The sequence below is a fragment of the Mesoplodon densirostris genome, chromosome 3 (assembly GCF_025265405.1).
Source record: "Mesoplodon densirostris isolate mMesDen1 chromosome 3, mMesDen1 primary haplotype, whole genome shotgun sequence".
Taxonomy (NCBI): domain Eukaryota; kingdom Metazoa; phylum Chordata; class Mammalia; order Artiodactyla; family Ziphiidae; genus Mesoplodon; species Mesoplodon densirostris.
This window is the reverse complement of record NC_082663.1, coordinates 57426682-57570860: the sequence shown is the minus strand read 5'-3', so window position 1 is coordinate 57570860 and position 144179 is coordinate 57426682. Positions and strand designations below refer to the sequence as shown.

At 41.6% G+C, this 144179-nt stretch overlaps 2 protein-coding genes across 2 annotated transcripts; both read right to left on the bottom strand.

Moving 5' to 3' along the window:
• Positions 1-31217: 31217 nt before the first annotated feature.
• Positions 31218-32841, bottom strand: CARTPT (CART prepropeptide). The gene is made up of 3 exons (XM_060091743.1): positions 32683-32841; positions 32166-32249; positions 31218-31325 (listed from the first exon to the last, which is right to left on the bottom strand). The coding sequence occupies exons 1-3, from the start codon at positions 32839-32841 to the stop codon at positions 31218-31220; spliced, it is 351 nt and encodes a 116-aa protein (XP_059947726.1).
• Positions 32842-74723: 41882 nt separating this feature from the next.
• Positions 74724-136188, bottom strand: MCCC2 (methylcrotonyl-CoA carboxylase subunit 2). The gene is made up of 17 exons (XM_060093014.1): positions 135929-136188; positions 132293-132359; positions 128308-128392; positions 125834-125935; positions 123349-123476; positions 120305-120417; positions 108599-108712; positions 101641-101705; positions 96424-96523; positions 96218-96313; positions 92760-92832; positions 89750-89826; positions 86828-86894; positions 83218-83374; positions 82219-82333; positions 80284-80369; positions 74724-77589 (listed from the first exon to the last, which is right to left on the bottom strand). The coding sequence occupies exons 1-17, from the start codon at positions 136055-136057 to the stop codon at positions 77472-77474; spliced, it is 1692 nt and encodes a 563-aa protein (XP_059948997.1). The 5' UTR covers positions 136058-136188; the 3' UTR covers positions 74724-77471.
• Between the last annotated feature and the right edge of the window lie 7991 nt (positions 136189-144179).

The window sequence follows — 144179 nt, the reverse complement described above, 5'->3', positions numbered from 1 at the left end:
AATTTCAGGCAAAGGAGAGAGGCTTTTCTCTTCTTCCCCTTGTAGGGCTGGCTGCCTGGCCCTGCTCGGCACAGTTACGGGTTCTGAGGCTTGTGGACTGGAAAGTACATTAGGAGCTCCTTCTACACCAGCTGGTCCATCAGGATGCTGTGCTGCCTGTGTCTGGAGTCCACAGAAGAAGCAAATGATGCCTAGCCCATCCCCAGACTGTCAGACTACCTGGTAGACGTTATGCTCACGTCCCAAGTTACTAGATGGAACCCCACTGAGGCTGGAGCCCAGCCCCTGCCCCATCCTAATGAAATGGAGACCTCGACTCCCTCACCTATCTCCTGCCAGCTCCTTTCCTTGGGGCTGGTTCTTTCTTCCCTATATTAGCTTAGGTAAACCTCTGATTTATACTTTGGACACTTAGATGTAACCAAGAGCCACAGCCATCTCCTGGAAGTTCTGATTTCATGCTACCTTAGGCACGGCTGAGAGCAAGATCAGACATTTCAGCATGCCCCCTTGCACTGGGGATTTGGTACCAACATCCCATTGGTCCTCGTTGGTCCCCTTCCTCATCACACCACTGCCTCATGCCAGGTTAGTCTTTTCACTGCCCCCTTTTCCTCTGCCCTGGGAGCCCCAATCATGCTATGGGGTAGGGGCCACAGCACTGATAAACATGCACTCACACTTTTCTCCAAGGTGCTGTCCTAACTGGCCTTTCCGAGGGTCTCAATGCCTCTGACAATGTGGGAGTTCTTTCATCACTTTTTTTTTTAATAATGTTAACAGACATATCAACACATTTGTCAAAATCACAAGTCAACAGGAAAAATTCAAACACTTAACAGAGTAAATATGAGAGCTGTCTCCAGGCTGCAATAATCTGGCTGGAACGCAGGCAGGCAGACACAACAAACCTCCTCTCATTTCCCTCCCACTACATCCTTTACACCAAGGCCATCGCCTGTCCTTCCTGGACCCTGATGATCTCTCCAATGAATAAACAATTAGGCTTGAAGCAAGTTTCCGGACCAAGCTGAGCCCATGCTGCCGGCAGCCTGATCTGTGATGAATGATCAGGGATCTTGGAAAATGTTGTACTCCATATTTCACCCAGGGAATAATTTCTTGGTGTTAACTTTTGAAAAAGTGATTTCTAAGTGGGCTTAGAAAAAAGCCTATAAGACATCACCACAGTCATTCGGTTTTGTAGAATCGTTTGATGTGCTCAGATAAAAGAGACAGTTCTGTGTAATTAACCTAAGCCTGTGGACGATCACCTAAGGTCTAATGGGTGTTGGACCAAGCCTGATGGATGCAGGGGAGGCGGCACGGGGTACCCCAGTCCTGTTTGTTGCCAGCCCCAAGGGTAGTTAGATGAGCCCCGTGTCTCTTGTCACCTCTCTCTCATAAACAGGACAGAAATGAAATCCAAACCAGGGCCTCAGCTGACAACCTGAATACACAGAAAGGATATACTTATCTCCAGCCCTGGTAAAACTCCTAAACCGCCTCAGTTTCTCCACTGGGAATGAGGGTGGATGCAGCTTGGAGCAGATGCAGTGTTTGTCTATCCCAATCCTATGCTGTGCAGATGTGCACCTTTGCCCCACCCCAGCCCCTCCCTCCTGCCCTTAGCCACTCTATTCCAGGAGAAGAGGCAGAATGGTCAGCCCATTAATCCAAATATCAGTATCTCCAAGAAATGATATTGGACCTCCTTCCTCAAAATCTGGATGTTGCTAAGTACCTCCAGTGGTCAGATTCTATCTGCTTCTTTAGGTCTTGGATATTGATCTTTGATTGCTATGTCTATTTTTCTTGGCTTATCCCATAATCCTTGGGCGGGTGAAGGATACAATATTATACAGAAATACAGATAACACAGCCTGTGTAGTCTGCCTTGCTAAACCATAGGATCCTGTACACACAAACATCTATCCTGACCATCTCAATGAGTCCAGCATCGGGACCAAAGACATGCCAATCACTTTCCACGTTGCCTGGGCCAGAGGCTCATTAGTGGAGAAAGTGATGGGAGTAACGGCAGAGAATGTGCCGCCCACTGCTCACAGGTAGCAGCTGCCAGGAGTCAGAACGGGCCAGTAGGAAGCAGCGGGAACATCACGTCCCAGTCCTGGTTTTATCCCAGGGTCATTCTAGGACTTTGTTCTCTCTCTGCCTCGCCTCCCTCCTCTGTGGCAGGAAAACACCGGCTGCCACCCAGGGAGGGCCAGGTTGAGAAGTCCCCAATGAGGGACCCGGCAGCAGTTGACAGCTGTCCTGTGTGGAACAGCACGTCCTTGTTAGGCCACATCCCTCGCCTCGCCTCGGGGATATCAGCAGCTGGTGGCAGGCAGCTGCGAGAATACAGACACCCACAGACCTGTCAGCTCCATGAGCCGCCTCCCTGCCCTCACAGTGATCTGAGGGCCACTCAGTGGATTGTTGCTGCTCGTAACAATATAATGCCTGGGCTTCTACTTCCTCCAATGATAACTCATTTACTTAGGAGACTTAATAAAAGCCAAACATTGTCACCTCATTGCCAGGTCACCAGTGGTGTTCATTCCATAAATACTGCTGAGGTGTTGTGTGGAGTTTGTTTTTGATCCAGGACGCTACAGAGAGGCTCACGGCCAATGCGAGGGGGCGGAGTGACTCATCGGGGAAGACTTTTGCCTGCCCAAGTGGTGGGAAAAGTTCAGCTCTAGGCCAATCTTTTAACTTGCTCCTCTCCACCTGTCATCTTGTTTAGTGTCACTTAAAATAAACTGTCCCTTTCTTGGGTGAAACTGGACCTTGGATCACAAGGAGGTAACCTGTGGAAGCTGCACCAGGCATTCAGTAATGGATGGCATTCTGATCGCCAGAGCCTCGCCTCTGGCAGCTCACCATCTCTCTCCTCCTTCCCCTCCTCGTTCCTTCTCCCTCAGGAGCAGCAGTGGTGACCACTCAGAGCTGGAAACCATCACTGCATGATGAGTTCTTACCTCAGAATGATTATTAGGAGGAAGGGTGAGGTTGTTTTCACTCTCATATGGTCAGAGACCCAGGAAGGACAAATTCTGCCCTGCAATCACATCTACTCCCCACAGCAAGATTCTAGGAAGGTATATGCAAAGTTCAGTGGCAGAATGAACATATTAAAACAATTTATGAACAGCTGTCAAGTGCCTGACATTCCGAAAAGAGCTCTGTGAAAAATGCAGAGTAGATTCTGCTTGAGACCTTCACTGAACTTACTTCTTCCCCATGCACTTGAATCTAGGAACTTACAAGTTCCTATGGAGGGGAATAAAGAGATGGATGACCCTCAGGGCCCCCCAGGATCCAATTATCCAACTCCTTGGACGCAACATGAAAGAGGAAGAAGTGACAGTTTACCAATTCTACAGAATAAGGAGAATGACAAAGAACAAGAGAGAGGCGGGGGACCCAAAGATGGCACCTTTCAAGGCACAATGCCCTCACACACAAGTAATTGTCTGGGACTCTGTTCCATCATCAGATTAGCAAGTGTTCAGCCCTTGAGGAGGTGGACAGAGGTCAGTGCTCTTGAGTGGGAGGAAGAGGGAGCAGTGTTCCCTCTCTTGCAACTGACATCATCATTGTTGTTATCGTCACGCCTAGACAAATACCTCCATGTCTATGCAGCCATTCTGGTGAGCTTCTATTTATTTACCATGCTTCTCCTATGGACCAGGCATGATACATGGCACTCTACAACCTGAAGAGAGCTCTCTTCAGTGATTATAGCTAAGACAGCACTATTAACTCAGGTATTACATTTCAGGACGCAACTGGGATTGAAAGGGTACATTGAAACTGGATAGAGAAGCCCCAAAGACAGACCTAGGGGTTAGAAATGGAGCTCCTCACATGGTAGAGCAGGCTCTCAGCTTCAGTTCATGGGGGAAACTCTACCTAAGAAATTAATTCTGGTACTTAGAGAGTGAGTAGCCTGAAGTCCAGCCAAAAGTAACAGGGGTGTCCTGTCAAGCAGACAGGCATGCAAAGCCCACGAGGGTTGAAAGGAGGCAGTGAAAAGGGAGGGAAGAAGGCAAAAAGGATGAGAAAACATTTAAGGTAAAATCCGAAGGTGACTAGCAGTCAATTTTTCCCAAGGTTTGGATGGATGGGGAGTTGACCAGGGAAAGACTGACTCAGGCAGATGGAACAGTGTGTGTAAAAGATGCGAGTTGGCCAATTGTACATACCAGTTAAGTACTGGAAACTAGGGAAAGAAACAGACATCTGGAAAAAAAAGAGAAATTTATTTCTCTCTTAAGTAAGAGTCCAAAAGTGGACATTTCTGAGCTGATATATCAACCCAACAGAGTCTTCACTGACCTGGACTCCTATCTTGCTATTCCACATTTTACCATTGGATTGTTTCCTCACAATCCAAGACAGCTACTTGAGCTCCATCCTTGGCATCTGCATTAAGGAGACTGATGTGATCAGATTTGCCATCTTGGACAATTGTTATACCTGCAACATAAAGAATGATTTGGAGGAGACAGTGTAATGTAAGTAGGCCATTGAAAGAATTCAGGCAATCGATAACTGTGATCTGAGCTATGCCAAGCTGCCACTAGTATAGCTTCTGCCAGAATTACTTCAATAGAGGACAATACTAATGACATAGTAAGTGACAACATGGAATATAAAACTAAATGAAGAAGCACATAGGGCAGAGTCCAAGAAAAGTGCCAAATGTGGAGCTTCCGCAGTCCTCTCCCCATGGAATCATGGACATATTAATGTATGATGATACACACTAAGCATTGCCATCCAGGGAAGCTCACCTGAGCCTTTGGTGTCTAGAGTTTTTATTTGGGCTCAATCATATTGTGAAAATTAATGAAGGAAAACCTCACTAAAATGGAGTCCAGAAGAAGGATGGAGCTTTCACATGCATACCACTCAGCACCAATAAAGATCCCAATAGAAAGAGACATACCTTACATCTCCAGCAGGAAATGACACTACTTTACTATGTCAGCAGGAGGAAGAAAGATTTTCTCTTTGCCTGACAACAGTTCAGTCAGTAAGAGACTGTTACCACTCAGTCAGTGAAGAGCCACTATACTCTGAACTCCCGGTTTCCTCCCGTGGACTTTTTGTTTGTAACAGCCTCTCCCAATTTTCCCTTCTCCTCTATAAAAAAAACTTACTCTCCTTTGCTTTACTAAACTTGAATATGGCTTGCCATAGTTGCATGTCCCAAATTGCAATTCTTCACTGCTCCCATATAAACCCATTTTTCTGGTAAAATAACTGGCTGTTTTATTGTTTTAAGTTAGCAACATATATCCCATGTGGCTGACCTTTAGTCTCCAGCCCTCTCAGAGTTCAGGCCGATACCTATAATCTCCAACCCCTTTGAGAGGCAAAACTGATAGTAGTGATAATGGGCCCAACGCCCCCAGTATAAATCACACTGTTGACTCTCTAGTGGCCAAAGTCCCTAGGCAAACAGATACAGTCCTATCAGACATAGCATTCCAAAGGCCTGGAGATCACCCTCCAGTAGCTGAGGGAAAAGGCCAGATCTCTCTTCAGGTAGGGTTAATTCTTCACTACTCAAGAAGGTAAAGTAGTGCCATGTCAATAGCACCTCATACCCTCCAAGCATCTTCAATTCAGGCCAGCAGAATTAAGGTCAGGCAATAAACTCACAAAGTTAACCAAGCCCTTGAGTAATTAAGCCATCATGCGGGACAGCCAATGGAAACAAACAATAGATTTAGACCCCTGGAGGCTGATAGTATTGGAACTCTCAGACTCAAAATACACAATAGATATACAGAAAATATTTAAATAAATAAATAATGGAATTTGAAATATGAAAAAAAAACAAGATACTGTAAGGAATAGCAGACACATTTGAAAAAAAACTAATGGAACTTGTAAGAATAAAAAGGGAATTAGTAAACTGGAAAACAGAGGTGAAATGATTATCCAGACTGCAGCACTGAGAGGTGAGTATATGGAAAAAACAAAGGGAAGAAAAGAGATAGGCAGGATAGGGTTGAGAAGGTCTAAGTGTTTGAGAATGTGTCTGGGATTTGTTTTAATCAGGTGTGGTAAGAAATGCAAACACAAAAATGACTGTGATGAAGAAAGAAGTTGTTATACCCACAGATCCCTAGAAACAGAAGGCACAGTGTGCCACACAGGACTACACAGGGAAGCCCTGGGTTGGTTAGAAGGCAGAGGGAACAAGGGGGAAACGTGGGCAAGAGCTTTTACTGTGGTTTCCGTGGGAAGGAATGGTTGAGGCAGGGTAAGCAGGCTTAGCGTTGGCCACTTTGAATAATTTCAGTGGGCTCTGGGGTGCAGGAGCTGTCTCTACTTGTCTGGTGCCTGGCCTTGGGGTGATTAGGACAGGGGGATATTGAGCCCGAGTATGACAGCTCAATAGAGGAGGTGGTGGGGTTTGTGGGCTTTGGACTGGTTAGTCTGCATGTGAAAGGCACGTTCCCAGGTGACTCATCTACTATCTCTAGGAATTGGCTATCCCTGGCAGGGGCAATCTCTCCTGGGTCAGCAGGTCCCCAAGACATCAAAGCACTAGGAAATATATAAAATTAAAAAACATGAGTAATACTTTAACATATATCTAACATGAGTCTGAGGGAATAAAGAACACCAAAGATGGAAAAGACAGTATTTGAAGAGATAATGACTGGAAAATTTTCCAGAACTAGTGATAATCATGAATCCACAAATCTAGACAACACAACATATCTCAAAAAGGGAAGAGAAAAAAGAAATCCATGCCTAGATATGTTGTAGTGAAACAGAATCAGAAAGACAAGAGAAGATACTGAAAAGTAGTCAGAGAGAACTGATAGGTTACATTCAAAGTAATGGCAGTTTAACTGAGAGCAAATCTCTCAACAGCAACAATGAGTAGTGAGAAGAGAAATAAAAATAACTGTCAACTTAGAGCTATAATCCCAACAAAACCATCATCAAAATGACAATGGGGTCCTGGTTCCAGACACGATGGAGTAAACACATTTGTATCTGTCTCTCATTGAATACAACTACAAACCATGGCCAGAATGTGTGGGATACCTATCTGAGGCATCTCAAAGATTGATAACAGATTGTGGAAGGAGGCCAAAATTTTACAAACTAAACTGACATCGAGTTTCTGATTTTTTTCCTTTCCAGTATTACCCAGCCTAGACTCAAAAAGCAGCTCAAAAGTTGGGTGAGGAAAGAAAGAACGCCAGGAGAAGCCCTCTCTTTCCGGTCTGAAGGGGAATTCTAAAGGTCAGAGAAAGTACAGGGAAAACCATGTTCTTTTTTTCCCCATTCTCTCTCAACCCAGACTCCAGGGACCACACAACAGCAGCATGATGGCATCAGTGGCCAGACAGGCACTTACAACTCCCAGGGCAAGGAATTCTTCTCTCTGACCAGAGGAAAAGGAAAGGAGGATGGGATAAATACCTGTTCCTTTTCTTCCTCTCTCTCTCTCTCTCTCTCCTCTCTCCCCTCTCCTCCACCTTTGCCTTGGGTGGAGGTGCAGTAAAGGAAAAGACACAGAAGAAGGGGGAAACTAAGACCCCAGGTTTTGGGTCAGAAGACTAGGAATGGGTATTCGAATCAACTGGAAATTATTAGATCATGGAGGAAAAACAGCTCGAGAGAGATCTCACAAAGTTGTGTATAAAACTCTGGACTCAACTCCAAGCTGTGCATACATGGATCTGACTCTGAAGAGTATACTAAAAGCTTTGAGAACTCTACTATAAGGTAGACCACTGCCAGGGTCCTGGACTGGCTGGGGCACACGCAGGACAGATCCAAGTAGAAGTGCAAACTGACTGACATTGGAAACATAGTCCATAGAGAAGAGGCCTGAACCTAACCAGGTTCTGTCTGCTTTAAAACACATCAACATTCTCCTTAGGATTTAAATAAGAAGTCTCATAATGGAGAAACTTTACCACAAACAAATCTTCACTTAAAAAAAAAAACTCTAAAGAATAAACCTCGGCAAAAATGAAAAATTTCCATAAAAATAGACTAGGATGCAAGAAGAAAAGATGAAAAAATAAAATGACAAAATACTTGTAAATCTTTTTTTTAATTGCATGATGAAGTGAAAGTACTTAATGGAAACACAGCTATGACGTCTCCCTGAATATGTCATGTTTCTGCAGAGTCTGGGTCCTCTGAGAGAAGTCATTTATAGCTAATGCTTATATAAGTGAGACATTCCAGGATAGTAAAGCTTAGAGTCATCTCTCTCCCCAGAGGCAACCCTGGGTAATAAAGATAAAGACCTCTTCTTCCCTGCCTGCAGATTTGCTTACATTCTGGGATAAAAGCAATCTCTCTCTGAAGGGAGGGTAGGCAGATCCCAGCAGTTCTTTATAAGTCAGTTTCCTAATTCAGGGTTCTCCTGAAATGCTCTCCATTGCATGTACGTGTACTATCAGATTCCCAGCATTTCACCCCATGGGGATTTGGACTTAAGAAAACAGTGCCATGAAGCTACTCTAGCTGCTGCTTTTGACCTGAATAGTAAATAGTGCTTGTCTCAACCCAGGGGTCTTAAGTCTCCTGTTGGTGTGTGTGTGTGTGTGTGTGTGTGTGTGTGTGTGTGTGTGTGTGTGTGTGTGTGTGTGTGTGTGTGTGTGTGTGTGAAAAAGAGAGAGAGAGATTGTGATTCATAACAGGAAATATATATTTGGTCTTCTGACCACTCCCCAAACCCTTGGAATCTCCTAAGCAATGGGAGCATATTTTGCTATGATATTTGGTCTTTTGTTCTCAGTTTCTGAAATCACTTCAGAGCCATAAAGGTTAAATGGGTGTCTTGTTATTCATAACGAGCCCCTTTCAACTACAATCGAGTTTATATTAACGAGGTGACTTACAAATTTCCTAAAGATGGGGTGGGCTTGGAGTCTGGTTGCACAGGAACCAACCATGAATAGAGGGTTGGAACTTTCAGTCCTACCCCTTAACATTCAGGGAGATTGAGTTTAATCACCAATGGCCAATGATAGAATCAATCGCACCTGTGTGATGAAGCCTCCATAAAAACCCAAAAGAGCAGGGTTCCGAGAGCTTCCACGTTTGGGAATCAGAATGCTATCACGTGCCACTGTGCTGGGCCTCATACTCCATGGGGAGAGAAACTCCTTTGTTTGAGATCTCAGCCTATGTATCTCTTCATTTGGCTGTTGATTTATATCCTTTAATATCCTTTGTGATGAACCGGTAATCTATGAGTAAACTGGTTTCCTGAGTTCTGTGAGCCACTCTAGCAAATTAATCAAACACAAGCAAGGGAGCATGGGAACCTCTGATTTAGAGCCAGTAAGTCAGAAGCCCAGGTAACAACCTGGACTTGCAATTGGCATCAGAAGTGGGGGCAGTCTTGTGAGACTGAGTCCTTAACCTGTGGAATGTGATGCTATTTCCAGGTAGATGGTGTCAGAGTTGAACTGAGTTGTCGGGAGAACTGCTTGGTGGTGTGAGAAAACTCCAACACGTTCAAATTGAGATCAGAGTCATAGCGGATTGCACTCTTCACCATTTCTGATTTAACAATAGTCTTTAGTATCTATATTAGAAAATAAAAAGGCTCAAAATTTATGAGCTAAGTATTCAACATAAGAAATTAGAAAAGAACAGCAAAACGAATCCAAATAGAAGGAAGAAGATAATATATTTCATTTAATTTGAAGTGTTATTGATTTTATGCATTGTTTTTTTAAATTTATATTCTTAGACTTAGACATAGTTTTCCCCACATATCATTCAATTATTTTTCAACTCCAAGTTGTCAATGTCTGTAATTTTTCTACATAATATTGTTTTCTGTGCTATCAGGAATATGAGTGATGTAGCATTTCTTAAGAGAGTGTGCCACTACTGTCTTGGGGATTTTGTTCCTTTCTACAAGTTTTGGTTGCATATGCAGAGGAAGGACAAGTATGTCATAACTGCTACCTGGCTGACAATAAATAAAAGCTACATCCACAGGTATGTTATGATAAGAAAAATTATATACCTTAGAATCAATAAAATATGGAAATAAAGATAAGATCAAAAATTAGTGAAATTAAAAAAAGGAACAATAGAAAGCATAAGCAAAGCTAAAATGAGCTCTTTGAAAAAACTAATAACAAACCTCCTGAGAAATTAATCTAAAATAAGATTAAGGCTCAATATTAGCAATGAAGAGGTAAACATAACTGCATATATAGCAGAGGTTAAAAAGATAATACTATTGTCAACTGAAAAAAAAATGCACAACCTAAAAGGTGAGAGTTATGCTTTATTCAGCAGACATTCTTAGGACTTTATCTGGGGCCAGTATCCTTTGTTTTCCCATCCTGACTCTCTTCAGGGTGCATCGTTGGGGGTGGCTGCAGTCTGACGTCTGCTAGCTGGTGGGCATTCCGTGTTTCCTTCTCGAGTTCCCTCAGGGCTCACTTCTGGGGGTAGCTATAACATCCTTTATTTACTGATATGGGAGGCTGCTTTCCTAGTCCACACTATGAGTAAATTTTTGATGATATATTTGAAATTTTAGATGAATAAAAAACTCATAAAAATGAAAACTTACTAAGATTGAATCAATAGGAAATGTAAACCCTGAGAATTTCTATAAATATTAAAGCTTTTAAATCAGTAATTAAAATTATCACCACAAAGAAATCACCAAATCCAGATAATTTATAGAAAACTCCTATCAAACTTCCAAGAAACATATCATTGTAATATTTTACAAACTCTTCCAAATACTAAAAAAAGAGAGAATACTCCTCAATTTAAGTTGGCTGATATAATCATGATATCAAAACCAGACAAGAACAGTACAAGAAAGGAAAATTAAAAGCCAATTACATTCATGAACATGAGTGCAAAGACGCCAATCAAAATGTTAGCAAATTTAAGCTAGAATTTAAGGAGAGATAATACATCAAACTTAAGTTGAACATATGCCAAGAATGCAAGAATGTATTAATCATGTTAACAGATTAAATTAGAAAGAAATCATCTCAGCAGGTTTAAGAAAAACATTTGTCAAAATTCTACATGTATTTATAGTCTTTAAAAACCTCCCAACAAACTAGGAATGAAAGAGAATGTTTTAACCTGCTAAAGGATATCTTCATAAAATCCATTGCAAGCATCATTTTTAATAGGGGAATATAGGAAGCATTACCTTCATGAAAAGGAACAAGACAAGAATGCCCATTTTTTTTTTTTTTTTTTTTTTTTTTTGCTGTACGCGGGCCTCTCACTGTTGTGGCCTCCCCCATTGCGGAGCACAGGCTCCAGACGCACAGGCCCAGCGGCCATGGCTCACGGGCCCAGCCTCTCCGCGGCATGTGGGATCTTCCCAGACCGGGGCACGAACCCGCATCCCCTGCATCGGCAGGCGGACTCTCAACCACTGCGCCACCAGGGAAGCCCAAGAATGCCCATTTTTATCATTTTAATTCAGCACAGTGTGGGAGGTTCTAACCAGCACAGTTAGATAATAACAACAAATTAAAGGCAGAGTACTGAAAAGAAAAAATGAAAACCATTATTACTTAAGGTAATATAATTATATCTACATAAAAAACTCAGAGACTTTACAGAAAAATTATTAGATATAATAAGATAATTTAGCAAGGAGCCTGGCTAAAAGATCAACATACAAAAAGTAATTACATTTGTATACACCAGAAATCATTCACTAGAAAACATAACATTTAAAAAGATTCTATCGCAGACTCACAGACATAGAAAACAAACTTATGGTTACCAAAGGGGAAAGGTATAGGGGGAGGGATAAATTAGGAGGTTAGGATTAACATATACACACTACTTTATATAAAATAGATAACCAACAAGGGCCTACTGTATAGCACAGGGAACTCTACTCAGTACTCTGTAATAATATATATGGGAAAAGAATCTGAAAAAGAATAGATGTATGTATATGTATAACTGAATCACCTTGCTGTACACCTGAAACTAACACAACATTATAAATCAAATATACTACAATACAAAATAAAAATTTTAAAAAAGACTTACTAAGGTACAAACTTTTGCTATAAAATAAATAACCTATGGGATGCAAAAATAAATAAATAAAAAAGATTCTATCTACAAGAGTTATAAAAACAGAAGGTACTCAGAAATAAATCTGAAAGCGATATATGAGACCTATATGGAGAAAAATTCTAAATTTCATTGGAAGGCATTAAAGAAAATCTAAATAATCAGTAAGACGTGCCATGTTTAATAAGACAGCTTAATGTCATAAAGATATCAGTATAGTCCAAACTGATTTATAGATTCAATATAATTAATCAAAATCCCAACAGATTTTTTTTTCAGAGAACTTAGAAAGCCAATTCTAAGATGTATATGGAAGAACAAAGGGTCAAGAATAACCAAGACACTCCTGAAGACAGTTAGGTTGAGGGGACTGTCCTAGCAGATACCAAGATTTATTATAAAACTTTAGTTATTAAAACAGTGTGATATCAGCACAGAAATGGATAAGTTGACCAATGAAACAAAACAGAGATCTTAGAACCAGGTCCATGCACAAGTGGAATCTTGAATTTACAAAGGTGGCATTGTAGATCATGAGAAATAGCCTCCTTTTGTCTAAAAGGAAGTGAAACAGTTGTGACAGGGACAGAGTAAAGGGACAAAGTAGGTAATTAAATAGTTAACCCCACTAGGGGACTGTAAGTAAAGAAAAAAGTAGGGGAGACCCCTGTAAATTAATGATCACTCAAGAAAGTAGGTTTACTTAACCACAAAACCAAGCAGGCTTGCTTAGCCAGAAAACCATACAACAGAAGCATGAAACATGCCCCAAAACAATAAAACAATGGTGGCATGAGACCCACATCCCACCTAGTGAGACCAATAAGTTAATGATTCCTAGGACACACTCCTTTGCGTGCACTAAAAACAAAAATATTAGGAAAAGGTGACATTATACTAAAACCTGAGATGATTTACCATTTTTAGCATAGGTTACCTACCGCCTTTTTGCTTATTTCCAGGGCACCATGACAGTCCCTGCTTGACAATGTAGGGACAAGAAAACTTCCCCACCCAACATGGGGGAGGAAGTGATGATGGAAGCATGATGTCTACTCAAAAATGAGGAAGAAAATGGTCTTTTCCCCCTCCCTACTTTTCCTTTCATTTTAAAACAACAGCCCACTAAGTTCCCAGGGCACGGCACCCTCTCACCCACCCACTTCTAAGCTTCACAAGCATCCTATTCTAATAAATCACTTCTTATCTATCACTTTGCCTCTCACTGAATTCTTTCTGTACTGAGACATAAAGAACCAGAACTCCTTGGAGCCCCCCGAAATGCTACCTAGTGGTTTCAGTTGGTTAGTCTTGGAGGACAAAATGGAATAGGATTCCTACCTCTGGAATCTAGCAATTCTACATAGATTAAGGACTCAAATCTGAAAGACCAAACTTCAAAACTATTAGAAGAAAATGCAGGCAGGTATATATCTTTCTGACCTTGAGGTATGGAAAATTTTCCCAAACGACATTGTGTATAAAAAGGGAATTCCCTGGCGGTCCAGTGGTTAAGACTCCAAGCTTCCACTGCCAGGGGCCCGGGTTCAATCTTGGTCAAGGAACTAAGATCCCACAAGCCACATGGCACAGCCAAAAAAAACCCCAAAAAACAAAAAACCATAAAAAGCAGTAACCAAAGAAAAAGTGATAAATTTGGCTACATTAAAATTAAGAGCTCATTAGCTACACATGGCTACACTAGTGAACAACCATAGTCTATACAGTTAAACATTCGTGTACCCTTTCACCCAGTAAGTCCACACCTAAACAAATTCCCTACAGCAGTGGTTCTCAAACTTCAAGCATCGGAATACTTGAAGGACTGGTTAAAACACGGATTGCTGGGCCCATCCTAGAGTTTTTGATTCAGTAGGTCTTGGATGAAGTTCAAGAATTTGCATTTCTAACCATTTTTCAGGCAATAACTGACACTGCCCTATATGACATGTACACAAAAGTTCACTGCAGCCCTGTAATAGCAAAAAACTAGAAACAACATACATATCCATCATCAGAAGAATGGATTTTTGTAAAGTATGGTATAAGCACACAATACAATACTATACAAAACTGAAAATGATTTGTTGTCAAATACAGCAAGATAGATCAAGCTATATCCATTTATGGAAATAGAATGTTGATTTTTTTTTTTTCGGTATGCGGGCCTCTCACTGTTGTGGCCTCTCCCGTTGCGGAGCACAGGCCCCAGACGCGCAGGCTCAGCGGCCATGGTTCACGGGCCCAGCGGCTCCACGGCATGTGGGATCTTCCCGGACCGGGACACGAACCCGCGTCCCCTGCATCGGCAGGCAGACTCCCAACCACTGCGCCACCAGGGAAGCCCTAGAATGTTGTTTTTTTTAAATCAATTTCAAGAAGATTACAGATAATATGATGCTTTTCTTTATAAAACTCAAAAACAAATAATACACCACTTGGACATGGATAAAACAATTTTTATTTTAAAAGCAAGTGAATGAAAAACACAAAATTTGGGATAGTCATTACCTCAGGAGGCGGAGAGGAGGAATAAAGATTAGAGTATATTCATAGGTGTTCATTATATTATTATGCTTTATAAGTTACATATATGTCATATTATTTTGACATATATAAAACATAATAAAGAAAATAAAATATAAAAATTAAAATAATACTACATAGCACAAAATCTTAAATATCTTTAAAAATACACGTATTTATAGATGCAAAGAAAAAAAATCTGGAAGAAAAAATATCAGAATGTTAAGAGTGGTTATTTCTGGATTGTGGAGTTTGGATATATTTTTTTCTTTTTGTATAACTGTATGTTTTCTACATAAATATGCAATGCTTTATAATTAGACAAGTTTGTTTCTTTTTATCTTCAACACATATGGGATTCAACTTGCTGTACTCAGTTAATCCCCAAACCCTCTGTTCATTTCTGCACTGCCTCAGTACAAACCTTTAAAAGGATCCATTTCTATTCTCTAGAATATATGTCTCAGATGTCTTTTCATATGTTCATCAATGATAACAGTAACAGTGATAGCTGACATTTATTAAGCACCTACTATGTGCTCTTGTGTTCTAAGTATTTAGTGAATAAGTCTGGTTAATCTTTTTTTTTTTTTTTTTTTTTTTTTTCTTTTTGCGGTATGCGGGCCTCTCACTGTTGTGGCCTCTCCCGTTGCGGAGCACAGGCTCCGGATGCGCAGGCCCAGCGGCCATGGCTCACGGGCCCAGCCGCTCCGCGGCATATGGGATCCTCCCAGACCGGGGCACGAACCCGTATCCCCTGCATCGGCAGGCGGACTCTTAACCACTGCGCCACCAGGGAGGCCCCAGTCTGGTTAATCTTTACAAAAACCCAAGAAATAGGTACAATTATTTTTTTCACTGTACAAATGTAGAAAAAGAGGTACAGCGCCTACTTAAGTAGCCTGGATAAACTGCTTGCCCAAGGCCACACAGCTAAGAAGGTGGTTTCCCATGAAGAGCAGTAAAGAGGAAAGCAACATGTTAAGTCCTGTTTTACATCCTGTTTTAGGGCCCATCTTCTCAGAAATAACTTGGTGAGATTATTCCACATACCAGCAAAAAGTGGGGAGAGGACTCATGGAAAATTTATTAGATTTCCTGTTCTAATAAATCTAAAAAGCAATTGTAATTACTACTGATGACAGAACTTCCTGGCCAAAATCAATATCTGTCTAATGGGCAGTGTTTGGCTATTCTCAGTCTAATCAAGACAAGCAGAAACCTGGATGACATCAGCAGTGGTCAGAGTCAAAGAGCCCACAGCTTCATCAGGCCCTGGGGACTCCTGCAGTTTGGTTCACCTTCCAAAGAGAAGAGCCCAAAATTCACGAGCTGTGCTGTTGACTGCTAGAGAAAGTTTCAGTGGTGACTTCCTTCACTGTCCACGTGCGTATACATTTCATCTTTCATGGGGAGATAGTCAATCATCTTACTTGCCAGGTACAATGGAAAATAGATGTTATTGGGTTTTTCTGGCAACATCATGCTGGGATACTGAGGCCATATCAGTCTTTTCACCAAAGATGTTGCCTTTTCACCAAAAGTGGCCTGAGTCGTCAATCGCCAAGCAGCTTATTTAATTGTATTCTAATAAAATCCCCAAATACATCACTTACTCTACCCAAGCCTAGTACCAAGGCTCTTGGGGGCTTCATGTTTCTGTCTTCTTTTCTCTATTTTCACCTTCCTTATACCTCAGTGACAACTTAGAGTCATTGAAAGCCCCAATTTCTGTCCTTTTAAAAAATGTCTATTTAGTTTCAATTTTAAGAAAGTAAGAATGCTGTTAGAAAACCCAAGATCTCAAATCTATGACGGTACAAAACATGGGGGACAGGCTGAGCACCCTGAGTTTGGGTCTGACCAGGCCAAGAGTGACTGTGGAGGCCAGTGGCTTGGGTCAGCTGCCAGGAAGGGCAGAGCCACACCCCAGCCCAGCACCTGAGGGCAGAGGATAGTCTAGGCAGAGGAAACAACACCCAGGGAGCCCAAAGTATGTGCAGGGGTCCTTAAAAGTAGAAGAGAACATTAGAAGAGGGAGCCAGAGAGATCGCAGCATGAGATGGACTCTGCCTGATGTTGTTGGCTTCAAAGCCAAGGAGAGTGGGCAGCCTCTAAAAGCTGGAAACGGTAGGAAAATATATTTTCTGAATTGATTGTTAGGCTCTACTTACAAATATAATCCACATCCTCTCGTGAGCCATGCACGCAGCCCCTCCCACTCCCATAATTCTATTTCCTGTAATTTTATTGTTTCTCTATTTCTCCAGATAGAGCAGCGCACAAAGGCCTTGGTGCAGCTGTTGGTACAGGCCACGCCTACCCCTCAGGGACCCTGGAAACACAACATACCCTTGGCCACGTTCTGAACTCCAAAACCCAGGGATTCCTCAACTATTTTGTTTCTCTGACTTTGAAGAACCTTAAGCCATTTAAAAACATTCTCTCCTACAAGTATTCATCGCACTTCTCTCATGTTCTAGGCATTGTGCTTATCTCTGGCAATCCAGTGGTGAGCAAGATAAACACTGTCCTTGTCCTTGGGAAGCTATTGAGGGAAAAAAGTAGTAAACGGTCAACCACATTTTTTTAGAAAAGCCAACACTTAAATAGACACAAATAGGTACTTAACACACATTAACATTTTATCTTCCCAGCAATCCTAAAGGTTGTTATTAATTATGTCCCCATTTTACAGATGAGAAAAATGAATTTCAGAGGGGTTAAGTAACTTGGCCAAAGTTATCTATCTAAATAGTAATAGAGCTAGGATTCAAACCCAGGCCATCAGGGCCCAGATTCTATGTTCTCAGTCTTTTCAATACATTATCTCTTTGTGACTCTGTGAATAAAAATATTCCTTATACTACCCATTTTTATTCTGCAACAAGATCTACATTATCTAGAGGGACAGACCAGAAATAAGATTGCTGAAAAGCAGGGCAAAGAAAAATATGATCATGGTTAAATGCCTGACACCAAGCTCAGAAGCCCAGTCTAGTTTTGGAGGAACTTGTTGTGGTCCAAGAAATTATGCCAGGGTTAGATCTCGCTAACCAGACAGCAGAACTCTTTACTATTCACAATGTCCTTGCCCCAGAGAAGTATGACTGTGCTGCAGATAACAGTTCTGGATAAGCCTGCTCTGGCCCCAAAATAGATCCCTGACTTTATCAAAACCAGATTCCATCTATTACATTCTCTCCTAGTGCAACAGCCTGGATCTCTGCCTGAGACTTCGCCTACAAGGAAATGCAACTGCATTACCTGTATACAATCACTAAGAAACCTGCCCTCAGCCGAAAACCTCTTCCTCTCCTTGCAAAACTCAAACATGACCAGCTCCATGGTGGGTACTGCCCAGCAGCATCCAGCTGCAAGTGAGATTTGAAGTGTCACTGTGAGGGGTCTCCCAGTGAAGGAGGAGTCCCACTCTTTGTGTAGGACTTTTCCCTTGAGGATATACCCAGCTCAGTCTGCAGAATACACCAATGTGTGTCTAAGAAGGAAAAAGGGAATGAGACCCCTAAACTCTCCAGCACCTGCCTCCTAAGGTCAAAGAGACCCTAGCTAGATCCCTGTAAAAGATATGAACATACGGGATAAAGCCAAAATATTTAGTACTACCAGACAGAGCTTTGCTCCCCATCTTCTCTAAGGAACACTGGATGAATAGACTGGACCATATTTCAGAGGGTCTTGCTTTGGCTGGTCTAGATTGATTGATTGAGCAGCCTGATTCAAAAACCATTTGAGTGGCTTCCTTGTTCCACTGTCTCTAGGTCTGTACCCTCTCTTAGTTCTGGAGATTTCACCAGGGTGAAAAGAGACAGGGAAAGATAAATCTATGGGAAAACACACCCCAAAGAGGGGAGTCTTTCCCTAAAGGTCCCCAGTATTGGCCTAAAGCTACCTACCTAGGAGAGAGAGGAGGAGGAAGCCTCCCAAGGGGCAGAAGTCTCCAGATTCTCTCACTGCATTAACAGAGGGAGCATTCCAAAGGAGACAGCTCCAGCTAGAACACACACGGGGGGGAGAACAGGCGTCAGTCTCATGGGGAAGATTCAGGAAGGAACACACCCCCTCCCCAAAGGTCTTGAACAATAAACAGGAGTGATGACTTTCTTATTTTCTATTTTACTTAATTTTTATGAAAAATAGTAATAAAGTTAGAAACAAAAAACTTTTAAAAAAAATTTAGCATCTAGGACAGTGCTTATTATTCAAATATTTGTTGGGTGAATGCATACTCGCTTCTCCCAACCTAGAAAAAATTGCCAGACTTCCAAAACAGGTTCAGTATCCTATAACTACACACTGGATCCAAAAGGCTAGTAAAATTTTGGCACATTTAGCCTCAAGCTTCCCTGCCTGTTTTGATATGGGACTTCGCATTTGGGAGTCTACCTCCAGACACCTCCAGATGCCTCCTTCTTGCTAAGAGGGCAGGAGTGACCTGACAGTTCCTCAGATGCAATAGTGAAACTCCTCCGTTATGTCCCACAATGTCTGAAACAAATCCTATAGAAGCCAGCCACAAATTCAGAGCATAGGAAATGATGCAGACTTTCCTTTATTCTTTGGAGTATTGAATATTTATTGCGTTCAGGTACTGTTCATACATTTAAACTCACTTAGTCCTCCTTGGGTCAACAAGGTCGGATCAAATGGGGGAAAAAAACTGCCTTCTTAGAGAGCAGGTGTCATCATCTTAACAGGGCATCAGTGGCTTTATAAGACTGTCTCGGGGCTTCCCAGGTGGCGCAGTGGTTGAGAGTCCGCCTGCCGATGCAGGGGACACGGGTTTGTGCCCCGGTACGGGAGGATCCCGCGTGCCACGGAGCAGCTGGGCCCGTGAGTCATGGCTGCTGAGCCTGCACGTCCGGAGCCTGTGCTCCGCAACGGGAGAGGCCACAACAGTGAGAGGCCCGCGTACCGGGAAGAAAAAAAAAAAAAAAAGACTGTCTCATTTTAAGAGTGCTGTGTCCAGTTCCTGGTGTCACATTTTTAAGAAAGTCTCCACCTGTACTAAGTAGAGGTGACCCCAACTCCTAGGTGAGAGAATAGACAGACTGAATGACAGCACATTGACATTGATATTCAAACAGTGATCTTCACCTGCTTCACTTTATCTTATTACGCCTACTTTCACCTCCTCTCTCTCTGTGAAGGAAGAGTTCAAAGGAACTCAAGGCAAATGCCCACATATTTATGAAATACGACCTGTCTGCACTGAGCCTGGAGGGAGAATTACTTTTCCCTTTTCCTGAGGGACATCATTAGCAGAGTGATAATTAATGAAAGGCAGCAGCCAGAGTTTGGTAAATTATTAATGGTTTCAATCATCCAGACGGCAGACAGCCCCTGTGTGCGGTTGTCCTTGGCGACAGTGTGGAAGTGCTCTGGGGAAACAGGGATGGTGGACAGAGAACCAGAGCCGTATGTGTAGCTCTGCCTTCCAGAGTCTGTACACACAGATTCAGCCTCTCTCAACCAGGCAGGCTGGGTTTTCACACAGAAGTGTTCAAGGATTACGGCTGGGAGCAGGTCCCTCTGGCAGACAGTGGATACTATCAGATTCTCTCTATAAAATGGCTACGTGGGAATTAGGCCTGGTCCCAGGGACCTGTTAGAACATGGTGGGGAGGGAGTAGTGGGTCTTTTACAGCAACCACAGATATTGGGGGCCAGAGGGTAAAACTGAGAACTGCATTAGGAAATCAGTGCCAAAGTGTAGCTGAAGAGTGTTTCAAAGAGGGTTATCAGAGCCAATGGGTTGGAAGCTGAGATACACAGACAAAAGGAATTACAGGGGGCTCCCCTGTTGGCGCAGTAGTTGAGAGTCCACCTGCCAATGCAGGGGACGTGGGTTCGTGCCCCGGTGCGGGAGGATCCCACATGCCGCGGAGCAGCTGGGCCCGTGAGCCATGGCCATGGCCGCTGGGCCTGTGCATCTGGAGCCTGTGCTCCACAATGGGAGAGGCCACAGCGGTGAGAGGCCCGCGTACTGCAGGAAAAAAAAAAAAAAAAGGAATTACAGGCAACCTGGGAAAATGACAGGGAAGAGAACCATGTAGGAACAGGTAAAAGAAAGATTATCAGGACAAATTCCCAGGGGAGAGGGATTCAATGCCATAGCAGGAATCTTTCTCCCTCCCTACGTCCACCTGCATGGGTCCCACTTAAACAGGGCCTTCTATTACATAAAAGCATAAGCTCCTTGAGGGTGGCAACTTGAATGTTTTCTTCTCTGCTCTATCCTGGAGCCTATCACAGTGCCTGACACAGAGCAGGTGCTCAAAAATGTTTGTTGAAACAGACTCACAGATATAGAGAACTAGGGGTTCCCAGGAGGGAGAGAAAAGGGGGCAGGGGCAAGATAGGGGTAGGGATTAAGAAAAACAAACTACTATGTATAAAATAAATAAGCAACAAGGATATATTGTACAGCACAGGGAAATATAGCCAATATTTTGCAGTAACTTGAAATGCAGTATAATCTATAAAATATTGAATCACTATGCTGTATACCTGAAACTAACAAAATATTGTAAATCAACTATGCTACAATTAAAACATGTTTATTGAATAATGAGTAAAGGGATGAATGAATGGATATAGCTATCTTACCATGCTAGCTATTGGCTAAAGGAAAGAAATATTGATAAGCATTTTTTTCAATGAAACCACATCAATTGTTACTTTGAGAAACAAAGAATTTACTGAAGAATTCATTGGAGAGCAGGAAGAAAGGTTTCTAATATTCATAAACATACAGCAAATAACTAGATAAATGTTCATTAGACATATATTTATGTTCTTCCCATAGATTCCTCTTCCAAATGACTTCTTCTTCAACCTTTCCCCAACACAGCACACAAGCGTTCTCCCTCTCTGTCTCTCCCTCTCTCTCCCCCAACCCTTACTAAGTGTAAAATAAAAACAGAAAGTTCTTTCCATATTGCATGGGGTTAAGAAAACCATTCCTCCAATCATGATGTGATTTGAAGAATGAGAGGTGCCACTCCCACATGCCATCTTGGAGCCCTTGGTACTCTTTTTCCCTTTGGGGGTGTGTGCTGAGCCTTTGAGATCTCCAGCCAGGCTTTAGCAAAGTGTGAAGCAGATAAAGCTAGTCCCAGTGTCTCCCTATGGGGCCCTGATACCTCAGTCTTTCTGCTGTCACCAAAAAAGAGGCTGTGGAAAACCCACCCTGACATAAGCATGAGTAAATGAGTGGTCTGCGTCTTTCAGGAGTATTTGCTTTTTACATCAGAACCGCAAGAAAAGGGCGTTTGGGGAAGTTTCCTTTGTGGGGACTGATCTACTGAACAGAAGATGAGTTAACTGAATAAAACCAAGTTATGGAGCTTCCCTGCTGTTGCAGTGGTTAAGAATCTGCCTGCCAATGCAGGGGACACAGGTTCGAGCCCTGGTCTGGGAAGATCCCACATGCCGTGGAGCAACTAAGTACGTGTGCCACAACTACTGAGCCTGTACTCTAGAGCCCACGAGCCACAATTACTGAGCCCGCGTGCTGCAACTACTGAAGCCCGCACGCCTAGGGCCCGTGCTCCACAACAAGAGAAGCCACCGCAATGAGAAGCCCGCGCACCGCAACGAAGAGTAGCCCCCACTCACCGCAGCTAGACAAAACCCACGCACAGCAACGAAGACCCAAATTATGAATTAGAGAACCACCTCAAATATTTTCCCCAGGACTCAGAGGGAAAAGGTCAAGGTAAAAAGGAGAAAAGATATAGTTCACATAAACATAGATATAAGAGATTCTATATTTATGTAAAAGAATCACAGAAAGAGAACTAAGCATACAGCAGATATAAGAGATTCTATATTTATATAAAAGAATCCCAGAAAGAGAACTAAATGTACAGCAGAGAAACAATAATCAAAGAAATGAGAAAAATATCTTTCACTTAACCCAAGAAAATCTAGAATCTTTCCATTGAAGGGGCTCAACAAGATTCAGGCAAGATTATGGAGACAGACCTATCCCAAGATACCCTGAGTGACATTTCTGAAGTACAAGTATAGGAAATAATCTCTACTCAGATACTGAGGGAGAGACAACACTCCAACAACAACAACAACAAAATGACAATTACAGTGAAAGATTTCCCTTACCCCAATGCCAGAAAACGACAGACCAACAGCATGACAGGACACTTCTACATCAATTACTAAAAACTGTTTTTTGAAAAAGCAAAATAAACACAAATTCAAGTATGCGAGGATTCAGAAACACAATACCCAAGTACCCAGTCCCCAGAAAGGCGCTCGAAGAAAGATTCCCATGAATTGGAATAAAGAACTCAAAAATTGAGACAATGTTAAGAAGAGTCAATGATGAGCAATACCAATAAAACTTAGAATTAAGTCAAGAAAAGTGTTGCTATTGTTTGGGTAGTTTAATGCAAATGTTAACATATTACTCCTAAGGTAAAAATATAGAAAAATTTAAATGTTAAAAACCTGGATATAAAATACTAGATTATTTTATTTTATTTTATTTTATTTTTCGGTATGCGGGCCTCTCACTGTTGTGGCCTCTCCCGTTGTGGAGCACAGGCTCCGGACACTCAGGCTCATCGGCCACGGCTCACGGGCCCAGCCGCTCCACGGCATGTGGGATCTTCCCGGACCGGGGCACGAACCCGTGTCCCCTGCATTGGCAGGTGGACTCTCAACTACTGCACCACCAGGGAAGCCCCAATACTAGATTATTTTAAAAGAGACTAGAAGGTACCAGTTATGAGTTTAAGATTCTACTACACAACCCAATAGAGCTGCCGTGAGGGGTCAGGAAAAGGAGTAGTTGTAGGAGTAGCAGTGACAGGAGAGGAAAACCTGGAGATGGAGGTAAACTGAAAGAAGAAAAGCTATCAATAAATTAGAAAATCTATCAATAAATTCACCATGTCAAGCAGCCAAGGTGAAGGACCGGCAGCAAAAACAGAAAGTCTAGAAAAGCTGTTGGGAGAAATTTGTGATGGGGACAAGAGCAGAAGCAGGTATGTGGTTCTCCACTGACTGCCCAGGGTATAGAAGAATCAGATTGTAGCCTCTCAGAAAGGGATCCAGGCCCTCAGGCTGTGAGAAGTATTAGCTGCTCACCTGGCAGGATCAAGGGCTATGGCTGTAGGACACGGCGGAAGCTTAGACTCCAATCCTGATCTTTCCACCTTAGAACTCCACCAAGATTGATTGCTCAACCACGAGCATGTATCCGTGGAGTCGGCTAGAGGCTGACTACTTCTCTAGGATGTAGATTAAGTCAGATTATTAAAAGGTCAAGTAAAATATTAATAGATTAAGTAAGATAAAATGATTATTTCAATAAATGCAGAAAAAATTCTTTGAAACTCAATACTCATTTATTTTTGAAAAAAAAAACACATCAAACCAGGAATAAAAGTAAAATTCCTCAGTCTAAGAAAGAGTATATATTTTAATACACACACACATTTCCTGTTACACTTAAGAAACACTGTCGCTGAAACCAAGCATAAATAAGAATGCCTGCTGTCACCTCTATACCATTGACATTACACTGACAGACCCAGTCAATGTAATAAAACAGTAAGAAAAGGATAAGAATTAGAAAGGAAGCGAAAACTATCTTTATTTTCAGATAACGTGATTGTCTACATAGAAAATTCAAGAGAATATATAAAAAGTATTTAAAACTAACTAATGGGAAAGTTCAGAAACATTACAGGATCTCATGTTTATACATGATATGTAACATTCCTGTATAGCAATAAACCAGTTATGAAACATGATAGAATTAAAAAACATACATACTTGCCACAAAAAGATACCAAATAATAAATCTAAAACTTGAAAAAATTCTAAAACCTAATAAGTCCAAAACCTATACGAAGAAAATTATTAGTTATTTTAAAATCCAAACTTAAATTGAGGTGATTTTAGGTTTAATCTTTCTTGTTAAAGCCTGTAGTTCAAGTAAAGTCAAAACCAATTTGGACTGAGGCATATTTGCTTTATTTCCCAGTTGCTCAAACATAGAATATTAGATATGATCAAATAAAGTAGAATTCAGTCTCCAAATACCTCACCTGGAAGGGGAATCTTAGATGTCAGCCTGCCTGAATCCCTGCAAGGCTACACAGGTAACGAGTGGCAGAGCCATGACTAGAAACCAGGCTTCCTGCTTCCACTGCAGTGCTGCCCTGCCCTTACCTCCATTCTGGTGAAACCACACCTGAACTGGAACCTAGAGCAAATCTAGAGAAGCTCCAGGTTCCTTAGAGATTCAAAACCTCACTCCTCTCCCCGCTGCAAGCATCTCTCCCCATGTCTCCTTTCTCTGGCATCTACCAACCTCCCAGCCTTTCAGATTCCTCATTTCACAAGTCTCCAGGAGTTCAATGGCTTAAAGATTTCCAGATTTCCAGAGTTTCTAGACCAAATTTCCCCCCAAATTCTGGCATCTGAAAATAGAGATCCCAAATTTTGTTTTGTCAATAGAAACATTAGGAAAACAACCATCTATTTCCACTATCATTTCATAAAAGAAAGAACATTTTATAGAGAATGTACATTTCAAAAGGATGAATTTTATTGTGTATAGATTATACCTAAATAAAACTGACTTTTTAAACGCAAGTATGCTAAACTTTGAATTAAAAAGTTAGACATTGGATAGATATATCTAGCTTTGGTATCCCAACTTCCATACTACTTCACCATAGAAGATAAAATAAAACACCATCACAGGGCTTCCCTGGTGGCACAGTGGTTGAGAGTCCGCCTGCCGATGCAGGGGACACAGGTTCCTGCCCTGGTCCGGGAAGATCCCACATGCCACGGAGCAGCTGGGCCCGTGAGCCATGGCCGCTGAGCCTGCGCGTCCAGAGCCTGTGCTCCGCAATGGGAGAGGCCACAGCAGTGAGAGGCCCGCGTACCGCAAAAAAAAAACAAAACACCATCACAAACAGAAGAGTTTTGGGAAACTACCGCTTCAGACTTCTCCTGAACGATGTCTTCTTTGTCACTCTTGTCCATCCTTACTGCTCTTATCCATCCAGGCCCTCATCACTTTTTTTCTGGACTTCTGCAATATCCTCCCACCTGCCCTTTCTGTGCCCATGTCTCCCTCTCTGGTCCCTCCATCAGTGTGCTATCAGAGAGCTTCCTAAAACACAGCCCTGATCATATCACTCTGCTACCAGGAATAACGCCTTGGCCTCTTACCCCACAATCTGAGCCAAACTTGTCTCCTTCATCATTTTACACCACATGGACCCAGTGCTCAAGTTATTTCTAACTGCATTCTCTTTTCCCTGCGTACTTTCATTCACACTACTTCCCACACCTTAAACAAGTTTTCCCAATCTTCACCCTTTGAAATATTACACACTCTTCAAAGAATATTCAAATACCACTTTGTCTACAAGCCTTGATAACTCACCTCTTGTGCCTTCTAAATTGATTTTTCTCTCTGTCTAGTATTAGACGTATCATGTCTTATGGTGAAACTCTCACTTTATGGCATCAATTTCTTTTTTTTGTGTGTGCAGGCCTCTCACTGTTGTGGCCTCTCCCGCCGCGGAGCACAGGCTCCGGACACGCAGGCTCAGCGGCCATGGCTCACGGGCCCAGCCACTCCACAGCACGGGGGATCCTCCCGGACCGGGGCACGAACCCGCGTCCCCTGCATCGGCAGGCGGACTCCCAACGACTGTGCCACCAGGGAAGCCCTCTTTTTTTTTTTAATTTTATTTATTTTTTTATACAGCAGGTTCTTATTAGTTATCCATTTTATACATATTAGTGTATACATGTCAATCCCAATCTCCCAATTCATCACACCCCCACCCCCACCCCACCCCTGCTTGCCCCTCTCAGTGCCCATACGTTTGTTCTCTACATCTGTGTCTCAATTTCTACCCTGCAAACCGGTTCATCTATACCATTTTTCTAGGTTCCACACTGGCTATCATCAATTTCTATATGATGTATATATAATTATTGAATGGACAATTTGCTTCTTCTCCTCCTCAGCAGATGACTTTATATCCTACTTCCCTCAGAAAACAGAAGCCATAAATAACCACCCCAACTTCCTGCCAACACACCTACAAATTCACCTGCATCCGTGCACAACATGTTCTCCCACCTTCCCACTCCTCCTTCAAACTAATCTTTTTCTTGGCTCTGAATCCCATCCCCTCATCCCTGACAAGAGCCTTGCTTCATCAATTATCTCCTCTTTCTTCTAAATTTGTAACCTCTTCCTTTCTTCTGACTCCTCTTCTCAATAGTGCAGGGAACACCAGCTAGAAATATTTACATAAACTATTTTCAAGCCAAAAAATTTTGCTGATAGACCCTCAAGACTAGATACCCTGAAAAAAGCACACCCACACTTAGGAAGGTAAAGGAAATAAACCATAAACACACATTAGCCAGGCAAGAGAGAATTATATTCATCCATCACTGATACAAAGAAGATTAGAAGTTGATGTCAGGACAACCACCCTCCTTATTCTCAGTCCTACTTTCTCGTGAGGAATTCCTAACATACGAACATCTGTTAATTTCACCTGGCATCTGATTAAGGCAACTGTGTACACCCAACGGGGCCCAAAGAACTACTCACAGGGGTAGCCACTTGTGCCTCTCCTCATGGGGCATTCATCTGCTAAGAGTCCTTGGTCTTCTTTCAGCTCCTCAAGCATGTCGACATCTATCCTGCCTTTGAACGTGCCAAACCCTCTGCCTGAAGCCCTTGTGGCAGAGGACTCCAACCACTCTGTCTTTGACATGACTGGCTCCTTATCCTGCAACTCTCAGCTCATATGTCACCTTTCCTGATCACTCATTTGATACCACAATGTCCTTCATAGAATTTCTCATGGCTTGTAATTTTTGTTTATTAATTTTTCTCACCACTAGACTATCAAGCACTAGACTATAAACTCTATGAGAACAGGAATTATGTCTATCTTACTTACCATTATGTTCTCAGTACCTAGCACATGGAAGGTACTCAAAAAAGTGTGGAATGAATGAGTTATATTAAAAGCTAGCTCAGCATTGCAGTGGTTCTAGAACAGGAAGCTTAGCAGAACCACCTGAGGATCTTATTTAAACTAAACAATCCGAAACCCCCTTCCCTAACTACACTTCAAACTGTCAAAGAAAAACTATAGCTAGACAGTAGTTAAAGCCATAAAAACAGATTTTATTCAGGACTGTTGCAATAATGGAAAAGAGACCTCAGTATAAACAGGCTCAATTCCAAATACAGCATGGACAAGTAGTAACTTATGGCCAAGGGACAGGATTGGGGGTCTATGAATGGAAAGTTATTAAGAGGTAAAAGGGGAGATCCTGGCTAAACTGATCTAACAGGATCTTTGCTGAAGGTGGGCCAGGGTGATCAGACATCACCTCGGGGGTGGTGGAGGGTAAGGAACTTGATCATATTTGGAGAGTAATCACATGTCCAGGGTGGGAAGTTCTTGATAAACTGACTTAGCAGGGTTCTTGCTAATACTATATTTTACAAGGAAGCACACAGATGGGTCTAGGACAAGGTTCAGGAAGCTGACTAAAGTTTGGTCAAGCAAAGAATCTTTGTCAATACCTAAAGTCAGATGTGCCATTTTCAGGATTGGGAGAGGGTACAGGTACACAGGTAGACTATGTATCCCTCGTAGCCCTCCAGATTCTGGCATAGGGTGAGGGGTATAATAGGTGAGGGGTATAATATCAGTAATCACCATGGGAAGGGGAATGCTTGTATGCAATTGAGAAAAGTCCTCCAGTAACTTTCTTTTTTTTTTTTTTTTTTTTTGCGGTACACGGGCCTCTCACTGTTGTGGCCTCTCCCGTTGCGGAGCACAGGCTCCGGACGTGCAGGCTCAGTGGCCATGGCTCACGGGCCCAGCCGCTCCGCGGCATGTGGGATCCTCCCGGACCGGGGCACGAACTCGTGTCCCCTGCATCGGCAGGCGGACTCTCAACCACTGCACCACCAGGGAAGCCCCCTCCAGTAACTTTCACACATCATCTCCAGGCCCCTGTGAGAAACACTGCTCCATTCCTATGCCTTGTAATATTATTCCCCAGATCTTTAGATCGAGCAGCTTGTCAACTTTCTGACCCCTGATCTTTCAGCCAATCTCAAAAGGTCTCTAAGGCACACACATGGAAGCCTCCATATGGGCGACAACTTTTCTCATTTAAACTTTCTCGCTCTTTAATATTCTTGTCCTCTACCAAAGGGACCTTCAATCATTAAACATACTAAGACATTCTATTAGAAGAGGAGCTCTAATACTGATAAAATGAAAAGGCAACGTTACTCCCAACAAGCCACTTAAGATTAAATGTTGCCATCGTTAATGTAAAATGTTAGTAGCACTATGAACTTAAAATCTGGGCACCCACACAAAATTTTTGGAAAAAGTCTTTTCATACCAAGCCCACAGATTCTCCATCATCAATCCCCCATAAGTCCATACCCTTTAGTTGTATTAAACAAGAAAGGAGGGATGATATAGTAGGGGTAGGGGTGAGGGGGCAAGTTAAAGGGGTTTAGAGAAATATTCTTATTCTTCTCTTTGAACTACAAATTCCTCCAACACTTCTTGCTTTTGGGTGAAACATTCCAGGGTGAAATAGGAAGCAGTTCTAAGTGTTATCCCTGAGGGTCCTATCTGTGCACTAACCAATGATGAAAGCAATTTCCTCATCTTATTTATGTAGGACTGACATGAATGGGAAGAGTTAAGGTACTCGAGAAGAAAGACAGAATTTCAACTGAACTGCTTTCTGGAAAAGCAGTGGACTATGAAACTATTAAATAACTCTTTTCAGTTTTTAAAGATTAAAATGCAACACATTTCAATCACAACTAAAGCCTGGAATTCAAATGGAAGTGTGACCCACCAAAATACATTGGCATCCCAATGAGCTAATTTCTACTAAAGAAAGAAGAGCTTCTGGGGAATTCGGGAGTCCATACAGCCTGTTCTGGAGTGACATGGAGAGAAAAGACAAATCTTTGGTGTCGGAGAAATTAGAGCTGAGATCATGATTTAGGACTGGGTAACGTGAGCTGGTTCTGTCTCCTCTCTTGGTGTCTGTTTTCTCCTCTGGGGTGGGCGCAGAGGAGTGATAACAGTATCTTGCAAGATTATTAGGAAGACCAGCCATGATAACAGTAACAATAACACTGAAAAAGGCAGTTGTGTATGAAAATATTTTTTAACACCATACTCTAGGTCCCCAAGAATCAGTGGAGGGTCTTTATTTTTAAATTCTACTACTATGCAGGTGCCTCCTGAGTTTGCATTAGGAAAAAGCACCTGTTCCTCTCATGATGCTTCTACCTAAATGTGACTTAGTTTGGTTTAAACCCCCAGAAATGTGACCTTGGGTAAGCACTCAGAAATATTTTAAGACTCTTAAACTTTACATTTAAGATTTTTGTATTTCTTGAGTTGAAGCTGCCCCCATTAATTTTCACTTCTTGCCCTCAAAACTATTTACTGAAATGACTGTTATTCCTTTGAAGTGAGAATATTTCCAGGATGGTGTATTAAATAGTGCGAATGATAGTGTCTCACACCCTTAGGGCACCTGAAATAGCTATTTACCTTCCTTTGGACAAACAACAACTCCCAAAGAGCCCACTTTTTTTTTTTAACCAATGCATATCTTCTAATAAAGAGGTGTCAAAACAAAAGTCCTACTTTTTCAAATTGCTTTTAATGTGGCTAAAGTATGAGACAATTTCTCTTGTATTGGTCTCCCTGTTAAAATTAAGTATTCTAACTAAAGCGTTTAATAAACAAAATATATCAACTCAACTCCAACCATCTTCATTTTATTTCATCTCTCTCTCTCTCTCTCTCTCTCACACACACACACACACACACACCCCACACCACTGCAACCAAAGAAATATTGTGTACAAAAGCTTGTGTGGCAAACTCCTAATTAATGATGAAAACTCCTTGGAGCCCCGGTGCCGTTTTCCCAATAGACAGCTATTTTAAAAATATTTCTCCTTGAAAACAACAGCATGATTAATGCCACCATTCCTGTTGAAATTACTTATGCAGAAACAACAAAGCACTATGAGCAATTATGAAAAACACTTTATTACGTATAATTTGTACATGCTTCAATTTGTGATGCTTGGGGTGATTTATTTTCCAGGTTGTGATGTCATCTACCAGATTTACCTGATCTAATTTTCATCCTGTCATGCCACCTACAAAAATACAATTTTCAAAGTGAAGTTTTCCTTCTTTACTTAAATAAAAAGTAAACGCTTTTTATTTGAAAAAGCTCTGAAAAGCTTGTCAGACAGATAAAATAAGAATAGAATGCTTTGCACACGTATGAACACCATACAAGGCATTACCCTTCACACGGTAACACCTAATGTGTTCTTTTATTTGGAAACAGCAGGAAAAGAGCCCCCTTTTCCTCAGAGGGAGATGCAAACTTTGCTGCTAAAGCCAAACTCTGGGGATGAAGGTGCGGTCCTCTGGGGAAAGTGGGGGCAGGGGGACTTATGGAGAAGGGTGGACGCCTCATAAGCACTTCAGGAGGAAGGAATTGCAGGAGGTTCCTCGGGGACAGTCGCACAGCTTCCCGATCCTAGCTCCTTTTCGCACGGCGCACTGCTCACCCGCGTCACACTGCGAACAACACAATGTGTAGTCATCCTGAACACGCATGCCCATGCTCCCAACAGGCACGTCTCCCCATCAACACAAAGCCTGCCTCATGGGAGAGACAGATGAACCCTACCATCACCACCATGGGTCTAAGTATAGTCAGGCCTGAAACGAGGAGAGCCTTGTGCTTATAATTTCTGCGAGAGAACATAAAAAGAAAGAAATTTAAATTATTGAACCCCTCTTACTTTCTTCTACCTTTTGTGGGGAAGCTACATTTCCTGGCTCCTTTAATTGCTCATCCAAAAGAAAAAAAAATCAACAAGACCTTTTTATCTAAGAGAAAAACATTCTCACAACCCCTGCTCCGTGTCCGCCTCCTCACCCCAAGAAGAAAGATTAAAGTGTGTGTGTGTGTGTGTGTGTTCTTCAAGGAAGGTGACCAGACCTGAATCAAGATTTTTGACCCTAGAACTTAGATTCTTTAAAAACTGGCAGTGGTCCGGAAGGCAGGAAGAAAATTAGAGGAACAAGCACTGACTGGATTTAAGGGCTCTTCCAACTCAGAGAATTATTTGTGAGGTGAAAAAAGCACATTTTCAGGAAATACTGCTTTCCACAGAAACCCAAGGGCTGATTCCTGGCACAAGCTGTTCAGTCCTACGAAATGGTCGATCTACTCTTTAACCTCAGAGACCAAGGGGCAAGGGCTGACGGTAGAAACAAAGGGGAGCCCACAGAATTCTGCAAACCCATTATCTGAATTATTAGCCACATCCTGGAGAGAAGGTTGTGTAAAAGACTCCAGGTGGTGTATTTCCTCTTGGAAAAGCATGGGGAGGGGTGACCCCAAAGCCTTACCATGGGGACTTGGCCATACTTCTTCTCATAAATCGGAATACGTTTACTCTTGAGCTTCTTCAGAACTTCCTGCAGCGCTTCGATCTGCAACACACCGCCCGCAGAGCCCCAAGTTGCCGCCTTGGCTGTGCGCCCAGCCCCGGTGCTCTCTTCCAGCCCTAGTTATAAGGAACCCCGAAGCCACACACACTCCTCCCCTGGACTCCACAAAGAGGGATGTTCAAGGGGTGGAAACTTAGCGAGCGCTGTTCCACGAAGTGACCGCAGGTCCAGGAGCCTCGGAGACTCCTGTTGCTCCGAGGAGCCGGGATCAGGGATTCGCTCTACAGACTGTCTGGAGCCCGTGGGCTCAAGACGTTCTTCGGGTAACAGCGGGAGCCGGGAATCTGCGCCCACCTCCCCGGGGCCTGACTTAGGAATGGGGGTGGGGAGGCAGGGAGAGAGGAAGGACGCGCACAAAGGAAGGAACCTCGCGGCAGCCCAGGGGAGTCTGGAACGGGGGTGGGGGGATACAGACCAGCTCCTTCTCATGGGAGGCATCCTCCACGGCGGAGGAGATGTCCAGGGCTCGCGGCTGGAGCTCGGCGGCCTCCTGGGCTAGGGTGCCCAGCAGAGGTAGCAGCAACAGCAGGGCGGCACCCAGGAGGGGCAGCAGCCGCAGGCGGGGGCTCTCCATGGTGCTGAAATCCGGCGCTACGGGGGCAACCCGCGCTCCCGCCTTTTATAGCGAGCCTGAGCCTGGGCGCAGGGAAGAAGGAGGGGGCGATGAAGGAAGGGGGTGTGGAGGAGGGTCCGGGTCAACCGTCTGTAGGCAGCGCTTCGCCGCCGCTTGACGTCAATGCCCGCTGGGCTCCAGGCGCCCCGGAACGAGGCTCTGCGCACAGATGGGCAAGAGCGCGGAGAACAGGGACCCCGCGCCCCCAAGTGCTTGTCAGCCCCGCGGCAAGGGACGCTCCCCAGGGGCCTGAGCTGAAGTCGAGGGGCAAGAGGTGAGGGATGGAGAGCGGGAGGGGACTAGGAAATGGAAAATGCCTTCGAGTCAAGGCACAGACAGAAGAGTCCTTCCCCATCACCTAGCAGCCACAGCGGCGGCACGATCCACCTCCCAGCACCCCGTGCTTCTTATCCCAGCCCCATCTGTGGCAGCAAGAAGACGGTGTTGCCTCCAGGCAGGCGTGTTTGCTGAGCACCTTACGAGGTACTCTGTGGTGGAGAGGAGGCAAATCTAGTACGTAAAAGAAAGAGAAAGCACGGCCTTTCTCATGCTGGGTTCTTTGGTGGAGGCTGTGTGGTAATGAGAAGAGAAGGAAAACAGAATAACCCCAGTTCAGCGGCGGTGTGGAGAGTGCAGAGAGCCAGATTCTGGTTTCAGTCCTGGCTCTACCACTTACAAGCTGGATGACTTTGGACAACATAAAGAACACATCTGAGCCTCACCCTTTTCTCTTGTAAAACTGGAATTTCAAAAGGTACTTCACAATGTTTTCAGGAGAATGGAATGACAGATTAGATATGTAAAACCCCTGGCCCTTAGCACAATGAGCACCAAGCCTCTCCTTTGAACTTTGAGGCTGACCAGACAAGTGGCTGTGTGTGCAGTATCTCGGCTTTTCCTCAGGGCAAATTCAACCATCCTCAGAACCCCTCCTACCCACTGCTCACCCCTGATATCTAAGAAGCCTAACTAGAAAGAAAGAAAAAAGGGGTGGAAAAAAATGCAACTTCCTGATTATGGAAATATCTCCAAAGATTAAAAGTCAGTGGTGAGCCAGCTCCTCAGTGACTTGTGAAGACTCTGTTTTTTTCAGAGGTTGGAGTCCCTACAGCCTGAAGGCAAATGAAAGTTCCTGTAGGGGAGGCAATGTTTTCCTACTTAGACCTAGAGGCTTATCCCACCTGCCTGCCCACCTGGCTTCTTCTCTCACCACACCCTCTTCTTCTCAACTGCTCCGGAATCCATCCACTCTCGTCCATCCCCATTACTACCACCCCAGTCGTGGACAGCTGCCCCAACCTACTTCTTGCCTACCCCCAACTCCCACCTCATCTTATTTTGCTTTCCTCTAATCCATAAGTCACCCCCAGCCAGAATGTTTTTCCCCTTAAAATACACTAATGGCTTCCCATTACTTCCCATACTAAGCAATGAATCTAAATTCCTTATCCTGACTTACCAAGTACTACATGATCTGTACCCCTGTCCAACCTCATGTCCTACCATTCTGCCCTCTCCAATCCCACCTCAGTAGCCTTCTTTTTGGTCCTCTAACAGGCCAAGCTCATTCCCACTTTGAGGCCTTTACACTTACCTTACCTAGAATGGTATTCCTTCATCTCCAAATGACTACTATTTCCTGTCATTGAAATCTCAGTTTAAATGTCCTTGACCACCCCATCTAAAGTATCCACTAATTTATTCTCCCACAGATTTATTGTTTAGCAGATGCTTTGTGTCACTGGGATAGTTAATGCATAATATGTGTCTAGTTATTCCATTTATCAAGTATTTAATTGTTACTCAAATGCACACTGGGAAGCAATTCAAGAAGTAATATCTCAAAAGAAAAAAAGAAGTAATATCTCCTCTAATAACTGGCACGCATATGAACAGCATCAAACCATTTTCCTTTGGGATAAATGCAACTTGAAAATTAATCTAGCACCTCCTGTAGCTCTGCCTTTCACACATACCTTGCAATTCTATATAATAAAACTTCAGTAGCAGCACATATTGCCACTCAAACTTTACAGACTCATGTTGGCACTTGTTGCAAAACCCATCTCCAGTGATAAAAGTATTCTAAGCTTTAGAAGAAAAACAGTCCCAAATAAGATTTTAGCCCACCCTTCTGCAAAGATGGGGATATTCCCAATGTAATACTTCCTCTCAAACTGTGATCTATCCAGACACAAACAACAGCCTTTCCTTTGTGCCACTCCTATTGGAAAAACAGCTCAAAGTTCAAGTCCTGCTGACGTTTGGTTGGTGCTATCCTCTTCATGGAAGGAGGACACCACATTTAGTTGAGGGGTTGGGAAAGGGACCCTTGGACAATCCTGTGAAGCAAGCCACAGGTCATTTACACACTGCAATGCTTTTTTCATCTATGAATAGAATGACTTGATAACCTATCTTTAGGGATCATATGGTACAATAAGATTTAGACCATTTTATTCCCAAAGATAACTTATGTAAGTTATAACAAGGGAGGGCACAAAAGCATGAGATGTTCTGCAGTCTGTATACCATGCCCTGGCAGGAGAATTTATGTATTCTTGCTACTTTCTAATGACTCCATTAGAAAGAAAAAAAAAAACCACCTTTGATACCCCCAAGCAAGTAAAGTCATAAGTGGATTTAATCACTACTTCTCATCTCAGATATAGAAATGGGACTCAAGCCACCTCTCAAAAGAGAAGCAGTGACCAGGATGTGTCTACGGAGATTTACTGTAGACAAATCTCTCAATCACTCCTCCTAAGATAGAGCAGGTCTCCCGTTCTGCTCTTTGAAATAGCTCAAGAAGAGAAATCTCATCAGCAGAGAGCTGAGAAACTAGTGCCAGTAAGATCTACTTATAATGTACTGCTACCCAAATTAAAAAAGATTGGAAAAACCTCTTCTGACCGTTGTCTATCTCTTGGAGTTCTAAAATTTTCACTATAAAAAATTAATTAATTAACCCATTAATTGATTTGTGACTTGGCAAGAGAAGAGAGTCTGGCTCTGGTCTAAAAGCCCTAAAAATATAGGGGCTGGTCAGTATTACTAAATGATAACTCTGGAGCCCTAAAGTGATAAATAATGAGAAGACCATGGAGAATCAGGCACCAAAATGACATTCCAAATTCCAGTACTTCCCTCTCCCTCCTTCTTTCAAATTTTGAATCGTTTCTTTTCCTATATGGCCCGCAATAGCACAAGCCTTTTGAATTGTCATATTGCTCAAATGTCAGAATACTTTGTTGTCCATTAATGCCCTCTCTACCCCCCACAACCAAGTCTTGCTCAACAGTAAAACTTCCTCAGTTTCATTAACTTCTTTTTTTTCCCAATTAATTAATTTATTTATTTGCTGCGTTGGGTCTTTGTTGCTGTGTGCGGGCTTTCTCTAGTTGTGGTTGAGTGGGAGCTACTCTTCATTGCAGTGTGCGGGCTGCTCACTGCGGTGGCTTCTCTTGTTGTGAAGCACGGGCTCTAGGCATGTAGGCTTCAGTAGTTGCAGCACGCAGGCTCAGCAGTTGTGGCTCGCGGGCTCTAGAGCGCGGGCTCAGTAGTTGTGGTACGCGGGCTCCGCTGCTCCGCGACATGTGGGATCTTCCCAGACCAGGGCTCGAACCCGTGTCTCCTGCATTGACAGGCGGATTCTTAACCACTGGACCACCAGGGAAGTCCCTTAAATCCTTAAATATTTGTATTTAAGATTGTTTCTCTTTACCTGTGTTTGCTGCACTTTCCCCCCAAGTTAAACATCATTCTGTCTCCTTTGGTACACGTTTATACTCTCTCAGGTGGCACACTTTCATTTCTACATTGTCTGCTCTCCACCCTCCCTGCCTCTGGAGAAGAGATTACTTTCCATTTGCATTCATCTTCTGTTTACTGACTTTTAGTCCAGAGCCTTCCTTCCAAAGGAACTGATGTTCACTCTGTTCTGACTAAACATCTTTATCACTATGTGAAAGAAAATAATCTTTCAGGAAAGGACATTTGGTGTTGGTGCTAAATTGGGAGGTGTTGGAGATGTAGTAGGGAAGAAGATGTGCTTTACAGGCAGCCTCCGAAGGAATAAAGCAGGGGAAATTAGACAAAGCTTTTCATTAATTTTTTATGCTTTCAGTTAAAAGGCTTTCAATTTCAAGGTTTTCAATTTTTAAAAATATGAATGCCAATATGTTCACAACACTGCTAAGTCCTAGGAGGACTGCTAAGATAATCAAGACAAATTCTTGCCCTTGATCTTTGGGTCTGGTCATGCCCACCAATACCCATAATATAAAAACTCAGTGAACTTAGGGTCCTAATCGAGAAGGAGAAGCCCAGAAAATTCAGAGATTAATTCCCTCTAAAGATAGGAAGCTTCACAAAAAAATGGCATGTGAGTGGGTCCTAGAGGGTGGGTAGAATTTCAGTGATACCAAACATCCCACTCTGGGGCCTCGGGTATGAGTAGGCTATGTAAATGAAGTCACAGAGGCAAGGACATCTCAGGGAACACTGACTGATCTGGTTTGCTGGTGAGTAGGCTACATGGAGAATCTGAGAGGTGGTAACGTGTAATAGGAAACATGACTAAAAAAGGAACTGTAGAACAGAAAAAGAACATCCAAAGCAGCAATAAATAGTTCCAATGAACAGGAAACACAAGAATAGATGAACCCAAATAATTCAATTTTTAAAATACACTAAAAGCAAGCTTCTTGATCTGAAAGGTCTAGCCTAAGAAAAGTAGGATATAAGGAGGAATCACTGATGAAGAGATACTTGTCCCAGGACAAAGCAAGCAATATTTCTCTGGTTTCTTTTGCATAGCACACCTGGAACAGAGCAGATGGAGTGCCACAACTAGCCCACACTCCCTGCACCACATCTATCCTGTCTTCTCCTCTAACTCTTCTGGATCCAGATCTCCTAAGCTTACAGGAAGTACAGGGTTAGCACTAAAGCAGTAGACTAGGATGCTCCAAGAGATGAACTCTATGACTTAATAGTGAGCAATTTGAATCCTTCAACGGCTGCTCGTTGCCTATAGATTCTAGTTAACTTCACAACAATAGTGTCAAAGTTTCTCATAATTTGGTCCTGATCCATATTTCCAATCTCATTTTTCTCCATTCCCAACAAGTCCCATCAGATATCTTGTATCTTATTTTGCAGGCACACCATACTTATTTCTTAATTTTGCACTGAATTAGAGAAATAGACTAGGTTATGCTAAGTAACAAACAATCAAAAATCTCAGTGACTTGAAAAAAGCAGGTATATTTCTTACTCATGTCACATGTACATCCAGGGTTGATGGAGGGCTGTGTTCATGATGGTCAGTCAAGGACCCAGACTGACAGAACATTCACCATGTCTGATGTTTCTGGTTGTGTTCCAAAGGGAAAAAAGAGCTCTGGACAGTCTTAAACAAGCTATTCAAAGCTTTGGCCCAGAAGTGATATTTCACATTTGTTTCCAACTCACTATCCTGAACTAGTCACATGGCTCCACCAAGGTAAAAGGGACAAAATAAGAAGTACAGTGTTACCAGGAACCTAGAATGCATTAATGACTAGCACATGTGCTCTGCATGTTTGTACCTCTGCCTATGTCCTTCCCTATGAACCACACCTTGAACATCTAAAAAGCTCATGCTTCAAGATACATCTTACCTGAAGCCTTCCTCATCTACTGTTCCATCACACCACCAGGTTTGCCTTGCCTTTGTTTCCATAGAGCTTTGTACATATACTTATTAAAACACCTAGCCTGTATTACATAATATTATCCTATGTCTATCTCATTTTCTAGACAAGATCTTTGAGGGCAGAGAATATATCTAGTCACCTATGTATTCTCAGTATGTAGCATGGCACCTGACACAGATGAGGAGGGGAACATTAGTTGCTATGAAATGAAAGATTACCTTTAGACACTAACAAGATGACCATCCAATAAGGTACACAATCTATTACAGAATAGCTTCATCCAAGCAGCTTAAAAGTACTACCAATTTACTATCCAGAAACACCACTGTCACCCTTGTGTGAGGGGAAAAAATGTGCCAGAAGGGGTAAAATTGTTTCACAGTAGTCAATTTCAGAAGTAGGATTTCTGAGGTTCAGACTATGGCCTCTCTCAACATTTCCTCCAATAATTCAGGGCATTTCAGTTGCAAAATGGAAAATTTTTCTCAAATGCAAAACTTGCTTTGTCACTAGGAGGAAGGATATTGTCTCCATGCTCTTCTGATAGATTTCTACTTCATTGCTTTCCCCTCACACTCACCATGGTGCAATATGGAAAGAAAACTGGAATAGGATCAATCCTAAAAAAATTCTTATGAAGTTTAAAACCTGTCCCTGATCACCAATCTCCACATCAGGGAGACATGAAGAAATGACTTCTGTGCTGGAGAGGGGTTTGGCTTAGACGGCATCTAAGGTCACTTTAAAAACGACTAGTCTGGGACTCTTCTATGCCTCCTTCAGAACTCATCAAAGTGAAGTCTATTTCTTTTGACATAAACTATAACCTCAGGAGAAACAAAATACCATCTGGCATGATCCAAAGAGGCAGGGCCTGAGGGCAAAAGTATATTTTATAAGAAGAAAGATTTTCAACAAGTTTCTCCTCTACTTTTTAGAAGCTCTCTGGCCCTGACATTTCTCCACTGCACATCAACAGAATTTTAATCTGGTTCTGGTTTTAACAGTACATTCATCACATTGGCTTGGCTTACCAGCTAAGTCAGACCCCACTTTTCCTGTTCTGCAAGCTAGATGTATTGACATTCAGGTCTCTGTTCTTCCCAACAAACTGCCTCTCTAAAGCCAGACTGGCAGCCTCTGAGATGGATGGGCTAGCAAGCGTTCCTTAAGCTCCTCCAACATTTGCAGGACGTCCACAGGGACTGTGCTTATTACTCAGGAAGGGGAGATTAGAGTGGGCTTTGAAAAGACTGCAATCCAGAAAACGCCAAGCTTGCCCAAGGTAACATGTCAACATTTTCCTCTCCTATTAATGATTGCTGGAAGACGGTTGTTTGAAAACCCAGTTTAACTTTATGAACAGTATTATAGACACGGAAGGTTCTTATATTTCTATACAAAAGAAGCTTAGAGACTTTAGGGAAGGCAATCCAGTTAGAAGAGTGGGGGCAGAGAGGCATGTCTTAAAGCTGCACTTGCCAGAGAGTTGACTGCTTTAGGGGGATGTTAGAGAGGTGAAAATGAAGATTATAGACATGCTTAAAAACTGCTCAGCTTTCTACACAGACCTACTTGAGAATGGACTTGAGGATATGGGGAGGGGGAAGGGTAAGCTGTGACAAAGCGCGAGAGAGGCATGGACATATATACACTACCAAAAGTAAGGTAGATAGCTAGTGGGAAGCAGCCACATAGCACAGTGAAATCAGCTCGGTGCTTTGTGACCGCCTGGAGGGGTGGGATAGGGAGGGTGGGAGGGAGGGAGACGCAAGAGGGAAGGGATATGGGAACAGATGTATATGTATAACTGATTCACTTTGTTATAAAGCAGAAACTAATAATAAATAAATAAATAAATAAATAAATAAAACTCATCAGCTTTCTTCAGTGCCCCATATTCCCTTACTTTTCCCCCCTTCTCTGGAAAAGAGAGCTCTTTAATAGTACTCTCCTCTCTTAGGCTCTGGGGCCTCTACGCCCATTCATCTGAGGATGTGAGCTATTCCTTCTCTTTTCTGTATATCATGGCAGTCTGTGGTTATCCCTCTCTCTGATGGTATATTATACATTGTGTTCCTGTTCATGATTATTTAGTGCTCCACCCTGGGGTAGGATTATACTTTGGGTCCTGTTCAACTCATACGTGACCACATGACTTGCTTTGGCCAGTGAAATACTAAGCAGAAGTATGATGTGTTGTTTTCATGGGGAAGGTTTAAAAGTCAGTACATACTTGGCCCTGCTCTCTTTTTCCTCTTCCATGATGACTGGCAATGTTCCAAAAAGGAGCGGCTCTGTCAGCCTGGGTTATGGAGAGTTTTGGAGGGAGGAAAATATTGAGCACAGCTACAACCAACCTTCAGTGGACACAGAGTGTGATCAAGGAATAAACTTTTATAGATATGAGCCACTGAGCTTGGGGGGTTATTTGTTACTGCAGCATAATTTAGCTTAATCTGACCTGTTCAGGTAGACAGACTACCATATCCATCAACACATCTCATAGATAATATTAGTTATCTATTGCTACATAACAAATTACCTCAAAACTTAGTGGCTTAAAACAATCCATGTTTATTATCTCACCATTTCTGTGAGTCAGGAATGCAGGTGTGGCTCAGCAATGCAGGTGTGTCTTAGCTAGTTCCTTCAGGGTTTGTTATAGGGCTACAATCAAGGTGTCAGCCCAGGGTCTCTCAGAAGGCTGCAATCAGAAGAAGTTGAGGCTGTCGTCATCTCAAGGCTCAACTAGAGTAGGATTCACCTCCAGGATAACTCAGTGGATGTTGGTAAGGTTCACTTCCTCAAAGGCTATTTTACTGAGGCCTCAGTTACTTGCTGACTCTTGACTAGAGGCCACCCTCAATTCTTTCCAGGTAGCCCTCTCCATCAGAGCAAGCATGTGAGAAGAGCCTGAAAGAGAATGCCAACAAAAGAGCAGGCCCAGTCTCTCCTATCCTAATCACAGAAGTGACATCCCATCATTTTTGCCAAATTCTATTCACTGGGTCCTGCCCACACTCAAGGGCAGGGGATTACATAAAGGTGTGACTATCAAGAGGCAGGGATCATTGGGAACCATGTTAGAAACTATCTACCACAATGACTGTCAAAAAAGAAAAAAAAAAATGATTAACACAAATTGTGCAAGAACCTAGGCTTGACTGGTGAGGTAAAGAAGAGAACTGCAGAATTTAACAACTGGGCTCTGAAACCCAAGAAGTCTAAATATCTTGCCTAAGACATACAGTTAGAAGTCAAGCCAGAACTAAAATTCAGATCTGTATTATTTCCACTAGACAGAGATAAGTGAAATATTAAATAGCAAGACAAACTGCATTCAACTGAAACAGAAGCTAGCCATCAATTGCTAATTGATTGTCAAATAAATCATCTAGACAATGAGTGAATAAGAAGTGCGCGCAAGGAAGACAAGCTCTTTAGGCTGGAGCAATTGGAAAGGTAGGTCGAGGAAGGATGGAATGTTTGAGCAGAGAAGAGGGGAAAGTGTTCTTGGCAAGGGGTTGGTCAAACTGAGGGTTCTTCAGGGAATGCTAGTGTCATTGGAAAAAGTTGCCCCAAGTGATTCTGATATAACCTGAATGATATAACCCCCTGGTTGAAGAGCATTGCTCAGGGGATTTTTGCATCATCTAGTGAGGTGTCAGGAAGCACGCTTTGCCCTACAAACATCTCCAAGGCCAAATCTTTTCAAGATTCCAATACACTTTGTTTGCAAAACATGAACAGCTATATAGACTCTACCCAGTATAGATGGGTAGAGTCAAGTCACTGCCAGTTCAGCAAAGACTTCCATGGCCCCCTGATCTAATGGATCATGAACACATCTCAAGGGGCTTTCCAAGAGCTCCTAGCATTCAGAGATAAGCCCCCAAAATATAATAAGTAATTAAACCTTGAAGAAAGACTTATTTATATCCACCTTGAGCAGATACTGTGTTCCCAACTCTGTAGGCAATAAAATTGATAATTTAAGTTACTGGATCCAGGTCCCCAAACAAGTGGGAAGGAAGTTGGACCCAAATCCTCTGAAAAACTAGTGTTTTCTTATTTATACCTTCCTCCCATTTTATTTAATCAACTTGGTCATTTTTGTAAGGGGGTTAGAAAAAAAGAGGGAGCAAAAGAGAAGGAGAAAGTAAAACTTGAATTCTAAAATAATTTTTAAATACAGTAAAAGGCAGTGCCTAATGGTCAAGATTCCCCCTTGCTCCCTGAAAAACCAACTCATTTTCCACTGGAAGCTGAAAAAATGGCAGGTTAAGTCTCCAAGTGCAAGCCTTGACTTTCAAAATGTGAACTGGGACTGGCCATGTTATGACAGAGACCTTAATGTCAGGTACACGAGAGGCCTTAGGGCCTTTTAGCCATTGGAAGAGCAAAGATCTCAGCCTCTGAGAACACAAAACCCCACATGCCTGACTAATGAGGAGGGGGCCCTGCGGAGCCACAGCGACAAGCATTTGTGATGCTTTGTACCCAGATGCAAATGTCGTTTTCCGCCATTTGCACTCTTGGCCAGGGTAGCCCTGGATGAAGACATCGCTGATGGACATGGCCTTTGCCCAGTGCCCTGCAGTGAGGGCTGGAATGGACAAAATCTGGAGCTTTGCCCACAGCAGCCACCAGATAACCACAGAGACCAATGTCCTCCAGTGTTTGCTAATGAAATTTCTCCTTAGCGGATGAAAAGAACTTCAAAGAAACCTGTCCAGTTTATTGTATTTTTTTATTATTATCTTTTATTTCTGAAGCAAGGGTGAACATAAAAGAGCAAGTAGCTTCTAAATGCTTCCTCCTTCCTAGGAATCTTAATATTTGCCATAAGATAGTCTTGATATTTGAGCATTTCAAAGGAAGACTCTGAAATAATTCTTTGTTCCTTTCTCATCTTCTCTCTTTCTCCAGAATTCTATAAAATCTTAGCACTGGAGGTGTAAACATAAAAGTCAAAAGAGCCCAGTTACACGTGAGTATATCAGGATGAGGTGAATGGGGCTACCCCGGAGGTGCTGGGAGACAGGTAAAAACAGCAACTTTGATGCAAGATTTCATAAGCCCATTTCTCTGACATAGAGACCTGAGGCTGGAGTGCTGCTTATGGGCAAGCCCTACTTATTGTTCCTAACTTGGCTGCAGATTAGAGCCACCCTGGGAGCTTTTCTAGTAATACCTATCTAGCCTCAGACTCTGATTCAATCAGCCTGAGGTAGCGCCCAGGCAAGCGCCATTTAAAAGCTCCCCATTCATCTGTCAATGGACACTTCGGTTGTTTCCGTGTCTTGGCTGTTGTGAATAGTGCTGCTATGAACAGAGGGGTGCATGTGTCTTTTTGAATTATAGTTCTGTCTGGATATATGCCCAGGAATGGGATCACTGGGTCATACGGTAATTCAATTTTTAGTTTTCTGAGGAACCTCCATACCGTTTTCCATAGTGGCTGCACCAACTTACATTCCCACCAACAGTGTAGGAGGGTTCCCTCTGACATTTGTTATTCGCAGAATTTTTTTTTTTTTTTAGCTTGCAAACTTGTGTTTCCAATTTTTTTTTTTTGCAAGACATTTATTGAAGTAAGAGATTTGGGGGTTTTTTGTAGACGTTTTAATGATGGCCATTCTGACTGGTGTGAAGTGGGTACCTCATTGTAGTCTTGATTTACATTTCTCTAGTAATTAGCGATGTTGAGCACCTTTTTGTGTACCTATTGGGCATCTGTATATACAGAATGGATAAACAACAAGGTCCTACTGTATAGCACAGAGAACTATATTCAATATCCTATGAAAAACCATAATAGAAAAGAATATTTTAAAATAGACATATATATATGTATAATTGAATCAGTTTGCTGTACAGCAGTAATGAACACAACACTCTAAATCAACTATACTTCAGTTTAAATAAATAAATAAATAAATACTCGCCAGGTGGAAGCCAGACATATCTCACTCTTACAATGATCAGATGGCCTTCTTGGTGCCTACACTGAACTAGTCTTTGGGTCAATTAGCTTTGTTCTAGCCTTGGGGCTGCAAACTCAGATATCTAAGAGGGCCAGTAAGGTAAGGCATGAAGAGGGCCATATACAAGGCAATAGAGAGTGGTAGAACTTCTGGTTTTTCAATAGATGGAAATTTGGATTTTTACATGAAACTTCCTGATTTTAAAATGTTGACAACTGATTTCACATGAAACCCTTTTAAGGTACACAAGGCAATAGCCTTGGTTCCCCTTCACAGCAGTTCCTACAATGGGTCCTCAGGTGATCTGGTTATCTCTTTCTTTCCAGGATAAACTAACAAAATTAAGGAAAGAGAGAGCAGGTCTACAGAGCTTGATTGCATGACCTGGTAAACACTGGCCCCCATCAATATGGGGAAGAGAGGTGGGTTCTCATTTATACCCTTGTACCTTTAGTTGACATTTAATAAGACTGTGGTTACAGAGAAAGCACAGGAATATCCCCATAACCAAGAGGGGTACCTCTGAGCCCAAGGCTAGCCCTTAGGGTAACCCTAAGCCCAGGCCTTAGACAAGGAAGTGCCACTGGGTCCAGGACTTCAGAAGAAACTCAACAAAAATAAGATGGGGAATAACTGAACCCCCAAAAGATCATTGTCGAGCCTTTTTGTTAGGATCACCAATAAGAGAGTGTGATGTATAAGAAAAAGCACAGGCACTGAAGCCAGACACTTACCCACTGTACGGCACTAGACAAACCAAACCATCTACAAGACTCCACATCCATAAAATGGGCATAAAAATACCTCCCCCATAGAGCTGTAATGATGACATAAAATGAATGTAGGGCACTCAGCACAGTGCCTGGCACATAGAAGGCACTCCATAAATTCCCAGTCAGAAAAGGCAATGATTGATTTTCATCCCTTCGTAATCGAATTAAAGCATCTCAGAACACTTACAGTTGGAGAGCTCTTCCAAACACCCAATTTAATTCTAAATTCCTTTTGTTTATCTGCAACAGCTGGCAAATACATGTTCCTTCCACATATGGAACACAGGTAACAAATGTCCCCTCCCTTCACAGCTCTTTTCTCCTTCCAGCATTTTCCCAAGCCTCTAGTGATTCCTGTTGCCCTCTGAATTCTGCCTTCCTTCCCACATACCTCAGGTACGTCACGTATTACTATATCTACTACAGCACCTGCCAATCAGTTCACCAGGATGTGAAAATGCCGCACTTTAGCAGTCTGCATACAGTCTCCCAACAGAATTAACCTTAGGGGTGAGACTGTGTGCTGTTTACCTTTTCATCCTCTTCAGATACAGAAACATCACCCAGGAGACCAAAAACGTCACCCAGGGCACCTTCTCCCAGCCTCTTTCTGCAAAGCCTTATCTTGCCTCCAGCACCCACAGCCAGTTCTGAAATTACATTTTCCATCTTGGTGGGTTTTGCATTCCGCAAAGCAGCTACATTCATGGTTCACAACCTTCCACGAAATCTGTTTACGTACAGTTTAATTTACAAACATGTAGTGACTTCTATCTCCAACCACTCTACTAAGGCCTTGAGGAGGACAAGCTGAACAATACAGAGTCCTTTACCCGAGCTCCCACATTATAGAACAAGTTTTCTTGAGGAGATGACATCCCATCAGTGGTTAGGCAGCTTTTTATTAACACTTCTCTGCTCTGTATCTCTTTACCAAGATATCCACCTCTGATTCAGATTCCCTGGCCCAGAAGTGGAGTGGGTATGACTATTAACTAATATAACTGATTTTTTGTTAATTTATTTTTATGAAGGTGACACTGGTTTGCAACATTATATAAGTTTCATGTGTACAATGTTATATTTCTATTTCTGTATACACTACAGCATGTTCACCACCAAAAATTTAGTTTCCATCCATCACCACACAGTTGAAACCCTTTAGCTATTTTGCCTTCCCCACCCTCCAACTTTTCCCCTCTGGTAACCACTACTCTGTTCTCCATATCTACATGTTTGTTTTTGTTTGGTTTGGCTTATTCATTTATGTTGTTTGTTTATTTTCTTTATATTCCACACGTGAGTGAAATCTTACAGTATTTGTCTTTCTTTGTCTGACTTATTTCACTTAGCATAATACCCTCAAGGTCCATCCATGTCGTGGAAGATGGAAGAGTTCAGCCTTTTTTATGGCCGAGTAATATTCTTTCTATATATACCACATCTTCTTTATCCATTCATCCATTGATGGGCACTTAGGTTGTTCCCACATCTTGACTATCGTAAATAATGCTGCTATGAACACTGGGGTGCATACATCTTTTTGAACGAGCTGTAACTGATTATTTAAAATTAAGAGACTTCGGGCTTCCCTGGTGGCACAGTGGTTGAGAGTCCGCCTGCTGATGCAGGGGACACGGGTTTGTGCCCTGGTCTGGGAGGATCCCACATGCCGCGGAGCGGCTGGGCCCGTGAGCCATGGCCGCTGAGCCTGCGCATCTGGAGGCTGTGCTCCACAATGGGAGAGGCCACAGCAGTGAGAGGCCCACGTACGGCAAAAAAAAAAAAAAAAAATTAAGAGCTTTCATGTGCAAATTGATCTGGAAGGAGGTCAGGGTATGCTACCCCACAATATGCCACTTTAGCATAAGGATTATTTTGATAAGAATTTGAGCTGAAGGCAATTGAGAATCAATAAACACAGAAAGAGTTCTCTGCCCTCCCCTTACCTGCCTATAAGCAGAAAATAATTTTTTCTTTGTGAAGGTATCCCCCCTCCTGTACCAGAAGAGGAGAGTGACCCTTATCACCGAAGACAGAGACAGCAACAAGTTTTGCAGAAACAAAGCTTACTAAAATAGCCCTCCTCTTCCATTAGTTTCCCCCATGTATTTCCTTGCAGTTTATTGTCCCTTGAAGCTCAAACCCTCTTTCTTTTGTTAAGAAGCGTATATAAGCTCCCAAGTCTAACTGCTTCTTTGAGTTTTCACTTTTTTTTCTGTGAAGTCCCATGCACGTAAATATTAATAAAAATTGTGTGGTTTTAATCCTGTTAATCTAGCTAATGTCAGTCAGATTTTCAGGTCCCCAATCACTGAATCTAAGCGGCTGGAGGGGGCTTCCCTGGTGGCGCAGTGGTTGAGAGTCCGCCTGCCCATGCAGGGGACACGGGTTTGTGCCCCGGTTCGGGAAGATCCCACATGCCGCGGAGCGGCTAGGCCCGTAAGCCATGGCCGCTGAGCCTGCATGTCTGGAGTCTGTGCTCCGCAACGGGAGAGGCCACAACAGTGAGAGGCCCACGTACTGCAAACATAAATAAATAAATAAATAAAAATAATAAAATAAAATAAAACATAAGCAGCTGGAGGAAAAGATTTTCCTCCCTAACAATTTCCTTCAAAGCAGACATTCTTGGAGACAGTATACTCACAGTCCAAACCTAAACACCTGCACCCCCTTCTTGGAAGATTCACTGTAGTTTATTTAATAAGCAAACAACTGTTGAGCCCTTATGCATTCAGGGCTGATGGTGGAGAATTATAAACACTTAATGGCCCTTAAGCCATGGGTAAGCTACTGGAGGTGGGATGAGGGGACATCGAACAATTCCAGTACAGTGTGAGATGAGCTATAAAAGAGAAAAGCACAGAACACTCCAAACTGGAACTCGAAAGCTGTGCTTCTAGCTCCTTCAAATCCCTTGCTCCATCATAGCAGCCATAGTGATCTTTTTTAAACATAAACTGAGTCTTGTTCTTCCCCTGCTTAGAGCCCTTGAAGGCTTACTTTGCACTTTGAATTCCTAACTCTTTTCATGGCCTACAAGACGCAGAGTGATCTGGTCCTTGCTGCCCTCTCCACCCACATTCACCAGTTCTTTGAGCATCTACTAGGCTGTGGGCCTCCGCTCACCTCATTTCAGGCCACTCCCCTCGACCCACACCTACTCCTGAGTGGTCTCTTCTCATCCTCTAGGTCTTTTGCTCTAATGTCACCTCGACAGCCACTTAAAATAGCTGCCCTTTGTTATTCTTAATTACAGAACTCCATTTCCTTCAGAGCACTTATCACTATCTGAAATGAATTAATTTGTTTCCTTGCCAAAGGTTTATTTTCCTCCATAGATTGCTAACGCAGTGGGACGAGGCTCTGGTCTGAGTGAACCAGCACCAGGCACAGAGTGTCTCAGGAATGAACAGTTCTTTTTCTTTTCTATAAATTTATGTATGTATGTATGTATGTATGTATGTATTTATTTTTGGCTGCGTTGGGTCTTCGTTGCTGCGGGCGGGTTTTCTCTAGTTGCGGCGAGCGGGGGCTACTCTTCCTTGCAGTGCGCGGGCTTCTCATTGTGGTGACTTCTCTTGTTGCAGAGCACGGGCTCTAGAGCATAGCCTCAGTAGTTGTGACGCACGGGCTTAGTTGCCCCGCGGCATGTGGGATCTTCCTGGACCAGGGCTCGAACCCGTGTCCCATGCATTGGCAGGCAGATTCTTAACCACTAAGCCACCAGGGAAGCCCCGGAATGAACAGTTCTGAATGAGGCAACAAGCGGAAGGTCAGCCTTCTGGGCAGCCCCACGCCACCCCCTCCCCTGCCATGTGGAGCTCATGCTATCTGCAGTCAGCCATGCTTCACCTGCCCACGGCCAAACTGGTGCGAATGCTCCCACACACCTGGCACGTCCAGCAATATCTCGGGGCCCCTTTGCAGCTGTGCTCCTGGTTTCCTTCCCCCTCCCCACCCCCGCCCCAGGAAAGCCTTTGGAAAGCAGACTGGATGGAAATAGAAGCCTGTGCCTCCCCCTCCCTCCTCATCACACCTCCCATGCAGGCACTGTCACTCACGCACTCACACGCACTCACACGCACTCACACGCACACACACCCAGAGAAGCATGACTAGGTGTCTACAGAGGGAGACACAAACTGCACAACTGGTACAATTCTGGCTTTATTCTGAGACCTTAAACTCCTGCCCCTCACTCCCAACTTTCTTCCCAAAGCGAGTCTATGCTGGGTCTTTGCTCTGGGGCTCCTGCTGAAACCCACCACAGGTCAGCCTCAGGGAAGGCTTTGCCGCTGCTGCCCAGGACATCCAGCATGACCAGAGTTTGGGACGGTGCCAGTCAGTGACTGTGGGCACTGGGTGACATCACACATGACCTGGCACTGGACTTCCAATGCTGCACAGCATGAACTTCATCATAAGAATGGGAAAATACTGGGCTTCCCTGGTGGCGCAGTGGTTGAGAGTCTGCATGCCGATGCAGGTGACACGGGTTCGTGCCCCTCTCCGGGAAGATCCCACATGTCGCGGAGTGGCTAGGCCCGTGAGCCATGGCTGCTGAGCCTGCGCGTCCGGAGCCTGTGCTCCGCAACGGGAGAGGCCACAACAGTGAGAGGCCCACGTACCACAAAAATAAAAAAAAAATTTTTAAATTAAAAAAAAAAAGAGAGAGAATGGGAAAATACCGATTTGATGCCTCCAGAAAGAAATGGCTAGGATCTCTTTTCCTAGGGATCAGACAGATCAAGCTGAAATGGCTGTTGGTAATACCCACTGACTGCATCATCTCAAGGGCCATTTCCCTGAACTAAGCCTGGGTCTTGTCGTCAGACAGCTTATTCCTTTATAGCTGCATCTGCTGGGAAAATTTTAGTTCTAAAATACATTGCATTAGAGAAATGGAAAAAACCTTTTACAATTTTGTAGTGAAGAGGAGGGGGGCATAACAACCTAATTAATTTTTAGGAGAGCATAGAGCTTACTGAAGAGCAGCTCTGAAGACAAGATGTATTAGTGTCTTAGGGGATACACTCAATAGATTTTGACATCAGAACCCCGCCGTGTATGCTAATGGAGCCCTTACTCTGGGCCAGGCACTGAGCAAAGCACCTGACAGGCATTTCTCATTTAAACTGAGGATCAGGAATTATTCTCCCATTTCCACATGAGGAAACTCAGGCTCAGAGAGGTTAAGTAGTCACACAGCTTGTGAGTGGTGAGTCTGCCATTTGCCACATGGCTCCATCAGTTCTTCCTGCCACCACCTCTGTGCTTTTGAACTCAAGGGTCAGTGAGAAAGCCAGGGGAGGTAACCAGCTTAAAATCCACCATCCACTGCCACAGTGTCCACTTCCTGTCCCCATCTAGGTGGCCTCATCACCAGCCGCCTTAGGCAGACGGCTCTCAAGGCTCCTGCTTGGAAATTGGACCTGCGGGAGCAGTGAGGAGAACAAAGGGCCGGAGGGCAAAAGCCTTGAGACCCTCTCCTGCCACCTACTCACACAGCCCCCAGTCACCCACATCCAGCTCCCACACCACACAGGATACTGATGACGTGGCTTTCAAACAGTAACAGTGCTCAGCGTGAGTCACCACATTTCTGCTGAACCTGAAAACAATGTGCTTTCAATAAGCTGCTCTTTCAAAGCTCTAAGACAGAGCTGAATCTAGTGGGTGCCCTTTAAATATAATCCAGCATATATTTCTTTCCTGATAATTATTATTAGTATAGAATTATTATTATAGAATTATCGTAGAATTATATAATAATAGTAATAAATGGCTACTGCTTACTGAATATCTACTATGTGTCAGATGAATGACATAGATATTTCTCTTAAATAGCTGTATCATGAATAACGTACACTGTACTAATATTTTAAGTTATTAATTTAATAGTTATTAATAGTATCTTAATAGTATGAATTTACTATTAAAGTATTTTATTTACCCACTTTAAATCATTTGCAAAGTTAATAATTTCATTCTTTCAGACTTTTATAGCAATTACAGTTTAGAATAGGGCAGGCCCTATAAAGATTAATTCATTTAGTTCTTCTTAACAACACTATATATTATCCCATTTTTTTGCAGATGAGGAAACTGAAGCCCAGAGAGAGTAAGTAATTCGCCCAAGGTCACACAGCAAGTAGGTAGCAGAGTTGAGATTTGAACCCTAGCAGTCTGATTTCAGAGTCCAAGCTTATGGCCTCTACCCTTTGCTGCTACAAATGAGCCCAATGGCTAAACTCTTGAGACAGCAAATGATAACTACATAAAACTAATAATTGTAAAAAAAAAAAAAAAGGATTAGTAGATTCAGACGAGTTCATCCTGTGACAGAGTCAGAATCACATACATTTCATAGAAACAATTTTACACACTGAGTTGAGATCACAATAAACAGTAAGTGCTTAATGTTACATACTACAGAGATTCTAATTTTTTTAAGATTAAGTACATAAAGACTTAGAAATGCTTATAACACTTATCAGCATTCCTAACTGTAATTTGTTAGTGTCACCATTTATAACTCAACAGGAATAGTGTGTAATGTGTTCACTGGATATTCATGCCATCAGTGGATGCTCAACTAAAACCCACATGCAGGTGAATCTTGGGGAAACATACTTAATTAGTTGTGTGTGTGTGTGTGTGTGTGTGTGTGTATAACATACAGTAGCCTGCAAGATTTATTGGTGGGAAACAGGACACTCAGGTAGAATATGTAATGTGTCCACCATCACACAGCTGGATGAGTGGTAGAGCCAGGATTTGAAGCAGATCTGATGCAAAGCCCACATCCCTTCTACTCACTACACTGCCTTTCTGAAAAAATAGGATGAGAAGGGATTTCAGCTATGTTTTCCTATAAAACCTTGAAAATATGTTAAAAGCTATTCATCAAGAGGAGATAAACAGACCTAACTCTCATAAAGTATAATTTATCTGCCATTCTTTGATCTATTTATTTTCTGCCCTCCATAGATTCTGTATCCCCAGGGTGTTTCATAAGTCATACTGGTTGTCATTAAAAAGATTATCTATTTAATTGATTGTTTATAGTTTAAAATTCTGTAAAGTAAGTTTGCTATAAGCTGGGAATTCATGTTTTACAGTATTTCTTTTTAGTGTACCATAGACTAATTGTTCCTTTCTTCCTTTTTTCTAAATGACTTATTTTAACCCAAAATAATAGCAACAGAAACCAAGGAATTTTGTGGGAAACATAACTGTGGATATTGTTATTATTTTGGTGTCTATTGTTACTCACTGAAATCATGATCCTTATCACAATGGTGACAGACAGGATAATTCCTGTAATGTATAATGTAACATTATAATGTATAATGTATAATGTAACATCATACATTGTCTACAAAGAGGGTGAGAAAAAAAGGGAAGAAATGAGAAAAATGGTTAGACCTCATCACAGCTGGGTCACACACACAGAAGAAAATGCCTGTAAGCTGTTTTTTCCTTAAACTGCTTTATTAAAAAGGACAGTTTGCTTTTTTTGCCTTTAACTTCATCTTTGAGGCAAGTTTCTACCCTTTGCTTTACTTCAACTAGCTAGCTAACCCTGAGGTCATTCAAGATAACTTCCCAAATGTCAGGCACACACAGAAAAGGATAAGGGCTGTAAGGTTTAAGACACAGGCTGCTCCTGACCAGAACCAACCTGCCTGGAGTTGGGGGGGGTCCAGCTGCCCCAGCCCCCCACCAACTCAAAGAAGTAAGGGGTCCACTTAAGGCCTGTCGCCTGTGAGTGTCTCCCAAACTACTTGAGAGACCAGGGTTAAGGTTAGGGTTGCGGAAGAGCATGAGCGCAAGCAAAGCCCTGAATGTTCACAGGCTGAGGCTGCTCCCCTCTTCCTCTGCAATCACACTGAAGTGCTCTTCTTGTGTCCTCAGGAATCATAATAGCAGAGCCCTTTCTCGACACCGTGCTGAGTCTTACCCACATTACACAGCAACCCTATGGAGTGAGTGCTATCATGTGCATCCTTGCCCAGAAGAGGAAAAGGAGGTGCAGGCTGGGACTACAAAACCCGGCGAGCCAGCTGCAGAGCCCACTGCCAAGGACCACAATTCTGCCAGCGGGGCATCCCCGCACCTCTGCAGGTGTCTTGATGCTTTAGGTAGAAAAATGGGGAGTAGGAAGGCCAGGGACTCGGGAAGAGAAGGGGAAGCCCAGAACAGGGGACTGAGGACCGAGGGAAAGGCTCAACACCTGCACGATGTCCTCCACTCCCTGGGCCTGGAGAGGCGAGCATAAGCTTCCAGACCCACCTTCGGGGCTGCCATCACGGTCCTCAGAGGCCTGAAGGAGAGGCAATGGGGCTAAACCTGAATTTTCAGATTTCTTTTTCAGCCTGTTAAAAGCTAAGAAAAGTCTGCTTGAGGGAGACTGTAGAGTCTGTCCCTCGAAATGGACTTTACAAGAGAGAATGGACAGTCCTCTCTGCTGCGTACTGAACGGCCTTCCATCAAACCAGGATGTTCTGCTACTGCCCCAACCCCACCCCAGTGAAGTCCTCTTTCTCGTCTTCTCTCTGCCCCTTTCTTTCTCCTTTTCTACCAGTCTTCACTAATTTGACATTTTGAAATACTCCACCTCTTAGCCACACCATCTAATAATTTCTTGACCTCCTTGATATATGGACAACTAAATAGTTTTTGGCTCAGTAATATGTCAGACTGAAAAAGAAATAACGTCTACACAGGGAGATCAGCTCGGCGCTTTGTGACCACCTAGAGGGGTGGGATAGGGAGGGTGGGAGGGAGACGCAAGAGGGAGGAGATATGGGGATATATGCATACACATAGCTGATTCACTTTGTTATGCAGCAGAAACTAACACACCATTGTAAAGCAATTATACTCCAATAAAGACATTTAAAAAAAAAAGAAAGAACGTCTAAAACATCTTGTCCCCACAAATCACCACTCTTTCAAGTCTATAGCAAATATCTACAATTAAGTATCAAGTGAATAAAGAAAATTAAAATTTTGTTTGCTAACAAACCCTGATTCTTGGATCAATAAAAACTGTTTGTGTGACAATATCCCTGTAGATCTTTTTTTTTTTTTTCTGTTGGTCTCACATGTTCACATTCAGCTAAATGTTCAACATGGATTCATTTATGGAGCGAGGAGATTTTTAATGTCTCCCTGGCCAAAGACCCCTCTGGGTGACTGCTGCCATTGCCTCTCGGGACAATGTTCACCTCTGGGGGATTTCTCCATTGGTCGTGGGTCATTACCATTCTCAGAATGTATTGTTTGTCTCTACCTAGGACCCTGTAAGTGAGAGAAACATAACTGAGGGCTTTGGCGTTAAACAGGCCTGGGTTCAGTCCCAACCCAGCAATTCTATTCTCTCCCATGTGCACAACGCCCCATGGTCGTGGATGAACATTGCAGCACTGCGTTTAGTAGAGAAACAAAGGAGACAACCTAAATGCCCACCCAAGGAAATGTACTGCTCTGCTGGAATACTACACAACAGTTAAAAGAAGTGATCTAGATGTTTACAAGACTGTACATTTATCAAGTGCTTACCATGGAATAACTGGACACATTTCTGTTCTATGGCTAATGATTTCAAATCCACCCCCATGCGGCAATGTTGGTAATGCTTGCTTGAGAACACAAAAGGGATTCTGTGGAAATCTGTATCAGTGATAGAAATAAATAATTCAGCATCTTTGTCTTAGTGATGGGCAGCCAGGGGCATCTTTCACAACAGCAGCAACAACAAACGGCAGTTACTGAGCTCTTTCTGTGTCAGGCACTGTTTTACACGCTTTACACGTTTAACTCAATTTCTCCTCCAACAGCGCAATAAAGTAAAGACTACGAGAACGTGAGTGTCACAGATAAAGAAATTAAGGCACAAAGAAAATAGGGAATGTGCCCTAGGTCACACACTAGTGATGGTAGGACTGGAATGCAACCCAGACAGGCTGACTTCAGATCCTATGGCCCTAACCACATTGCTGCCTGTATTTCTATTGGAATCAAAATGGATAGATGTCAAAATAAAATGTGAATGGGGAAAAAAGGATGCAGAATTTTATGTAAGACATCATTTATGGAAACTTTAAGAGCACATATGTATTATAATAATACCACGTACTAGCTACTAGCATATAAATGTATTATGTAAAAGTATTTTTATGCAGATTGGAAGAAGCTACACCTAGCTGCTGAGAGCAGTTCATTAGGGAAAGAGGGGGAAACAAGGCCTCAGGAGGGGGAGGGGAGAAAAGAAATTGAACAGAATTGTATCCCTAATATTTTATCTAATATTTTATCTCTTTAAAAAATTTTCTTCAAATTTGATTAGTATGTGAAGTCAATACACTGCCCTTTTAGTTTTCCCAGTACTCTTACAAAATGTCATTCATATTTGCAAAGCCCAGAATCCATGAACGTGCTTTAAACTTAATCCTACCAATTAACATTTGTATTATTAGGAGACAGTTTAAATGACATTTACTTTTATTGAGTTATGCATTTTAATAGTATGAAAAGATTTGAAGGCAAAACCAAATAGGTTAAACAAGTAAACTTTACTTCCTAATGATAAAAGTGAGGCAGGTTCATTTTAGAAATTTTAGAAAATTCCAATATGCAAAAGGACACTTCATTGAAATACCACTGTTTACAGTCCCATGTATATTGGTCCAGGGTTATTCTGTGATTAAATATACATACATAATTTTATATAAAATGACATTATGCTCTATATCCATCTCCATAAACTGCTATTTTCCACTTAATACACAGCAAATATCTTTAAATACATTTCTGCATTAAACAGTTACATATGTTTGATTCTGTGGATGTATATATTTAACCAACTGTTATTCCTCCCCTCCAAGAAAAAGAAGTTTAAATAAAGACATTTTTGGGAAAATGAAAGCTGAAAGAACTTGTTGCTAGCAGACCTATACTACAAACAAGTATAAAAAAGAAGATCCTATGGCTGAATGAAAATTATTCCAGATGGAAATTCAGGAAACTCTTCAAAGGAATGAAGAGCATCAGAGGTAAATAAGTGAGTAAACAACTTTTTGTTGTTTTTTTTTTTACATTTCTATAAAAGATAATTTAAAATTTAAAGCAAAAAGGAATAACAGTGTATTGTAGGTTTTATAACAGAAGTAAAATTAAAAGATATGACAATAATAACACAAAAGATGGCAGGAGAAAATGGAAGCAAACTCTGGTAATGTTCTTATATTATTCAGGAAGTTGTACAATATTATTTGAAGCAAAATGTGATAAGAGGCACATTGTAGACCCAAGAGCAACTACTAAATAATTAAAACAAAAAATATGAAACAAGACAGTAATTATATGATTCAAAGTAATAACTGATATTTAAAGAAAGAGAGAACTTACTTAAAAGCTTTTACACAGCAAAGGAAACCATTGACAAAATGAAAAGACAACTTACTGAATGGGAGAAAGTACTTGCAAATGATATGACCAATAATGGATTAACAGCAAATATATATAAACAGCTCATACAACTCAACATCAAAAAATCAAACAACCTGATTAAAAAATAGGTAGAAAAATAGACATTTTTCCAAGGAAGACATGCAGGTGGCCAACAGGCACATAAGAAGATGCTCAACATTGCTAATCATCAGAGAAATACAAATCAAAGATATCACTGCACCTGTCAGAATGGCTATTTTCAAAAAGAACACAAATTACAAATGTTGACAAGGATGTAGAGAAAAGGAGACCCTCGTACACTTGATGGGAATGTGAACTGGTGCAGCCACTGTGGTAAACAATATGGAGGTTTTTCAAAAAAACTAAAAATAGAACTACCATATGACCCAGCAATTCCACTCCTGGGTATATATCTGGAAAAAAACAAAAACACTAATTTGAGAAGATACATGCACCCCACTGTTCACAGCAGCATTATTCATAATTGCCAAGATATGCAAGCAACCTGAGTATCCATCAGCAGATGAATGGATAAAGAAGATGTGGTATACACACACACTCACACACACACAATGGAATACTACTCAGCCATAAAAAAGAACAAAATTTTGCCATTTGCAGCAACATGGTTGGACTTGGAGAGCATTATGTTAAGTGAAATAAGACAGACAGAGAAAGACACACACTGTATCTTATCACATATGTGGAACCTAAAAAATACAACAAACTAGTGAATATAACCAAAAAAAAGAAGCAGATTCATAGACATAAAGCACAAAATAGTGGTTACCAGTGCAGAGAGGGGGAAGAGAGGCAACATAGAGGCTGGGGAGTGGACATACAAACTACTGGGAGTAAGACAGGCTACAAGGATGTACTGTACAACACAGGGAATATTACAATATTTTGTAATAACTATAAATGGAGTGAAACCTTTAAAAATTGTATACAAAATATTTTTAAATTTTTAATAAATAAATAATAAAAAATAAAGAAAGGAAGGACTCATCATTGAGAGATGCAGGCTGACTTCCCCATTTTCACCTGCTGCTCTTCCAGGACTAAAAATTTCCTCTAACATTTTGACTCTGGTCTACTTCCTTAGTCTCACCTTTCAACTCAAAATATGGAGGCTGGGACTTCCCTAGTGGTGCAGTGGTTAAGAATCCGCCTTCCAATGCAGGGGATATAGGTTCAAGCCCTGGTCCGGGAAGATTCCACATGCCATGGAGCAACTAAGTCCGTGCGCCACAACTACTGAGCCCGCGTGCCACAACTACTGAAGCCCGCGTGCCTAGAGCCTGTGCTCTGCAACAAAGAGAGGCCACCACAATGAGAAGCCCATGCACTGCAACGAAGAGTAGCCCCTGCTCACCATAACTAGAGAAAGCACACACGCAGCAATGAAGATCCAACGCAGCCAAAAATAAAATAATAAAGTAAATAAATAAATTTTTAAAAATATATATGGGGCTTCCCTGGTGGCGCAGTGGTTGAGAGTCCGCCTGCCGATGCAGGGGACACGGGTTCGTGCCCCGATCCCGGAAGATCCCACATGCCGCGGAGCGGCTGGGCCCGCGAGCCATGGCCGCGGAGCCTGTGTGTCCGGAGCCTGTGCTCCGCAACGGGAGAGGCCACAGCAGTGAGAGGCCCGCGTACAGCAAAAAATAAATAAATAAATAAATAAAAATAAATAAAAATAAAAATATATATGGAGGCAACCAAACCCACCTGAGCAAACTTTTAAAGAAAACAGACATAGGCAAATAGTCCATAGGGGTCCATGGAGAGAATTGAACTAGATGAGAGCCAGGTATCCTCATCATGAGCCCGTGACTTAACCAGAGAAGCTTGGGTCCTGAAGCTTTGACATTAATCACTTTTATTTCAATTTTAACAATGTTTATCACCACTGAAGAAATTTTAGATTCACTTTTTAATACATTTTAATGTCTGATACCCAAAGTGGAAGTCTGCTGGCATTTTCAATACCAAGGGATAAATTTTTCTAAGACTCAGTTCCTTTTTGCATCCACGTGTCCACAGAGACAAAACACAGTGACTTGGGCTTGAATGAGCCCTTCAGGAACAGCCAGCTGTTGATGCCAAATACATCGGCGCTTGGGTGATGGAAATCAAATAGACTTTATGAATCATCCCATTTTGTTGCCTGGATCCAGGCACAGCTCTGCATATGCCTCTGACAAGTCCTCTTGTTTAGTGAGGTGCAGCCAGTGGCTGCAGGCCTCTGGCAGCTGGGACTTTTTTTAATGATTCATCCATCTCAAAGTATAGTAATCACTCTAGACCCATCATCCCAGGCTTCCTTTGTGGCTATGGGCAAACCACCTGACCTCCTAGAATCTTGCATTAGTCACTGGTAATTATTATATTAATAAAACCTAATACTTAGGCCTTAATATGTGCCCTGAATGGGCTCTAAGTGACTATATAATACATACATATATATAGTAATATAATAAATAGTCCATATTCACTTAATCCTCACAATAGATAATGAAACTGAGACAGAGAGAATTTGAGTACCCTCCCCTCAAATACAAAATGAAGAAGTGACAGAGCTGAAGCTTCAAACCCAAGACTCAGCTCCAGCTCTTCACCTTGGTACCACGCGGCCTCTGGTAAAGGAATGGTGAGAGGCTAAGCCATCCCAAAGTCAACTCATTTTTAGCACCAATTTCAAGGTGACAATAGACAAACACTGGGACAGAACACAGTAACCTCACTTCTTACTCATGTCCCTACCACTAATCCGCTGTCCTCACAGCCTCCCTTTGACTGCCCCAAATGTTCATCTTGGAAACACTTCCTCCAAAGAGTTAGAGACAGCTCCCCTGCAGTCACTCTGGAGGGTCCACCTGTGTACCGGATCTCACTCTAGTGCTGACATGTCAAGCCAAGTTGGCTTTCTTACCCTTAACGAATGAACTCATTTGTTCATTAAACAAATATTTATCAAGCACCTGTTATGTGCCAGCCCAGGCACTGTGCCAGGAACTGGGAATACAGCGCTAGATAAATAGGCACAGCCCTTGCCCCTGCAGAACATAAAACCAAGTAAAGGAGACAGATAGTGAACTCATAATCATTAACTGTTTGAAGAGGGAGGGGACATTTAGGGGAAATGTAATAGAAGAGCTGACATTTGAGCAGAAATTTTAGGGTTTAGTGGGTGTTTGTCAGTCAAACAGGGAGAACAAAATTCCAAGTTGGGAGTGAGAACGTGCAAAGGCATGAAAGAGGGAAACAGATTTGAGGGTTCCATGACTGTGGGACTATGGGCAAATGATGGCCGAACAGGAAATGAGGTGAAAGAGATTAGGCAGGCTTTGACTGAAGAAAGCAAACTAAGCCACGACATGTGTCTCCTCGCCCCCTTTACGTGCCAATAAAATCACAGAAAGGAGCACAAAAGGAAGAAGCCAACAAAAACAAAGATATAGAAAGGAGGTCATCAGTGGATGCATCAAGGTGGAAAGCACTAGAAACAGTGTTGACTCATGAAGCAGAGTAGATGACAGACATCTAAGTTTGAGGTTTCCCCAAAGCAGACCCTGAGACAAAGACTTGTGTACAGGTAGTTTATTTGGAAGGTGATCCCAAAAAAGCATAATGAGGGAGATGGGAAAGAAAGGGAGAAAAAGCCAATCAAGTGCATGTTAATTTGAAGGTTATTAGTAGGCAACTAAGGCTCCATCCCAGTGGGGATGTAATGCACCTCAGAGCTGGAGTATTTATCCAACAAATTCCATCCCTCACTGGTTGAAGGCTGTCCCTGGAGGCTTAACCCTCCAGCACTTTCAGGCTGCCCTGCTTGCTGAGCCAAGCCCTCCTGGCCCAGGAGAAAGCCTCCAAGCAAGGAAAGGCAGGTACCTGAAGTAGGAAATTGTTGGTATCTACAGGAACTGGAACTGCAGGTGAACTCAGAGGTGAGCTGCAGGGATGTGGTGCCAGGTATCAACAGCTTCTGCTACGTACAATAGGCTCCAAACTCAGAATGTGTGAAGGACAGCAGGAAAGGGGCGGGGCTTAACTGGAAATTAGCTGACATTCAGTTTACCAAGCAAACATTCTCTCACAACACCATGCATAGTAGACTCTGCAGCCAGATCATTACCCTTCTCTTGCTCTATTATGCATCCAAAACTGAAAAGTGACAAAGGGTGGTAATACCATACTCAAATACGTTTCTTCCAAAATCCAAAGGAAAGTCCTACCAAGGGCTGTGCCTCCTTTTATTGGTAGACAATGAAAGATACAGCACCCTGTCTTTTACCTTGCAGGAGCTGCTTCAACTGGACCCCCAGAAACCACTAGGGAGACAGACCACTAAATGTTCACAGGCTTTATCTCCCACCTTGGGTTCACATATGTCTCATTAAGGCATCTTAAGTACTTGCTACTTCGTGCTCCTCAGATCTAATTAATATTGGCATCAAAATTGTGGTCCATTATAATGTTGCATGGAATGTCAAAATGTCCAAGGCTTTGGTGGACCGTATTATAACAGAAGGCAGAAGAGATTGTGTAGACCCGAGGCAAGACTGGGGAAATATACGGTTGGTTCTTTTGGGTAAAAGCAATTTGCGTCTGGTGATACAAAGTAGTAAAGAGAAAAAAGCATTTTCTGGGTCAATATCTGAATACCAGGTGTCCAGGGCTGTAGTAATTTGCTCCAGCATGTACACCATACCTGAAAGAGCATGTAAAATTGGAATCAAGTTTACCATCATCTACAGTCATTCTCCAAGATTTTTCTGCCTTCTTCAAAGGCCAAAGAGGAAAGTTGAATGAGGACGCAGCAAGTCGCAGCAGCTCACATCTTTTATGTGTTCGACAATAGCAGTATTAGCTATTTCCTCCCATGTCAGACTTTGTGCTTGTCAACCTAATTATGGATCTAGTGACAACAAGGGGAGATTGGAGTGGGTCTTGACGATGATTGGCATCCTCTTGTAAGGCAACTTCCCCAAGTAAAATTATTACTATCTCCAAGCTAGAGAAGACTAGTCTTCTCAGATGCGGAAGGGTAGCCTGCTTCCACCAACAAGGGAAGCTTGAAATGACTTGGGGATTTGAGATTCTCAACTCTACCTGAGCCCATAATACGTCCCCATCCAAGTCTTAAGATGTCATTCCTTCTCAATGTTCTGTCACAAGAGAGACATGGCAAAGCTGTGAATTCAGTTAAATTTTGTATTTCGTTTTCAGCCAGATTGGCCCTGTGGCTATAAGAAATAAGAGATTATTTTATGGCTGCCCTAGAAGCTCTCTGGTTCTCTATAACTAGAGCTGAGAATGTAAACATCTAAGCTTGTCATTTTCTTTCTCTAAGTGCTCCCAAGTACCCAGAAGAGTCCACCCCAGGCTATTGTCCTCTGTAGCCATTATTACTGCCACAATGGTCAAATGCAGTAGCCACTTGTTCCCAAGGATACTTGCTTCTGTAGATGCTTCATCACAATTGACCACACATGAGATAGCTTAGAGATTAAATTTGCCAGCAAATGGGTTTTGACACCAAGACTTAAAAAAAAAAATCTTTCAGATTTCATAGACTTTCGAATTTTAAAACTGTTGATAAAAAAATTATGACCTTGTGATAATACAACTATACTGAGGGGAGAAAAAGAGGAGATGGGGATGGCTGTGTAAGAGAGCTAAAATTTTAATTTATTATAGCAAGAATTAAATAGATGATTTCTAAAGCTGAAAAGCAAAGAAATATTAATATAAGCTTTTAAATAGGGATATCACCAAAAGAACAAAATAGAAATGATTAAAAGTGATTGCTTCTATGGATAAAGATGGATGAGAAAAGTGGATCAGGGGACTGTTATGAGACTGCTTGTTCTATTTATTTTAACCATTTGTAGGTATCATTTGATTTTTTTTTTTTAAAGAATTTAAGCCAGGCCCAGAACACTCAAGGATACCAAGGAAAGACATGTAACTTTTATCCCTGAGTGACAGAGAACCAACAAAAGTATTTAAGCAAGAGAATGGTATAATCAAAAACTGTTTTTAAGAAAGGTCTGGGGGCTTCCCTGGTGGCGCAGCGGTTGAGAGTCCGCCTGCCGATGCAGGGGACGCGGGTTCATGCCCCGGTCCGGGAAGATCCCACATGACGCAGAGCAGCTGGGCCCGTGAGCCATGGGGGCTGAGCCTGTGCGTCCCGAGCCTGTGCTCCGCAACGGGAGAGGCCACAACAGTGAGAGGCCCACGTACCGCAAAAAAAAAAAAAAAAGGTCTGGGGGCATCTACAATGTGAAGAGTGTACTATATGATCTCACTTACATGTGGAATCTAAAAAAGTCAAACTCATAGAAACAGAAAGTAGAATAGTGGTGACCAAGGGCTGAAGGGTGGGAGAAATGGGGAGATGTTAGTGAAAGGGCACACACTTTCAGTTAGAAATGAGTACATTCTGGAGACCTAATGTACAACATTATGACTATAGTTAATAATAATGTGTTGTATTCTTGAAATTTGCTAAGAGACTAGATCTTAAGTCTTCTCACCACACACACACACACACACACAAATGGTAACTATGTGAGGTGATGGCTATGTTAGCTCCACTGTGGTAATCATTTCAACAATGTATATGTGTATCAGAACATGATGTTGCACACCTTAAATATATATAATTTTTATTTGTCAATTGTACACAATAAAACTCGAAAAAATAAAGGTTTTTTTTAATGTAAAAAAAAGAAAAGAGTTACTTTCCACACTCATGGTTCCCATAGCTCAGTAGTTCAGGATCTATTTCACTTGCAATTCCAAGTTCAGCAGTGAGAATACATAGGCTCATACCTCACACAGCTCTCAAATAGTAGGACAGCACGTGGACACAGGCTTTTTCACTTATTCTATCAGTTATCATTACTTCCTTGCAGTATAAAGAGTTATATATGGCCCCATATTGTACTGAAGTCTGATCTGGAGGTTTAGAAGAAAAAAATCTTCCACTAAGAACCAAAGGGACAAGATGAATTCCTGGGGTTTAATGGCCATGGGATAAAGGTGAGAACAGAACGAGGATGTGAATAGCACCCTTCAGATGCCTCAGGTACCTCCATGCCCATTTCCCTGCTGGCACGTGTGGGTGGGACTTGGAGAGGGAGACAACCAAGAGTTAACATACTCAGTCTTTGAACTGATCCTGAATTTGCAAATCATATTTGAAAATATTCCCCATTAAAGTTTAATCCAAATATTTATGTGGTATGAATGGACGAAGAAAGAGAGGAGGGAAGAGCTTCAAAATGGTGGTTCTGTGACTCAATGATGTGACCAAGGACACAGATCCTTTCATCCTGCTCTGCCACACACAGTGTCAGCTTCAGCCTTTGATGGGCAGCAACAAGTCTCCAACCCCAGAGCCCCATTCCCACAAGACAAGATCCAGAAAAAGAAAGAGACCAAATTTCTGACTTTTCCCTGGAGCAAAGAAACCTCTCCTAGAACCACCCCTCTACAGACTTCCTCCCATGCCAATTCCTGGGCTAATCACTGGGAAAGAGAATAGGAAACCTGTAAACCAGGTAGGCCCCCCTGGAGCTGAGCGCTGACCGGCTTCCCTGAGGCATGTGCATGCATTCGTAGGTATGAACAACTGAAGAAAAAAACAAACAGAGCTCCACAGGAGAGAAAACAGGAGATGGGTGGTGGGCAGACATCCATTAGCATCCATTACAACATCTCAATGGAAAACTAACTTATGGGGTCAGGAAATCAAACTATATTAACTGGTAATTTTGTTCAAAATAAGTAGAGAAAATATCCTGATTTTGGGAGGTGAAAGTAAGAAAATGCTAACAGTAAGGACATAAGACCCATAAAAAAGTAATTCCAGTTAATCTCACAGAAATCTGGGAGAACACCTGGCCTCTGAGATCGCACAGGCACACTCCGTGGGCAGAGCACTCAAGAATCGTCCAAGAACACAGGAGGCCCAGGAAGGGTAACAGTGCAGAGCCCATGCATGTTTAAATGAATAATAAATATAATAACAGACAGCATTCCTCAAGCACTTGCTCTACACTAAGCACTTTACATATACTAGCACACGAAATGATCGTAAAAACTCAGCGAGGGGTTATCAGAGATGAAGAAAATGAGGCTCAGGTGGGTTGTTACTTGCTTAGCTTCATAATCCTAGTAATGAGGAAGGCAAGACACAAACTCAAGTTTATTTGATTCTGAAGATCATGCTCTTGGTCACTCATCTACAATAACTAGATTCTAGAGAATTGGAAGAAGTAAGCTAAACAAGTTAAAGCATGGTCCACACCAAAAGTTCTGAAGGATACCAGTGTAGTTTTGGTAGCGTGCTTTCTCCATCTTCAATTAACGAACCATTCCTAAATACCCGCTCTGCCCTGAGACATCCTCTAGGTCATCTGGCCAACCAGTACCAGCATCCCCTACAGTCTTCTAGTAGAGTGTGGCCCACAGACCAGAAGTCTTGGCATTGGTAAAAGCTTGATAGAAATGCAGAGCCGCGGGTCCTACCCCAAACCTAGTAGTTTAGAATTGCATTTTAATAAGATCCCCAGGCAATTCATAGGCACATTAAAGTTTGAATTACCACCCTACAGCATCCCTGACATCTGGGCTCCTCTAATCTTTCCTAGGACAGCTAGGTCCATAAGCACACAGCTCTCCTTATTAGTAAATTCTTACTAAAGCTTCCCTGATCATTCTACACCTTCGCCTCAGGCTGCCATCTCAACTTGCAAATGGCAACCCTTCAGATTTTGGAAACACCTATTACGCTTCCCCATAGTCCTCCCTCTCTAAGTTCCTTCAATATTTTCCGGATCATACCGGAAAATATTTATTTCCTTCATATCAGTGGTCCCTGACCTAATATGTGCATTGGAATCACCTGGGTAGATCCCAGGAATCTGTGTTTTTTACATGCTCCGCAAGTTCAGCCAAGGCCCAGTTCTACACCTCAGAACCACTGCTCTGCATGCCCTCTAGTTTGTTAATATTCTCCCTAGAATACAGCTTATGGAGCTGAAGACAATGCTTTGCCTTAAATATAGGCATTATTATGGCCCATAATTAGAGCAGCCTAAAGTGTGACTAGCTGCTATAAGGAGTCTCATCATACTGTTAACCCTTATTAAGCCTGCCGATAACCAAAACTTCAGGGTCTTTTTTTTCCCATATGAACTGCTGCAAAGCCAGGTTTCCCCAGTTCTATACATAAGCTCTTTATCCTCCTATAGAATTAGATGTAGGACTAGGTACTTACTACTCTTAAAATTCCTCTTGATGTTTTGACTCCTTAATTTCACCTGCCAAGAGTCTTGAATCTTTAGTCCATCCTTTATTGGAAGGCAGTGAATGGACTGGGGAAAGTTGGGCTCTAGAATCAGACATGCTTGGGTACAATCAGATGTATGTTATTGAGACAAATGTCTCAAATGGCTATATACAAGGCTCTGTAACTTAAGAGGCCAGCTCAATGCCTGACAAGAAATGTTCGTGCAATATAATATTTGTTGAGTGAAATAATGATGTAATGACTGAAGGCAGTGATAACCAGGGAGACCAGTTAGGAGGCTCTGGTACTGATACAAGTGAGAATAGATGGAGGTCTGAACTGAGGTTGGTTGAGTGATAAAGGAGGAGGATTTAGGGAGCTATTGCGAGGTAGAATCAATAACATTTATTGGGCAAGAATAAGAATGTCAGGGTAAGGAAGAGGGAAGAATCACAGGGACACCCATGCATCTGGACTGAACAACTAGGAGGATGCTGGTGCCTGGCGCAGGACCATCCCATATACTGCCTCAGGCCATCCCACATGGTTGCCTAAAGTCTCCAGGGAAATAGGAGTATTCTCCATCACCTCCGTGTGTGTTTAATTGAAATGAGGCTGATACCTTTATGGACCTAACTCAATTGCGGCACGGATACAATTGATCAAAAATAATCTCCGGATAGCCTTGAAGATATTATGCTAAGTGAAATAAGCCAGACACGAAAGAACAGATATTGTGTGATTCCACTTATATAAGATACCTAAAACAGGAAAATTCATAGTGACAGAAAATAGAATAGCTGTTACCAGGGCCTGGGGAAAAGGGAAGAATGGGGAATTATTTTTTAATGAATACAGAGCCTCAGTTTGGGATGGAAAAAGCTCTGGACATGCGTGGAGGTGATGGCCGCACAACAGTGTGGATATACCTAATACCACTGAATTGCACACTTAAGAATAGTTAAAATGGAAAATTTTTATGTATGTTTTGCCACAACAAAACATGTTTTAAATGTACCTCAAGTTATCAACCATCCATGTGGATGAATAGTCCCCTTTTTATCTAGTTACAGTTGGTTGGGAGTGAGGAACTGACAGAAGTCCTCAGAGGCTTAAACCCTCTGTTTAATTCACTGAGAAGTTACAACAAAGACACTAAGGCATAAAGAATTGACTCAGGGCTTCCCTGGTGGCGCAATGGTTGAGAGTCCACCTGCCGATGCAGGGGACATGGGTTCGTGCCCCGGTCCAGGAAGATCCCACATGCCGTGGAGCGGCTAGGCCCCTGAACCATGGCCACTGAGCCTGCGCATCCGGAGCCTGTGCTCTGCAACGAGAGAGGCCACAGCAGTGAGAGGCCCGTGTACCACAAAAAAAAAAAAAAAAAAAAAAAAAGATGTCAAAATAAGGCAAACTTCTATCTGAGCTGTGAGCTATATACCTAAAACAAAAGGAAAATAGGATCTGAAATTTAAGATTGTAAATTTATGGAAGTGTCTTGAGATGCACAGTGGCTCCATTTTGAAATCTCCTGATCTAGCCTTACCCTGTGAAGTGACTCTCAGCCTTGGCCACACACTGGGATCACTTGAGGCAGCTTTACTAATTGCATCCTGAGCTGAAAGAGTCTGATTTAGTTATCTGGGGTCCAGCCTGGGCAGCAGAATTTTTCGTAAACCGAGTTCCTCAGGTGATTCTAATGTTCAGTCCAGGCTGTGAATCACTGGCTTAGAATTTAAGACAAATTCACCCTACCCTGAAAATGGGAGAGGGAGAGAAATGTACCTAACCAAAAACATACAAGAATGATCATATCACCAAAGCAGAAATTGATCTTAGAATCCTAAAACTTTAGAAGGAACTTCAAGATAATCTAGAGCAGTCAGTGGTTCTCAAAGCACAATACCCAGATGAGCAACATCTGCATCAGCAGGAAATGTGTTAGAAAAGCATATTCTGGGGCCCACTCCAGACCTATGGAATCAGAATCTGAGGTGGAGCCCAGCAATCTGTATTTTAAGAAGTCCTCCAGGCCATTCTGCTATCAGCTGAATTTGAGAACCATTGTTCTAGAGCAGTTACAGGGAGCTTTAAACAATATCCCATCACGCCCCGAAGATTCTGATTCAAGGATTTTTTTTTAAACCTCCTCAGCTGTTTCTAGTGGAAAACCACTAATCTAATCCCACCCCTATATTAAAAGAAAAGGAAAGACTAGCCCAAGATTAGACAGCTAGTTAGTACCACCCGCTAGAAAAGAGCCCAAATCCCTTGATCCCAAATTGAGCTCTCTGTCCAGCAAGCAATTCAAGTTCTCCTACTCAGAATGCTAGATCCATTCTAGTATAGATTTAAATTGTGACCCAGTCTGAAGACTCCATTGTCCCTTTACTTATAGGGCTCAGTTCTAGGAACCTGATCCTCTGGTTACTTTTCCTACAACCCTCATGGTAGAAGGAGAAGGTTAGATGGCAGGCCACATTAAAATCAAGACAAAGTAGGAATAAAATAAAATAAAAATACCAACAGCTCCAAAATAAAAAAAGGAGCCTCATAAATACTTGCAAACATCCATATAATAAATGCAAAGTGTTTTCATTTCAGAAGGGATCATGGACAATATATTTACCATTCATTTAAGACCAGCACTGTGGTCTTAAGGCTACCCAAAAGGTCACTTAAGGCTATCTACGAAGTCACTTACTTCTACTTTCTGTCTCTTGGTATGGCTTTAAATTAACCCCAATGGAAGATTGTCAGATTTTTTAACCAGATTGCCAATTAAAAGTAACCTAAAGGGCTTCCCTGGTGGCGCAGTGGTTGAGAGTCTGCCTGCCGATGCAGGGGACACGGGTTCGTGTCCCGGTCTGGGAAGATCCCACATGCTGCGGAGCGGCTGGGCCCGTGAGCCATGGCTGCTGAGCCTGCGCATCCGGGCTCCACAACGGGAGAAACCACGACAGTGAGAGGCCCACGTACTGAAAAAAAAAAAAAAAAAAAAAAAAGTAACCTAAAGTCTTATTCAGTGACTTATTTCAGCAATCAAAAGGTTGCAATAAATTGAGTTTCCCTTGGACTTCCCCAGTGGTCCAGTGTGTAAGATTCTGCACCCCTAATTCAGGGGGCCTGGGTTCGATCCCTGGTCAGGGAACTAGATCCTGCATGCGTGCCACAACTAAGAAGCCCACATGCCATGACTGAGTCCACATGCTGCAACTAAGAGTCCACATGCTGCAACTAAAAAAAAGATCTCTCATGCCGCAACAAAGGTCTTGCATGCCACAACTAAGACCCGGAGCAGGCAAAATAAATAAATAACAATAAATCTTTAAAAAAAATACAAAGTAGAAATCCTCAAATAAGTCAGTGTTCTTAAAAATAAAAAAACTGAGTTTCCCTTGTGGCAATTTAAACACCCAATCCAGCCTCACTATTGACGGTGGTGGGAAGTTACAACCCTCCTTTGAATGTTCTGAGTCTGAGAGTCAATACCTTCAGTTTATTTTTCTGTTTACATTATCTTTTTTTACTTGGTTTCAGTGTTCCAGTGGTTTCATTTCTGAAAAGTCTTGTTTTTAGTGCAGGCAGTAAAGCTTTCACCAAGTTGGAAAATAGAGAGGAATTTATTTTAACCTATGGCTTGCAGAACACGCTACCAGTTAATGTTTGTTGCTACAAGCTCTGGAGCCTGACGCTGGCAAATTTTTTTCAAAGATTGTTGGAAAAATATAGGATGCCAGGATACCCTGGGCTCACAGAGTCCAGCAACCAGGTTAGTGCCAGGGATCCCAGAGCAAGAATGAATGAACAGCCTCATCAACTCCACTGGAACAACTCAGGGCCAGTCGCCTTCCATCTTTGTCCCTCTGCTCAAGAGTCAAAGCACTGGAGAGAGTCAGCCTGGCCAAGCCTCGGTCATGTGTCCAGCTCTCGGCTAGGGACCAGGGCTCTCTGCTTGACGTGCTCACCAAGATCTCACAGGAGACGGGTAGTTCCCAAATGAGGCTGAAAGTGCAGAAGGAGCTGAAGGGGTACTAGGCAGGTGGAAAGACCCTCCCAAGTCACTGCCTCACTGCTGCAAGAGGACAGGGGCCGTGCTCTGCTTACCTTTGCATCCCATCCCAAAGCCAGACACACAGTAGGCCTTCAATAAGTGTTTGTTCATTTGAATAAAATAAACTCTGACAAAAGCTGACAAAGCTGAAGAATGCATCATCATCCTGCTAAATGTTCTCCACCATGAGTCTCACCAAGCCAGCTAGTGCATATACTTACGTGTAGAATTTAAAAAGTCCTGGAGGGAGACGCAAGAGGGAAGGGATATGGGAACAGATGTATATGTATAACTGATTCACTTTGTTATAAGGCAGAAACTAATACACCATTGTGAAGCAATTACACTCCAATAAAGTGGTAAAAAAAATAAAAAAAATAAAAAGTCCTTAGCATGCCCTTTTTGTTTTCCCCTCCAGCTTCACTTCTAGTAAGTAGTTCTGGTCATGTTTTCTCTTCAGAAAGTTCTCCATTAAATCCCCACCTTCTAAGACCTTCCCTTCCCTCAAATCCTCACCTCCTCTGCCCACTTGCCCTAGCACTGGCAGAGATAAAGGGGACCTGAGGAGGTGGAAAGAAAACTTGGGCCTCTGGAAAAAGAAAGAAAACTACTAGGTCAGAGAGGCTGATTTTGGTCCCCTGCCATCTTCCCCAAGTTCACACAACTTTTTAGTAGCAGAATTAGGACTGAACTGGTTTTCTCCCAGTCCTTCTCAGTCTAGTGTTCCTTCCACGACCATGACGTCTCCCATGCATTTATGTTGAGTCTTCACAACTTGTTACTGATGCAACATTGTCACCTAGACGCAATTTTTAAAAATTAAAGGAAACACTCGGTTTGTAAACCATTTAATTCTACTAGAAGCTATTTCAGTATCTGAAAGCACCAGTCATCATTATATCCAGCAGTCCTTGTACCATAAATGTACATTTATAGAGCACAATTTAGCAACATGCCTTAAAGGTCTACATACACTTTTGGGAATTTGACTAACAAAATAATCACAGTCATATAGAGAAACTACAAGATATTTGTTGCAGCATTATCTATAATAGTGGGAAACCAGAAACAACCTAAGTATCCAACAATAAGGGAGTGGCTAAATCAAACAGGGCATCTATACAATGTAATATCATGCAACAACAAAATTATTGTAGAGGAAATATTAAATGACATGAAAACATGTCAACACATTTATACTACATTAAGTGAAAATGCAGATTACAGAACAACCTTTTTGTGAAAAAAGTTCCTACAGATAGAAAAAAGAGAATAGTATACAAGAAAATATTAATAGCAGTTATTTCTAGGTGGTGAAATTACAGAGAATTTTCACTTTATTTTCTTCACTGTCTCTAAATTTTTTACAAATAACATTGTTGGATTTTTAATTATAAATAATTTTGCAACAAAAGTTATTTTTAATTATCTTACAGCTATAGGAATGTGATGAATAGAGCTATGGTTGAAAATGTCAAATACATCTTCTACAGAAACCTCTTGACACTAGTCCGAGTTCTCCAAAATTCTACTTGTTCACATCTTACAATTAATATCTGCTCAGTTACACATTAAAACAAAATGTCTTTTCTCCAGCTTACTTCTGACAAGTAGTTTGGTCCAATAAGTTCTCCATTAAATCCCCACCTTCTAAGACCTTGTCCTCTCTCAGACACTCCTCTCCATTAACATAAGCTCAAACCTGTGATTTGGGTCATCTTTGTGAAAGAAAAAGCTTCCAGACATACTGAAATGCTGGCTGCCACAGAAAATCAAATTACCCCTGAATTATGGTAAATTCTCCTCTTGAGTCAACTGCATAGCTCTCTAGAATGTTAACGCATATCATGTGTTTGATATCATACTGAAATCTATATTAAAATTTACACATCAGGCAGACAGCCTCTAGAAGCTGAAATCAGCAAGGAATTAGATTTTCCCCTCAAAGCCTCAGAAGGAATGCAGCCCTGCCATTTTGATTTTAGACTTCTGATCTCCTGAACTGTAAGAGAATAATTCTGTTTTAAGCCACTAAAAAGCTACAAAGCAGGGCTTCCCTGGTGGCGCAGTGGTTAAGAATCCGCCTGCCAATGCAGGGGACATGGGTTCTAGCCCTGGTCTAGGAAGATACCACACGCTGCAGAGCAACTAAGCCCGTGCGCCACAACTACTGAGCCTGCACTATAGAGCCTGCGCGCCACAACTACTAAGCCCGTGCGCCTAGAGCCCGTGCTCCGTAACAAGAGAAGCCACCGCAATGAGGAGTCTGCGCACCGCAATGAAGAGTAACCCCCACTCACCGCAACTAGAGAAAACCCATGCGCAGCCAAAAATAAATAAATGAAGTAATTTTTTTAAAAAAAAGAAAGCTACAAGCAGCTATCTGGAATACTGGCTTGTAAGAATTATCAACACCTGATGTGTAACATCAGAACTCAGTCCGTAATAGTGAGTTACAGAGAGAGCAACCATACATCCCAGGCTGCCTGGTCAGTCCTGGCTCACACCTGTTTCCCAGTGTAATTATTAGCAGTAGGGCCCTTTCACTCTCAAGTGGCCCACAGTGGATGGTCAATTATACAGTTACGTTGATTATAAGCCTCCTCATCTGGAATGCACATTTGCCTACAAAGGTCAAAGGCAGACAGAAATTTCATTTAGCTACAAGAACAACTTTATCCTTAGCATCCTGATTCCAGATACAAGAGAATCCGAGGCACATTAAATAATAAGTTATTTTTAAGTGTTTGTCAAAAGGCTTTTTTTCAAATCAGAAAAAACAATGTCATCATCAAATATTAGTTGTATTTAATTTGTACCATTTATAAATGTTATAAATGACAGGAGACCATAAGTGTCTAGTTCATTTTCTTGCCATTTTTCTAAATACTGAATTTCAGAGCCCATCATTAGAGATCCAGTTTTGATCAGGACAGTCAACAATCATCCTTCCAGAACACCATTATCAATACATTTTACAACTAACGAGAACTACGTGATCTCCCCTCCCAAAAGTCTTATTAACGAAATCATTCAAAAACCTGCTCTTGCCCCTGTAAATGTAATATACGGCTTCTAGTCGTGAACCATGCATGTTTGGTGAATGATCAGTTTTTCACTTGCACATTCAATAGTGCCTTCTGCTAGTGTGCCAAATTTTCATTTGAAAACATTTTTCTTGAAAAGTGAAAAACAGAAGTAATTTTGTCTCTTTTTCATTCTGTAAGTGCCCAGAAGGGCTAATTTAGAGACTAATTAGCTGTATATTTCTCAAAATTCTAAGGTACACATATTATCCTGGCTGAAATTATTTTTAATAACTAAAATGTTTTAAAAATTCTCATTAAAAAAATTAGTAGTTACGTGAGGTGATGGATGTGCTAAGTAACCATATTGTGGTAATCACTTCACAATATATGTGTACCAAGTCATCACGGTGTATACCTTACAGTTACATAATGGTGTATGTCAATTCTACGTAAATAAAGCCAGAAGGGCAGACAAAAAGGCTGCCTATTTTGGTAAAATGTTATGTTTTTTATCAGATAAAACATACAAAATAATTAAGTGTGGTGCCAGTGATGACCGTGATTTTTCCTAAAGAGAGAAAGGTAAAAACACTCCTAAAATATCCATGAATCTTTGACTTGTGGATGGTTCCTACCCATGGAATACCAACTAGTCTTGATAAAAAATCATTTTGTTTTCTGACCTGGCTGTAAATGTTAACCGAAATTTTAATATAATTTACTATTTAAAAATACTCACTGTGTTCCTTTGTTGGTTGGCAAACTAGCCGCCATATGCGCAGGGCCAGGAAAGCTGAGGAAAGAGGGAGCCGCCCCAGATTGGGAGGTGGCAGTTTAAAAAGCCAGGGAACTCACAAACGAGGCTTGGCGCTGGCAGCCGCAAGACGAGGGGCTCTCCGCGCCCGCCAGCCAGAATCTTCAAAGTTTATACAGAGGCCTTATCGGGGTTTAGTCACGTATTTAGTCCAGGTGGTCTCAGCAACACCTTACTCTCTCAAGGCTTCATCCTGCAAGCTATGGGGATGGTAGGCCGTAGCGGGGATGGGGGGGGGAGGGGAGCCAATGACTGATTGGCTGGTTCCGGGTCAGGGGTCATCTAGTGGGTCAGGGGTCAACTGGCGGTCACCCTCCTCAAACATTCTTCTGAAAATGCAACTTACACCTGAATTGTGATCTTCTATCTATATACTTCTCAAAAAACTAAACTGACTTCCTCTTTTTTTTTTTTTTCCTGCGGTACGTGGGCCTCTCACTGTTGTGGCCTCTCCCGTTGCGGAGCACAGGCTCCAGACGCGCAGGCTCAGCGGCCACGGCTCACGGGCCGAGTAGCTCCGCGGCATGTGGGATCCTCCCGGACCGGGGCACGAACCCGCGTCCCCTGCATCGGCAGGCGGACTCTCAACCACTGCACCAACCAGGGAAGCCCTAAATTGACTTCTGATACACACTGCAGGCTAAACTGAACATCACACGCAAATGTTTGAAATATTAATTTTATTAGGAAAGCATTTGATAGTTGTTTTAGATCATATAATCAATCACTTTATTTTAAAATGATGTGGCCTGAGGATACAATTAAAATATGGACTTTTCATTCATTCAACAAGTATTTGAGCATCTACAAGTGCCAGGCATTGGAGATACAGGCCAAACAGGAGGATCCCTGCTCCCACAGAGCTTACATTCTAGCAGGAGGGCAATATTAAAGAAATGTTTATACTTCTTATAAACATATAAGACAGAGGAAGTGACAGAGGAAGAAGATGGTGCTCTACGAGAGCACACAACAGGTGTCTAACCCAGCCCAGGGAAATCACAGAGACAAAAGATAGGTGTTTAAGTAGAAGGGAGAAGAGAACAGTTCAGGCACAGGGAACTTTGTAGACTCTAAGGGGGCAAGGACGTCGTAGGTTTAAGGAACTGGAAGAAGTCTAGAGTGGGTGGAGCGCCCAGTGTGAAAAGAGGAGTCAGGGAGATGAGACTGAAGAGCTGAGGATCAAGATCCGTGGAGGCCATTAGGGGTTTGGTACTTCAGGGAACCAGTGAAAGAAGGAAGGAAGGAAGCAGCATGACAGATGTGCACCTTAGAATGGCCATTCTAATTCCAGAGTGATGGAGAGATTGGACAAGGTAAGACTGGATGCAGGTAGACCCCTTCTAAGGCCTGCATAAAAGACAAAAATGGTAGCGGAATTCAAGAGACAGTTAGGAGGCAAAATCAACAGAACTTGATGATTGAGTCTGAGGTTCCTTAGACCTGTTAGATAGACAGGTCTGGAGCTCAGGGGAGAACTATGTTAAGAACTGTCAAGACAGGAATCATCCCCATTTAGATGGCAACTAAAACCATAAGAAGGGCTGAAATGGCCCAGCGAGAATAAACCAAGCCATGTAAAACACATACATTCAAGGATGAGGAGGAATAAAATTCAGCCATAAAAAAGAATGAAATCTTGCCGTTTGCAACAGCACGGATGGACCTTGAGGTCACTATGTTAAGTGAAGTAAGTCAGACAGAGAAAGACAAACACCATAAGATCTCACTTATATGTGGAATCTAAAAAACAAAACAAACAAAGCAAAACAGAAAACCAAGCTTATAGATACAAAGAACAGATTGGTGTTTGCCAGAAAGGAGAGGGGCGTGGGGTGGACAGAATGAGTGTAGGGGGTCAAGAGGTACAAGCTTCCGGCTACAAAATAACTAAGTCCTGGGGATGGAACGTACAACATGGTGACTATAGTTAATACTGTACTGCATATCTGAAAGTTGCTAAGCGAGTAAATCTTAAAAGTCCTCATCACAGGAAAAAAAAAGAAAAAAGTCTGTCACTGTGCTTGATGATGGATGGTAACTAGACTTACTTTCGTGACCATCTGCAGTGTATATAAATATTGAATCATTATATTGTACACCTGAAACTAATATAATGTTATATTCAATTATATCTCAATTAAAAAAAAAGAAAAAAGCGGGCTTCCCCGGTGGCGCAGTGGTTGAGAGTCTGCCTGCCGATGCAGGGGACACGGGTTCATGCCCTGGTCCGGGAAGATCCCACATGCCACGGAGTGGCTGGGCCCGTGAGCCATGGCCGCTGAGCCTGCGTGTCCGGAGCCCGTGCTCCGCAATGGGAGAGGCCACAACAGTGAGAGGCCCGCGTACCACAAAAGAAAAAAAAAGAAAAAAGGAAATGTGCCAGCGGCAGGGAGAAGAGAGAATGGGGAGTTATTGTTTAATAATAGAGTTTCAATTTGGGATGATGAAAAGTTCTGGAGACGGATGGTGGCAATGTAAATGTACTTAATGTCACAGAACTGCACACAAAAAAGTGGTTAAAATGGTACACTTTATGTTATGTATATTTTACCACAATTATTATTTTAATAAGAACAATTAAACAATAAGGAGATACTTTTGTGCTATTTGTATCTTTCAGAATAAGAATGTGTTCACATGTGACTAATGAAAAATCAATACAAATGGTAAAGGGAAGGAGGAATGAGCAGAGGAAGTGGGGCCTGCAAAGGAAACTGAACAAGAATGGCCACGGAGGCTGGTGGAAAACCTAGAGTGTTACAGCAATGGAAGCTAAGGACAGAATTTCTAGGAGGAAGTGTTTGACTGATTGGAATGCCCCAGAGAATTAAATCAGGTAAAATCGGAAAAGGACCCACTGGTTTCAGGAACATAGAGGTCAGTGGTGACCTTGGAGAGGGCTGTTGGCAGTAGAAGCCAGAAGACGAGAGGGTGAGGAGAGAACGGGTAGGAAACAGAGCCCAGAGTGCAGACAAGAAGTCTGACAACTATGGAGAGGAGGACGGTGGTGGCTGGAGGGAAAAGTAACAGATGTTTATTTTTAAAAGTACGTTAAAATATCACCATGCATAATCTGCAAAGCAATTGGTTCAGTGGAAATACAACTTTATGTTAAAATCTCAACAATACCTGGAATTTACAGATTACAGAACTTTTCATAGTACTTATGGCTTAGAAAGGATAACTCAAAGTTATTCTCTTCCTTTTCAGGGTGGTAAAGCTGAGCCATAGAAAAATTTCTCTAAGAGAATTTACAAGGAATTGAGGTGCATCAAATAAATATCTTCACTGATTCGTTTTTTAAAGGTAGAAAAGTATAATGCACTGTGTTAAGAAAACAATTTTACTGCAATAGCCACATATTGAAAAAGTCTAAAAATTTAAGGCTACTAATTTATTAATTTTTGGTACATGTCCAATGGAAGATGCTTTATATTCCAATTACATCCTCAAGATACCGAAGTTAGTCTTCTGGATGGGTGCGTTGAGGGCTGCACTAAGACTGAGACCCAGGACCAGCCTGGTGTCCACTGGATCGATAATCCCATCATCCCACAGCCTGATAAAAGAACAAAAACACAGTGATTAGGAGTCCACCACCAAACCACCAGTTATACACCCTATGCCCAAAAATGCCCAGGAGGTTTTCCTTCAGGTAATATGTGGAACTACTGATTAGCTACTATAATCTCGCAATGGAAACAATGTTCAAGAGGGGAATAAACAGAGAAAGAAAAATAACATGACTCTTACACAGCTTTAGGAACAGCTTACTACTAGGAACTTCAAAATAAACCCTGGTTTTATTTATTTCAGGAAAAACCTTCCTGTCCCTCCTCCACCCACACAAACATACAAGTCAAGTTGATATATTACTGTTTTTATTATGAAGAGCCACATAAACCAAGGTAACAGTCTCCAACCAAAGTCCCTACTAGAAAAGGTATATTCCCCCAAACTCTCAAACTCTTAAGAAACTATGAAAATTACTGAATAGACTTCAGTGCATTTTATTAATAAAATAAATACCTTCATATGTAGTTCTTTATTTTTTGCTACAATAGGAAAAACAAGTAATGGCTTTAAACTGCTTTCAGAAGAAACTCAAGTAGAAATCTTAGTTTGCTTTTCATGGACAACCTCACATTTATAAAAAAAATGAGTAAGAAATATTGTTTTTTAAAGGTCATTAGTGGGTGGCAGTTTTGCTTTCTTTAAACAAACTGCCTTCAGTATCTGGACATAGCATCAATTATTAAACCATACTTACATCAACAGACCATGAATGAAATCATTGCTCATAAAATATTCATAATAGGGCTCTTAAAGTATCAACAGCCAAAAAAAAAATTATTACTCTTGTAGTTTGTAACCCCGTCAATTGATTACACTCCCTTCTGAAGCCTACAGCAGAGTAATATAGCAAGCACGATGGTGCCGGGGCTGTTCCAGGTAAGAGGCCCTAATCAAATGTCTGGAAAAGTTTGATTATAAAAACAACTGAGCAGAAGAAAATTGGCATGCTGCACATGTAACATGTAAGGATTAAGAAAAACACAGGAGGTTACAGTACTGTACAGATGATGACAGAGCTCTCCGAAAAGACAGGTCTAGCCATGTTAAAGCCTAAACAGACCACAGAATTTTATTGTTAAGCTGAGATTTATGAAACCAAAGGAAGATGCCATGAACTGGCTTGAAAATCCTTTCATCTTTGAAACAAAGTTGGTGTCTCCATGCCACCAACTGTTTCAACAGAAGGGTTAAACATCTATAAATTAAAAGAAAAACCTTGTTGTTTTTCAATATTAATTTCCAAAGATAAGTCTATCTGGGCCATATGCTCTCCTGTCTTGAATATAATCCACTAAAAACAATAATAATCTAAGTATGAAAATAATAAAGGATTCAGTCTTTCTTAAGAGGTGACTTAGCCAGGGCTGAAAAACAAATTAATGGTTCACACAAAATATGCTATTTTTCAAAGTTTAATACTCTAACTGTCCTTGTGAATTTCAAAGTCTTATCAAAAAACTATAGGTGAGCTTACAATGTATATTTTCTCTTTAACCTTTTATATGATTTTCTATTTCCTCTTTGCTTCTACTGGCTACTATGTAAGCCTATTTAAGTGATGGTAAAAAGAATGTTTATTTCTTAAATCAAAGACTACAAAATATTTTGTTCCTAATTAAGAGAATCAATGACCCGCCACAGCAAAATATACCTGTACATTTGCTTGCAGAAACACGTTAACAAGAAGAGAAACATGCTTTTCAAAAATCCCAAATGGTATTAATTGAATTTTGAAACTAATTATGCTCTGAGAAATAAACGTGTTCAATCTTTCCTGCCCCTCAACACCAGGAGCAGTGCCTGCCACAAAAGATGCATTTGAGGAACTGACATGGATTTTAACTTTTGAGTTCCTTTTCCCCCTCCTCTCCAGTCTGCCTTCACAATAAATGGCATAAATCACAGCATAACCCAATTTTTAAAGGACACAAATAGTTATTTTCTTTTTTCCATCTGCCCAAGGGATAAAAGAAAAACAAGAAGCTTCAATTATTCTTCAGAATGTAGAACACTGAAGTTGTTGAAAAAAGAGGTATGAAAGCACACGCATGTCTCCAACGGGGACAGCTGTGATAATTTATTATTACCTCGTTTAAGTGGTGTAAGAAACAAACAGAATAAGAGCCGCCATGGTGTGTGAGGTAGTTGCTTAGTGTTGACATGTGGACCCTGGCTATGAATAATCACCTTCTGAATGCACAAGCTCACTTGTTAACAAGTGTCAGTAAGTGTTCAACCATTTTCATCTTTAAATGGGGTAAAAACAAAATAATCAGAGAGGGGGATGACAGGAACCCATTACTGCAGAACTAATTCCTGAAAGTGACACAGCCAGGACTATAATTCTCAACTTCCCAGCCCCAGTGCGGTCCACCTCTGGCCACAGTGCTCCTGCAGGCCTTGGACCACTTCAACTAGGAGCGGGATAAGGGAAGAGGGATGGAGAGTGGCAGAATCAGACCAATAGTGATGGATCCAAAGCCCAGCCTGGGAGAAGGAGCGGCATTTCAGCAGTAAGCATTCCCATTATAGAAACAACAGTAAAAAATTGTGTCCAAATGTTATTTTTTGGTTCCCGTGAGGGTTGGATCATGCCAACTGCTCAGATCTCTGTAAAACTGCTGCCCTGACTGCCAAGATGTGCCCATCAAGGAGTCAGTTATTCTCTGGCTCTCACCTTGCACTGGAATAGTAAGGGTTTCCTTCCTCTTCAAACCTCTTAATGATGGGCTCTTTTAAAGTTGCTTCATCAGCACTGGAGAACTGAAAGAAAAGGGACAATGAGTAAGTCCGCTGCAGGGGAACAACAGATCCACTCAAGAGAACCTCAAGAAAAAAGGGGCAACAGATTTCATGAACGATAATGTTACAACCAACATCTGCACATTGATGTATAGATTACATGTGATGCTTTAACATACATGATCTCACCTGAGACATGAGTATCAAATTAGTGCACTGTTATATCTCCCTTATCAGAGCCAATGTCCTGAGGCTGTTTAATGTCAGGTCAAAACCAAAGGTATCACATACTCCAGCAGGGTATAGCAATGGATGTGAATTATACAATATAACAAAGGGCTATATTACATCTTGCAGTTTCTGTATAAGGAGGTGGAAAAGTAGGATATTTTCATTCAAAATACTTAAAATTTTAAACATTTTAAAGCTTAAAGGGATAAAACAATAAGGCCCATTTTAAATAACCTCTTCAATTTCCCAGATGGCTGAGAGAGATTTTTCCCTAATTAAAAATTTAATGGCTTGCCCATCCGTATTGCCAGAAACAAGTGATAATTCAGATGTCAAAATCTTTATGCAAACTAATTTTGAAATCCTGAAAAGTATTTTCAACTTAAAAAATATTCCACACCAAAAACCAAGTGATTTTTTTTCAAATTAATCCAACCTTTTATGTACTTTCATCGTTTAATATCATTTATAGGTCCAGAATTTGGAGGGAGAACCACTAAAATCCTATACTTTCCTTTCACATATAAAAATAGATGAATTCATATATCTGTATATCAAATTAATCAAAGCACAACTATTTAATAAGATATCGCCATGCTGGGCTAGAATTTAAGACAAGCTTTCAAAATATCAGGCAGAATTTCATACCCCCACTCCCCACTACATACACACAAAAGTAAAACTTTCCTTTTGCTTGGATACTAGTTAGTACTAAAGTGCATCTGAAACTTCAACTTAAGTCTGCAGAGTTACTGTTGCTTAGAAAAGATAGCTGGGGATGTGAGGCATGGATGAGATGCATTCAGGGAGGCAGGAACCACCCCCTGGCTTTATATTATCCCCACTCCACAAACTAGGCGGTTGACCAGATGATCAATCTCTAAATGGCAGAAGTGAGAGCCTGAGAATGCAGGGCCTCCTCCACATTATGCCTTGTTACGATGAAAGAGTGCACCGAAGCAACTTTAGGAACGTGCACCGATCATTTCATAGGCCTGCTGTTTACATAAAATAGTTGTAAGTTATAATAAAATGTAATGCAAAATTTCAGATGAATCTCTAACAGAGACGCAAACAAAAGAATCCATCTCAAAAGCAGCTATTTGCTGATTTGCTTTTCATTAAGCTTCCAGTGCCCTTTCCCTCCTTCTTCATTGATACTTTCACAGTATAATAATGGTATTCAATTCTCATTACACAATGGGGCCCTCCCACTAGACGTATCCTTAACAACAATCTAAAAGTAAAATAGGAAACACAAAATTCTGCTGCTTTAGGTCATAAAATCAAAGACATAAGTCAGATTTATTTAAATCTCACTAACCGCAAATGACTAAGAATCAAACATCTTTATGCCTCAGGCACCCAGAGACAAAAGAGTTTGTTAAGTGTTTTCTTGGAGATTCTGAAAAGTTTGTAAATTACCACAAGAAGGTACGTCAAAGTGAAATGGTTCTAAAAAGAGAGATGGAGAATGTGTAAGTCTAAAACAATTTCCAGGTCAGCTACTTCTAGATAAAGCCAGGCCCTGAATGTTGGAATCCTAGCCACAAACTTGGAGGGGTTTTGGGTATGCTGCTCCCTGGCTCCACAGTGTTCTGGTGAAAGTCAAACCTGGAGACAAAGAAACAGCATTTACCTGTTTCCCTTCCCGTGCTCTTTGGTCCTTTGCTACTGTCGCTAGCACATTAGCTGCCTGCTCTCCTCCCATCACTGAGATGCGAGCATTTGGCCACAGGTAGAGAAATCTTGGGCTATGGGGGGAAAAAGGAAAGAATGATCAAATGAATTCACTGTACTACACAGAGATTTTCAGAGGCCCATGTTTACCTTTTAAATCAGTGGTGGTTCATTCTGGCTGCGCATTACAATTATCTGGGGATTAAAAAAAAAAACCAATGCCTAGAACCCACCCCAGAGTAATCTCCAGCAGTGGGGCTTCAGCATGGTAGAATTTTTAAGTTCTCCAGGTGATTCTGATGTCTGTTTTGATATACAGTATTTTTCCATTTCATCCAAATTTACTGGGCAAAGAAGTATTCAAAATTTCCTATTATGTGCAGTTATGTGCTGTTTTCCATTCCTAAAATTAGTGATATGTGCCTTCTTCCTTTATTTTTTAGTTTTAACAGGGGATTCTCAAGTTTGTTAACCCTTTTAAACAAAGCAACTTTGGGCTTTCCTGATTCTTCTATCGTTATAATGTTTGTACTTTATTATGTCCTATTTTTATTTTTCTTGTTTTAATATGCTGCTCTTCTTTGAACCTCTTCAGCTGGCTGCTTGGCTCACTGATTTCCAGCCTTACTTCTCTTCCAGTATATAATATATAACTAAGTCCACACCTGTCTCAAAGCAAGACTTTAGACACATCACACAAGTTACGACGTAGTATTTTCATTATCAGCCATTTCAAAATATGTCCTGATTCCCACTGTGGATTTCTTCCAAGTGGTACTTTTAGCATTAAATTTCATTTCACCCCTCCAGATGATACAAATTATGGTATAACTGATTAAGATTTGTGAATGTCATTCTATATTTCAAATAGCCTTGAAATAAACTGGTAAACTGACCATTCATAATGATACTTGAAGTATGATACATTCTTTCAGAGAAAACCATGACAACCACCTACCTAAATGCTCTGCCACACATCCCATAGTTTCCAGCCCCATAAGAGCCCCCGATGATGACAGTTATCTTCGGCACATTGGCACAGGCTACGGCAGTCACCATCTTGGCGCCATCCTTGGCAATTCCTTCAGCTTCGTAGTCTCTACCAACCATAAATCCTGTGAAAAAGGAACAGAAAGAGAGCCTCAGGGTGATGAGATTAGTGTGCAGAAGTCATTTTCACCAAGGTACTAGAAGGACATCTTGTCAACCTTATATTTTACCACAGGCCTCTCACCCTAATAAAATATTTATATGTAAAATATGACCCCCACAAATTTGCATTAAAAGGTAAAATAAAATTTTCTCTAATCATTTAAAAAATTGTTTAAATGGTTCATCTGGATGCACACAGAGATCCTCAAACAAGATAAGAATGCAACATATCTTCCAGAAATTATCTCAGAACAATAGCTTGGTGATGAAAGAACAGGATATGGCAAGCTAAGGAAAAAGTACTAGGGCAAGCCCAACTGTGAGGGCTTTAGGATTCACTGACCTGGTTTAAAATACAGATTATTCCTTCTGAAGCACTGCTTTAAAACTTTGATGAAATAAAATTAATGTTTCATAGAGATGCTGAGTCCCTGTCAGCGACTCAATAGCAAGATAAAAGAATTCTCATTATAATTATAGGATCCTTCTACTTCTCCAAGCTCCCACTCTCAGCTCTGCTGAAACTGGTCTGCAGCGTCACTGCGCTTTCCAGGCCTTGGGGTTCTTCCTCTTCACCTTATAAACGTTGCATCAGGCTTCATTTGTCTCCCTCCGCACCCACAGACTCACATGCCTACGTGGTGGCCGCTGTTCTTGCTTTGCAAATCTCCAGCAGTGGGCAATCCAATTCAATTAAACCATTTTTTATGGATCACCTGTACTTGCTGTGGATACAACAGTACTGATGTAACAAGCCCTGCCCCCACCAGGCACCATTTCCTCTGGTCACCTCCCTGCCCTCTGAACTGGGCCCTCAGAATAGCTCAGAGACTCCTTTATCTATTTTATCTCGACTCCCTGTAACATTCCCACAATAGCTATCTCAAATATCGACTCTCTTTAAAAGCCCTCACCCACCACCCACCACCCTATCACCCCACAGTGCCTCTAGTCCCGTGAGTGATTTTGCCTTGAAAAAGAAGACCGAGGCCATCTCACTTGGCTTTCTCTAACCCTTCTTTTTCTCACCATAAAGAACAACATAATCACGCTGCCTTTCTTCCTTTATTCTCATCTCTGTGGAAGAAATTAGAGTTACTCAAAGATTATCCCTGAGCCCTTTCTCTTCTCTCTGGGTGTTATCTATTCCCACAGCTTTAAACACCATCTCCATGTCCTAAGGATGTCTCCACGTTCGCCTCCAGCTAACACACCCCTTTGGTGCTCAACACTTCTCAACTGCCCACCATATATTTCCAAATGGATACATTTGAGGTCCCTCAAATGCAATGTTGCAAAACCAAACTCAAACTCTGCTCTCTGACCCCAACCCAGCAAAAAATAAAGCACAGCAAAAATGTAGGAATCTTCCAAGCACGCGGTTTAACTTACTGGTGGTTAATAAATCATGAGTCAGTATTAGAAACAAGGTCTCTGGCCTAGTGAAGCTTCAGAGTACTTTTACCTGCCCTCTTAGAGAGTTTGCCACATAGGGCCCTCTCTGGCTGCCACCTGGATAGAACTCCTCTCAAGAGTCATCTAACCAGATATCTTAAACTTAAGAACAGCACCAGATGAAGATGTTTTAGCACCAGTACTATGTAAAGCCCTGCTGACTGTCAAGGCCAAACTCCTTCTCAAAAAGGCATGCCTGATCCAAACAACTAATTAAGGACTTCTTCCTTTGAACCTGAGATAACCACACATGACTTAGAACAGTGGTCCCCAACATTTTTTGGCACCAGGGACCAGTTTCATGGAAGACCATTTTTCCACGAGCAGGGTGGCGGCGGGCAGAGGGAAGGCTCAGGCAGTAATGTGAGCCATGGGGAGCAGCAGAGGAAGCTTCACTCCCTGGCCCACCACTCACCTCCTGCTGTGCGGCCTGGTTCCTAACAGGCCGTGGATCAGTACCAGTCCGCGGCCCGGGGGTGAGAACCCCTGACTTAGAAGACTGGGGGAAACATTTATTTTAGTTAATCAACATATCGGAGTGCCTCCTATCTGTCAGGCACCATGCAACACACAAAAAGTATAAATTGGAGAATCATAGAATGCCAGGAAGAAGAACTCTAGAACCCTAAGAGCCCTTAAAAATCATTTCACCTGCCATGTTAGGATCACCCATGGAACATGAAATCAGACAGTTGACATTGGTCTTATCATTCTTTGGAGTCAAAACACAAATCGCGGAACTTCCCTGGTGGTCCAGTGATACAGAATCTGCCTTACAATGCAGGGGACACGGGTTTGATCCCTGGTCACGGAACTAAGATACTACATGCCAGGGCAACTAAGCCCGTGCACCACAACTACTGAACTCGTGTGCCTCAACTAGAGAGCCCGCATGCTGCAAACTACAGAGCCCATGCACTCTGGAGCCCATGTGCCACAGAGCCTGCACGCCACAACTAGAGAGAGAAAACCCCCCGCCACAACTAGAGAGAAGTCCACGCACCGCAACGAAAGAGCCTGCATGCCACAACTAAGACCCGACGTAGCCAAAAATTAAATAAATAAATAAACAAACAAACAAATAAATAAATAATCAAAAAAAAAAAAACCTCGAATCCCAGACTTTGGTTCAGGATATGCATGTCCATTTAAGATGTTGCTTCAGGTAGAATTAACTGCACGATGAAAGATAAGGAAAAGGGAGGACCACAGCACGTACTTAAAATCCTTTATGGGGAACAAAGTACTGGGAAAGAGACCATGGGTCAGATAACACCCTCCAGCACTAATGAGAGTGTTACTGGCCGAGAACACTCTGCTGTTTTCTGGGTGGGTGGGTGCACATGTGCAGGAGTAAAGGAAGGCCACTCAAATGTTTGATACACTTGAAACTCAGAAATTGCTTCACTCAAAAACATGGATAAATTCCCCCAAATATTCAAGATTCTTGAAGCGTTAACCTTTAATCTACAGAGAGCATGTCCAATAAAGCTTTCTGTTATGATGGAAGCATTCTATGTCTGCACTGTCCAATACATGAGCCATATTGGACATACTGGACACTGCAGCTCTCGAATAAATGCACCCAAACTGGTTAAGCTATTTTCTTTTTCTTTTTTTTTTTGGCTGCACTGGGTCTTTGTTGCTGCGTGCAGGGTTTCTCTAATTGCTGAGAGCAGGGTCTACTCTTCGTTGCAGTGCGTGGGCTTCTCATCACGGTGGCTTCTCTTGTTGCGGAGCACGGGCTCTAGGCGCGCAGGCTTCAGTAGTTGCGGCATGGACTCAGTAGTTGTGGCTTGCAGGCTCTAGAGCACAGGCTCAGTAGTTGTGGTGCACAGGCTTAGTTGCTCTGTGGCATGTGGGATCTTCCCGGACCAGGGCTCGAACCCGTGTCCCCTGCATTGGCAGGCGGATTCTTAACCACTGCGTGGCCACCAGGGAAGTCCAAGCTATTTTCTTACCAGTAATGTTCTGAAGAAACAGCAGAGGGATATTCCTTTGGCAGCATAACTGGACAAAATGAGCTCCCTATAAGCAAATAAAATAAAAATCTTTTTAGTGGGAGGTTAACAAATTTAATCATCATTTACCTTGCAAACAACATATTTGGGTCAAAGAAAGAGTACCCCTTGCTTGGCTAGTCTGACCTTATAGTAACAGTAATAATAATACTACCATGGGGACCCACTGTCAATGGAACATGTGATTACAATTTGCACTGTACTTGTTTTGCACAGGCACCTGTGTGATCACTGGCACATAACTGTAGGCCAACTCCTGTGTCAGAGATGAAGTCAACCACTAATATTCCAAACAGCAAGTGAAACTTCAGGAACAGAGAAGAAGGAATTGCTTGTCAATGAGAATTTCTGAGCCTCACCATAAGGCAATTCTCTGGTTCTCCACTTTAAAAAAGTTAGAATGTAAACCCTTCTGGGATACCTACGTTTTGATGATCACTTGAAATTCTTTCATGCACCAAGATTATAGTAAAATATATTTCTTACCAACATACTTGAAATAAAGGGGATTTTTTTTTTTTTTGTGGCTGCGTTGGGTCTTCATTGCTGTGTGTGGGCTTTCTCTAGTTACGGCGAGCGAGGGTTACTCTTCGTTGTGGTGCACAAGCTTCTCATTGCAGTGGCTGCTCTTGTTGCAGAGCACAGGCTCTAGGTGTGTGGGCTTCAGTAGTTGTGGCTCGTGGGCTCTAGAGCGCAGGCTCAGTAGTTGTGGCACACGGGCTTAGTTGTTCCATGGCATGTGGGATTTTCCCAGACCAGGACTCGAACCCATGTCCCCTGCATTGGAAGGCAGATTCTTAACTACTGTGCCACCAGGGAAGCCCAAATGGGATTTTAGATGAGTGCTAGACACCTTTTAACCTTGAGTTTAGGAAATTAGTTATTTAATGACACAAAAATATAACTATTCCTTTCCCTATCTTCTAAAGATTATGTGAGTAAGAAAACACTTAAAGCTGTTTCCTTGGGCTTCCCTGGTGGCGCAGTGATTCAGAGTCCGCCTGCCGATGCAGGGGACACGGGTTCATGCCCCGGTTCGGGAAGATCCCACATGCCACGGAGCGGCTGGGCCCGTGAGCCATGGCCGCTGAGTCTGCGCGTCCGGAGCCTGTGCTCCGCAACGCGAGAGGCCACAACAGTGAGAGGCCCGCGTACAGCAAAAAAAAAAAAAAAAAAAAAGCTGTTTCCTTTATATTTTACTCTCTATTTGCAGATGCCTTTAACTTAGCCGGAAATGCCTTGGCAAGTACAAGATTGCAAAGCAACTGCTCAACCTCAAATACGAGAATGAGGAAATCACACAGACTTGTGGGGCTTACTTCAACAAATGAAATGTCAGACAGAGGCCAAACATAGCTCTCCTCCCGGATTTATCTGTGACAAGCCAACAAATAAAACAAGGCGGCGTTTGTTGGCCTCAGTCTGACATACCCTCTATTGAAATAAGTATATTATATAGTCATTAAAAGTCAGTGTATTAGGGGCTTCCCTGGTGGCTCAGTGGTTAAGAATCCGCCTGCCAATGCAGGGGACATGGGTTCGAGCCCTGGTCTGGGAAGATCCCACATGCCACGGAGTAAATAAGCCTGTGCGCCACGGAGCAAATAAGCCTGTGCGCCACAACTGAGTCTGCGCTCTAGGGCCCACAAGCCACAACTACTGAAGTCCGCATGCCTAGAGCCCGTGCTCCGCAACAAGAGAAGCCACCGCAGTGAGAAGCCCGCACACCACAACGGAGAGTAGCCCCCACTCACTGCAACTAGAGAAAGCCTGCACGCAGCAACAAAGATCCAATGCAGCCAAAAATAAAGAAATTAATTTTTTTTAAAAGTCAGTGTATTAGAAATATTTAATATTTTGGAAACGCTCACTATACATACTATTAAGTGAAAACCAGCAAAACTTCTCTATATATGGCAAAACCAATTTTGTTTAAAAAAAGAGGGGGAATAGAAAAAACTAAGGAACCATAATAACATGTTACTCAAGGTTATTTCTGGCATGAATGTAGGTGACTTCTATTTTCTTTATTTTTACTCTCTTATTTTCATCTTATAATCTCAGTGGGGGAACAATAATGAATAGCAAAATCCAGAAACTAACTTTACTAATAAAACATTCTGCCAAAGACAAGTTCTTCCTAATTAGGGTAGGAAAGTGCTTAATTGCCTGTTACCTGCCTCAGTAAGAGAACTTTTACCTTGTTATTCACTCTATCATTTGAAGAGGAAAAACAGGGCTAAACTTTTTTATTTTCTTAAGAAAATATTTTATCAAATAAATACATGAATTACATTTATCCAAGTTTAGGTAAATCTGAGATAATGATGTATGAAATTGAATACTAAGCCAAAATATATTCATGAATTCCCTCTTTTAAAACCAGAGCTTCAGTAACAAGACCGACTATCTTTCCGTTTCCAAAAAGTGAAAATATAATCAAGTTAAACTGATTACGGGATAGAATAGAGCAGGTCATGTCTCAGAACCATATGAATAGTATGTTTGAACCCCTCGAATGCATGAAGTACTTTCAAGACAAGTATTCCTATATTCTTAGAAAATGTATACATCATCCACAGCAGTTATGATTCAAGTATTAAAAGAACTTTCCTAAAACAAACATTTGTATTTTTAACAGTGCTCAAGACAGTTCATCATATTCACGTAAACCTCCCTAAAGCTGTTTCAAACATTTAACACGCACACACATACATGTTCACACGTATAGGCACACAATGTTCTGTTTGCTAAGGCATCTGGCTAAATATTTTAAAGATTTTATGCAATAATTTTCATTCATTACTTGATAATGTTTAAATTAAAACAGAAAAACCTTGAAACATTTTTAACAGTACTTGCCTTTTTTGCAGATTCAGAAAAGAGAACTCCATTGTTTCCAACGATACCTATTGGGTATCCATATATTCTAGCAAATCCTCAAAAGAAAATTGAAAAAAAGATGTATGTATTTCAGAGGGCTTTTAATTCACAACGAACAGACATATTTATACATTGTTTAATTTCAAACCAATGTTTAAAATGTAGAGAGAGTTCGTCTATGGTACAAAATAGCTCATGGCATAATTTATTTCTAAGGTACTGGAGTCTGGGTTTTTTGCTTTCTTGAAAGGGGTGTGTTACATATAAAGTTATCCACTTGTCTGACCAACCAGTTTGGTTAGATGATTGGATTAGTGTCATCCATTCATTCATGTAACATATATGAGTGCCTACTATGTACCAGACACAAAGGGTATTCTGATATAGAACAAATCAGAGACACAGATCCCTTTAAAGGTCAATGTTCAGAGCCATCGGCCAGTTTCAGGTGACTACTTGCCTTAAAACGCCTGAAGTAATGACAGGCCCTTGAAATAAAAGGGATAAACTCAGCAAAGACAAACTTTTTTAAAAAGCAGGAATGCAGTCAAGCCTGGTGGTAACCGAGTTCGAGGTAAGAAATCCAGTTAAGCTTAGAAGAAGAATAAATCACTACACTTTCATTTTCTCTGTGTTTGCATCTTTTTCTTTCTCCTTTCCACAAGTTTTGTTTTTGTCTCACTATCACTTCCACTACCACTCCACAAACACACACACACACACACACACACACACACACACACACACACACGAGAAATAAGAGAGAAGAAAAAGGGGGAAGAAAACCCTGTTATTTTGTGAAGTAGACACTTTAGGTGATTCCAGGAGGCTATTTTGCAAATATGAAGAACGTGACTAGAGACTTTCCCAAGAGTGATTTTCAACAAACCTACTTGACTATAAATAGGTGTCAAATACTTGGAAGCCAAGTGTCAACAAACTGTGCTTGTGAGAGGGGTCACAGGAAGCTCAATGTCAAAGTTCCTGGACCCGGCTCTGTGTCCAAGCTCAAGCTTGGACAGGCTGCCACTAAGACCCCTGGCGTGGGCCGCCCCACACAAAGCAGGTACTCGAAGAATGAATGGATAAGAGAGAATGTCAACCTACTGACAAGCCAGAACACTGAATTTTTTAACTTATTTTTGTTCTTTACTCTGGCTTTGTCTTGATTTATTTCTTTAAATCCGTATGTTTATTTAATATGTTAAAATGAAACACTGATTTGCCGGTCACCTTGATTTCTCTTGGTCTTTCAGACCTAAAATCCCAGCCAAAACCCTAGGCTACACACCCTAAATGGCACTGCCACTTACAGAGGCAATTCAGAGAGGGGCAAACCTCCCCAAAGTTCTAACAATCCACTCTGAGTCCGGACCCATCCCACAGAAAGAGCTGGGAATACAGCACGTGTCTCAGCAGCACGGTGCTACCCCTGAAGGTGTTCTGCCCTGTGAGCTGTTTAAACTCTCCATCCACCCTTAGTCCTGCTGAGTAGGGCGCATGCCCCACTACACTAGGGTCACCCGTGGAGGGAGCACCTTCACCAACTTCCTATCGGCCAAACAAGAAAGCAAAATGTCTACAAAACTCCTAGGCCTACCTATGGCAAGTGCGGGGGCAGGAGGAAAGCTGTAAGAACTGCCAGAGACACCTGATCCTTACAAAACTCTGTCCTTCCCCCTCCTCACTCCCACTCAGGGCCCCCGCATTCATCCCTCCCTCCTCCTTTCATGCCCCCTCCCCCTCATGCCCCCTTTCATCCTCTCTTACTACCTCTTCACCCTCTCATCCCCCCTTCGCCCTCTCATTCCTCTCTTCTCCCCCTCACTCCCCACCCCACTGCCTACCCAAACCTTATTTGAATTCCAGTACAGACAAGAAGAGATAGAGATCTACCATCTGGTAGGTCTACCCCTGGTATTTTAGGGGGCAAAGGTACCACAAGTATTTTAGCAAGTCCAGGGAAAATACATAAAAACAGATGACAAAGACAGCCCATCCATCTCTGAGAAAGAAGCAGAAACAGTTCTGACTTGTTTTAAACTGCTGCACAATGAGGGTTACATCCTGAACTATTTGGGGACAAATCCTGTCTATATATCAAAGAAAAAGCTCTTAATCACTTAAACACCTAAATACAAACACATAAATTCCACGTCCAGAGTGAACCCTTCTCTTGCTCATAAATCAGACCAGGAGAAACTGCTGTGACTTATCCTTAAGCCTCAATGTATATTTGCAATTTGGATTTTTGCAGCTAGTTGTTTTTTCTACTCTGATATGCTGTCTTCAGATTAACTACTACATTTTGGAGCTTCTTTAAGACCAAGTAAAATGCCCAAATTTGTTTTGCCATTTGTCCAAAATAGATTACTATGGACCTGGTGTCTATGTTTCAAATATTTCTTCAAAGGCCTACAAATGTAACAGTTTAGGTGAATGAATTAACTTTTATAAACATTCTTATTTTGTTTTTTCAGACTTGGTATTCTGTCCTGTAGTCTCAATCTAGTCTTTGTGTGGACCATAAGACCTACACAGAGGCGGTGAGAAGGTTTAACTCAGTCTACAGTCTTCTGGGAAACTAAAACATCACACGAAACTTCACAGTTGAATTGAAGACTAAAGAATAAAGAAGACAGTGCTGAAATTTTCAAAATAATTATAGCCATCCAGAGAAATTTTTAAAACTACAAATATTTTTGTTAATTTTACTATAAGAACCTTTTTATACAGCTAATGCTACAAAGTCACAGAATAATGGTCTGGACCAGAGCATCTTGCCCTCATCATTTTAAATTCTGGATCCATGAAGGCATTCAGCTACAAGTGATCTTTACAAAACAGCTCCTTTTGAGTACTGACTCACACGTTTATACCGCTCTAAATAACAAAGCTCATGCCAAGTGCATCAGGGCCATGAGACAAGAGATCACTTATTTTCAAAGCAGCATAAAATGTTCACATTTTCAGTTCTTCATCTTTATACCTGTAACTAATGTGTCTCCATATAAGGCTTTAAATTCATTGAATCTGCTTCCATCCACGATTCTAGCAATGACCTAAGAGGAAAAATAACAATGTCCCTGAGCAATTATATTATAAAAGAATTTTTGCATTCAACTTATTTGTAAGGAAAACAAATTTGTAATGAATTTGCCACTTTCACAAAATTTCACCCTACTCAGAAAATCTTCTCAATAGAATTTCACTTGATATGCATGGTTAATGCCCTGAAGTCATTCTGGGCCCTGATTTTACACTTCACTATAAAAGCAACAGCTCCATGTTGTATACCAGAGAAGCACAGAGACTACATGGGCTGGTTGCTAGACTCACAGCTTCAGGGGCTGTCAAATGTATTGGCCGAGAGTCAGGGATTCAGTCAGAAAACAAGGTCCTACTACATGTCACAGGGAATCATACTCAATATTTTGTAAGAACCTATAAGGGAAAAGAATCTGAAAAAGAATATATATTATATATATATTTATATATAAAACAGAATCACTGTGCTGTACACCTGAAGTTAACACAACATTGTAAATCAACTATACTTCAATTAAAAGATTTTATTAAGAAAAAAAGAAGAAAGAAAGCAAGGTCCAGCCTTACAGCCAGAAGACTTAGGCTCCAACCTAGGGTATAACATATGAGTTATTGATTTATGTGTCCTGGAGTAAGGCATTTAACCCCTCTGAGTCTAGGGTCTCACTTCTGCAAAGATGGAACAAAGCTGTGAAGATGTGATGAACTAGTAATAAAGGAACCTAAGAAAATAATGCTGAGATGAAGAACCAGCTCTGACTCCCAGCTTCTCCCAGCTCTACCACTGGGAAACTAGAGTCACAGCCTGGTTACTTAAAATCCCTGAAGCCTCAGTTTCCTCATGTGTTTAAAAAAAAAAAAGTAATAACAATAATAATAATACTTAAGAGCTAATAACATTGCCTGGTACTCATCAAAAGGTAGCTATTATTATTAAGCCTTCAACAAAGGTTCATTGATTCTGAATCTGATACACACACACACACACACACACATATAATTAATCTACACAGAGTCAAAGTTACTAGTTTATCCTCCATCTTCATCATTATACATCAGGACTATTTCAAAGTGTTCTAAACATGAAGCATATTCCAAATTTTTTCAGAAACTATTTTAGATGCTACACATCATTTTTTCTATCCAGTTTGAGCTTCCTTTTTCCTGTTTACCACATCAATCAAAGCCTTATTTTATAAGCTGCAAAGGCTGAAAAATGAGTGAATAGCTTACTTTGAATTATGTTTTACTTTCCTAAAAGGTCAAATAATATAATGGGGATATAACAGTTGTCTAAGTGCTATGTGGCTCCAAAATTACACCTTTTGAAAAACAAACACATAGCAACGACCATTCTTCCACACAAAGATAAAGCCACTCAAAAGGTCAGAGCAACCTAGGGCCACTTAACGTGAAACCCCCTTCTATTTGCTTTATGATAAAGTCCACTCAGCCACATAAAATATACTAACTCATCTTCACAGACTCAAACTTTAGGAAGCAGACATATCATATGGCACTACTCCTATTCCTAGGAGCAGAAATCAATGCTCAGAGAGGTTCAACCCCAGTACCACTGACTAGGGAAACAAGAACTAGAACCTGGGCTTTTCAATTAATATCTCAGTGTTGTCCCACAGCTCCATATACTAGTAAGACCTCCATACAAGGCTTATTTGCAATTACAGAAAAATATAATAAATTAACATCACAATGTTGAACATGAATCAGCAAAAGGTAGAAGTCCAGGATACAATTTAAGAAGGCAGAAGTCTATCTTTATAAAAAGATATCCATTAAAATGAAATTGAACTACCATGAAGGCAAGGATTCACATCTGTTTTGCTCATTCCTATACCCCTAGTGCCTGAAACAATACCTTCATGGAAAAAGCACTCAATAAATACTGTGGAATAAATGAAAAAAGTGATTATGCTTGAAAGAATGAATCCTTAGCCACCTAGAAAACTTGACTATTAGAACAACTCATTTTTCAGGCACATCAGATTGTAAGTGCCATTTTTTTCTATGCCTGTAATTAATTAAAAAGTCAAACTAAAAACCTAATCCTAGGGGCTTCCCTGGTGGCGCAGCGGTTGGGAGTCCGCCTGCCGATGCAGGGGACACGGGTTTGTGCCCCGGTCCGGGAGGATCCCACACGCCACAGAGCGGCTGGGCCCGTGAGCCATGGCCGCTGAGCCTGCGCGTCCGGAGCCTGTGCTCCGCAACGGGAGAGGCCACAACAGTGAGAGGTCCGTATACCGCAAAAAAAAAAAAAAAAAAAAAAAAACCTTATAGTTAGCTAAATTACCTTGCTAAAGTGAAGTACCAGTTGAAGCTCCATTAAAATCCAGCACTTAAGACCCTCTAACAATAATAGAGTATTGCCTAAATAAATATTTGTACATATCCATAAGTGGGATATTACATTCATCAATTCATCCAAAAAAATATTTACTGAGTGTCTACCATGTCACCAGGTACTAGTATAAGAATCAGGACCTAACCACAAAAAACATTTCATGAAGAAGTTTTAAATAATGGGGAGATGTTTATAATTTAAACTGGAAAAAGTAGAATTAAATATATATATATCAATATACGTATGTATGTATATACTATCTGAACTACATAAAAATGTATACATACACACTAAGCCAAAACACCAAAATACTGGCTGCTTTCTCTGCATGGTGGAATTACAAGCAAATTTATGTTTTTCTGTATTTTCTATATTTTTCACAGTTAGTACATAATAGTTTTATAGTCAAGGGGAAACATAACAAAATATTAAGGCACAGAATCTGATATTAGGACAATTTCCTAATTTAGAAAGTATCCTACCAGATATGGATACTGAACAAAATAAAAGACTACATGCTATATGCAAGCACTAAAAATTGTCAATCTAAACTACAGAAGACAATCTGTAACCATAGCAACATCTTCAACTGCAATCAAATGTCTAATCTTTGCTCATGTCATATTGATCTAATGAGGTATGTTTTTTCCTTTCAACAACTTACTGACATTTCATCCATTTCCCAAAATAAGAACCCAAAAAAGAAACAGCTGGCAATTATAAAGTTGTGCTACATCATTCCTAACGTCCACAGGAATATGGAGTACTAAATATGGACAAAGCTTAGTCATTGTGCAATGAAAACTTTCCAATAATTAAGGGGTTTTCCCCCCTCTCTCTTTTAGTAAAGATATCTTTCCCTTATATGTCACTCCTTACTGAGACCCACAACAGTCCCTTAGTTTAGGGATGAACATATCTAAAACAGACTTCAGCTCTGAAAATGGATACACACAGCTTATAGTTCAAACAAAGTTTAAACACATGTCATAAACTATGATGGCATAGCTTACGGCTCACAGTTCCACTTTACACACCTCTCGGACATCAAAGTTCCTCTTAAGGTTGGCACCAACTATTCCATACAATTCATCAGCAGGAAATAAAGGATCTTCAGAAGGTTCAATGGTAACCTGCAGAAATATAGAACAATCACATTAGCCTATTTAAAGACATTATTTCAAGGTGACATAAGCCAAAATGCTTTGGGAAAATAAAAAATATAAGAACAGATCCAACTCACATCCATTTTCTTCTGATAATTTAGATTCCTTACAATCTTCCTAGCTAAGTGAAGGGCATGATTATCATCCAAAGCGTAGTAGTCACTTACTCCAGACTTTCTACAGAGTAAAGCACACTAAAAGAATCAGAACAGGGAAAAGGAAAATAATTAAATATCTTAAACCCCAAGTATCTTCTCTCATCTAAGGATGACGTCTTTTTACTTCCAAAACACTTGAATCAACTGTCATCTAATTTGATCTCCATAACGTCCCTGGCAAAACAGTATTAACCTTGTTTTACAAACAGGAAAAACTGAGGTACACAAAAGTTAAGTACCTTGTCCTAGGACCACCAGTACCTGCATAAGAACCCACACCTTCTATTTTTCAATCTTGACCTTCTTCTACTGGACCACAGGGCCTTATTTAATGCTCATCCCATACACCTCAGACAAAATCGTATATGATAAAGTTCAACCACAGCTGGCACGCTTTCGTGATGTAGCTGGTAACAACAAAAAGTGTTTGTACCTCACTGAGACCCCAGTGAGGATGCCAACTATGGCCTCTCATTTCTGAGAGACTGCTGAGGCCTTCCTTACCAAGTTACACCCCAAGAATAAGCTGCTGCAGGTAGCACACATGAAGGCTTGAAAACGCTGTTCCTCAGATCAATGGTGAAAATGGGCATTGATAATATGGAACTGTGGTAAGGGCCTGCTCAATTTCAAGTTCAACGTGAATAAAGCATGGGCGTGCTCTGGTTCCAATTAGATGGCTTGTTGTTCCACTTGTAGATGTACTATGACTTTCTAATAAAGTATTTAAAAAAAACACTATGAAGTCAGGCAAAAATATACACCTCAAGGGACTTCCCTGGCAGTCCACTGGTTAAGACACCATGCTTCCACTGCAGGGGGCACGGGTTCGATCCCTGGTCGGGGAACTATAAGATGCCACGTGCCATGCAGCACAGCCAAAAAATAGAAAAAAAAATAATATATATATATGTGTGTGTGTGTGTGTACACACACACACACACACACAAAACCCCTGAAAAAACAGAATTTTACTTCATTTTATGAGCAAGAACTAAGCTGCCGCAATCTAAATTTTGAAGTATTGTCTAAGGAAAACACCAAATCCTTAGGAGATGTCTTAGAACTGGGTTCTCACAGCGGTTTCATGTCACTGTCCACCTCGGGCTTGGGTGTTCCTCAAGAAGAGCAAGGACCATGTGTGCTCCTCTTTATAGTCCTCCAACCCTTTGCAAATAGCAGACCCTTCAGTTTCTTTAGTTTAGTAGGACATTTTACAACTGACCCTGTCTTCCAAATGCTTCACAAATACCAGCTACAATTGCTGACTTCTAGCTACACTGTAGTAACTCAGTAAGCAAAGAAAAGCAGGAGAGACTGCTTCCAAATCAGTAAATATTTAAAATAAAATGCCGCCTTTTAAAAAAATTTTTATTTATTTATTTATTTATTTTGGACTGTATTGGGTCTTTGTTGCTGCACATGGGCTTTTCTCTAGTTGCGGAGAGTGGGGGCTGCTCTTTGTTGTGGTGCGTGGGCTTCTCATTGCGGTGGCCTCTCTTGTTGTGGAGCACAGGCTCTAGGTGCGCGGGCTCAGCAGTAGTGGCTCGCGGGCTCTAGAGCGCAGGCTCAGTAGTTGTGACGCACAGTCTTCGGTGCTCCGTGGCATGTGGGATATTCCCGGACCAGGGCTCGAACCCGTGTCCCCTATATTGGCAGGCAGATTCTTAACCACTGCGCCACCAGGGAAGTCCTAAAACGCCTTCTTTTAAAAACTGTCTAGCATTTACCAAAACAACAGGAAAGGGAAAACTTTTGATAAGACACTCTACTATGTAAAGCTTTGTGTCAAATTAACTATGAAGGGGCTTCCCTGGTGGCGCAGTGGTTGAGAGTCCGCCTGCCGATGCAGGGGACACGGGTTCGTGCCCCGATCCCGGAAGATCCCACATGCCGCGGAGCGGCTGGGCCCGCGAGCCATGGCCGCGGAACCTGTGTGTCCGGAGCCTGTGCTCCGCAACGGGAGAGGCCACAGCAGTGAGAGGCCCGCGTACAGCAAAAAAAAAAAAAAAAAAAAAAAAAATTAACTATGAAGGATGACGAATCGGAGATGTACAAATACGTATTCACAATGACAGAGAGAACCCAAAGCAAGTCGTGCCTAGTAAATTTTATGACACTGTTCCCAAAAAAGCCATCACCATCTAATCACTGTCCCCTGATTTTAAACAGGCTACTATGAATGATAATAGCTAAAAGTAATAGAGCGCTTATTATGCCACAGACACTGTGCTGTGACGCAGGAACTATTCATATCTTCATTTTACAGATGAGGAAATGAGGCTCTGGGAAGTTATGTAGTTTGTCTAGTCACAAGGGTGACAAGTGAGGCAAACAGAAGATGAATCCTAGAACCTACACGCCTAACCTGATATACCACCTACAGCTTTTATGGGCACCAGATGACTTTTTTTAAACTGTCAAAAAATTTTTTTAATTAATGCTCCTCAAATACTATCTTCATCTCCTTCCCCTGATTAAGCACCTACAAACAGTGGCAGCCCACTTTGTCCTGTTTCTATTCTACCTGCATCCTCTCTCTCTCCAGGCTGAAACATCTACTTCACTGTCTCCCTGAAATGGTTGGTAAATGACCAGATAAGACAGAAATGCTGCATCTCTGCTCACATTAGTGTTCACCGAAATAAGCAAGTCTTCTGTTTAAACCCAGGCAGAAAACTCAAGCTCTCGAAGCTTTTCTCTGCCTACCTCAATTCTGCTCCAGCTCTTCCGTTAATCATTCCTCCTTTTGCCTCTAGTTGTAAAACTGGAAGCATAATAGCTTATTTGTTTTGTAATTGTTTTTTAGTTCATTCATTTATATCTCTTATCTGCTGAGTTAAATTATAAATCCTTGAGGGCAGGGACTAGGTCTGAAATTTTTCCATATTACTCATAACACTTAGTACAATCAATCTATCCACAAATAAGTGCTCAAAAAGAAAGGAGTGAATGAAAAACTGAGGCAAAGGTAGGTTCCTTAGCCAACTCTTCAAAAGGCAAGGCAGTGTTCTTTGATAGGAGGGTGGAAATGTTGTACCTATTTTCCATCTCCCACCTACTAGACTGCTCCCACAGTCACCTGCCTCCCTGGTTTGTGGTTTGGCAAAGCAAAGAAAGGTTTACTGCACCTCCCAGGCCACTGAGCTCAATGATTAGATCTACCTGTCAGTTATGTCTGGGTTCTTTAGGGTCTAGTCCTGGGCCCTCTTCCTTATCTACACTCACCTCAAGGTGAGCTCACCTAGTCCTATGGTTTAAATTCCACCTCCATGTTGATGGTTCTTGAGCACGGATCTGGGCTCCAGACTCTTACAGTTAACTGCCTATTCAGCATCTCTGTTTGGATGTCTGGATCATCTCTAACTTAGCAGGTTCAAAAGCAACACTTGATCCCCCTGCCCTATCCCCAACTCTGCCCCTCCCCCCATCTTCCCAATCTCAGGAAATGAAACCATTTCATGTCATCATCTCTGTCACCTCACTTTCCTGTGCCCCATATAGGAAATCCATCAACAAGTCCCTCAATTCCACCTCTAAAATAGAGCACAAATCTGATTCCTCCCCTCCTCCGTTCACTACCACCATAATTATCTAAGCCACCGGCACCTCTCAGCCAACTCTAGCAATAGTTGTATGCTATTGATACAACCACCCAACTGGTCCCTCACACACACTACTGCCAACCCTCTAAGCATTCATTCTCCATTTAGCAGACAGAGGGATTTTTTTTTCTAATGAAATGTTTAGTAATAGCACAAACTCTCCTTAACACTCTTCGATGGTTTCCTAATTGCTCATAAAAGAAGATGTCCAAAACACTGAATGACCAATTATGATGATAAACAATAATAATAATGGCAGTTAACAATTACAGGTACTTATTTTAAAGCAGGTATTGTTTCAAGCAATTTACACATACCATCTCATTTAATTCTCACAAAATTCTAGGAGGTAGATGATCTCCTTACTCCTGAACTCTAACCTGAAATGGGAAGACCAGCAATGTGATGGAGCGGCTCATGCCTGACTCACAAGGGCCAACTGTGTGCATCTCTTCCTGATTCCATATTCAGTGGTGTCCCGCTGGTAGCTTAAAATCAGCTATGGCGGGATAATTCATACCACAGATTTTGGCAGATGCCACAAAGCAGGACATTTTCCCTCCTCAGCTAAGCATTTACCTGCTATTGAGCATTTAGCTAAGCTATTCCCCAGCATTGCAAGCAGCCTGCATGGACCTTAAATGGACACTAGCCCCTCAAGCAAGCCCTAGATAGCAGCTCAGTCATAAGCAAATGTAAGTCCTCATATAACTTCCCCAACAGCCCTTAAGATCAACAGTCTCCCCTGCCTCTCTGCACCTGTATGCTTAGATAAAATCCCCATGGAACTTACCAATACCCCAATCTTCTGGTTTGATTGACCAATCCAGCTGTAGTCAGGGGACCCCAAAGCACTCCAACCATGGACCCCAATAAAAACATGTACCCCAGGTCCTGTCTCTCTCTGGGCACTCTGCCTAGACCGCCTCATGTGGCCCCTCAAGGTGTGCTGTGTACTTCCTCCAGGACCTGTGACTGATAAACTTCTCTATTTCAAATTCTCTTGTGGTCTGTTGTTGAACCACGGCTCACCATCCAGCACCCTGTGCTCCACTTAACAAGTGTTAATTAAACAAAGGCATAATGCCTGCACATCACTGGGTTAGCCCCACCTTCTATATGCCTGTACTTCTTTGTAGCCCTTATCATGTATACATATTTATATAATTTTTTGTTGATTATTTCTTTATTGAAGAAAATAGACTAGACTATAAGCTTCTTGAGATCAAAGACAATGTTTATCTTATTATCTCAAATACCTAAACAGTGCCTGGCACATAACAGGTGCTCAATGGATGTTTGTTAAATAAATAAGAAAACTGTTTCTCCAGTCTTTCTAGGCTATAATGAAAAAGTTGATGTTCTTGCTTAGAAATGGAACTCTAAAGAATTGGAACCTAAAAGAGCAGATCTAGAACAAATAAACTGGTTTGATCTGGCAAGTTTAACACCTGGAAAAAATAATTTAACACTTCTTTTAAACAAACAAGTGACAATCAATCCTGGAAAGAAACAACTGCTTCTGTTTCACCTGCAGTGAAGATCAGCACCTCCAAGATCCTCAGCTGACACCTCTTCTCCAGTGGCTGCTTTAACCTACAACAAGGATAAAAGTCAATGGTGAGTTTTCTCCATCAGAGATACAGTAAAGTCTCCTACAAACAAACAAGTTCTGTTCTGAGAGCAAGTCCAATTTGTTCGTTAAGTCCAACAAAGTTAGCCTAAGTATCCAATTAACACAATCAGCTATACAGTACTATACTGTAATAGGTTTATAATACTTTTCACACAAATAATACATAAAAAACAAACACAAAAAATAAAGAAAATATTTTTAATCTTACAGTACAGTACCTTGAAAAGTACAGTAGTACAGTACAATAGCTGGCATACAGGGGCACGTTTGCATCTTCAGAAGTTCTCAACTTGAATGTTTGTATGTAGGGGAATTACTGTATTAAAATGCTGTCCTACACACCTCCTAACCTAATTATATCTACCATTCTTTCTTCCATAGAACTAGACATTTTGTTTCTCATCCCATCCACCTAGGTAAACCTAGATAATATTGTCTCTAGTCTACTGACGAGAAATGTGAACCCACAGTCACTAAGGAACTTGCCCACAGCCTCTGAGCAAGGGATGGAACCTGATCTGAACCCAGACATTCCTGGTCTGAAAGCACTCTCTTTCCCCTACATTATTCTGCCTCCACACCCATGTTAAAGCCTTTGTGTCTGTGCACATGCTGATCCTACTGCTGGGCTCCCTTCTCCCTCTCACCCACCCGGTAAATCCCCAATTATCCTTCAAGCCCTATCTGCTCTGTGTGGCTTTCCCTGACCTGCCCAGGCCTTTTAACCATTAACGACACTCCATGGTTTTAACAGAGCAATGTTTGCTCATCTGTGGTTCAAGAGCATTCCACCTACACCTCCAACATGGCGCCTACCAGACTATATGTCAGTAATTTGCATGTGTCTCTGTCATCTCCTCTATACTGTGAGCTCCTTGATGGCAGAAACTGTGATTTATTCATCTTTGGACACAATACATATATTGAAGTAACGCTACTTTTTCACCTTTGCTGAAAAATTCCAGTGACTATCAAAAACAACTCTTAAAGGTATAATATCTTTAAGATGGGGGAAAAAAATCTCCATGACTACCCACATCTAAGATTCAGCATAATATGACTAAAAAGAAAGAAACCTTAAGTAATAAATTAAGAATGACTTAATTATAGGGACTTCCCTGGTGGCGCATGGGTTAAGAATCCACCTGCCAATGCAGGGGATGCGGGTTTGATCCCTGGTCAAGGAAGATCCCACATGCCGCGGAGCACCTAAGCCCGTGCGTCACAAATACTGAGCCTGTGCTCTAGAGCCCATGAGCCACAACTACTGCAGCCCACGCACCTAGAGCCCATGCTCCGCAACAAGAGAAGCCACCGCAATGAGAAGCCCGTGCACCGCACAGAGAGTAGCCCCCGCTCGCCACAACTAGAGAAAGCCCACACACAGCAGTTAAGACCCAACACAGCCAAAAATAAATAAATTAATTAATAATAATTTTAAAAAAGAATGACAATTATAGCCTGAGAATTTGAACAAGAAAAAGGAAAAATCATTTAATGCTAAATGTCAGCCTGATCCCTTAGGAATCATTTATTGATTCCTACTTCTTTGGGTTGGTCAATTTGTTTCTTTTTCAAGTAATAAAAGAAAAGCTTTTATGAGAGTAATGAACACTAATCTAAAATACAGCATAGAAACGACTTATTCATTACATCAAAAGCTCCGTCTTAAATAAAATATTATTCCACAGGGAGAGGTAATTAAATTTGTCACCTCCAATTATGCACCCCCAGAACTAAATTCTTGATTCTCTTCTTCCCAAAAAATTTGGTGTAAAATAACATTCAGTCCAGACAATAACTACTTACAAGAGGTGTCTGGATACTTAAAGTTGTAAAAACGAATAAACGTCTGATATATGATAATTCATTTTCAGGGTACTGACTGATATCAACTGAAAAAATAAAGATTTGTCATCAGTTAATATTTATGGAACACCCACAACATATTTGAAACTGTGATATGTATAAAGATGATAAAAGTCCAAGAGAAAATGAAAACTGCTCATTCTATTAAATAGTAAGTTCAGATGATAAACAAAAGGTAGGAGAACAAAAAACTCCTTCAAAAATTTGTCTTACTCCACAGGGAACTTTGCTCAATATTATGTAACAACCTAAATGGGAAAAGAATTTGAAAAAGAACAGATACATGTATATGTATAACTGAATCACTTTGCTGTACACCTGAAACTACCACAACATTGTTAATCGGCTATACTCCAATATAAAATAAAAAGTTTAAAAAATTTACCTTATTAGTATGCATTTTTTTCCAACCACCTTAAGCTACTGAAAGCTACAACTTCACATTATATGTGAAACCTACAAAGCCTTTTTTCAATTTTCAGTGAAACAAGCATCAAAATTTAGAATTCTCAAGCAGATAAGGAGGCTGCTGCTTCTTTTTCTACCTGTAAATACAGCCTTTTGATGGTAGACTACTGAACAAGGTTTAGCTCTCTAACAGAACTGCAGACTTCAGCTGCTACGTTGCTTCTTTCTAAGGCACAAGTTAAATCTGAATCCACTTAATAGAAATTGTAATGCTGACCTTTAGACAAAATTTTCTCTTGAAAACAGTTAGCATTATTTCAGTATTATGATACTACCTATATTCCCAAAAAGATGTTTTAAAATTTTAGTCATATCTTTACTTATTCTCTAGTGAAAAATAAACAAGAATTACCCAGGAAAGTTTACTACACATAGGTAAATTAACCAACGATTGCTATCACACAGAGCTAGAGAAATACTGAAGAATAATATTTAATATTATGCTGTAGGGGTTTTGAATAATGCCTTGAGACTTTTAATTCATTTGAAAAGGCAGCTCTTCAGGCTTATCTGATCCTCAGTAAAAGTTATTAAAAATTAACACAATCATTTGGAAAATACACTTATTTAATATCAAAGTATAACATCTTTTAATATACTCTTTTTAATAAACTTGAGTTAATATTCCAAAACCAGGTAATTCTTTGACAGACTTTTGAAGCAAAAAACTTACTTTTTAAGATATAGTTCACATACCACAAAATTCACCATTTAAAAGAATACAATTCAGTGTCCTTTATTACATTAACAAGGCTGTATAACAACCATCACCACCACCTAATTCCAGAACATTTCTTCGCTCCCAAGAGAAACCCCATACTCATTAGCAGTCCCCCCCAATTCTACCCCCTCCCAGTCCTTGGCGACAGCTTATCTACTTTCTGTCTCTATGAATTTGCCTGTTCTACATATTTCATAGAAGGGTAACTATACAATATTTGTTCTTTGTGTCTGGCCCAATGTTTTCAAGGTTTGTCCATGTTGTAGGATGTGTCAAAACTTCTTTCCTTGGGCTTCCCTGGTGGCACAGTGGTTGAGAGTCCGCCTGCTGATGCAGGGGACGCGGGTTCGTGCCCCGGTCCGGGAAGATCCCACATGCCGTGGAGTGGCTGGGCCCGTGAGCCATGGCCGCTGAGCCTGCAGGTCCGGAGCCTGTGCTCCGCAACGGGAGAGGCCACAACAGCGAGAGGCCCACATACTGCAAAAAACAAAACAAAACAACAACAAAAAAAAACCTTCTTTCCTTTTTATGGCTGAATTACTCCACTTGTAGGTTTATTATAGCTTTAGAAGTTCCTTGACTTTATTCTTTTTACCTATTTAATATTCTTGGATTTTACTTACGTAATGGGATGTTTTGTTGTAGTCAGTAGAAATTACCTGTGTCTTCAGCCAGCCTCTCTTTATCACTCTGAAGTCTAGGATCATGTTGTGACAGAAGCAAAGCAGGGTGACAACTGCTCTCTTGAAAATCACAATGGAGATGTCCAAAGGAGAGAAGAGGAAGAGCCAAGGATGCCATAATCCAGTCCTCGGTGCCTGCATCACGGGCAGGTGGCCAGTGAAGTTGCACAGGGTCCCACTCTCAGAAGGGCCCTGTGCTTGGAGTTTAATGCTTAGTGGTCACCCTAGTGAAAGTCTAACTAACTTTATCTTTGCATTTGTGTTCTGTAAGTGAAGTCTGATGGGACAATGGAGCATGTGTGTTGAGGTTTAGAGCCTCAGATCTTGTGCAGTCTGCCTCCCCCCCATCTCCCTGGGATGGGTTCTTGGCTCCCTGCTTCCCCACTGACTGGTGCCTGCGCCCTGGGTCCTGCCCTACCTTCTCCTCCCCACCCCTGCCTAGCACCTGTTACACCCGCCCCCAGTGGGGGCCTGACACAGGTGTAGGGAGGATCAGAGGTCAGGTGTGCCCCCCATGGTGTCTCAGGGAAGAGCATGGCAGCCCCACCACTGTCTTGGGCTGGCAGTGCTGAGGTATGCTCTCCAACAGGCCACTCTGCGTGTTGGGGGAGGGGGGGCCGGGGGGGATGCTAAGGGCTAGCCTTTTGCTCGTTCCCCATCTGGGTACCAAGCACATTCTCACATGGAGGCAGCACATCCTTGGGGACATGGTGGGCCCATGGGAAGTAGAGATGCCTGGCGGGGGCAGGGGCGGGGGTGGGGTGGGGCCTGTCGTTAAATAACAAATAAAAACACCATGACTGGTAGACAGACCACAGAAGAAGGGAACATGTTTCATATTTTAGTATCTTTTACAGTAGTTTTCTCCTTTTTGAACAAAGGGTTCCATATTTTCATTTTGCACTGGGGTCTGCAAACCATGTAGCTGCCCTACCAGTGATCCATAAAGCTTGCTAGTATTAAAAATTTAGGGCTTCCCTGGTGGCACAGTAGTTGAGAGTCTGCCTGCCGTTGCAGGGGACACAGGTTCGTGGCCCGGTTCAGGAATATCCCACATAGTCCAGGAAGATCCCATATGCCGTGGAGCGGCTGGGCCCGTGAGCCATTGCCACTGAGCCTGCGCGTCCGGAGCCTGTGCTCCGCAACGGGAGAGGCCACAACAGTGAGAGGCCCGCGTACCACAAAAAAAAAAAAAAAAAATTTAGAGCACCACTCATAGCTATTCTAACTCTTTTTTCTTGGGGGGTGGGGGGACAACCTTTTGAAAAGATAATGTTTTCACAAGACTCGGAAAGTCAAAGGTCTCTCTCCCACCCTGCTTCAACAACATTTACTCTATCTTTTTCAGTTTCTTTATGCATATACAAGCTTACAAATGTATAATTCCCCCCCTCCACTTTATGCAAAAGTTAACACACTATGTGTAAGCACCTTGCTGTGCACCTTGCTGTTTTCACTTAACAATTTATTGGTTTGTTATTGACCTTGAGTAGAAGATAAGATAAGTAAAAGTATTTTTCTTCAGCCAGCACCATTCAAGGGGGAAAGGACAGTCCTTTCAACACATGATGCTGAGACAACTGCATGTCCACGTACAGAAAAATGTCGAACCCCTTCCTGAAACTGCACCAAAAAACCACTCAAAATGGATCACAGACCCAAAAGTAAGAGCTAAAATTATAAAACTCTTAGAAGAAAACAAAGGATTAAATCTTTGCAACCTTGGAATAGGCAATACCTTCACAGATAGGACACCAAAAGCACAAGCAAAAAATATATATATAAAAATTGGACTTCATCAAAATTTAAAATGTTTATGCTTCAAAGGAAAATACCATCAAGAGGGTGAAAAGACAACCCATAGAAGAAAATATGTGTAAATCATACATCTGATAAGAGACTTGTATCCAGAACACATGAAGAATTCTTACAACTCAATAAAAAGACAAGAGCCCAATTATGGGTAAAGGATCTGAATAGACAGTTCTCCAAAGAAGATATACAAATAGCCAACAAGCACATGAAAGATGCTCAGTATCATTAGCCATTAGGGAAATGAAAATCAAAATCACAGTGAGGTACCATGTCACACCCACTATGATGGCTACCGTCAAACAGACACACAATAACAAGTGTTGGAGAGAATGTAGAGAAATCAGAACCCTCACACACTGCTGGCAAGAATGTAAAATATGCTCTGGACAGTTTGGCTGTTCCTCAAAATGTTAACCTTAGAGCTACCATATGACCCAGAAATTGTACTTGTAGGTTTATATCCAATAGGAATGAAAACATACCCATATAAAAACTTATACATGAATGTTCATAGGAGCATTATTCATAATATCCAAAAAGTGGAAACAATCCAAATGTCCATCAACCAATAAATGGATCAACAAAATGCAGTCTATCCATACAATGAAATATTATTCAGCCATAAAGAGGAAGGAAGTGATTCCTCCAAAATTTAAACATAGAATTACCACATGATTCAGCAATTCCACTTCTGAGTATATACCCAGAAGAAATGAAAGCAGGGACTCACACAGATATTTGTATACTCATGGTCACAGCAGCATTATTCCAAATAACCCTAAAGTGGAAGCAACCCAAAAGTCCACTGATGGATATGGATAAGTAGACAAAATGTGGTATGTACATACATTGGAGTATTATTCGGCCTTAAAGAGGAAGGAAATTCTGAAACATGTTACAACATGGATAAATCTTGAGGACATTTTGCTAAGTGAAATATGCCAAACCCAAAAGGACAGATATTATATGATCCCACTTAAATGAGGTTCCTAGAGTAGCCAAATTCATAGACAAGGTAGAATCATGGTTGTCGGGGCAGTGAAGGAGGTGGGGAATAGGGAGTTAGTGTTTAGTGTGGACAGAGTTTCAGTTTGGGAAGATAAGAACATTCTGGAGATGGATGGTGGTGACAGTTGCACAACAAAGTGAATATACTTCATGCCAGACACTGTACACTTAAAAATGGTTAGAATGGTAAATTTTATATTATGCATGTTTCACTTCAATCAAGCAAGCAAGCAAGCAAACAAGACTATATTCTTACCAAAAAGAAACAAACAAACAACTAGCTTCTTACCAAGGGAGGTCCTCCCAAGAAAATGGTACCCTGCTTGCGTACGATGATGTTTTCATCAGCCATCGCAGGCACGTACGCTCCTCCTGCTGTACAGGAGCCCATGACCACTGCTATCTGGAATCCAAGCACACAAGAAACTCATGCAGTACAGCTCAGACAGTGAATTTACACAGTCCCTGGATCTAGAGTTCCACAAACACTGCAGTACCAGGGGATATTACTAGCTTGTACCCGTGTTTCTCTCTTTTGGCTGTGCCGTGTGGCTTGTGGGATCTCAGTTCCCGACCAGGGATTGAACCGGGGCCACTGCAGTGAAAGCTCGGAATCCAAACCACTAGGCCACCAGGGGACTCCCTGTGTTTCATTTTTAAAATGGAGTCCTCTAAGTGTTTAGAATAGTTTCCTAACTTTTGTATCAAAGCATTTTGAAGGACTTATGTCATACTTTACAAAGCTTGTGGACAATCTCCCTGTTAAAGAGAAGACTGGCCAAACAGACCTTTACCCTGAGCAACTAATGGAGAGAAGAAACTCACAATCCATCCATAAATTAGCAAAATTATATTAAAAGGGTGACTTTTAAATCTAATAATAATAACAGTAATAATAAGTCCTCTAAACAATTGCCACTTACCTCAAAGGAATACTGAAATAATTCTCCAAATGAGTAATGTTAATTTTGTGTTACCCTGAACATAAGACCTTCTAAATATAAAACTAATGTTAGCATCACAATTGAAAATCTTGCTAAAAAGAAAGTCCATTGTGTTGAAGCTGGGTGATGCATACCTGAGGGTTCACAGTACTGTTTTCTCTACTTTTGTGTGTGTTTGAAATTTTCCATGATAAAAGCTTAAAAAATATTCTTGCTTAGAGATTAGTATGACACATAATAAATATGGGTTTTGCTGATTACCCCTAAATAGGAATAAACAATACCACAGAGAAAAACAAGAGAAGTATGTGGTGAATATTTTCTTAAATTATCACATGAAAGTAGATTTTGCTAATTCCAATATGCCATTAGTTTTCCTTCTAGTCATACAAGTATCTGTTCCAAAAAAAAAAAAAAAAAAAAAAAGCCACACTAGTATTAATCCAAAAGTGAAAGGCAGCATGAGTTAACATTTTTCCATCTAAATGGCTGCCACAAAAGGCATTTTCCCCTATTTCATGTAACGTTATGAAAAATGGCTGTAACATTTCTTTCTCAACATACTACAGGAGTGTTTATCACTTATGGTTTTGCTTGTCAATCACCCAGTTTTTTTTCTTTCAGTTTTATTGGAATGTAATTGACATACAGCACTGTATCAGTTTAAAGTATATAGCATAATGATTTGACTTTCATATCGCATGAAATGATTCTTAGTAAGTTTTAGAAAATACCCATCAGGGACGTCGCTGGCGGTCCAGTGGTCAGGACTCCGCACTTGCACTTCAGGGGGCTCGGGTTCAATCCCTGGTGGAGGAACTAATATCCCGCATGCCGTGTGGCAAATTAAAAAAAAAAAAAAAGCGGAGCCTAACCACTGGACCGCCAGGGAAGTCCCCAAAATTTTTAAAATAGAAAAAAAATGTTTTCCTTATAATGAAAAAACCCCTTAGGATCTACTCTTAACAACTTTCATATATAACATAGAGCAGTGTTCATTATATTATTCATATTGCACATTACATCACATTACTTATTTATCTTATAACTGGAAGTTTAAGATACCTTTCGATCTTTAAGTACCTTTCGACCTCCTTCATCCAAGTCCCCTTCCCCCCATCCCTCGTCTCTGGTAACTACAAATCTGATCTCTTTTTTTATGGGCTTGTTTGTTTGGTTGGTTTTGAAGTATAATCAACCTACAGCACTATGTTAGTTACTGTAATACAACAGAAGGATTTGATATTTCTATACATTTCAAAATGATCACCACAGTAAGTCTAGTTACAGTATGTCGCCACGTACAGATATTACATAATTACTGACTATATTCCCCCCACTGTACATTTCATACCCACGACTCATTTACTTTACAACTGGAGATCTGCACCTCTTAATCCCCCTCACCTATTTCTCTCCCTCCACCCACACCCCACCTCCCCACAGAAGTCTGTTTTGAAGATATCTATGGCTAGAAAAACTCTTGCCCACAAGCACAAGGAAACATTCATCATAGCAGTGTTCATAATAGCAAAATATGCAAATAGTCAACATGTCCATCAATACAATATTTTGAAAGCGATACTGTGGATAAATAAATTCTTTAAAAATCTGGGGCAAAAAATAACACGGGAAAGGTTAGTACTTCATAAATCCAAGTGGAGGGTACATGAGTGTTCTGGTCTATTATTCTCTGTACTTTCTTCAAGTTTGAAATATTTTATGGGTTTTTCTTTAAGTTTGTATCAGAAGCAAAGGACACAATTTCACCTTATCACCCTGTTCTCTGCACTAGAACACTTGAATCCACTATCAAAAAAAAAGTCAAGGAACTAGAGAAGAGTCACAATGATGTAAGAATGTGAAAGGGGACAATTTTCAAAAGTAAGCTCTAAAGAACTAAAGAGGCACAGCAGGGTTCCATGAAAACAACTATTGAGCAAAAGGAGAGAAAAGAAGAGCAACTGCCAGCAAGCGGTGTCCCAAGATCAAGGACTGGGGGTTGGGGGGTGGGGATGGAGCAAACAAAGACGAATTATCCTGTCAAAATGTCACAAGACAAAAATGAGGGAAATGAAACTAAATGCCATCCTGTCATCTCAGGGTGGAGAGAAAAGATGTACCAATTTAGCAGAAAAGTCTCTCAAGTGAATAGCTGACAAATTATCAGCACATAAGGCAAACAACAGTCTCTCCAGCCCTCAGATCTTCCAATGTCCGTCTGAGATGGGCCGTCAGGGTTTCGATCATGCTGCAGCCCCTTTGTAACCCGCAGCTCCAAGGGGCAGTGCTGCCGGGCTCCACGTCAGGGACCCATTTAAACCCCAGTCCCACCTCCTTTGATTCTTCTCTGTCTTGCTGGCTGATCTTCCCCCATCTCTGAACCTAGACTTGGCGGGGGGAGGGGGGGCGGGGGGGGGAAGAGAATACCCAACTCACTTTGTATTCTCCCCTATCTTGTTTTTAAAACTTATGGTTTGAGACCTCCAAGCCCCTTTTTAACTATCACAAATGCTCTCACAAAATGAATTTTACCATATTCCTAAGAACACTTCAGATGCCTTTTCGCCACAGAATCTCCGCAATCAAGGAAATCAACAATCCACTGCTCAGACACCAGGTGAGGCATCACAAACATATACAGAAGACTTCTGCTCAGTAACAGAGGAGGAGACGGTGGTAGGCAGCTTCTAAAACGCCTCCCCCCCTCCCCCTGTCATCCTAGACTCTTGGTATTCACTTCCTGTATGATCACGTCCCCTTGAGCGTGCATCTGGTGACATGCTGGTAATGAATGGAATATGGCAAGTGATGGGACATCACTGCTGTGCTCAGGGTATGAGGGGCCGTGTCTTCTGTCTTGATGGCCCTCTTTCTCGCCCACCTGCTTGCTCACTCTGATGCAGCGAGCTGACATGCTGTATGGAGAGGCCCACAAAGGAAAGAACCTACAACAGTTCATAAGGAACTGAGGGGTTTCTGCAAAGAACTGAATCCTACCAACAGCCACATGAATGAGGTAGGGGGTGGAGCCTTGAGAGGACTGCAGTCAGTCACATGATCCAGCTAAGTGCAGAGCTCGAGGATCCAGCTAAGCTGTGCTCAGACCCCTAACCCACAGAAACTGTGAGATGATAAATGTTGTTTTAAACTGTTATGTTTGGGGGTAATTTGTTCTGCAGTAATAGAGAACTAATACAGAGATCAAAAACCATCTCCCTTAAGTGACTGCAATTGAGGCCCATCTGAAGACCTAGGATAGTCTCTGAAGTGCTTTGTTGTTGTTGCTCTTTAATGTATCTGTGAACTATTCCTCTAGTCCAGAGGTGGGAGACAGACCAGCATTAGCATTCTGTACCATCCCAGAAAGTGATGAAAAACCAAGAGAAAGACGTGGATAAACCGTGAAGCCATTATGCTAAGTGAAAGAAACCAGGCACAAAAGACCACTTAGTACAATTCCATTTATATGAAATGTCCAGAATAGGCAAATCCATAGGTTACCAGGGGCTGGAAGGACTGGGTAAAAATGAGATTAACTGCCAGTGGGTATGGCATTTCCTTCTGGGGTGATAAAAGTGTTCTAAAATTGATTCAACCCTGTAAATACCCTAAAAACCATTGAATTATACATATTAAATGAGTAAATTTTATGGTATGTGAATTATAGCTCAATAAATTATACCTCAATAAAACTTATAAAATTAAAAAAAATACAAGAGCTAGAGTTACTAAGTATACAGGAATCAAAATTCTCAAATTTTTCATCAATAAGAAAGAGAGGCTATTCTAGTTCCAAGTATCTAACAGACACAAAACTTAATACTGCTAAAGCAAGGACTTCCCTGGTGGCGTAATGGTTAAGAATCTGCCTGCCAATGCAGGGGACACGGGTTTGAGCCCTGGTCCAGGAAGCTCTCACATGCCACAGAGCAACTAAGCCCATGCGTCACAACTACCGAGCCTGCGCTCTAGAGCCCGTGAGCCACAACTACTGAGCCTGAGTGCCACAACTACTGAAGCCCACGCACCTAGAGCCCGTGCTCCACAACAAGAGAAGCCACCGCAATGAGAAGCCTGCGCACCACAACGAAGAATAGCCCCCGCTCACTGCAACTAGAGAAAGCCCATGCACAGCAACGAAGACCCAATGCAGCCAAAAATAAATAAATTTATAAATAAATTTATAAAAAATATATATATATTGCTCAATAGAAATAAAAGAACACAGTTAAGTCACCACTGTCACACAATCTCCTCTTCTGCATTTAATTCTGAGCCCTTCACTCACAAAATAGAGTGAACGGGCACCAAGAGCTCCACCACTGTGTCTACTGCTGCTTCTCACAGAGCATGGGGACCCCAGGGCCCAAACAGCACCGAGGACTTTCCACATCCCAAAGCATTCGTCTGTAGTACAATGAAGACCTTACACTGGGCCACACTGGACAAATGATTCAGAACCCCAGAAAGATAATTCTGCTGCTCTCTTCTACTAAAGGGACATTAAAGGGACATAAGGAAGCTGCGTGACCACAAGCTGTTCTGACCGTGCTCAGAGTACAGGTTTGGCTGTGTGGGCAAATCCCAGGCACTATGTCAGGAGAGACATGACTGCGCCCCTCATCTGCATCAGAACAAAAGACAGCTCCCACGAGTTCCACTGAGAGGCCACCATCCACCCTGTCACCAGAGAAGTGGGCCTGCTCTGTGACGAGGACAAGCCAAGAGATCCCTCTTGCAGGGTCAGGAGGCCCATGGCAACTCAAAAACTTGAATTCAGAGCAAGAAAACAGCAAGTAGGCTAAGAATGATGTGTAACTGACAGTAACAATCTTTGTCATCACTGGCACAGACGGCACAGCAAAAGCTGGAAGTGAAAGGAAACGAGAGGCTACAGAACAGAGGTAATAGCCTGGAAAAACTTTGGACAAAATTTCATTACCCTCCAGGTCTTGCCTGCACAAGCAGAGACTGGTTCTCATCACACCAAAAACAAATTACATATTGTAGGTCAGCAGCCTGCCCTATGGAAGGGGTGTCTGAGAGGGAGTCACGAGGTTTTATACCCAATTCTGAGAAGCTGTGTGAACTTCAGACCTCCATCTTTCCACTGAAAAATTGCAGAAGACTATCTAGTTCAAAGGCTCTCTGTGATAAATGTAATAGAACTTGGATGGGAGATTTCCAGTTGCTTGGTGGAAAAGCCATTAAAATTATAATATGTTTTTTAAATCTCTCATCTTTCTTCTTTTTCCATTCAAAGTATTGTAGAAAGCAAATACTGCCTGTATCACTTTTTTCTTCCTCTACCTAAAGAGTCACCATTAAAAAATAAAAGCCATAATATACACGGACAGCCATATTCAATGGCTGTCCAGAATTTAAGAACATTATCAACTATACCGACGATCACACTGCTGATCCTAGAACGTGCATGCTTATCCGTGCTCACTGGATAGGATGAAGTGTACACAGAGAACAAAAAGTCCATCTCACCCAGAACATTCTGTTTCTTCCTCAATCTTTTTATCAAAGAGCCTCAAAACAAACAAAAAAAAGAGTGGTTTCTTCTACCCCGACCCTATCTGGCTTCATGAAATGCATTTTAAAAATAATAATATACAGTGTTTATCCTAACTAGGACCCTCAAAACAATTACCAAGGTCTGAAGCAAAGAGAATAAATTTCAAAAATAATGAGCTAAGCCACGGAGGGAAGAGGGAAAAGTTAAGAAAAGAGGAAGAGAGGGACACTTGAGAATAATTTTAGGCACATCTCCAAAAAGAAGAACAAACAGGCAGAAGTGCAAAGAAGAAAAAAGGGGGAAAGGCCTAAGGAGCTGCAACTAAGCACAGCTAGGTGAATAACACTATTTCAGAAGAAATAAACCGTGAATAAAAAACAGAAACATTTGCTGCTGGTGTGGTAAGGATCACAGTAAAATGAGGAAGAGAATTAATGCATCAGAGCAAAACCAGTCTAAACTAGACTCACACTAGACTATAAAAATTAATGGTAATGTAAGCCTCGAAGAGAACAAATACCAAGATACCACTTCTGTAGAGAACTATAAGTCTCACATTTAAAAAGCCACATGGGAACCACATCAGGAAAATAAAAGCAGCACAGCCCCAGGATCATCACGGCATCAGGCATGGATTTGGAGAAGGACCAGAGAAGGTATCCTCGGGACATGAGGCTCAGAGAAAGACCACTGGACACCAATACGCCAAGTCTTTAAACTTCAAAACAAACCAGGGTCCTAAAACCTACCAGAAAGTAAGGAAAAATGAAACAGAAGAGAATACAAAGGTAACTAACTACCTAGTTAACTGTGTTTTCTCAAGTGCAAAAATAAAATTGTTGAACCTGGGAGGTCTGTAGGAATCTGGCCACATCTTTACAGCTGCAAAAATATAGGAAAAAACAGAGATATGGTTGTCAAGAGACATACTTCTTAGAAATCAGTGGATAAATGGACTTACAAAGAGCAAGGTTAATAACATTAAATAAAAACCAATCTTGGGGAGGAACAGTAATTGAACAAGTAAGGGAAGCTAGTGCTCACTATCAAAATGCACACATAACATAACTGCAGTTACAACAGTTATTGCTTTATGTACAAAATACAAAAAATTGTTAAACCAAAGTTTAAACCACCTAAACCAAAGTCTTAAATAAATAATAAAATATATTGGAAATTCCCTGGCCGTCCAGTGGTTAGGACTCGGCACTTTTACTGCTGTGGCCTGGGTTGAATCTCTGCTCAGGGAACTAAGATCCTGCAAGCCATGCGGCGCAGCCAAAAATAATGATGATGATGGTACTAATAAACATACATTAAAATATAGGAAATAGAACTACTCAATATGTTAGGTATCACTTTAATGGTTATTAAGGAGTTTCACTTAAATAATAAATTATTAAGTAGGTAAGTAAATGCGTTGGGATATAAACAATCCAATATTGTCTCTAATCTCAAGTGGCATAGAGTCTAGTAAAGGAAATTAGTCAGGATATGTCTAGATAAAAGGGACTTTATGCCATTAGTAAGGTATAGCTCAAGAATTATGGGAGGTGGGGGGGAAGATCACTTCCGGTAAGGGATTCTGGGACGCTTCCCTGGAAAAGGTGGCATCTGAGATGCACCTTGGAAAATGGGTTGGAGACTCAGATCAACCCATATGGAAGGACTGGGGGAAAGAGAGTCCGGCATGGACCTGAGCAGAAACTCATGAAGGTCACAATGCACATGAAAAATAGCAAGTGCTTCAGACTGACAGCAGTTTACAATGCATGATCAGTAAGGCTAGAAAGTTAGATTGGGGCTTCCCTGGTGGCGCAGTGGTTTAAGAATCCGTTGGCCAATGCAGGAGACACGGGTTCGATCCCTGGTGCGGAAAGATCCCACATGCTGTGGAGCAACTAAGCCCGTGTGCCACAACTACTGAGCCTGTGCCCTAGAGCCTTCGAACCACAGCTACTGAAGCCCGTGCGCCTAGAGCCCGTGCTCCGCAACAACAGAAGCCACCGCAATGAGAACCCACGCACAGCAACGAAGACCCAACGCAGCCATAAATAAATTAATTAATTAAAAAAGAAAGTTAGGTTGGAACGAGATCACACAAGGTCTTAAGTATCAGGCTGTGAAGTTTGGTCTGGAACAAGGGAACTAGATAAAGAATAACCTTATAGTAATGTGTACAATAGACAGAAAATGCCTGAACTAACTATGGTGATGGCAGTAGGAATGGAGTGGAGAGGACCAATCCAAAGGTAAAAACCAACATGACTTTATTCATCAAAGGATTACTATGTATTGATTATCTGCCCAGCATCAAAGGAGCTTCTAGGGGTACAAAAATAAGGAAGATATATATTTCTGACCTAAAAGGATTAAGTAGGGGAAAAATCAGAAGAGAATCAATGATGACATCAAAGTTTCAATCCTAGAGAAAAGAGCAAGAAGTAAGTACCAGCAACAGCACACAGAAACATGGGTGAAGGAACAAATCAGCAGGGGCAGCTAAATATAGAATGTCTACTCTGAGCCTCTGGTACCAGCAGGAAATCTAACCAAACAACAGAACCCCAAGGGTAGGTGGAGGTGGAGGGAGGCCAGGACCAGAGAATGATCATGGAAATGACAGGTATGTCATTAGATTTTATTAAACTACTAAGGACAGGTTCTTGAATGGGGTTGGGAGGATTAAATGAAGAGAGTGGGAGAAGAAGGAAACCAGTGGCACGAAGCCTAAGGAGAATTTCAAGAAAAGGAACAATAACAAAACCAACAGGTTGTACAGCATGAGAATCTCTAGGAGGTTAAGGTTAGTGGGACCCTCCGAGGGCAGCAAGGTTTTTAGGAAAGTGAGTGGTCAGGAACGAAGATGCTGGGCCAATCCTTAAGAAGTCTGGTAATCCAGGGAGGGAGAGAAGCTTCAAAAACAGCAGAAGCTAGAAAAGGTCCTTTTCTTTGTGCATCATTTTTTGCTACTTTTTCCTTTAAAAAAAAAAAAAAGGAAGTCAACATGATTATTGGCTGTGAGAAAAAAAATTAAGTGGATGTGAAATATTAAAGCAAAAGAGAGAAAGAGGATTGATGATGAAGCACAAATGAGGCATCAGTATTAAGATTATAAATGACAAGTCTAGTCTTGGAGAAGAGAGACAATTCTTCCTGGGATTAAAAAAAAAGACAGAGTAAGCAGTATTGTTTTTAATAGAACAGTGCTCACACATGACTTTCTCAGTAAAGTACGAAGCAATAGCTTCAGTGGCGATATCAGGTTTATAGTTCATATATTGGGGAAAAGATGAGAAGAGGCACCATGGACACTAGGATACAATAACAATTAGAATTTTTTTTTTAATTCCACGAGGTTCATGAGAATATAAGAAGGCAAACCTCAACCACAAATTTCCTATTGGGGTGAAATAGAAAAAATAAATGCAGAGAAGTGGCTCAGTTAAAGAAATACTGATGTTAAAATTTTTAGGAAACAAAAATTAAATAGGCAAACTGAAGGCATTCAGTCAAATGCCCCTTAGATATTTTAGATTTTTTTATCATAAGCAGATATTGCTTATTCAAAATTATAAGGACACTTTTAATTTTAAAAAGACCTAGTTCTTAAAGCACTTCAAGCTTCAGGTTCCACAGGAGCAGAGACCCTACCTGGTTTTGTTCATCTAGTACAGGGCCTGGCTTAGAGTAGCTTCTCCATAAATATCGGTTAGATGTTGTCTGACGATTTATATAGTCCCACAAAAGCTACACGAAGAGAAAGACAGAGCATAGAATAAGCATGCAAGGTGGCAGAGGTCTACAGTGAGTTGAATGGTGCCCCTCCACGCCCCAAATTTGTCCACACCCAAATCTCCAGAACCTGTGAATGTGACCTTATTCGAAAAAAAACAGGTCTTTGCAGATGTAATTAAGTTAAGGATCTTCAGATAAGATCACTCTAGATTACCCAGGGGCACCCTAAATCGAGTGACAAGTATCCTTGTAAGGGAGAAAGGGCACAGAGGAGAAGACCATGGGAAGACCAAGGCAGAGATTGGAGTCACATAGCCACAAGCCAAGGGAACGCCTGGAGCCATCAGAAGCTCAAAGAGGCAAGGAACGGAATCTTCCTTAGAGCCTTCTGAGGGAGCACGGCCCTGCCGCCACCTTGATTTCAGACGTCTAGCCTCCAGAAACGTGAGAGAATAAATTTCTGTGATTTTAAGCCACCCTGTTTGTGGTAATTGGTTACGGCAGCCCTAGGAAACGAATACAAGTTTCATATAGCTATATAAACTATAATACCAGGTTAAATGGGCTAATTTCCCCATAAGACAAAAGATCACAATAAGAATTTCATAACAGATGCAAGGATGCAAGGGCCATCTGTACAAAAGTGAGCAAAGCTGAAGTTTCTATTTAGATAAACAAACCAGAGATATACGCAAGGTCGCCACATATCAGTAAAATATATAATAAATAATAACAACACATTGTATTGGTAGATTATAAAGAAGAGAGATAATAATTGCAAGTGATGCCTAATTAATTAGAATACTAATAAAAATACTACAAACTTAAGAAATTTAATAACAAAACAAAAACAAAGGAGTTGCAGCAGTATTATGAAGTATTTCAAACATACAAAAAAGATTAGAATAATAAAATAAATACTCTTTACCTAGTACCCAGTCTTAATAAATCTTAACGTTTGGTTAAACTTACTTCTGAATTTTTTTAAAGGAATAAAATATTTCAGATACAGTTGAAGCCTCTGTAGACCTCCTACTTGGCCTTTATTTCTCCTCCTCCCTCCCACCTCAAAGGTAACCACTGTTCTAAAGTTGAGTCTATCATTCCCAAGTACCTGTTTATACATAATAGATTATTTGATATATTTAACACTTGCATACATAGCAATTTGCTATACATTTATTCTACACTTTTTTTTTACCCAACATATTTTTTGAGGCTTATTTCTGTTGATGCACACAATTCTAGTTCATTCATTTTAACAGCTAACTATTATAACTCTCCTATGAATGGGCATTTACTTTGTTCTTTAACTTTTGCTATAACAAACAATGTTACAAGGAACTTTCTTGTACATGTCTCCTCATACATATCCTAGAATTCCTCCAGAGTATAGTCGTAAAAAAGCAATTTTACTCAGCATTCTTTCTTTTTAAAAACTCTTTTCCTTTGGTAAATAACCTTTATTATAGCATGACAGTATTCCCATATTTAGCAGATGAATCTGACTGGAGATATCTTTATGATGTTTTCTGTGGAAAAAGACTAAATTCTGTATTAAATTCTGTTCAGGAAATTCCCTGGCGGTCCAGTGGTTTGGACTCCATGTTTTCACTGCCAAGGCCCTGGGTTCAATCCCTGGTCAGGGAACTAAGATCCTGCAAGCTGCACGGCACAGCCAAAAAAAAAAAAAAACAAACAAATTCTGTTTTAAGTCATCTCAGAATACCTGGTTAGCAAAGACATTTGACACAAAAAGCAATACGTCTCATTAATGAGAAATTACCTGTATAATACTTTCAGAAGACATAACTGCCTGATTATAGAATATGCGGCCAAAGTGATCTCGATCTGGAAATACCTCTGCTTGTCGAGGTAAGTTTGCTCCTCCCGAATCAACTGAAGAGAAATAAGTACATCTCAATGAACAAAACATGCTACACACAGGAAGACTTATCTCAATGATAACATCAGTTCTTTTTTTTTTGCGGTACGCGGGCCTCTCACTGTTGTGGCCTCTCCCGTTGCGGAGCACAGGCTCCGGACGTGCAGGCCCAGCGGCCATGGCTCACGGGCCCAGCCGCTCCGTGGCATGTGGGATCTTCCCGGACCAGGGCACAAACCCGCGTCCCCTGCATCGGCAGGTGGACTCTCAACCACTGCGCCACCAGGGAAGCCCAAACATCAGTTCTTAATTACATTCGCAAAAAACTTGCCCTATCTTTCTAAACTCTTCTACAGCCTCTTTCTCCAATCCTTCAACACAGCCCCCAAAAATATACTGTTTTCTTCAAATACGTTAGGCTCTCCTACTCCTGTGCAGAATTCCACTTGAAATGTTTAGGCCATTCTCTCCCTTGAGGATTAGCCCCAGAAACACCAAAAGTCCTTAACCAGTTCAGCTAAAATTGGATCTTTCTCTCTTTTAAAACAATCTGAAAATCATCTACAGAATTCATGTGATAAGTTTATTGCACATTGCCTCTGGTACTCTTTTTACTGCAGATTACAGTGGTGGATAAGAATGTCAGCTGAGTTCAAAACAGAGCTTCATTACTTCACAGCTGTGTGATCACAGGTGTGTTTCCGAACCAGTCTACTGCCTGGGTCTCCTCACCAGTGAAACGAAGGTAACAGTGGCTATCCCGTAGGGTTGTTATTGGGATGACATGAAATAGTGTATGTGAAGCACTTAGCTCAGCACATACTGTGAGTGCACAGAGTGAACGTTACAAAAAGTTAGCTAGTCTTATACCTATCACTCTTGCCTGCAACCACTAAGTCTTCTATTGATATTTAATACATTAAAGACAGGGACAACACAATACTCTTCACTGCATCCCTACAGTGTTGGGCACAGCACCTGCAAGCAATGGGGCCTCATTTGCTGTTTTCTATACGTGCAATGCAGTTCACACTCTGAGTCAATGAGGTAAATTCACTTTCATAGGAGAAAAAAATCTCATCAGTACCTGTTCAAATATCCATAAAAATGAACAGTATATACTGGTGTTTTTACAAACTAAGCCAATATCCAGGAAGTACCAATTTTAAACTGCCTTGCTTTTATGTTCTTTTAAAAATATCCTTAGATTTAATTGTACTTTCATTCCAAATATAAATTTACTTTCACTGAATATTAAATTTCTTTAAATTACGTCTGCTCAAACTACGTACATAATCAAGCATTTAACCTAGTACCTGGCACTCAAGAGACCCATATATATTAGCTATTATTTTTTCATGGTTTGAACCCATTATGGTGAACAGAAAAACAAAATACTGGGCTGGTCAAAAAGTTCATTCGTTTTTTTCCACAACATGGTTCTAACTAGTGCTTAGTTGACTTTAACTTCATTCGAAACAATTTTGTTAGATTGTATGGTGACAGCTGTCATATCAGCAGTGCATTTAAAAAAAAACTTATCAAAATTGGTGAATTTTTGTGTAGCCATTTTAATACTGAAGATGGAAGAAAAAAGGCAACATTTTCGGCATATTATGCTTTATTATTTCAAGAAAGGTAAAAACACAACTGAAATGCAAAAAAAGATTTGTGCAGTGTATGGAGAGGGCACTGCAACAGATCAAATGTGTCAAAAGTGGTTTGCGAAGTTTCATGCTGGAGATTTCTTGCTGGACAATGGTCCATGGTCAGGTAGACCAGTTGAAGTTGATAGCAATCACATCGAGACATTAATTGAGAACAATCAGTGTTATACCACACGGGAGGTAGCTGACATACTCAAAATATCCAAATCAAGTGTTGAAAATCATTTGCACCAGCTTGGTTATGTGAATCACTTTGACGTTTGGGTTCCACATAAGTTAAGTGAAAAAAACCTTCTTGACTGTATTTCTACATGCGATTCTCTAGGTAAACGTAAAGAAAACATGCGATTTTTAAAACAAATTGTGATGGGTGATGAAAAGTGGATACCGTACAATAATGTGGAATGGAAGAGATCGTGGGGCAAGGGAAATGAACCACCACCAACCACACCAAAGGCTGGTCTTCATCCAAAGAAGGTGATTTTGTGTACATGGTGGGATTGGAAGGGAGTCCTCTATTATGAGCTCCTTCTGGAAAACCAAACGATTAATTCCAACAAGTACTGCTCCCAATTAGACCAACTGAAAGCAGCACTCTAGGAAAAGCATCCCGAATTAGTTAACAGAAAAGGTATAACCTTCCATCCGGATAATGAAGGACCCCATGCTTCTTTGTTGACCAGGCAAAAACTGTTACAGCTTGGCTGGGAAGTTCTGATTCATCCACCATACTCACCAGACACTGCACCTTTGGATTTCCATTTATTTAGGTTTTTATAAAATTCTCTTAATGGAAAAAATTTCAATTCCCTGGAAGACTGTAAAAAGCACCTGGAACAGTTTTTTGCTCAAAAAAATAAAAAGTTTTGGGAAGACAGAATTATGAAGTTGCCTGAAAAATGGCAGAAGGTAGTGGAACAAAACGGTGAATACATTGTTCAACAAAATTCTTGGTGAAAATGAAAAATGTCTTTTATTTTTACTCAAAAACCAAAGGAACTTTTTGGCCCACCCAATATACAGAAGAAAAAAACACCACTCATGTAGAGAAAAAAATGGCAAACACCAAAATACTGTCAGCGATTCTTCCTCAGTGATGTTATTATGGGTAGTGCTTGTTTACTTTTTCTCCCAGAGTTTTTAGCAAAGAATATGCATCTCTTTTGTAATTATAAGAGAAGCCAACAGTTTTTTTTAAATATCCATTGATAATGTCATACATATATAGCCTTCTAAACAATCTTGTATTTTTCTAGCTAATAAGTTTATTTTACTTGCCCAAGTAAATGCAGGGGAGCCTGTTTTGCATCGCAATTTCTTGTGCCCGTAAGTGTTTCTTCACAGTCACCGGGTAGTAGGTACCTCCTTTGACAGTGGCATCATTGGCAACAATAATGCATTCTACTCTGAAAGGCAGAAATTTCATTGGAAAGAGAACATGAGAGAGTTCTTCAAAGTAAAGACCAATTGCATCTCATTACAAGACACTCCCAATACAGCCTGGCAATTTCTAGTACGTATCCCCAGTGACAGCCATTAGTAGACAATCTTATGATATAAAAGTTTTAATCACTGTTCACATATTTATTTATATAAAATGAATCACTTTTAATAAGTTTACAAACTCTAACTTGATTTTTAAAGAATCATCACCCCATATTAGTAGAGAAAAACTAACAACCTAAGCCACATTTTGTAATGGTTCTTTGAAGGAAGGGGTCCTAACAAGATAATGCAAGATAATACAACAGGGCTTCCCTGGTGGCGCAGTGGTTGGGAGTCCGCCTGCCAATGCAGGGGACAAGGGTTCGAGCCCTGGTCCGGGAGGATCCCACATGCCATGGAGCAGCTGGGCCCGTGAGCCATGGCCGCTGAGCCTGCGCGTCCGGAGCCTGTGCTCCGCAACGGGAGAGGCCACAGCAGTAAGAGGCCCGCGTACCGCAAAAAAAAAAAAAAAAAAAGATAATACAACTACAACAACAAGGAATCCAAGTCTCGGGGTGAAAAAATCCCTCATGATAAACCTTCAAAATTTCCCTTTAGGAAGGTAATTTTCAAAAAGGAAAACTGATCCATCAAAAGTATTTATTTTTCATGTCACTGCCATATGCTTTTCTATAAAACTAAAAGAAGTTTAAAGTACAACACTTATCTTGCTTAAAGTAACAATAGGTACAAACTTTAAAATAGTAGTCTGAAAGCATATACTATAATGAGTCATTAGTGGTGCCTTTTCTCACCAAAACCAGCCTGTCAGGTACCATGGCCCACAAGTAACACACAAGAAGCAGGGAAGTGAATGAAGAGGGCCAGTAAGGGAGCCTGCTTAGTATTGCCAGGAAACCCGAAGATCAGAGGCTCACTTGAAACTGGAGAGAACAACAGTGTGGTCTTCACAAAATTTAATCTTTATATTTATGATGTTTTTGTTACCTCACTTTATATTCGCTAGAATTCTAAAAAGAAACTTATTGAATCCTTGCTGAAAATGAAGTAGAGAACAGCAACTGAGCACACAGCCTCAGGTAGTGTTGTACGTCTTTTATTAGGGTATGTGGCTCCTCTCCTTTGAGCATCAATTTTATTCACTAGGTTATATATAAAGCCTTTATATTTAACATTTTATAGAGTGGGATGTACATTTTTAATGACTTTAACATTGAACAAACTAGACTTCAAAAGGAATTTAGGCTTTGGCGGGTGCTGGGCCATTACCCCACACCTCCAGGGTATGGTCACTCCTCCGTCCTGGGGGTGCTGCACTAGAAAAGCTTAAGAAGCTCTGGTACAGGAAATAGCCCAGGCTATGAAGTCAGACAAAGCTAGGCTGAAATTCTGACTCTGCCACTTGGTATATATAAGACCTTGGACAAGAGACATAACCACTTTTACTTGTCTTATTAAAAGGTCACAGACATGTTACAGAATGAGAAATAAAATTAGTCCACAAAAATACTGTATTAGACATCTATTGGTTTTGCCTACCCAGCATCTATTATTTTGGCAACAAAACTAAACTTTCTTTCAGAAACTGCCCTTTCTCTATTTTTGATCCCTGAGGTTCTAGTGGGACTGACCCCAAAGCCCATCTTCAGAGGTGAGCACAAGGACCACGCCTTTCTACTCAGCGTCCATGCTGTGGGCTCAACAATGGGCTCTGGTCCCATGCCTTCACCCTCAGGAGCTCTCAGCCCACTGCAGCTGCTAAGCTTAGAGCGCAGAAGCCGGGGATGCCTGTGGCCAGCTCGGCCTGCCTAGGAACAAAACCAAAACCCAGCCTGTGACCTGGTAACACCGTTTGTGCTCCTCGACCCAGCTAGGCCCAGACTTATCAGTTAAGAGAGACAATAAATTCTTTTTTGGTTTTAACTAGTTTGCACATCTATCATCTGCCAGAGAAAGAGTGCTGACCATATTCAACCATATGATTATGTAAGAAAGGTCAATTTCAATTACTATGAAGTACTACTTTAGACCTTTTAAACGAGTGAATTCTTTTTCAGTCATACTATCCAACACTAGAGCAGCTCTAGTGAAAAGATAAAATCAGACTTGCCCTGGCCCTTGCCTCCATGGAATCTCAAGAGCTAAAATGCACACACTCCACAGATGAATCTAACACGTCTGGGTAGGAAGCCTCAGTCCTAAATAACATCACGAGCATAAAACTCACATGCTCATATGCAGAGCAGTGAGTGCTGGACACCCTGCCTCTCCGGCCTGCTTCCTGAACCACATGGCTGAGTGTGGGCAGAATACTCACCCTGACACTCTCCCAATGCCTGTAATAATGCCACCGGCAGGGACCTCCTCCTCACCATACAACTGGTAACCGGCAAACTGGGATAATTCCAGGAATGGAGACCTGAACGGAAGAAAAGATGTTGCTTGAATTAATGTAGTTTTTCAAAAAATCATATTTAAACAGTTAACACGTGGAAAAGGAAATTTTTTTCTTTAATGGGGCAATGTTTCAAATATGCGTGTTGGACATAAAATCTACAAAAACAATGTCAAAAAAAAATCTAGGGGACTTCCCTGGTGGCGCAGTGGCTAAGAATCCGCCTGCCAATGCAGAGGACATGGGTTCGAGCCCTGGTCCAGGATGATCCCACATGCCGTGGAGCCACTAAGCCTGTGTGCCACAACTACTAAGCCTGCGCTCTAGAGCCCACAAGCCACAACTACTGAAGCCGGTGCGCCACAACTACTGAAGCCCACGTGCCTAGAGCCCGTGCTCCGCAAGAAGAGAAGCCAATGCAATGAGAAGCCTGTGCGCCGCAATCAGAGAAAGCCCAGGTGCAGCAATGAAGACCCAATGCAGCCAAAAATAAAGAAATAAAATAAATTTAAAAGAAAAAAAAATCTAGTGTGACCACCCTGGGGATTTATACAGTATAGCCATACAAAGGAACACTAGGTTCTTATTTTTAAAGATGTTGTACAGATGTGTTTATTAACATAGAACGAGAATAGCACCTAACACTTACATAGCACCTACCACATGCCAGCCTCTCTCCTAGGAGCTTCAGAAACACTAACTCAGTCATTCCTCAGAACTACCTCCTGATATGGATCCTATTATGATCCCCACAGACTGATGAGGAAACTGAAACACAGAGATTAGGTCAGTTGTCTAAGGTCACACAACTACTAGTAAGTGGCAGAGCTGGGTTTTAATAAGCTCCGTAATAAGGGACCAGGCTCTTAACCACTGTATTATTCTCTCACTTAAATGTTCAGGATACACTGGGGTGACGGGGGACAGGGGCGGGCGGGGAGTTATAAAACACCACATTTATTATGATTCCATTTTTCTTTAAAAAAAAAAAAAGTGATTCACATTTGCATAAAAAGTGTAGAAGGAAACACACTAGGTGTTAGCGGTGTTTGTCTCCAGGTTGGGCGTCTGTGTGCATGGCCCCTGAAACAATACTTTTGAGCCTTCATTTCTCTAACTGGTCTTTTTTTTTTTTGCGGTACGCGGGCCTCTCACTGCTGTGGCCTCTCCCATTGCGGAGCACAGGCTCCGGACGCGCAGGCTCAGCGGCCATGGCTCACGGGCCCAGCCGCTCCGCGGCATATGGGATCTTCCCGGACCGGGGCACGAACCCATGTCCCCTGCATCGGCAGGCAGACTCTCAACCACTGCACCACGAGGGAAGCCCTCTAACTGGTCTTTTTTTTTTTATGATTTATTTATTTGTTTGTTTGTTTGTTTGTTTGTTTGGCTACGCTGGGTCTTAGTTGCGGCATGTGGGATCTAAGTTCCCTGACCGGGCCCCTGCATTGACAGCGCAGTCTTAGCCACTGCACCACCAGGGAAGTCCCTCTCTCTAACTGGTCTTGGTGCTTCCACCCTCAAGGCCCACAGTCTACACACAAGACAACAGCCAGAATAACTTTTTAAAACCTAAGTCAGATAAGTCCTACAAAATCTCCCCATTTTTGTCAGAGTAAAAGCCCAAACTCTTACACTGGCCTACAAACCTCTTACCGAAATCACCCGTCTCCTGCTACTCCCCCGTTCACTCCCGTCACCCCACCACCTTCCAGTCCCTTCCATATCAGCATCTGTGACCTGCCCCCACCGCAGAACCTTCGCACTGGCCAATGCCCTCCGCCTGCAACGCTCTCTCCCCAGATATTTAGAGCCCATCTCTCTTCACTCCTTCCAATCTTTGCTCAAATGTCACCACCTCAATGAGGCCTATTCGAACCACCTCATTTGAAACTACAACTTGACCTTCATCTTTCTCTCCCGTACTCTGGTCTACCTTTTTCTTTTTCCCATGACATTTATCCCTTCTAACACTATATAATTTATGACTTATCGTTTATTTTCTATCTCCTCCTGCTACAAAGTAAATTCCAGTAGGGCAAGGAACTTTGTCTATTTTGTTCAGTGATGTATCACTAGCACCTAGAACAGCACCTGACACATAGTAGCCTCACAATAAACATCTGTTGTTGAATCTTACGATAAGAACCAGAATTTAAAATCATTTATTTATAAAACTATCTAAGATGGGAATTCCCTGGCGGTCCAGTGGTTAGGACTCTGCACTGTAACTGCCGAGGGCCTGGGTTTAATCCCTGGTCAGGGAACTAAGATCCTATGAGCCACGTGGCATGGCCAAAAAAACAAAACAAAACAAAACAAAAACAAAAAAAACTATCTAAGACAGCACCATGGAATAGAGAACACCCTGAGCAAGCACTTGGGTATGTACCAACCCTGGGTCTATAAGATTGTCAACTCTTTCTCTTGGTAACAGTTTTCCTCTTGATATGTGACGTGCTCGGGCTTTCTCACCACCTCCTGTGATAAAAAATATGATTAGATGAGATGAATTCATTATAAGGTCTCCATTTAACTTAATACCAGAAAAACATATAACACTTAATCCAAAATATGGTACTTTAAAAAAAATTTAACATATCCTGTGAAAAACAGCTGATTTTTCAGATCATTCAAACTGGCATTTTTTAAAATCAATCTATCCCTGAGCCCACAGTATATTATACATTTTCTAAATTCAGTAGTAATTACTTAAGGAAATAACACAGTACTTTTCTCTGCATCTCATACATCGCAAAAACTGTCTCATCTCCACCACACTTATTACACCTACTATAAATACTAGCACTGTCCTATATGTTATGTGAAATTTGAAAAGTTCCTAACTTCATTTGTACCAGGTAAAAAGCATTATTTTAGAAATGATGTTTATAATAAGCACAACAAAACTTAGCTAAAGGTGCTATTTTTAGGCCCCCAAATAGGAGAGAGTTGAACACCTTATATAGCAATTAAAAAGTCCCCTTTTGTTAGTATCCTGAATCAGAGATGATCTTCGGTGTTTCCTGACATTGCTCCAGACTAAAGGAAATTACAATTGAAGAGTCCGCTGGGGTAACCAACCCAGTGAGGCTGCTTGAGGTGAGGGGTACACCAAACCTCACCCAGCCTGAGAACGGCTGGGTTCGGTACCTGGGGAATATCCATAACCCACTCTCAGCAAACCAAGGTAAATAATCAGAACAGATGATCAAATTGTACCTTAATATGTTTACCTTCACTGTTGCCCAAGAATTCCATCTTAATATACTCCTTGTCTGCTGAAATGTTCAGCTGTTGAAGAAAGCTATTTGTTTTTTAGGTGAGAAAATAAGTTCATACAGATTTCAAACAAGCCTCCAAGTAGCACAACCTTATTTTCAAATCAGGACTTTCCTATGTCTAAGGGGATTTTTTTTTTCTGAAAAGGTAGAGGGTATATTTTTAAGACTAAATCTGCCTTAAGGTAACCAAGAAAATCATAACATACATCTAATCTTTTAAAATGAAAATAATTCTGGGAGGGAAAGCCTTACAAGATAGTATGAATTAAATCAAACAGCTTTCCTCTTTTCTCCCAGCCACCAAGAACTGAGTGTCCTACTGAGGTGTGTATAGTTATAGGAGAGAGGGAGGACGAGAGAGTGACAAAGGGCACAGGAAACTTCTGAGAGTGACACATTCATCGTCTTGATTGTGGTGACGGTTTCACAGGTGTATACATATGTCAAAACTCATCAAACTGTAAGCTTTAAATAATGCGGCTTATTGTATATCAACTATACCTTAATAAAGCTGTTTAAAAGTAAGTATTGGGCTTCCCTGGTGGCGCAGTGGTTGAGAGTCTGCCTGCCGATGCAGGGGACACGGGTTCGTGCCCCAGTCCGGGAAGATGCCACATGCCGTGGAGCGGCTGGGCCCGTGAGCCATGGCTGCTGAGCCTGCGCGCCCGGAGCCTGTGCTCCGCAGCGGAAGAGGCCACAACAGTGAGAGGCCCACATACCGCAAAAAAAAAAAAAAAAAAAAAAAGTAAGTATTAACCCGTGAGCCATGGCCGCTGGGCCTGCGCGTCCGGAGCCTGTGCTCCGAAACGGGAGAGGCCACAACAGGGAGAGGCCCGCATACCGCAAAAAAAAAAAAAAAAAGTAAGTATTAAAGAAAAATAAACCTAAGACACTGCAAAGAAGACCAGGCTTGGGTGAGGGTCTTTGGAGAGTTTGACGACATAAGCGTCCACTAAGGGGCTAGCAGGAAAAAGCATGGCAGGGGAGGGTGGGATGAAAAAGAGATAAGAAAACATATCTGTGTTTTGGGGTTTTCTTTAGTACTTAGAACAAAATTATTCTTAATTCTGCCTAGAGCTTCACTTTGCTATTCCGAGCACCTAGTGAATTCTGTTTTTATTAGGAAAAACCAGAAAGAGTGCTATCCTTGATACAGATTCTCAGGTCACAGAATTCAGCTCCTCTGGCATTTAAACTGGCCTAGGATATGTGGACCACCACAAAAAGACAGAATGTCACAGCACCTTAGTTTTCCAAGGATTACTCTTAAAAGATTTTGCATTAACTATCTCCACTCCCACAGACTCAGAGCCAGAAAAGCCTGATGTTTTCCTTCTATCTCATTTACCATATTGCACTGATTCTAAAACACACATTTTGTTCACATTTTAACACCCCTAAAATCAGGAAGCATTTTACAGTTTATAGCATCTTTTCATCTCTGTCACCAGGGGGCTGTCGCGACATAGCTGTCTGCCTCTGGGTGCACAGCTCAAATGTCTAACTGTGGTCACTTCAATGGTGCTATATGCATTGCTGGAACTACCCGCATGCAGTTTAACAACCTGCATGCAATTTACAAAGTTTTTAGGGTATCTCATTTATTTAATTAGCAATAAACCCATATAGAAATTATTTCCAAATTACATGACACAGCAGAAAATGCACAATTACGCAAAATGTAGTATGTAGTATGAATACGACTAATGAACAGAAAATGTTTTAGTTGCTTCAAGTGAAACAAAAATTTCAGTGTGATGCTGTGGCTGAAATAAAAACCTTAAGAAGAAATAGTTTTAAAAATTGATGAGCGGGCTTCCCGGGTGGCGCGGTGGTTGAGAGTCCGCCTGCCGATGCAGGGGACACGGGTTCGTGCCCCAGTCTGGGAAGATCCCACATGCCGCGGAGCGGCTGGGCCTGTGAGCCATGGCCGCTGAGCCTGCGCGTCCGGAGCCTGTGCTCCGCAACGGGAGAGGCCACAACAGTGAGAGGCCCGCGTACCACAAAAAAAAAAAAAAAAAAAAAAAAAATTGATGAGGGAGTTCTCTGGTGGTCTAGTGGTTAGGATTTGGTGCTTTTACTGCCGTGGCCCAGGTTCAATCCCTGGTAGAGGAACTGAGATCCCACAAGCTGCACAGCGCAGCCAAAAAAGAAATTGATGAACCTGAATTTCTACTTTCCCCCAAATAATGGTAGTGCTGTAAGAGCAGAAAAACTGGCCAAGTAATAGGAAAAAATAAGATGTCTGCCTGCCAACAAATGCAGTTTTTTTTAAATTAAAGTATAGTTGATTTACATTATTGTGTTAGTTTCAGGTGTGCAGCAAAGTGATTCCATTTTATTTTTTTTCAGATTATTTTCCTTTATCAGTTATCACAAGATAGTGAATACTGTTCCCTGTGTTATGCAGCAAATCTTTTTTGCTTATTTATTTTATGTATAGTAATTTGTATCTGTTAATCCCATACTCCTAATATATCTCTCCCCCCTTCTCTTTCCCCTTTGGTAACCACAAGTTTGTTTCCTATGTGTGTCTGTTTCTGTTTTGTATATAGATTCATTTGCATTATTTTTTAGATTCCACATATAAGTGATATCATATAATATTTGTCTTTCTCTTCCTGACTTACTTCACTTAGTATGATATTCTCTAGGTCCATCCATGTTGCTACAAATGGCAATATTCCATTCTTTTTTATGGCTGAGTATACACCCATATATTTATGTGGATATATATACCACATCTTAAACCAATCGCCTCTTGATGGACATTTGGGTTGTTTCCATGTCTTGGCTCTTGTAAATAGTGCTGCTATGAACACTGGGGTACACTGTATCTTTTTGAATTAGAGTTTTCATCTTTTCCAGATATATGCCTAGGAGTGGAACTGCTGGATCATATGGTAGCTCTCTTTTTAGTTTTTTAAGGACCTCCATACTGTGTTCCATAGTGGCTTCCTCAATTTACATTCCCACCAACAGCAAATGCACAGTCTTGAAGAGTCAAAAGCTTGATGCTACTAGTTTTTCCTAAAATGAATAATTATAAGGAACATCTTAATTAAAAGCATAAACTGAAGAATAAATGAGTGCTTACCCAGTCTGATGTTCTGTGCTCGTTCATGGAGTTGATTTACTAGTGCTTTCATCTGCTCGTAGTTTTCCTAAAACAGAAGCAAAGAAAAACAGGGAGAGTATTATAGGAAAGCAATGTTTTTTTTTTTACCATAATAAGGGTTAAGGAGAACAGCATTACATGCCAACCCCATGTGGCCTCCACACTGGGTCACTTTGCCACCCGTGTGGCCTCCGTGCTGGGCCAACTCCAACGTGTAAAAAAGATTAATTCGTGCCTCTCTGTCTTTGCTCAAGCTCTTCTGCACTACCACCCCCCTCTCTGGTCCATCTATCCAAATCTCACCCCCCTTTTAAAGCCTAACTGATGTTCCATCTCATCTCCAACACAATTTCTGGCTACTCCCACTCATTTTAACAACTTCCTTCCTTACACATCTACAGAACTTAATTGATCTCTAGTATTTGTTTTCTTTTGTCAATGAATATAAGCCCTTTGAGGGTTAGAATGCCATCTTATTTTTTCTGTCCCCTCAACCACTATCGTGAGGAGATTCCAACCAATGCAGAAATACTTGTTTTACACTTACTGACAAATTACACTTAAAAACAAAGCCCGGGGGAAAATGGATCCTACTTTATGTTTAAAAAGGAACAGGGGGGAATTCCCAGGTGGTCCAGTGGTTAGGATTCCAGGCTTTCACTGCCAATGGCATGGGTTCAATCCCTGGTTGGGGAACTAGGATCCCATAAGCCACACGGCACGGCCAAAAAATAAAAAAATAAATTAATCCCAGCCTCCTTTTTCAGACAAGTGTGGCCATGTGACTAAACTCTAACCAATGAGATATAAGCAGAAGTTGTTAGGTATGACTTCTAAAAAGGCTCCTTAAAAAAAAGGACAAGAAGGTGAGGGTGTCCTTTTACCTATTCACCCTTTCTCCTCCTTTGCACGTGGAACTCAGACATAATAGCTGGAGCTTAAGCAGCCATCTTAGACCATAAGGTAAACTGTACTACTTATTTTAAATTCTTCCTTCCCTCCCATCCTAGCCAAGGTTCACTGTGAGATTATACTTCCCTACCCCACAGTCTCTGAATCTGTCTGTATTACTTGCTTTGATGAGTGGAATGTGGGCAAAAGTGACAGTGTACCAATTGCAAGAAGAGGCTTTAAGAAGAACAAAGTGTTTCCATGCTCTCCTCTTGTGCCCCAGCCTTCCATTATGAGAGAAGCACCCCACAGCAGCCACTGCCCCTTCATTCTGGGTCCTGGAATAAGAAACAGAGCAGACCTGAATCTACTACAGTCCTAGAGCAGAACTGCCACAACCAACCCATAGATCCAAGCACAAAAAATAAATACTTGTTCTTCTGAACACTGAGATCTTGGGATTGGTTGCTACTCAGCATTACTGAAGCAAAATCTGGCTAATATAGTAATCAGTCCAAGGTCACTCAGCTAACAAGTAGTAGAATTAGGATTTAAACCAAAATTCACCAACTCCAGAAACTCGCTCTTAAAGCAACATGCTACAATGTCTCTTCCGCCTGCTGAAAGGGCCACTGTTGACACTTTAGCACATTTCCACCAGGTCTTTTTCCCCCTATGGAAATATGTTGCCTGTTAGCTTTTAAACATACATGAAATACTAAGCCAGTGCTTTTTCCACCATAGCACAGCTACTTTCTTATTCTAATTACTGGCACACAGAATGAACCAGAACATAAAACATTTTACATAGAGAAAGAAGTTATAATCTCAGGCTCACACTCCCTAAGCCCTAGCTAGCAGCCACCATCAAATACATCAGCCGAGACCTGACTTCAAAAAGATGGCAGGGCTTCCCTGGTGGCGCAATGGTTGAGAGTCCGCCTGCCGATGCAGGGGACACGGGTTCGTGCTCCAGCCCGGGAAGATCCCCCATGCTGCGGAGCGGCTGGGCCCGTGAGCCATGGCTGCTGAGCCTGCGCATCAGGAGCCTGTGCTCCGCAACGGGAGAGGCCACACAGTGAGAGGCCCATGTACCGCAAAAAAAAAAAAAAAAAAAAAAAAAAAAGGCAGAGCAGGAAGCTCCAGGCCCTTATTCCCCCACAGAGCCATCACAAAACAACCCAAAACTGGCTAAAGTAACCTTACAGGAGCTCTGGAAAACACTCAGAGGTCTACAGCAACCAAGAGAACACCCAGCCAAGAAACCATATTGAAAAAGGTGGGAAACCCATTCTCCACACTGCAGCCACACTGATTACTCCACCATGTCCATAGGATCATGCCACTTCTCTGTTTAAATATCTTAGCAGACAGACTGCAAAGTGAAATCTAAATGTGGCTTCTACACGTGGCTTCCCTCCTCCACCTGGCTGCATAAGCAATCCCATCTACTCCATGAATTCCACACCCTGGCCAGGACTTCCAAGTTCTCACTCCCACTAACCACTTGCATAACTTGGTACCTATGTTCTCATAACTCCTTTAGTTTGTATAATCTTGCCTCCCATTCTCCGTCCTGAACCTGGCCAGTTCTTATCCAACTCAAGATCCAACTCACTCACTGCCTCCTATCTGCAACCACCTGTTTTAAGCTTTAGACATCACTCAACACAATGTATTGCTTTCTTGTCGTCTCCCCCACAAAATTATGATTCCATTCCTACACATCTACTCCAAATACCTAAAATAGTGTCTAGACCACTGTAACCACTTAATGTTTCTGAAATAAACATTCTCTCCTGATCCCAGGACATCTAAAGACTTTTGGAAGTCTCCCATTGGATACTGTTTCTGCCTCAGCCTGCTGATTTCCTTTCAACCTCCTTGTTTTCCCAAAGGCAGGAATTATTTAAAATGTGTTCTCTGAGGGACCTTCCTGGCGGTCCAGTGGTTAAGACTCTAAGCTTCCAATGCAGGGGGTGCGGGTTCGATCCCTGGTCGGGGTACTAAGATCCCACCTGCCGCAGCGGCGCGGCCAGAAAAAGTCTTCTCTGAAAGTTATTTGCACAATGTAAATGTTATCTGTACAGGCTTAGAAACCATGGGACAGACTGAAAATTTCCAGCTCTGATATTTCACAAACCAGGAGTTGTTTCTTTAATGTTGTGATACCTCCCAATTCCAAGAAAAGTCATTTAAAGGTAAATATTTTCTATTAACATAACCAACCATTTCAAGTCTGGTAAGCACAACCCAGGGTCAGCTGTGCTAGGCCAGTGGTTCCCAAAGCTGGCTGCCACCAAGGCCCTGCCCTCCCCTCTCACCAACTTCATTAACAATGCAAACGCCAGGACCCCACCCCAGAGACGGAAAAGGTCCAGGGTGAGGCTAAGGCAGCCGTATATTCAACAAGCTCCCAGGTGACTGCTAAACCAGAGAGCCACTGGTTTTGAGAACCACTGATTTTAAAGATACAAAGTACAGTGTCAGTGCTAAAAGTGAACTAAAATGTACCTGATTTGGAATTGTTTTCTTTTTCAAACTTCACGACCCCCTGGTGCGTCCCAGAATCATGACTGGGGATCCAGAGAAAAGAGCAGCGACTGTTGAAGTGCGCCTACCCTGTACCTGCTTCCCAGTCTGGCCAACGCCTTGTGCCGTCAGTGAAAAGGAATCACTGACTCGGGCTGGGTATTCCAGGCCCGGGCCGCTCACCCGCCCTACCTGGTAGATGGCAGAGCTCGAGTCCGGTTGGGTGCCCAGTGTCGCCACAGAGTCTCCATGATAGGCGCGCGGCGCGGGGGCAGCGGCGCGAGCGCACGGCCGCAAAGCTAATCTCAGGGCGGCCCACATGGCAGCAGGCACAGAGGCAGGAAGGAGCGTGAGAGAGCGGCCTGCGCCGGTCCGGGGCCGAGGCTTTCCCCTCCAACTCCCACGCTTCGGGATATAACTCAGCGCCGGCCTTTGCAGTCCCAACCCGCCTGCAACCTCCCCGATTCTGAGGCCAGCCTCGGCACGTGCCGGCGCACGCCGCCCGTGATTGGTCAGCGCTGAGCACCACGCCCCCCGAATTCAGCGAATAAGGGACAGAGGTGCAACCCCGCGAGGCCTGTCCCATCGCGAGCCCCGGAGCGTTGCGGTTCCCGGGGTGGAGCGACCCTTCTGCAGCCTGCCAGTCTCCCGAGATGCTGAGCTTAGGAGCTGCGGCTGAGTTTCCTTGCTGTCGGCCTCTGTGCTTTTACTATGTGCTGTTTTCTTCTTCCCCTGTTGCTAGAAAGGGTATTCCGGGGCTTGAAAAAGCTTATCCTTATATGAGAGCTGGAAACTGAACAGGCTTATTAAGCTGTCCGAAGAAACTCTTTAAGGGGATAACCATTCATTAATCAAATATGTCTTTAATGTCCCCTATCAGGTGCTCTTCTGGAGCAGGGAATACAGTGGAGAACAGGCAAAGCGTCCTCTTTTATAAAGCGGAGAGAACATAAACAAGTAAATAAAAATAAAAATTCTAATAGTGATAAATTACAACTTAGATGTACAATTATAACGTACTTCTAAAACTTTGCCTATAACAAATCTGAGCTTCCTCACAATTTCTCATCCACTGGACAGTGAGAAAAAATTAATCTTATTTAGTCCACTTAAGTCTTAGATTTAATTTTTGTATATGGTGTTAGGTAAGGGTGTGGCTTCATTCTTTTGTATGTAGATAGCCAGTTTTCCCAATATCATTTGTTGTAAAGACTGTCCTTTCCCCAATGAATAGTCTTGGCACCCTTGTGAAAAATTATTTCATAAACAATGGTTTATTTCTGGACTCTGTGGTCTGTTCCATTGGTCTGTATGTCTGTCTTTATGCCAGTACCACACAGTTTTTTGATTACTGTAGGTTTGTAGTAAATTTTGAAATCATTAAGTGTGAGTCTTTCAGCTTTGTTCTTTTTCAAGATTTTTTTGGCTATCCAGGATCCCTTGAGAGTCCATATTAATTTTAGGGTAGGTTTTTCTATTTCTGCAAAAAATGCCAGGATTTTGATAGGGACTGCATTGAATCTGTTGATGATGTTGGGTAGCATTGACATCTTAACAATATTAAGTCTTCCAATCCATGAACATGGGATATGTTTCCATTTATTTATGTCTTCTTTAATTTCAGCAGTGTTTTTTCATTTCCATTGTGCAAGTCTTTCACCTCCTTGGTTAATTCCTATTTTATTCTTTTGGATGCTATTGTAAAAGGAATTGTTTTCTTAATTTCCTTTTCAGTTTGTTCATTATTAGTGTATAGAAATGCAACTGATTTTTGTGTGCTAAGTTAGTATACTGCCACTTCGCTGAATTCATTTATTAATTCTAACAGGTTTTGTGTGTGTGTGTGTGTGTGTAATCTTTAGGGCTTTGTAATAAGTCATCTGTGAATAGAGATAATTTTACTTTTTCCTTTCCAACTTAAATGTCTTTTATTTCTCATTCTTACCTAATTGCTCCAGCTAAAACTTCTAGTACTATGTTGAAGTGAAGTGGTGAAAGGGAACATCCTTGCCTTTTTCCTGGTCTTAGAGGAAAACTTTTCAGCCTTTCACCATTGAGTGTAATGCTTGCTGTGAGTTTTTCACATGTGGCTTTTTTTTTTTTTTTTTTTTGGCTGCACTGGGTCTTCATTGCTGCACGCGGGCTTTCTCTAGTTGTGGTGAGCGGGGGCTACTCTTCGTTGCAGTGCACAGGCTTCTCATTGTGGTGGTTTCTCTTGTTGCGGAGCACGGGCTCTAGACACGCAGGCTTCAGTAGTTGTGGAGAGCTGGTTTCAGTAGTTGTGGCTTGCAGGCTCTAGAGCACAGGCTCACTAGTTGTGGCATACAGGCTTAGTTGCTCCACGGCCTGTGGGATCTTCCCGGACCAGGGCTCGAACCCATGTCCCCTGCGTTGGCAGGAGGATTCTTAACCACTGCGCCACCAGGGAAGTCCCTCACATGTGGCTTTTATGATGTTAAGGAGGTTTCCTTCTATTCCTAGTTTGTTGAATATTTTTATCATGAAAAAGTGTTGAATTTTGTCGTCTACTTTTTCTGCATCAATTGAGATGATCATGTGAAGTTTATTCCTTCATTCTGTTAATGTTGTAAACTACATCGATCAATTTTTTCTATGTTGTACCATCCTTGCATTTCAGGAATAAACCTCACTTGGTCATGATGTATAATCCTTTTAGTATGCCACTGAATTCAGTTGCCAGTATTTTATTAAGGATATTTGCATCAGTGTTCATAAGGGAATTGGTCTATAGTGTGTTTTTTTTTTTTTTTTTTTTTTTTTTTTGTAGCGTCTTTGTCCTGCTTTCATGTCAGGATAACGCTGGCCTTATAGAATGAGTTAGGGAGTGTTCCCTCCTCCCCAAGTTTTTGGAAAAGTTTGAGAAAGATTGGTGTTTTTTCTTCTTCAAATGTTTGGTAGAATTCACCAGTGAAGCCACCATATTCAGTGCTTTTCTTTGTGGGGAGATTTTTTGATTACTGTTTAGTCTTCTTACTAGTTATAGGTCTAGTCAGGTTATCTATTTCTTTGTGATGTAGTCTTGGTAGGTTTTGTTTCTAAGAATTTGTCCATTTCATCTAGATAATCCAATTGGTTGGTGTTCAGTTGTCCATAGTATTCAGATTTACTTTTTACATTTTTCTTTATTAATTTTCATTTTTAAGGGAATACATAATTCAACTTTTATCACGAAAATAAAGATATTTTTTACCTCCTTCTCTCAGAAATGATCCCAGAGCAACAAAGGAACACAAAAAAATAATTCATATCCCACCTTCAATTAAACTAGGGGATATATGAAGACAATAGGCAAAAATTGGAATAATAAATTTAGCAAAATTAAGGAAGTTGAAATCTAAGTGCTTGCAGTGGAAAATACAAACAAGTAACAAGTCAATTTGCCTCTCAGAATTGGTGATACCAAGAATTGGTGGTACCAGGTACAGAGAAATATGTGCATGGAAGTGGAGAAAGGTGGTAGAGACCAAGAAATGGTGGAACTACTTGAAAATTTGCAGAAGTAGTTAAAACCCCAGGTTTCCACCCCCCAGTCTGTCCAGGAGATATATGTTCCCTGGAGAAACTGAATCTGAAATGTTCCAAATTTAGGGACACTAGGCACTAGTGAAGTGCCAAATTGAGACCAGAGAGATTAAGTGACAGTCTGAAGGCCAAATCAAGAGAGCCCCCTCCCCCCAAGTCTCTTTTCCCACCCAGTTCCAAAATGCTGGCTACCAGGTTTATATAGAAGGGAGTCTAGAGAAACCTTACCATTATACAGAAAAGATCTTACAAAGTGACGTTTGAGGTTCTCCAGTGAAAAAACTCCCTGGAAGATTGATCTACAGGGATTTCCCTGGGGGTCCAGTGGTTAAGACTCCCTGCTCCCAATGCAGGGGGCCCAGGTTCGATCCCAGGTCAGGGAAATAGATCCCGCATGCTGCAACTAAGACCCAGTGCAGCTAATTAAAAAAAAAAAAAAAAAAAAGCAACATTTAAAAAAGAAAATTGACCTACAGTGTAACCTACAAATTTACATATCCTACCTCCCCTCCAATAAGCTTGTAAAAGCTCCTAATCAGCTTTTTGAGACACTTTCTCTAACATATGCATGGATAGCCAAGGATCAATGGGCATTTGAAGAAAGCTTTCTGTTGCAGTTCCATAATGGTTAACACTGGATTCTGAAGAAAGCTTTCAATATGAAAAAAAAAAAAAAAAAACAGAAAGAAAGAAATTTTAAAAAGGAAAAGAAAAAGATACCCACTACCACCAAGAAAACAAAAACAAAAAAAACTCAAAAGAAACCATCAGGGCAAGGAACAGAGGAAACTATAACATCCTTGGAGAAATGAAAATATATTGCATCCATCAAAGACCAGGATTATGGGGCTTCCCTGGTGGCACAGTGGTTGGGAGTCCACGTGCCGATGCAGGGAACACGGGTTCGTGCCCCGGTCCGGGAAGATCCCACATGCCGCGGAGCGGCTGGGCCCATGAGCCATGGCCACTGAGCCTGCATGTCCGGAGCCTGTGCTCTGCGATGGGAGAGGCCACAACAGTAAGAGGCCCGCATACTGCAAAAAAAAAAAAAAAAAAAAGAACAGGATTATGAAAAAAAAATTTAAAGCTTTTGAAAAAAAATATAAAATCAAGAATTCCTTGGCTGGGGAACTTCCCTGGTGGTCCAGTGGTTAAGAAAGAGCTTTCCAATGCAGGGGACGCAGGTTCGATCCCTGGTTGGGGAACTAAGATCCCACATGCCACGGGGCAACTAAGCCCATGTGCCGCAACTAAGGAGCTTGTGCGCCACAACTATGGAGACTGTGCGCTCTAGAGCCCGCATGCCACAACTAGAGAGAAGACCACATGCTGAAACAAAGAACCCCACGTGCCGCAACGAAAATCACGTGTGCTGCAACTAAGGCCCAACACAGCCAAATAAGTAAATAAATAAATAAGAATTCCTTGTCTAGAAAATGTAACAAAAGCTAGAGGTTACAGAGTTTAATTAGCCATTTAATGAGAAAGTTCTTTTTCCTTTTTTGGCTGTGCCACGCGGGATGCAGAATCTTAGTTTCCTAACCAAGGATTGAACATGTGCCCCTTGCAGTGGAAGCAGGGAGTCCTAACCACCGGACTGCCAGGGAATTCCCTAGGGAGAAATTATTAAAAGGATGGGAAAACAGATGTTCTAAGGAGATAAGATACTCTACTAGCCTTTAAATTTATTAAATAAATGCGAGGTTAGCAAATATTTCCCATTGGCATTACATTTTATACTTAATATTATAGTTACTTAAAATTTTACTTGTTTATAATTATCCTGTTTATCTTATCATTATAATTCAGTTTCTAAGTCTGTTTGCTAAGAACAAAGAGAATTCCTGGGCCTACCTGGTGGCGCAAGTGGTTGAGAGTCCGCCTGCCGATGCAGGGGATACGGGTTCGTGCCCCGGTCTGGGAGGATCCCATATGCCACGGAGCGGCTGGGCCCGTGAGCCATGGCCGCTGAGCCTGCGCGTCCGGAGCCTGCGCGTCCGGAGCCTGTGCTCCGCAACGGGGGAGGCCACAACAGTGAGAGGCCCGCATACCGCAAAAAAAAAAAAAAAAAGAGCATTCCTATAATACTTTTAAAAAAAGAGTCTTGCTTTAATAGCTCCAAGGGCTAGACTGTGAGAGGATGTTAGAGAAAGTATATTTGTGGACTTCCCTGGTGGCACAGTGGTTAAGAATCCACCCGCCAATGCGGGGAACGCGGGCTCGAGCCCTGGTCCAGGAAGATAGCACGTGCCGCGGAGCAACTAAGCCCGAGGGCCACAACTACTGAGCCTGTGCTCTAGAGCCCGTGAGCCACAACTACTGAAGCCCGTGCTGCACAATAAGAGAAGCCACCACAATGAGAAGCACGCACACCACAGCAAATAGTAGCCCCCGCTCGCTGCAACTACAGAAAGCTGCATGCAGCAACGAAGACCCAACACAGCCAAAAATAATTAATAAAAAAAAAGAAAGTACATTTGTTAAAATCTTTTTTTTTTTTTTTTTTGGCCATGCCACACGACCTCGGCAGTGAAAGCGTGTGGAGTCCTAACCACTGGACTGCCAGGGGATTCCCCATTTGTTAAAATCTTAACTGCAATACAAAAATCAACTGTTTTTCTATGTTCCAGCAATAAACATACAAATGAAAATAAGCATTTAAAAAACACCATTTATAGGGGTTTCCCTGGTGGCGCAGTGGTTGAGAGTCTGCCTGTCGATGCAGGGGACACGGGTTCATGCCCCGGTCCAGGAGGATCCCACATGCCGCGGAGCGGCTGGGCCTGTGAGCCATGGCCGTTGAGCCTGCGCGTCCGGAGCCTGTGCTCCGCAACGGGAGAGGCCACAACAGGGAGAGGCCCGTGTACCGCCAAAAAATAATAAATAAAAAAAACTTTAAAAAACACCATTTATAAAGGCATCAGAGAACATCAAGTACTTAAAAAATAAATATAAAAGATGTGCCTCTGCTAGGCATTTACACAAGAGAAAAAAAAACATGTCTACAAAAAGATTTGTACAGTATTTATAGTATCTTTATTCAAAAGAGCCAAAATTCGGAAACAATCAGTAGGAAAATAGATAGCAATTATGGTATATTCATATGTGGTATATGGATAAAATGGAATACAACTCAGCAACATCAAGGAACTACTAATACGCTACGAAAATGGATGAATCCCAAAAATGTGTTGAGCAAAAGTAAACAGATACAAAAGTATACATAATATAAAGTTCATATAAAGCTCAAGATCAGGCAAAACTAATCTGTGGGTGGCAGTGGGGAAAGGGCTTAAAGGAACTTTCTGGGATGATGGAAATGTTGTCTATTTGTCTTGTGGGATGGTACATAGGTGTATACATTGTCAGTAACCAAACTGAAAGCTTAAGATCTGTGTACTTTATTAAATGTAAATTATGCCTTAAAAAGGTTCATTGCAGAAAACTGTGTTGATTCAAAATTATGAACTAAGTCAAAGGATGATTCACATTCTGTGACTTTGATTCTGCACATTTGTTAATCAGAAGCATCAAGATTCTTAGCCTTCTCTCTACAGCTTTTGTGACTAACAAAGTTACTTCTAAAAAGGAATTGACACTTGATTTTTCTCCAACAGAAGTAAAAATTGAGAAAATCTCCCCCCGCAAAAAAAGGGGCAAACAAAAAAATGAGGAGAGAAGGGGGTGGAGAAATGGAAAATAGCAGAGAAAAGATAACTTAGGGAACAAGTAAAGGAGATTAAAAAATCTGATTAATAGGAATTCCAGATATAAGAACAGTGAAAGTGAAAGAGAGAAATTATCAAAGGAATAATGCAAGAACATTTCCCAGAAGGGAAGGAAATGAGTTTCCATGTTTAAAAAGGCCCATGACATGCCCAGCAGCATGAATGTAGGGGCAGGAAAGGGTGGGTGCACATTACTGAGCAGAATACCAGGGTCAAAGAATGTCTAAATAGGCCACATTTGAAGGACAGAGAATCAGAATGGCAAAAGATTTTTAAACACTGAAAATCAGAATATAACCAGAGCATGACTTTGAAATGAAGTGGAAATTATTTTCAAATTATTCAAGAATTCTATTCAGAGCCCAACTAACTGAGAGAGTAGAATAAAGAACTCTCAGACACGTGAAGTCTCAAGTTATGTTATCATCCATGCACCCTTTTGCAGTAAACAAGTGGAAGATGTGCTTCTCCTCAAGAAAGACAACGACACTGGCTCCAGAATAGGGAATCCAAACCAGAAAAGATGGGTAGGGAATTCAGAGAAGTCCCAGCATGGCAGCTGCACTGCACATGGAGACCTGTGAAGCCTCAGTCCAGATTAAAGCGGGAAGGAAAGAGCTCCATAAAGTTTTCCAGGAAAAAAGAGAAGGAAACAGTTTATCTGACAGCTTGACCATGTGAAAAGTATCAACAGAGCATTTATAACTAAGTATAAACAGACTTGCCAGAGGATGTTGAAAGTTAAGCCACAGGTTCAAAAACAAACCCAAAGCAAATGAAAAAGTGAAACAATTCTTAACTCCAAGAAAAACAGAAAGTTGTACCAGAAAGGAAATGTCATTAGTTCATTAGGTGGTACAGCAGTGAAAAATTACAATTAAAACAGTACAAATACTGAATATGGATTAACCCCCAATTGTGATTAACATTGGGAGAAAGCAGGAAAAGAGTGAGGAGAATTGTAAGAAAGTAAAATCCTTATATACCATAATAAAAGGTCAACTGACCATATAAAAAGTCCAGGTTTATAGTATATCCATAACTAAAGTTTCCCATTTGTTTTTCTCTACAGAGAAAAAAAAGTGGGAAGAAAAAAAAGAGTAAAAGAGATTCAGTTCTTTTAACCAAAAATTCATTGCATAGGAGCAAATAAATAAAAAAGTAAGCGACTC

What these genes read in the sequence shown, in the direction of transcription:
- CARTPT (XM_060091743.1), bottom strand. Translation starts at nt 32,841, where the DNA reads ATGGAGAGCCCCCGCCTGCGGCTGCTGCCCCTCCTGGGTGCCGCCCTG. An exon ending in CCTCCCATGAGAAGGAGCTG is followed by an intron (nt 32,250 to 32,682) that starts GTCTGTATCCCC and finishes GGTGTGTTGCAG; the next exon opens with ATCGAAGCGCTGCAGGAAGT. An exon ending in AGTATGGCCAAGTCCCCATG is followed by an intron (nt 31,326 to 32,165) that starts GTAAGGCTTTGG and finishes TGTTGTTCGCAG; the next exon opens with TGTGACGCGGGTGAGCAGTG.
- MCCC2 (XM_060093014.1), bottom strand. Translation starts at nt 136,057, where the DNA reads ATGTGGGCCGCCCTGAGATTAGCTTTGCGGCCGTGCGCTCGCGCCGCT. An exon ending in AGCACAGAACATCAGACTGG is followed by an intron (nt 128,393 to 132,292) that starts GTAAGCACTCAT and finishes TTTTTATCACAG; the next exon opens with GAGGTGGTGAGAAAGCCCGA. An exon ending in GGAACTTTGATGTCCGAGAG is followed by an intron (nt 92,833 to 96,217) that starts GTGTGTAAAGTG and finishes TTTTCCTCTTAG; the next exon opens with GTCATTGCTAGAATCGTGGA.